At 40.6% G+C, this 144,179-nt stretch overlaps 1 protein-coding gene across 2 annotated transcripts; it reads right to left on the reverse strand.

Moving 5' to 3' along the window:
* Window positions 1-38,940: 38,940 nt before the first annotated feature.
* Slc1a3 (solute carrier family 1 member 3) lies at window positions 38,941-114,905 on the reverse strand. Of its 2 annotated transcripts, XM_026401789.2 has the most exons (10): window positions 114,809-114,905; window positions 113,016-113,288; window positions 93,419-93,556; window positions 54,846-55,050; window positions 52,023-52,065; window positions 48,984-49,276; window positions 46,179-46,412; window positions 45,442-45,636; window positions 41,440-41,574; window positions 38,941-39,598 (listed from the first exon to the last, which is right to left on the reverse strand). In XM_026401789.2, the coding sequence occupies exons 2-10, from the start codon at window positions 113,194-113,196 to the stop codon at window positions 39,394-39,396; spliced, it is 1,629 nt and encodes a 542-aa protein (XP_026257574.2). In that variant the 5' UTR covers window positions 113,197-113,288; window positions 114,809-114,905; the 3' UTR covers window positions 38,941-39,393. The 2 variants fall into 2 exon arrangements, with proteins under 2 accessions (XP_026257574.2, XP_077651640.1); XM_077795514.1 differs by lacking the exons at window positions 93,419-93,556; window positions 113,016-113,288; window positions 114,809-114,905 and adding an exon at window positions 56,905-56,914.
* Window positions 114,906-144,179: the final 29,274 nt, after the last annotated feature.

Below are 144,179 nucleotides of genomic sequence, written 5' to 3' on the forward strand. Positions count from 1 at the left end.
AGCTCAGCTTCCTGGGGTAAGGCTGGGAGTTTGGGACTGAAACTCAGGCCTTGGGACTCTGCATTTTCCCTTGAGCAGCGTCCTCCTCTGTACCACAGCAGAAGTCACTGGGAGAGGTGGGATTCAAGGATTCAGGAACTACCTTTATCAACTGTGACTCTGAAGTTTCTTTTGTCTACCCAGACTTCAATTTCTTTCTCTAGTTTGTAGAGTTCTAATCTGCCTGTTTTCCCATCTCAGTAAGAGAATGGTGATAAACACCTTTTAGGTATTTGATACGAAGAATCAATAGGAGCTAAAAAAAACAAAGGTACTCTCCTTTGCCCTTCCAAGTATTCAGCACCTGATAAAATGATGATGCCTGATGTCCTGTTCATAAAAAGCTCTCACCGTCAATATGCATATAAAAACCAAGGGCCACGTGAATATTAATAGTTTGGAGATGTAGGTGGAGGTATCTATATTCTTGAATAACATATGTTACCACTTCATCATCTTAATTAACAAAGTTCTTGTAATTTTAGCAGGAGGTGTTGCAGGGTATGAGAACAAGACCTGGGTTTATGTGAATAGGATTTTTTATTTCATCACTGAATCCAAATAGCGTTTTCCCAGTGCGAAAACAGATGGTAGAGACTTTATTTGTGGTCAAAGGCATTATGTCTGAAAGTGAACCTCTCTTTGGCAGGCTGATTTGAATACATTCAGGAAGTGATTCAAGATATGATATGTCTCCTAGAATCTAATCTATGGCAGGTACTTTTATTAACAAAATTTATGTGCTCAAACATAGTGACTCAGAGGAGCTAATTTTCATTCTGGCAAATCATGATTTTTTTTTTTCGTTTTTTAGCCATTAGCAATATATATGAAGATTAGGATTATTTTGGACACTCAGTCTGTGAGTCAGAGTTAGCCTGTTTCTCACATCCTAGCAATCAGAAGTTTGTCTTCTAATCTGGTTTTCGAGACTTTGGTGTATTGAAAAGAAATTATTTGAGGGAGAGAAGCAAATTCTGGCTTCCTGCTTAACTTGTTAGTCTAAAAACTCTAATTTTAGTATTTCCAACAATGCAAAGTTTCAATAAGATATTGTCCTTAAAGAATGTCTGGAACCATAAATTACGTTGCAAACATAAGGAAGTATTATTATCACAGTATTATTATCTCATATATTTTCAATGGAAATTAGATGGTGAGGTTAACTCTTCCATGCTTCCAAAGTTAAATTGGATAACTATAGTTTTGGAACCAAAATGAGGTATTCACAGGGGAGTTTCTGAGGGCTATACATAGATGTGGGAAATAACTGAAAGGTATAATATATTTATTGTGACTTCTACTGTGGTCTACTTTTGGGTCAATTTTCTTCTCCTAGTTCATTGGTGAACTTCTTCTTTTCTTAGTTTCTTTTCACCTTCACCAATGTATTGTCTCAAAAGTTCATATAATAAAGGAGGACTGGGTAACCCAAGCCAACTCTGGGCTGAGAGCTCTGAACTGGACATGGCAGAGGTGATGTGTACTGGTGACATCTTTGCTTAGTTATTTAAGGTCTTGCAGGTCTCCATAGGTCTAGGGGGCCTCAAACTCTATTGCAATGAGACTCTCCTAGTTAACGTCCAATGGCCTTGTAAAAAACCAACACAAAAACCAGGTTCTGATCCAGCATTCTAGGAATGGACCTCAGGAATCTATAATCTTATCAACCTTCCAGGGAATTCTGATGCAGCTGGTTGAAAGATCACAATTTGAGAAACACTGTGTAGAGTCCAAATTCCAGGTACCTCAGGGTTCAAGAAAATCAATTACAGTTGTTAAAGAAACTACTTTTCTTTGTGTTGAAATAAAGCAGTTCTGTTTCAATAAATATGAACAAATGAATGAAGGTAGCATGTCTTCTCTTCAAGGCTTTAGTAACTTCTGATTCCTCCTTCACCAGGGTTGGGGGATGTTAGGTGAGAGTAGCTCTGAGAGGGACATAGTTCATAGTGACCAAAGAAAACAATTAAGTGTGGATCCAAGCTTTCAGTCGCCTGCACTGAATCCCTTTAGTTGTGTTGACTTGTCAATCCAGAAGAAACAACTAAAGTCAGTCAATCAGCAAATAAACACAAAATCAGTATCCCCCCAGAGGATATAAATGATGACATAAAGCAGTAGGGATCTAGGGACGAGATAGAGTGACAACTTCGAGAGCTGTGGGTTATCATGCCCCGGGAGCTATATGAACACAAGGAATTGTCCATCTCATAATGTTATTGTGTGAGTTTAATAAATGCATTTAGATCCTTATTATTCTGAGGGTTCACTTGTAAAAGGTACAAGTGGGACACAGAACTGTGTGGTGGAGCCTACAATGGTTTGCCTTTGGCAAGCATTTAGAGGAACGTGGAGCTCCACAGAGGTTCTAAGTGATTTGGCCAACGTTTCTTGTGCACCTACTGTGTGCTCAGTCTAGGGCTGCTGTGGGCCTGACTCATGTTCTGTGTTGACTACCAGCCAGACAGCTGCCTTGTATTTCTCAGAGCCAGACCGAGGCTGGCTTTGATTTGGGTGTAGCAGACAGATACAAGTGACTTTCTAGTGTCTGGGATTTCATTCTTTTAAGGGGCCAGCTCAATCTCTCAACCTGGAGAGATTAACACACCAACTAATTTTGTAGATCACTGATTTCTAGTTCAACATCTGAAAAACATTAAAGTTCTATTGACACACTTGAGAGAATCCCCTAATTCCATGAGTTAGACGGTGGGAGAGAGCATCTGTAAATGAGCAAGATATGGGTTCTGGGAGCCCTAGGTTTGATATCAAGTCCCAGTTCTGTTATTTTTGCTCTCTCTGAGCCAAGTCTTGTTATCTCCAAAAAAGGGATGATTCTAACTATCTCCTCAGGTTAATGTAACAATCAAGAATCTACAAACACGTAGCACAGTGCTGGCCCCTAGGAAACAGAAAGTGTTTTCTTCTGCTACTTGTCCTCACATCCGGGCCTTCATGAAAGATGATCTCCGTTTTGACAAACCTCCACATCAAGCAGATAGATAGTACATTTTGTTTTTCACTTTCCTGAGATGGCAAACTGCTTAGGGAAAACTCTATATCTGAGTTTACTGTAAACTAAGTACAATATATTCAATTTTTAAAAAACAGGGCCTTGCTGAGTTGCCCAGGCTGACCTTGACCTCATGGACGCGAGTGATCCTCCTGCCTTAGATTCTCAGGTAGCTGGGACTGTAAGTTGGCCCCACTGCATCTGGCTCTCAAGTTCTAAAAAACAGGAATCACCACCTTTCTGAGAGCTTGTCTTAGCTTCTGCATTTCTTCTGAAAGCAGAGCTTGAGACGAGGGTCTGTGTGTAAATAGATTATTGTAGGAAGTAATCTCAGGGAACTGGAGGACAGGGAAAGAAGGGAAGTTCATACTTACAAAATTGTATTATCAGGTTTGGTCATAGTTGTAGGAAACTGAGGCCTGAGCCTTCTGGGAATCCTGGAGAGCCACCAAAAAATATCTCATAATTGTGCACTCAGGGTCACAATGGGGACAGGCATGCACAGCTCCCACCCTTGAGCGGTCAAGGATCACCCTGAGATGTTAGCTCCCTCACACTGACAGTTTGAACAAGTTTTGGGTGGTTCCCACAGGTATCCTAGGCCAGGGATCTGAGAAGCCCCAGGCAACATGCAGCAGAGTGAGATTTTGCTTGGGGGGTGGGGGGGGGAAGGAGTAAAATGTTAGGTTCAGAGAATGCGAAGTGGACACAAGCCAAGGCTAGCACTACACAATTGGCAGAAAACCCAGCAAACCCTTCATACCTTTTGTGAAAGTAGCCTTTGGGAATATTCTTGAATTTCCTCCACATGGTGTCAAGTAGCCACACTGTTCTCTGGGGTTTCTGAACTCTCATTACATATAACTTAGAACCTGGTGCCATACTCTCTTCTCTGTTCTTTAATGTATTTACATGTTTCAGTGGTGTCCTCCTTTTCCATGAGAGACACCAGTCTCCTTGGGTAGGTTGTGATTGACTCTTCCAATTGCCTTTCGTCTAATCAACATCTAACTTCGCTCAGCAAAAAATCCTGTTGACTTGAGCTTGCTTGGCAGATGATAAATCCTTTCTCTGTAAGCAGCATTGTGTTTTCAGTAGTCTGTGGAATCCTCCTATTCCCTAACTATTGAGACCTTCATCAATTATTGGAGCTGAGAAAACAGCATTTTTAAAGAGGAGTAGGGAGCTAGGAGCATAATGCCGGAGCCTCAGGGCCTTGTGAAGCAACTTCATCAGCAACTAATTCCAACTCTGTATGTGCTTCCATTCTGATGGCTTCAAAGCCAGTAGCACTCAGAAGGGACACATTTAGACTAAACTCCCAGCCCTTCATTGAACCTTTCTGTATATAATGAAACACCAATGGTCTAGTCCTTCCTCTGGCTAAACTTTTCCATCTCTGTGGCAGCCCTATAGACATCATTAAGGTATGTGTAGTGACTAGGATGTGTATTGGGTCAGGAAGAAATTGGCATTTTCTGGATTCTTTTTTAGATGGCAAAATATCCAAGTTATCTTCAGTGTTTCATAGTATAAACCTTGAGCCTCTTATGTGAGAATGACTCAAGGCTGCCACATTCGGTTGGGTGGCTTGTGTACTGCACAACTTTAAGGAGGTATTCACATCCTGGTCAATATGAATGTACCCTTGGAAGAGGGCAGTCAACATTATTGTGGTCCTGTCTGAGAACTCACTCCAGTTCCACTGGATCAGAATCTCTATGGAGGGAACCTAAGAATCTACATTTTAACAAATTTCATGGATCCCTACTAAATTTTGAAAAATCAGTGCTTAGGAGGTAGGTTTTAAGAGAAAGATATACCAGAAGGAAAGAAATGTGGGAAATTATGTCAGCATTGATGCTATCCCTCTGTTTCCCGGGCTTAAGGCGGCTTCATGGGTAACTCGGTGAATCATTGTCATTTAGAATATATTGCCCCAGTGGTAGTCTGCTCCTCTTTTCACTGCCCCAAGCAGCCTCTCTTCCTTTCTTTCTGTGTGCTTTTATATTCAGATTTTCCAAGGTGAAGTTCTGAGGTTGGGGCGTCCCCATCCAGTGTGGAGTTCTCCAATTGCATAGCATCTTGGCAGGTCTTCTCCTTGGCGTGTGCCTACTTACAGATACGGCTGCCTTTGTCTAGGGCTTTTTCCATCTTAGATTCAATGACCATCAGCTATGGCATCTTAAAAAAAAAAACAAAAAAACTATCTATGACCTTTTTCCTCCAAGGGCATCCTGGGCATGCACAGTACTCAGTATTTTATTCCTTGGTAGGACAGGTAAAGGATGTAGTTGCTCAATATACCATCTAGATGTCACATCCTGTAATTATAACAGCTGACATGCACTGGATGTTGCCTTGTGCCAGACATTGTTTTCTAAGTAATTCATTAGCATTTGTACATTTAATACTCATAAACAACTATTTGAACTAGATGTGTCATTATCCTCATTTTACAGGTTAAGGAACTGGGGCATAGAACTTGCCCAGCGGTTTGCAAATGTCTTCACAACTGGAACCCACATAACTTGGCTCCAAAACGAAACTGTTATTCTTTATGACAACTGGGGTCATGGCAGAAGATCAGAGTGTGTTTATGTATGTGTGTGTGGTTATTGTTGTTATTGAACAATAACAAGAGGGATAATGCAAGACACAAACTAGATCAGAAAGGCAAGAAGAATTCGCAGAAATCCCCAATAGTGTGTACTGGGGGAAGGAGTTGGAAGACAAGGACAGATGCCACAAAGCAGCAGGACAGGCAGGATTCTAGCAGGAAATCATGGGGGACTTCTCTTATCCCTTCATTGATTTCTTTTTTTTAATTAATTTTTAATTATAGGTGGACACAATATCTTTATTTTCATGTGGTGCCTCATGCATGCTAGGCAAGCACTCTACCTCTGAGCCACAACCCCAGCCCTCACTGACTTCTTATAAAGCAGTAGAAATGGAATGTAATTTTCTATGGGTCCTTCCTTTGGAGCCATAAACCTCCATCCTAGCCAATACCCTTGGGGGCCTGGCTCTACTTGATAGACAAGGCTTGAGAATTTAGGATTAGAGAAGAAAGCTGGGATTTGAGTGTGTTTAAGGAAAGAAGAAAAAGGGGGTTATATATACATTACTAAAGAGCATGAAATTTTCACTAGGAATGTAGGAATAGAAGACTACTGTACCCTTAAGATAACTCTTAGGGTCCAAGCCCAGAACAGCTACTAAGTCTGTAATCCAGGCTCCACTAAGGACTGAGGCAGATATTGCACTAATTCAGGAGGAGAGGGGCTCTCGAATTACTAGAATGATTATCTCCATTTCCTTTCTTTTCTTTGTTTGCTGAGAGTGATCTGGTTTGCTCATGTCAATGTATGCTACACTGCTGGGCTGGTGCTGCCTCCTGAATCCTTAACTTTTTGAGTAAATATAATTTATCTGGGACCAACTGGGCCTTGGCAAGATCTCCTTGATGCTCCTGAAACTCAACCTTTTCACCCTCATTAGCTACTTTTCTCTTTCAATCGATGTCTTGGGAATTAACAAGGGAAACTTGATTTGGAAAGAGAATGGTACTTAGTGTCTCATGTTATTTGCAAGTCACAATCAGTTTCTTGGAGATCGAGAGTGATTTTGCAAAGTCCTGACTGAAGGCAGGGGGATGAGTAGGATGACCTTTGATCTCCCAAACCCTGAGCTGGCAGGTGGGCTGTCCAGGGGTGGGTTCTGCCCAATACTTGGCACCCTGTGTGAACTGGATATTTATACACCCCCATAGGTCTTGGTGCTGAGAGCAGACTTTGAAGGAGGGGGCTGTAGAGACACAAAGATGTTCTCTGTTTCAGGCAGAATGATTGCTCTAGAGATCTTAGGCATTTCAAGACAACTGAAAGGAAGACAAGAAAGGGGATATCTTGAAGAAGACAGACTGGTCATCCCAATGGAATTCTTCTGTGTGGCATATTATTGACTTCAAGGCAAAAGGCCACGAAACTGCTTTTTCTTAAGACAGTAAACTCTCTGTTTTTGGAAGTGAATGGAAAGAACGGGTGTTTTGGTTCCCCATATCAGTTTCCAGAAATGAGTATATTGTACAATGTGCTTCAAACTACAATACTACTGAGTGTCATTTACTGTTACTTGGATGATTCAGAAGCCCCTCTGGGATATCATCAAGATAAACAGCAAATATCTTGTGCTGCAGCTGGGTGGAGGATCCATTTCTAGTGAATTCTAGTAAAGCATCAGAGAAAATTCTTCCTCTGTTATAATATAGTCTGAATCAATCAATCAATCAATCAATCAATCAATTAATCAATGAGAACCTATAGTTTACCCGTAACTGTCAAGAGATTATACTAGATGTGTGGGGAATATAAAAAAATGTAAGCTGTGGACTCATTGGTTGCGAACAGAGATCGACTGACATAGGTTCTTTGTCAGAACTGAAGACTAGAACTCAGTATTTGGGGTTTTTATAGGTTTAGTAGATCTGCCCCAGATGTCCACTCCCTCTACCTTGTAATACACCTTTCTGTATCTGCACAGCCTGGAGAGCTAAACACCACATTTCCCTGATTCCCTGCCCTCGGGTTCTGGATGTGGTTTAAACATCAGTCATTAGGTTGCACTGGTGCAAGGTTGGGAAGGCAGAAATGAGATGGAAGCCATGCTTTTTCTCTTTATGTTTTGTTTTTTGTTTGCATGGCTGGGGCTGGAGCCCAGGGCCTCACATACACAAAGCAAACACCATTGAGCTTCAACCGGCCCTGACATTTGTTTCTGCTGCAGCACTAGGGTAAGTCTGTGGTATCCACAAGAGTCGAGGCACATCTGGTCTGATGGAGCCAGCTCCCTCTCCATGACAGTTCCCACACTGTGGTGGCTTTCTGACTTTGGTAGTCATATTGTGGTTTCTTAATCTTGGGTGAGCCAAGAGCTCACTTGGTGACCCAAATCTCCATGTGGCTTTGGAAGCCATTTCTGAAACCTCCACCTTAGTCTACTTGGCTGTCCCAATGATTCAGTGAGCTGTTTAGTACCTGATAATAAACCTCTTTACGCTCAAACTTGCTAGACCGGCTTATGCTCTCTTCAGCCAAACCCCGACTTTGACTGTTATTGGCACCAGAAGGGTGACACGCAGCGGACTTTAAAGAAATTGGAAATCTGGATTTGTTTCTTTCTGACTTGATTGGGTTTGAAGGGAGAATTGATTAGGTCAGTGTTAGAATATGGAATACTGGCAGCTGCATGACAGGCAAGTGGCAAAATAGTTACTTACGATATCATCCACAGGTTGTGTGGAATGAAGTGCCCAGTGAAGGCCAGGCTTGCCTGAGTGCCTGTTGACCACAGTGGTGAGAATAAGGAGTACCAGCCTTGTGGAGTTGGAGGGCTGTTTCTATCTATGTTGGGGAATTTAAGAAAAAAAAAAAAAAAAAAGCTGTGCTAAGGATTTTGGATTTGTTGTTATGAGACCCAGTCAGAGGACCAGAGAGTGTCTATAACTTTCTAGAAGAATCGTTTCTTTTATGTACTGCAGTGCTGATGCATGCTAACTTCAAATGCAATTTTATCTTGTGGGTTGATGCTTAACATTAATGGTCTGAACTCAAAGAATGTAAATGTTTGGATATTAATTGGGAAAGAGTGGGACCCTGATAAATGAAATGGGGCCATTTGGGTGAGTTCAATTAAACTCCAATACACAAAACCCCTAAGGCCCCATTGTAACTCCCTGGCCAGGAGAAGTATCTTCTCTTTCCCAGTTGGAGGAAGCTGGTTCATCAGTAACTTAGAGACTTTGTAATGTTCTTGTCAAGAAGATCCTTGCAAGGGGATGCCAGTTGCCTTCCTGCTCCTCTCTCCCACAGCTCATCATTCTAAACCTATAACTACAGTCCATCCACAGCATGCCCCAGAAGGGTAAGCTTTAGGCAAAAGTTGAAGAATGTAAAGATTTTGCTCATTTAAATCAACAAAAACCTGGAGAGTAGGTGTGGGGATGGATTGTTAAAATCTAGGCCATAGAGGAAGAAGCAAAATTTTAAATCTATATTGATTTATTGGTGTGGGTGTATTTCCTAAAGACACTGGACTCATTTTTCAAGTTGGTATAGCTGGGAATGGTTGTAACTCAGCCTGATTGACTGAAACAGACCAAATGATGGCATACTGGGAAGGAACTTGAGGTGTCAAAAAAATTTTTTTTTTTTTGTATGACATAGCAAGAGGAATCCAGATACCTAGGAAAAATAACTATTTGAACAGATATTTCAGTATGATTCAGTTACCCACCAAAAACGAACTTTTCATTAAGGCATTGAGAACACAGCTGTGAGCATCACATTCTTAAACAGTGTTGCTATGGAACCCTCTGTAGGTCGGCGGTGGGGGAGGTAGGAGATGCTAGAGTGGTAGAAGACAAGCAGCAATTCTTAAATTTCAGAAGCAAGGTAGAATCGGCTTCTGGTAGCAGGACCAGAGTGGCACTCTGATCTTGGCTAGTGGTTTATTGATCATTGAGTTTCTAGAAACGAATAGATGGCCAGTCCACCAGGATTGCACTTGAGATAAAAAAATACTGTAAATCTAGAAATCCTAGGCCCAATTTGAGTCGCAAGGATGAATAGTCTGAAGGGAAAGGTGGGGCTGGGACTACTACTACTTATCAAAAAAGCAAAACAAACTACAATACTACAACCCTAAGGAAAATCGTAGAGATTAGTGTGGGAGATCAACCTTGCAGTGACTGAGTCACACTCCCCTGCTGGGTGCTGAGGCGTCAGGCAGCATTCTGCTAGACTTTCCCCACCCTTCTTGGGTTCGAGGGTCGAGGGTGGGTGTCTCCTGCATGGGTGTGTCTTGCTACAGCCCCATGGGTGAAGCTATGCTCACCTGTTCCTTTGTAATATAACCCCTTGCCCTGTTTAGGATAGAATCTTCCATAGAAGTGCCTTGTGTGTGTCCCCTCCTCTTACTGTGCCCTTGGGTGTGGCCTACCCAGGTGTCAGTCAACCTGCTGACAGTGGACATCACGAAGATAGACTCAGCCCCCTGAAACCTGACCCCTTGCCTCAATTGAATAGCTTCTCCTCAATAAAAGGGGTCAGCGTGTGCTCTAGCTCTCTCTTTCTGGGGACCCTTAAGGTCAGAGGAGCTGTCACAGCGACCCCAAAGAAAAAGGTATTTGTGTCTCTTGTATGGTTATTTGGCACAGCCCAATTAGCCCAGTTTCCCTGGAGTGACCCCTGAGCGTTTTAGTCACGAAGGAAACCTGGCAGATTAGCATTATCATAGAAGGATTTTTTTTTTTTTTTTTTGTACTGGGGATTGAACTCAGGGGCACTTAACCACTGAGCCACATCCCCAATCCATATATATATATATATATATATTTTTTTTTCTTCTTCTTTTTTAGAGACAAGGTCTCACTGAGATACTTAGGGCCTTGCTGAGTTGCTGAGGCTGGCTTTGAACTCATGATTCTCCTGCCTCAGCTTCCTAAACTGCTGGGATTACAGGTGGGTGCCACTGTGCCTGGCCATAGAAGGTTTCATTAAGTGCCCGGATGGTGATTTTTCTTATATATGTATTCAACTAATGTATTTGGCCTTTAAGAAAAACTATGGGTCTTGGAGATTGACAGTGGATTATTGTAAACTTAATCAGATGATGACTTCAATTGTATTGGCTATTGCAGATATCAAATCAATTTAGCTTCTGACCTAGTATGGAACTATAAAATTGGCAACTCTCTTTTTCCCTGTTATAGTTGGTACTGAATACAAGAATCAGTTGTCTTTTACCTCACAGAGATGGTAGTCCATTTTCCCTATCATCCTTATCTCTGGATTATGTCAACTGCCAGGATCTTGGTCCAATTTTAGTTTGCAGGGACACTGATAATCACCCCATGCCATAGAGCATCACACTGGTTCATTCTATTAATGACATCATCCCAATGATAAAAGAAGTACGTGCTCCTGGTACATGATAGAGGACATTTTCAAAAAGTCATAAAAATATAAGAGTTTGTCACCTCAGTAAAGTTTATAGAAGGCCAATGGTCTGGGGCATTTTGAGATATTCCATCAAAGTTAAAGAAGCACAAGTTTGGCAGATATCTTTATTATATTTAGATATGCTATTCAGATTCATTTATTGAGTGAACTGTAAGGCTGATATGCTGTTCAGACTCACTTATTGAGTGAACTGTAAGGCTGAATAAAGTATTAAAAGGCTTTTCAGATGGTCCAGACTTCAGATCAAGAAGCGCTTTCACTCAGCCCTAAAAACTCAGCAGATCTAATGGCTGAAATGTCTATATTAGATAAGTGCATGAAGCCTGTAGCAGCCTCTCTAGGCAGTTCCCTAGGACTATAGAGTAAAGTCATATTTTATTGTCAGTTGATTATTCTCCCTTTGAGAAATGGGTCTGGTTTGCATTTCAAGAGCTGTCCTTGTGAGTTCAGTGTTACCTTATGAACCACACTATAAGAACAGCACTTCATTGTTGGGTGGTTTTGAAGGTTTAGTGCAATGCCTGGCAGGGGGTTCACACTCCCAGGGCATCACCTATTGCTGGATCAATACCTACAGTTCTCAGGGAGAGTCCAAGGAGCAAGTTACCTGGGAAAGAATGAAAATCAAGTCTGGTTTAGGGACCCACTCACATGACATGTTTGTATCAGGCAGAGGTCAAGTGACATGGCATTCTAGCCTGGAAGTACAATGGGGCAAGGAAAACTTTCCACAGACTGACATTTCTACTGTCAGTAGAAAATCAAGTGTTCAGAGCTGCAGGCCAACACAGATTTATTGATAAAGGCTAATGGGCACGGATTAGCTGGATGCTAATTTGGAAGGAAAAATATTGGAAGACCAGTATCAAAAAAGAATGAGGAAAAAGTATGCAGGTGGAACTTGTAGGATAGGCACAGAATATGAGGGGTAGGTGTGACCTGTGTTTTTTTCACAATAGGGCATGTATTGAAGAGAAATTGATGAAAGATAAATTGGACATGTTGTCTTGTTTTGTCTGTATGTCTCTTTCCCCAGTATGACAGATTGTTTCATCACAATCACATCCGAGTTGTGCATTTTTGTCAGGAATGCCATCTAACCAATGTTGTGTCTTTCTCATTGCAAGGTATCAGGAGGCACACATTGTCAGTTTGTCCCATTGAATTGGAATTTGAGATTGCCACTGATCATTTTTGGCAATTTGTGCTAATGAACCAAAGGCAAAAGAGGGGTCACTACTATGTCAGCTAGGTGATTAGTCCCAATTAATGAGAAATAAGATAACTGTTTTATGATGGCATAGGGAAGAATATTTATTTATTTTTTGCAGTGCTGGGGATTGAACCTGAGATCCCACACATGCTAGGCAAGTACTCTACCACTGAGCTACATCCCCATCCCCTTAGGAAGGAGTGTTTGGGGGACCTAAGGGGTCTTCTGAAGCAACTTGAAGTAGTGCCATATTCAATTGTAAATCTTATACTAGCCTTATACATTTAATAGGTATATATAGATAATTTATATATTTAACATGAACTTGTAATGGAGGACTACAGAAATCTTGTACAATCAGGATCACCAAGGGCTTAGATTATTGGACAACTCCACTAGCTAAGTAACCTGGCCCAGCTGTGATGCTGACCAAGGGTGAAAGTAACATATCATGAGTTACGGAAGAAAAAGTTATAAATGCTAACTATAGCCTGGTGACTGAAATGAGAACTATCACAACTACCAATATTTTCGTCCTTACTTTGCTATGTATATTTTATATGTATTAACAATTTTCTTCATTTCCTTTCTATTTTTCTCACAGTTTTATAAGTGGTCTACTGATGGTGGTAAATGTTATAAGGTAATTCGCACATTACGGAATATGATGAAATGGTGACTGAACTAGGGAAGTGATCAGTAACACCCACAGTTAGGTAGAGAGACTTTGGGGACATTAGCTCTCTCCTTTTGAGGAGAGGTAAGTGTATTTTTTTTTTGTACAGGGGACAGTTATATTGATATTGCTTGGAAGTTTAAATATGTGGAGAAGGTAACTTTGGATATTGAATAACTAGAGGAACAGTCTATGGAATTTATGGTAGATTGGCACTCAAGATCCATTCAAGTTTTCTTCTGGAGAACTTTCCACAATTGAAGAAGTTAGAAAGTAGAGAATTACTGCCGGGTTTCTGTTCTCGAGACTAAAAGGCTCAGGGGTCACTCTAGTTAAACTGGGCTAACTGGGCTGCACGAAATAACCATACAAGAGACACAAATACCTTTTTCTTTGGGGTCGCTGTGACAGCTCCTCTGACCTTAAGGGTCTGCAGAAAGAGAGAGAGAGAGAGCACACGCTGACCCCTTTTATTGAGGAGAAGCAATAAAAGGCAAGGGGTCAGGTTTCAGGGGGCTGAGTCTGTCTTCATGATGTCCACTGTCAGCAGGTTGACTGACACCTGGGTAGGCCACACCCAAGGGCACAGTAAGAGAAGGGGACACACACAAGGCACTTCCATGGAAGATTCTATCCTAAACAGGGCAAGGGGTTATATTACAAAGGAACAGGTGAACATAGCTTCACCCATGGGGCTGTAGGAAGACACACCCATTTCTGTGACTGAGCGCCTCAGCACCCAGCTGGGGAGTGTAACTCAGTCACCTGTAAGGTTGGCCTCCCACAAATTACTTTTCCTGGACTCTCTTGTAGCTAAGGTTTTGGATCCACGTAAGTGGAGACAAGTAGACTCATTTGTGCAAGGCCTGAAAAGCAGAAGCGAGATGTTCTTGTCTTGCTTTTTTTCTAGGAATCATAGTCATGAAGCTTTTGCTTTTCCTCCTTTCCTTTTTTCCTCCAGTAGCAGCATTAACATAGACAGTACTGTCTGGCAACTAAGTTGGTGGGCACTAAGCAGCTTACCCCAGGTATCCCTCCTGCTGCTGTCCATCACAGTGTGTCTGTGCAACTTCCTAATGGGCAGCTTCCCCACTATAGCATCTTCCTGATCAGAGAAAGGTGAGCTTGCCACTGATCGCTGATTCTGGAGCCAGCTGCTTGATGATCGCATAAGAAGCAGAAGCATCTTTGGTAACCATCCCTACGTTGTGGCTTTATGTTCCTGAAAACTTGACCTGAAGACCATTTCTTCAGCTTTTCCAGTGATTCAGACTGTAAGACTGAACACTATTAAGACACCAAGGGGTTAATGACAGTGGCTCTCAAACCCACCTGTCTTGGGGAACTTTTCCAATTCCTCATTCCTGGGCTGTCCTTGGACCAATTAAATTAGACTCTTTGGGTTTGGAGTCCAGGATTCAGTATTTTGAAAGTCCCCCCCCCCCACACCCCCACCAGGATTCCCACGTGAGCCGAGGTTGGGAACCACTATCATCAGGAGGAGAGAAGGGTGAATTAATTATAAAGTTGTATGAATTAGAGTTGGGAAGAGATAAATAGTAAATTTATTATCTTACAATCAGAAATAAGGTGTCACTGGCTGAAATCAAGATATCGGCAGGGGAAAATTCCTTTTTGGAGATTCCAGGGGAAAATTGTTTTCTTGTCTGTTCCCAGTTTCTGAAAGTGCCTGCATGTCCCCCTTCTTGGCTCCCTTCCATCTTCAAAGCTAGTGAAGGCTGGTTCAGTCCTCACAGTCTCTCTCTCTCTCTCTCTCTCTCTCTCTCTCTCTCTCTCTCTCTCTCTCTCTCTGGTTCTTTCTTTTCTGCTTTCATCTTTCACATTTCAGGACCCTCTTATTACATTGTGCCCACTGGGATAATCCCAGATAATCTCCCCATTTCCAGGTCAGTTGATTAACTTAATTCCCCCTTTAACCTTAATTCCCCTTTGCCATGTAACCTAACATATTCACAGATTCCAGGGATTAGGATGTGGATGTCTTTGAGAGGCATTATTTTGCATACCCTGAGGAAATAAGGGACAAAATCATGGGGGAAAACACCCTAGGGATTCCTGCTCTGTATTTTCCAAATCAGAAGAGATAATTGGAGGGCTCACAGCTCTCAGAAACTATTATGCTATTAATTCAGACATGATGTGAATTCTGGTACACTGTATATTCGTACTTCTACCAGAAGCATACTTAGCCAGAATGAAATACCATGAAAACAGATAATTATTTTTTATATTTATATATTTATTTGTAGTACTGGGAATTGAACTCAGGGGTGCACTACTACTAAGCTACATCCCCAGACCATTTTTAATTTTAATTTTATTTATTTATTTTTAAAATTTATTTTTTAAAAACTAAATGACAGCAGAATGCATTACAATTCTTGTTACACATATAGAGCACAATTTTTTATATCTCTGGTTGTATATAAAGTATGTTCACACCAATTCATGTCGTCATGTATGTACTTTGGATAATGATGTCCATCATATTCCACCATCCTTACTAACCCCTGACCCTCCCTTCCCCTCCCACCCATCTGCCCTATCTAGAGTTCGTCTATTCCTCCCATGCTCCCCCTCCCTACCCCACTATGAGACAGTCACCTTATATCAGAGAAAACATTTGGCATTTTTTGGGGGGGATTGGCTAACTTCACTTAGCATGATATTCTCCAACTCCATCCATTTACCTGCAAATGCCATGATTTCATTCTCTTTTATTGCTGAGTAATATTCCATTGTGTATATATGCCACATTTTTTTTATCCATTCATCTACTGAAGGGCATCTAGGTTGGTTCCACAGTTTAGCTATTGTGAATTGTGCTGCTATAAACATTGATGTGGCTGTGACCCTATAGTATGCTGTTTTTAAGTCCTTTGGGTATAGACAGAGGAGAGGGATAGCTGGGTCAAATGGTGATTCCATTACCAGTTTTCCAAGGAATCTCCATACTGCTTTACATATTGGCTGCACCAATTTGTAGTCCCACTAGCAGTGTATGAGTGTATCTTTTCCCCCACATCCTCGCCAACACTTATTGTTGTTTGTATTCATAATGCTGCCATTCTGACTGGAGTGAGATGATATGCATTTCTCTTATTGCTAGAGATGATGAACACTTTTTTCATATATTTGTTGATTGATTGTATATCTTCTTCTGAGAAGTGTCTGTTCAGTTCCTTGGCCCATTTATTGATTGTTATATTATTTGTTATTTTGGTTGTTTAGCTTTTTGAGTTCTTTATATATACCCAAGAGATTGGTGCTCTATCTAATGTGTGAGGGGTAAAGTTTTGCTCCCAAGATGTAGGCTCTATATTCACCTCACTGATTTTTTTCTTTTGCTGAGAAGCTTTTTAGTTTGAATTCATCCCATTTATTGATTCTTGGTTTTAATTCTTGCACTATAGAAGTCTTATTAAGAAAGTTGGGGCCTAATCCCACATGATGAAGATTAGGGCCTACTTTTTCTTCTATTAGATGCAGAGTCTCTGGTTTAATTCCTAGGTCCTTGATCCACTTTGAGTTGAGTTTTGTGCATGGTAAGAGATAGAGGTTTAATTTCATTTTGCTGCATATGGATTTCCAGTTTTCTCAGCAACATTTGTTGAAGAGGCTATCTTTTCTCCAATGCATGTTTTTGGCTCCTTTGTCTAATATAAGATAATTATAATTTTATGGGTTAGTGTTTATGTCCTCTATTCTGTACCATTGGTCTACTAGTCTGTTTTGGTGCCAGTATCATGCTGTTTTTGTTACTATTGCTCTGTAGTATAATTTAAGGTCTGGTATAGTGATGCCTCCTGCTTCACTCTTCCTGCTAAGGATTGCTTAGCTATTCTGGGTCTCTTATTTTTCCAGATGAATTTCATGATTGCTTTTTCTATTTCTGTGAGGAGGAATGTCATTGGTATTTTGATTGTAATTGCATTAAATCTGTATAGTGCTTCTGGAAGTATGGTCATATTTGATAATATTAATGCTCAGGCTGATCTTGAACTTGTGATCTTCCTGCCTCAGCCCCTTGAGTTGCTGGGATTACAGATTTGTGCTACCACACCCAGAAAAATAGATAATAATTTTATGCTATTTTTCCTTACCACTTTCACCTGTTTGCAAAATTACATTTCTATGATTTGAAATTTCTTTTCTGTTGCTTGGACACCTGTCTATATAGATGATAGGAAACAGGCAAACCTTCCAGTTTGCTGATCTATGGCTTCTTCTATCAGCTGATCATAGGGAAAGTTGATCATTCAATCAGCTTTCCAGACTCCTGGAAAGAAGAAGTCTGGAAAGCTGATTGAATCCTGAATGTCTTCCTTCTTTCCTTCCTTCCTTTTTCCTTTCTTCCTTCCAAGAACCGTTCAATATTAACCAATTTAAAGTGAAAATTACTCTTTTGGCAGATGTCTTCTTCATATCTGGTAACTGCTTACTAATGTGAGCAGTAAATGCATTGCTTCATATCTTGTAAATGCTCACAGCAGGCTAACTCACCTAGTTTCTCTGGGGGCATGTGCACAGTTAATTTATCCTAGCAGGTTCACTGGGAAGCTGTTGCTCATAAGAATAGTTCTGAAAAAAATATATATTTTTTAAAAAACTTGCTGAATGACTGGTAATACCTGCTTTAAGTATTTTCCATGCCAAGAGCAAGAGAGTCTTGATCTGTAGTACAGGATGCCACAAGCTTAGCACTTAACTGTTGGCATGCTACAGGGGACTATTTCTCTAGGAAATTCTGGGCTTTACCCACGGGTACCCTGCCATTTGTTCAGCTGATCCCCAAAGCATCTGGACCCACCCTTAAACAGCACCTCTGACTACCTGCACAGAGTCCTTGGCTACAAATCGTTCTCTGTGTTTCCCTGGGGCCACAAGAAAGGGGGTGTTTAGGCTGCAACCACCAGAATGAAGCTGGTACCTCTGCCTGTCCCTTTTTGGCCCCACCCTCTTGTGTGCAGGGTCCTGCAGTCCTCCTGGTGACACCAGTAGCTCTTGCTGTTCCCTCTCTCCAGTCTGAGTTGTCCTCCTGGGCCTGGCTCCTGGGTTGCTGCTTTGGCTACTGAAAATTTCTTTGGCTAAATTCAAGGCACAATTATATCCCCTATGGCGGTCCGAGTCTTAGGCCAGTCTTGACTTTCTGTTTTTATTTATATTGTTCCTGCTGCTGTTGATTCTTTATTCTAATTCATATTATGTCATAATATTGTACATGTTGTTGTTGAAAAGCTTTTCAAATCCTCCGTGGACCAATACAGGACACAAATAGGTAAAAGAATATTCATGGTTGCTATCTCACTCCCCAGGGAAAGGCTGGCAGTGAACGTCAGCTGTTTATTTCACTCCAACACACTGAAAGGCAGAAAGGTGGCACAAATGTCACCCATTTCACTGTGGCATTCACAGGAGGTCTTGGTTGCCTGGCTAGGAGGGGGAAGCTTCACCCAGTCAGGCACACGTTCCAGATACTGCAGATAGGCAAATGGCCCATGAAGCCATAACACAGGGATTGACTCCCAGGGGCACGTAGGGAAACTAAATCAGCACCCGGGTCTTTCAGTTTTTGTAAAGAAGAGAAAACGAGTAGAGTTAACTACATTTCCAAGCATGGAATATGTTTTCTGACATTAATGAAAACTCTGACAATTTTAGCTCAATTGGCAGCATCTAATAACCAGATAAAAATGGTGCTTTTGAATTGTGAGTCTAGGGCATCAGCTTATCCTGAGGGAAACTTGTAAATCTTATCGGTCTGAATGTTGGTCTCTCCTTCTCTTTCCTTTCTGTCCTTCCTACCTCTTACCATGCATCCCCCCCTCACTTCTTCTCCCTTTCCTACTACTGGATGGAGTTTCCACAGGGCCCCACTGTTGTGCTAATAATAGCTTCGCTGCTATGTATCAAGCTCTTGCTACTTGCCAGGCGCTGCACAGAGCACCCTGGATACATTCCTCCCAACAACCCTCCACGAGGATGGGCATAGTTGTGTAATGAGCTTGGTCTGACATAGTGTTTAACTGCCCTATTATATCCTTTGTCAGCCCTTTAAATGATAAAGCTATTGGTATTGTCAACTTGTTTTTTTATGCTTGACTTAAAATATATTGGTAAATATGATGCTGGTTACTGGGGAAAAATCTAGCAGGCAGACTGTGGGAAATTGGAGTTATGCTTTCTTCTCCTCTCCTTCTTCTTCTTTTTATTCCTGAGCAGCAATTACTAGTGGTGAATGAAAGTTCTGGAACTTTCATAATTATTTCACATTGAAATTTAACTCTTCCTTCCCTGTAGTAAAACAGATACTGGTGAGGTGGAGCGAGGATGAGTAAGAGCTAAGATGTGATAAGGTGATAAGTTTTGAGCTCAACTTCTCCTGGAAGCTCTAGATTAATCATCATTTTCAATGCTTAATCACACGAGAAAACGGAAGCACCAAGGCTCTGCACTGTGTGTTCCCTAGGCAAGACCTTCCAGACTGTCTCTGGAAGATCCAGCTTTTGAGCTGGAATAAACCAGAATAAAGCAGGTCAGTGGAAGCTGGGATTTTAGTTCTGTTTTTCCTTCCTCCTCCATCGTCCATTATCTCTACTTTGCTCTCTATCCTAGTGATCCCACCTGTGTGCAGAGTTCTTCTGCTTCACAGGTGAAGCCCTGAAGGCTCCTTCAAAGTCAGGATCTCAGGTGCTCCAGGGACTGGTGACTGTTCCTCAGTTAGGCAGCCTGGTTGTCACACGGGGGCAGAGAGCCAACTTGCTCAGGCATGAGGGTACCCAGGGAGCGGAGTCTTGCATCAGATGCGGAAGCTCTTTCATCATGTGGCTCTGACAAGGAGGCTGGAACAAGCACGGTGGTAAACTGATGCAACAGGATGGAAGGGGCTGGTAGCACTGGGAGTTCAGTTAGCCTTGCTGAAGGGAGAACCGAGGGGAAGATTAAAAACAGTATCCTGAGGCCCTGAATTTAAATTACCAGCTGCACATTACCTTAGGACATCCCACTTCTTTTAAGATGACCCCAAAGAGTTGTTAAGTTGGTTCAAGTAATTAAGTTGGTTAAAGGAAAAATGAGGAGAGATATTAGAGAAGGGAGATTCATCAGAATGTTAGCCTTTTATAGTTTAATGAACACGATTAAGGTCGGGACAGCTGTTTCATTGTTGCTATTGTCATTAACTTGTAAATAAAAGCTTATAATTTGTCATAGTGGACTGAATCATAATAAAATAAATAAATATGTAATATTTAAACAACAAACACTAAAGAATATACTAATATATTACATATTAATGTAATAGCATAATAATATGCCAAGTTCTAATCCTTGAAACCTATAAATGTTACTATGCATTAAGAATGTATCTTTTTGATGTGATATAATTAAAGATCTCGGGATTCCACCTCTTGGGTCCCCTTCTTCCTCCGGGAGAAGTCTTTTCTGCTGTCCTTTAATAAACTTCTAATTTCTACTCTGAAAAAAAAATAATTAAAGATCTCATGATGGAAAGATTAGCGGCCCTAATTTGAACTACAATGCAATTTAATTTTTTTCTTTGTTCCTTTTAGTTATACATGACAACAGAGTTTATTTTGACTTATTTACATGAACACAGAGTATATCTTATTCTAATTAGGATCCCAGTCTTATGGATGTGTGCGATATTGAGCTTCACTGTGGTGTATTCATATAAGTACATAAGAAAGCTATGTCAGATTCATTCCACAGTCTTTCCTATTCCCATTCCCCTTCCCTTCACTTTATTCCCCTTTGTCTAATCCACTGAACTTCTATTCCCCCGCCACCTGTTGTGTGTAGCATCCACGTATCAGAGAGAACATTCGACCTTTTTTTTGGGGGGACTGGCTTATTTCACTTAGCATGATAGTGTCCGTTTACCAGCAAATGTCATAAAGTCATTCTTCGTTATGACTGAGGAATATTCCACACAATGCAATTTTTGTAAGAGGAAAGCAGAGGGAGATTTGATATACAGAGAAGAGAAGGTGATGGGACTTTGGAGGCAGAGATTGGAATGACGTGGCAACAAGTCAAGGAATGCCAGCAGCCCCTCACTAGAAGCTGAAAGGGGCAAGGAACAGACTTTCCCCCAGAGTTTCTGGAGGGAGCATGACCCTGCTGGCACCTTGATTTTGGTCCTGTGATACTGATTTTGGACTTCTGGTCTCTAGAATAGTGAGAGAATAAATTTCTGTTGTTTCAAGCCTCTAAACTTGTGGTAATTTGTTACAGCAGTCAGAGGAAACTAATACACACACATAACCTGAACATGATGAGTTAGATTGTTTCAGGGAAACACAACAAATAGTTAACAGGGCTTGCCAGGGGGTTGGGAAGGGAGAGAAGTGGGTGTAGGCAATTTCTATAATTTATTTTGCGTATTTCCTTATCATTCAAATCTTTTGTAAGGGAATACATTTATGTACTATTTAAAAACATATGAGGAAAATAATTTAATATACTTCTCTAAAGAAATTGAGAACAAGTAATGGCTGCAGGACCTTAAAGGATTTTTCTAGCATGTTTCTAAGATGCAGCCTTGATTACTTGAGATTGATATGAAGAAGGACCCTGTTCTTTCACATGCTGTCATAATATGACCAGACATCAGATATCAGCCTGTAGTGGGCCGTGTGAGTCTCACCCAGCATGGCCATTTTATTGTGAAATACCTGTTTATTTCAGAGTTTTAACATGCACACAAACTCTTCCCATCTTTCTTTTTCTCCTATAACCAGAACAGGACTGTGCTATATATCATGTGGGATATAAAGAGCATATACTCAGCTCTTGCTTTCAAGAAGATTACCCGTTAGCTAGGCAAGCTAAATGAAAAGGAAGCGGATGATGTACTATAGAAGAGATATCACCATAGGCCCAACATGTATGTGATTAGGTTCTAAAACTGTCAAGCATAGGAAGTGTTCTAAGGTGTCACTGCTGATGCCGATTGCAACAGGGCTGGCCGTGCAAGTATAAATAAAATGGAATCCTACCTGATTCTTCCACATCCAATTGTTCTGAGTGGTTGCTTCAGTATCAGCTCCCCCATTTTCTAATTGTTAACTCTGAGATGAACTGGCAAACATTTACCCTTAACATAAGACATGCAAATGGATTCTTACCAAGTGATTTTGCCGCTGGCTCCCATTCCTGCTGCAAACACTGGTGTGCTCAGCTTGAGCTGTAATATGTCCACACTCACCTGTCACTTGGGAATGCAATGTACCCAATATCATATAGTCAGAGAGAGGCAGTCAAGAGTTCAGCCAAGCAGCCTGCTCCCCAAACGCGCGGGCTTTGGGACAGAGAGCGGAAACTAATACCTGTTGAATAATCTGCCAGGCACTCTGTTAAGAATTTTCACACACATTTTTTTCATTTAATCTTCACAGTATGCCTATGACAACCCCCAGTTCTGTAGATGGGCTTTTCTCCATCCACATATCCTGAGCCGAGCTCAAAGAACTGGATAAATAATACTTTCCGCCAGGACAGCAACATTCCATCCAGTACCTGTGCTGTCCAAGGTGGCAGCCACTAGCCACACATGGCCACTGAGCACTTGAAACATGGCTAATGTGACTGAAGAAGCCACTCTGAAATTTGATTTTATTCTAAATAAAATCAACTAATTAACTTAAATAATTGATTTAAACAACTTATTTGCATTAACTGAAATCTAAATAGCTACTGCCATATTGGACAGCACAGCTATGCTCACATGGAACAAACAGGTTCCTCAATCTGAAGCCCCAGCTGGAGAACAGGCTCTTGCAAAAATCCTGCAGGAGTGTATTGTTGAGTTGACAAGAGCAAAGTCTGATGGAAACCTGTACAATTCATTCCCAGGCAGGTTGTGACTCAGCTTTGTTCTCAAGTTGTCTCAAGCAAGTTATCATGCAATCAATCCAGGGACTAAACACGTGGGTACCTCCTATTGTATACAGGTGGCAGCTCCATTAAAATAACATCCACATCTATAAGGGAATGTGGGGGACATACCTAAGTGCTCTGTTATTGAATTGCACTAAAATAAACCATTCAAGGACATTGAGGTGCTAACTGGGAAGAAAAAAAAATATCTTTTTTCTTCCCTTCATTTCTGTTAAATTTCATTTTCTTATTTCCTTTTCCTGAAACTATAGTAGCTGTCAAGAATGTATTGCCGGAAGCCAAATTTGTCATTTATCTTCAGCAGTTGAAGAACTTTGATTTTTCTTTTGAGGAGTAGCGCATCTCCACTTTGAGGGCAGCTAAGTGAAAATGCACTCCTGAAACAAGATTTGTTCTGCTGGCTGCCTTCAATATGTCAAAGAGACAAAATCGCACCAGCTTCACTTTGTAATAATTCCCTGAAATTACTTAGAATCCTCTTCCACCTACTTTTCTTGTCTCTATTATTTTAACATGTAGAAGTCACGAAGAAAATGAACACATTTACAATTTAATGTTCTGCTTATACATACATTGTCAAAGCTAATTGTTCTAAGCAAAGTGCTTTATTTTTTTATTACAGGGATCAGGGCTTATGAACATGAAAGAAATTATGGCATAGTTCTACAAGTCTTTTCAAAACATTTTTTTTTGTTGTTGTTACTGGGGATTGAAACAAGGTGTTCTCTACCACTGAGCTACATCCCCAGCCCTTTTAATTTTATATTTTGAGACAGGGTCTCCCTAAGTTGCAGAGGCTGGCCTTGAACTTGTGATGCTCCTGTCTAAGCCTCCTAGTTGCTGGGATTACATATGTCCACCATCATCAGGCCAAACTCCCATAGTTGGCTCTTTCATGTGCTGACAAATAATGAAAATACAGTCCTCACCTGGACAATGACTATTCTTCAAAATAGAAACATGAGCCAGGTGCGGTGGCACATGTCATATGATCCCAGCAACTTGGGAGGATGAGGCAGGAGAATGAGGCAAGAGAATGAGGCAGGAGGATTGCAAATTTGAGGCCAGCCTGGGAAATTTAATGGGACACTGTCTTAAGATTTTTTTTTTTTAAAGGGCTAGGGATGTAGCTCAGTGGTAGAATACCACTGGGTTCAATCCCCAGCTACCACACACACACAAACATGCACTCACAAAAGTGAATGGTACCTTCAAAAAATTCCTTGAGGTTTCTTCTTGTTCTATCCAGTTAAAGAAAAAAAAAAAAAAAGAAAGAAAAAGAAACAAAACCAGATCTCCATTTGCAGAGAAGGAAATAATTTAATCACCAATCATTTAATGACTTTTGCTTTCCCAACACAACTGGAAATCAGCAATGTTGAATAGTTAACACCTCTTGTAAACCTTCTAAATTCCAGAGCCATCTTAAAGTACATGAGGCATCTCTCCAGGACAGCCATGTGTTCCTGTCATTGACCTGATAGCTACAGTTTGTATACTTGATGTTAACAATGGATAATGAGAAAACAGAAAAAGATTTTTATTATCTTCACAAAGCTGGTAAAAAAAATAAAAGAGCGAATACTATAGCACCACGTTGCTCTGTCAACGTGACAAACATTTTGTCTCTTAGGTTTCCTCCTGCCCTCCTCTGCCTTCACCCCCATTATGGGTGGACTTATCCTGACAACAGTATTGCTGAACAGCTCAAGTTCACTGCCACCCATGAGGGTCTCGGAGCTGACATACAACAGGTAACTGAGAGGGCAATGGTGTTAGAGGTGAAAAATGAACATTCCATAAACATTGCCTGATTCAAAGAAAGTGTTTTCCAGCCGGGTCTGGTGGTGCTCACCTGTAATCCCAGCTACCTGGGAGGCTTAGGCAAGAGAATCACAAGTTTGAGGCCAACTTTAGCAATTCCATGAGACCCTATATCAAAAAAAATAATAATAACAGATAAAAAAGATACAGCTCAGTGGTAAAGTACCCCTGGGCTCAGTCTCTAGTACTGGGGGCAGGGGTGGGGTGGGAAGGAAAGTATATTCTGTCTGAATCAGAACCACCTTAGCAACAGTGATTCTTGACTTGGGGAAGATATTTTCCAGAGGACATTTAAAAAGGCGAAAGTGTGGTTTGGGTTGTAACAACAACAGGGAAGAATAAAGGAGAAGGTGGGAAATGGAGAGAGGTGGTAAGGAGGGTTAGAGGGGTGGAGACCTACCAATGTTTGGTGTCTATGGGTCAGGGATGCCGAGCGCCTTAGGTTTTCCATGCAGTCTGGCTGGATGAACTGTCTCGTCCAGATGTCAGTAATACCTGTACTGAAGAGCACTGCCAGGGGAAGGGCACAGTGTAGTGCCCAAATAGATGCTGACCCTGGCCATATGGCCATATGTGACTCATCATATTTACCTAGAACCATATGTGACATCTACATTAATGTCTACACGTCTGTCCGTCTTTATGTCTATCTATATCTAAACTCTGCTAGGCACTGGGGTCCAACGGTGAAAAAGTAAAGGGCACTTTTTGCCCTATGGAAGTGTAGCTAGTAGGGGACAGAGTGTCTTCTGCTCTGTCCACGGGGTGTAAAGGGAGTCCACGGGGTGTAAAGAGGGGTGCGGAAAGAATTCCTGAGGCAGATGCTGCCTCCATTGAAGTTGGAGTTGGAGCTGGCAAGTTGAAGGTGGGCAGAGTGTCTGGGAGTGAGGGGACAGTTGGAGTAGGGACGTGAGATTTCCAGGCAAGAAGCGCCCTGTGTAACTAAGGCCCGGGGTTAAGAGAACACAGTGTCTTGGGCATCATGCAAGAAGTTCCGTGTGCTCTCACTTCTGTTCTGATGGGTGGGGAGGGAAGGAATCTTCTATACAGATGGAAAATACATGTAAAGAGCCTGGCACTTCATAAGCATTCCAGTAAGTGCTAGCGACTATTACAGCAGGAGGCAAAGAGTCAAATTCAGTTCAAAGGCTAACAACGTGCTCTCACAGTTGAGTTTAAAAATTTTAGTACCAAGTGTGATCTTGGGCATCATACTTAATCTCACCTCCAATAAAAGGGGGGCAAGATGACAGCTGTCATGGCCCACATGACTTGATTTTGACCATATGAATCTTTCAGAACAACACCTGCATCATAGTGAGCTCCCCACGAACACTATTATTTCAGTGGAGCAAGCCAGGCAATCCATGATGGGGGTGGGCTGAGCAGTAAGGTTCCAGACTTTGAAGGATGAGGCAGTGCCTTGGATAAAGAGAAGGAAACCATTATCTTTTGAATGCTGAAGTGTCTGAAAAATCAACATTGAAGGAGTTGTTTTGAGGGTCAATAAAATAAGATGCCCCAGTTTCCACTGTAGATTGTTATTTCCTTATTTTTGACTTCGTAGCAGTTTTAATTAACCCAGGACCATGTGACAGGTGATGGAGCTAGGTGTGACTAGACTAAATCCTCTTTATTTGCCTCCATCCTGCTTAGTCCAGCTGCATGGAGAAGGGAGGTCCCAGGAGGGATTTGGGGACACAAAGAACCATTTTGGCTGGAGTTGGTTCTGGGACCTGGTTCTGAGGTGGGTGCTTTGCTTTGAATTCAAGACACCGGGGTGCTGGCTGCTCCATGACCACCAGATGTCAGTGCTGACGAAGAATTCTCCACTCAGTTTTCCTCCACAGCCTAGTGCCAGCGCTCCCATACGTCTTGGTTTGGCAAGCAGTGGCTGCAGATATGGTTGTCTGCGAGAAGTTTAGGGTGGTTGTGTGGGGCGATTTGGGGGGGGGGCTGGGTCAGAGAATCATATTAGCAGAACCCTGCCCTGAATTTGGAAAATGTGTGGTGGAAGAACAGTTGGCTCCTTAAAAGTCAACAACATCACTTCCTAAGGAACAATTTCTATTTCAGAAATGAACCTTCGTGGAAAGTAGTCAGTTCTGGAAACCGAAAGGCACGTGGGCTTTTGAAAAAATTACCGATAGGTTACTGGTTATTGATGAGCAAAAGCTTAGAGCTGTAGCTTTAAATTTGTTAATTGTGAAATGGAACTTACTCAAGGTATAAACCTACACACCTATAAACAATTAAAAAAGTTTCCTGAAACAATGTTTTAATACATGTGATTAATCTCGTCTTTCATTTAAAAAAAATGCTATTTGGACCCCCTAACCTGATAAGCTATAATTTGAAAAACACTGACTTAGGAGATTATCCCACAGTATGTTTTAGAATAAGGACTAGGTGTGCAATGCTTGCCCAGAGTTAAAGTAGACTCAGAGGGGAAACACCTGCTTTGAATGTGGATGTCTCAAAGTGCAACTTTACCTGGAGTTACTGATCCACTGAACCTCAAGTTTCTGGTATGTGAAATGGTATGAATCATGCCTACCTGGGATACAACAGGTTTTCAATATATGATTTCCCCATCTGTATTTGAAGGTTTATACACTACATGTGCTATAAGAATTCTGCAGTTTAACTAAGTGAGGGGCATTCCTGTTGTGGAAGGGAATTTCAGTACTAAAATCAGCAACTAGAGGAAGCTCTTAAGCATGGGGACACTGCTCCTAGTTCTAGCACAGTGGTGTTCACAGGCAGAATGTGGGTCTAACTGCTTCTCAGAGGTCTGGGGAGAGGAAGACAGATGAGTTAAGGCGTTACTTCTCCAGGAGGCCCCAGCAGCCCTGTGCCCCATCCTCACTCTCACTATTACTCATTTAATTGCTTGTCCTGATAGGTTCCATGCTTGGCTTATAAATAGCAGGTGCTGCAAGTATTGGTGAATTAATGCATAATCATGAATAAGCCCAGGATGGTGGTTCAGACCTCCCACCTGGAGAATATGCTCCAGGAGCCTTGTGAGGTGAGGGAAGAGCTGGAAGCCTGACTCCCTAATTTTCAAGGTAATAAATAGCAGTCCCTAGAGAATTGGGATTTGTTTTATAATGGAGCTTTTGTAAGCTTTTTTCCCCCCAGAGTCTGGGAGAGCCTCATAGTTCCCCAAGAAACAGGATAATTTTCCTGCACTCCAGCTCCTCTGGACCCCTAACTGACAATCCAGACATGACTTGGCCTTGTTTTCTTGTGATATATTTACACATAATTTTCTTCAGGGGGCATGTAAATTCCTTGAACCCGTCTTGTGAAATAATGAGTGTTGTACTGTGATTACGCACCCCAGGAGTGCATTGTCACCAACCTCGCAGTCACCTGGCAAGGTAGATAGCATTATTATACTCATTTTGCAGAAGAGGTGACTGGGGCTTGGAGACGGCATAACACCTCCCTAAAGCCACATGCTCACTGAACACCAGAGCTGGGACTCAAGCCACCCCCCTGAGGCCAGCGCTGGTATGTGCACTCCTAGAACTCAGTTCACAGCCTGGCCTCCCTTCTTGGTCCTGCCCTACAGCTAACTCCATGCCGGGTGTGTTTTGCAGCACTCAACAAATATCCGTTGCTGGTTAGTTAGTTGATGTGACCTAGGGCTCTCTGATCTGATTCCCTATAGACAACTAGGAACCTGAGTTGCTGAGTCCAGGTTGGAATGGACTATTCCAGAATCCTGGGTCCGGCCTGTGGGGAGCATGATGTCAGGCACAGAGGGAGGGGCAGGATGATACTTTAAGGGGAATGATTGACATGCCAACCAGTAAGCTCTCTAAATCCTTGGTCTGGGGGCTGGATGGCTGGGGAGAGAGCCCTGTGTGGAGGGGAACTCCATGCAGTTGAGGGAGGGCAGTGATGAGAGAAGGAAGAGAAAATGGAGTGAAGAAATCCCCTGAGGCTCACCAGCAGAGGACACCTGCAGATACCTGCCTGGATGAGAAGGAACAGGTAAGGTTGCTCCTCCTGGCTCCCATTATTGGCATGTGTTACAATTCAACCCTCTGCAGACTGACTTCATTTGTATTAAGTAGATCATTTCAACAGCCTGATGGAACTTCAGAGCTGGGAGGCACAATGGAAATGATTTGCTGCCATCCTGTGGCAAGAACTCTCCCCCTCTCTTTCTAGTCACATGAGAAAAACAGTGTGAAAGGAAAAGTAATAATGATACTAGTAATAACAAGAGCCAGGGGTGGGACTAAAAAGCCTTACCGCTGCTGACCAATCTGAAGTGACATGACAGTAAAGAGCCAGGGTGGTGGATTTTCAGCTGACTTTCAGCCCCGGGAAGAGCTATAGTTTATTGACTACTTGGATGTGCTCGGCATGAGCTAAGTATGACCCAATTCTGTCTCCACACAGCTCTGATGCCATTTCCCCAGAGCAGGTTTAGAGAAGTGGTTAGTGTCCCAGGATGCCCAGGGCATAAGAGGAGGGGTCTAATTTGGACCAGGAGCCTCTGACCTGCAAAGCCAGTGCATGGGCTCATCCACCTGGAGACTGGCTGTCTCAGGAGCCCACAGCAGGACCAAGGAAGTGCCTGGTCTGCATGGAGTCTGAGAGCCTGAGACGGGGGAATGAGGAAGTCTTTTCCATTCTGCTCACGAGGATTCCTTGATTTCTCCCTGCCCAAATGGGAATCAGAGAGGAGATGCTATTGCCTTCCTGGTCTCTGCCTCCTATTGGGGCAAGAAATAATTGGTAAATGGTGAGCTCTTCCCTTATAAGATTTTCCTTGATCTTTTTGGGGATTTTGAAAGATTCCATTATTTTTACTTTAAGCCTTTTCTTTTCTTCAGTTAATTTTTTTTTAAGGAAATGACTAGACTTGACCCAGGCATGACCCTTCAGGGGCTAGAAGACTGTCCTGAGGCTCCATTAGTGTCTGGCCTCTGAAGCACCCTCTCTCCTTCTCCGTCCATAGTCTTTTCCCTCACGGGGCCTCTAAAGCACAGTGAAGAAGACCTGGGTGACCTGGGGCTAGTCACAATCTCTAGGGAGGAAGACGCTGAAGAAATTAGGCCACACATAAAAGTCCAAAGTTGTTTGAGTTTCATAAATGAATAAATCTCAAAGGGAGAGATAGAAAGTGGAAAATCAGTCTTTGAAAACTCTGTTGTGTGAAAAAAGAACCTGAGTGAAGATTTCTTTGCTACCAGGCTATATATATATATAATTTTATTTTTATTTTTTTTGTAATAACAACATAATATTTGGTGATGGAGAGTTGGTGTGTTTTTTTGTCTTTTGCTTGCCAGATGTATTTTCTGCCAAGCCAGCCGAGGCCACTCATTTGCCTCAAGAAATTAGGATAACAACAGCAGAAAGAAATTGATAGTGTTCAGATTCTGATTCTGAAAATCGAATCTCCCACCAGTGCCGGGGAGAGGACCCCTGGCCTCACTCATAGCCAGGCAAGCGCTCTGCCACTGAGCTACACCCCAGCCCTCAAAATAGGATCTTGATTCAAGGCAGTGGGTTTGAGAGCAGGTATTGTAGAGGGAGATTTTTCTAAATTCCCACATTTTCTTCCTTAGTTATCTAAAGTTGGGCCTGTTGGGTCAGACTATGGGGTTTTTACTGGGAGGTTTATGCAGAAAGAAGAGCAGGCATAGAAAACCAGACCCTTCCATTGTATGGGTGGCTAGAAGAAGAGGGAAAGTGTCTGGCTCAAGAGGAAAGTGTTATAGAAGCCCAGAAAGACTCGTTTGTGGGGACCTTGGAGCCCAGTCCTACTGTGCTGGCTGCCAGAGCCAACTTGGAACGTGGCTTCCACATCTGAGACACACTTCTGTGAGGTGGGGGTGTCAGATTGAAAGCCAGGTATTCTGATGGGGGCCCCTACCTTGGTGGGAGCAAATTCCAAGGCTGGATAAAGAATGTGGAGAAGAGAGGCTGGAGTTGTAGCTCAGCGGTAGAGCGTTTGCCTTGCACACGTGAGACATGACATTTGATTCCCTGCACCACATATAAATAAGCAATAAAATAAAGGACCATCAACCACTAAAAACACATTTAAAAATAGAATTTGGAGGAGAAAGAAGGAAGAGAAAGACTAGGGTATGGTACTAAAAGAGACTAAGCATTTAAATAGAAAGTGTCTAAGTTACCCAAAGGAGGCTACTTCTTTGGGCAACAACTGGGATGTTGACTGAAGGACAAGCAATTAAGTTAGATATTGTCTTAGTTTGTGTTGTGATGCTATAACAAAATATCTGGGACTGGGTAACTTATAAAGAAGAGAAACTTATTTTCTCACAGTTATGGAGGATGGAAAGTCCAACATCAGAGCTCTAGCAGGTTTAGTTGTAGGGTAAGGGCTGGGTCCTCTGGAGGAAACACTCTGGCCTCACATGGCAGAAGGCTGGAGGGCAAGGGACTCAATGCTGTATGAAGGCTTTTAAATAAGGGCATTGATCCCATTGATGACGGAGGAGCACTTATAGCTTAATCACCTTTTGAAGTCTCAGGTCTTAATGCCATCACACTGGCAATGCCTGGATTTTGCAGGAGCCATTCAAGAAAATTAAAGGATCTCTTACAGCTCTCAGTCCTCCAGTGGCATCCCATCACATTTACAATAGAGTCCTCAGCCTCACTGTGTCCAGAAGACCTCACCAGATGGGCCCTTGGTCCCTCTCCGACTCCCCACTTATTCCAGCCACAAGGGCCTCCTCCCAGTCACTCCCACGCAGTCACACCTGGGCACCTGAGTTGGCACTTGCTTTTTCTTCCCGCTCAATCCACAAGCAGGTATCTCACTCTTTTCAGATCTTTCCTCACACAGCACCTACTCAGGAAGCCTTCCCTGACCACCCGACCTGAACAGTGCTCCAGTTCCTCTAGGCCTCCGCTGGACTCAGTATTATCATGACATTACACTTGACCTTTGTCTTGGTCAGCTTGGGCCACCATAACAAAATGCCACCCACTGTGTAGCTTACACCAACAGTCATTGATTTCTCATGGTTTGGGAAGTCCAAGATCAGAGCCATTGTGATTGATTTCTGGTGAGGGCCCTCATTCTGTCTTGTAGAGAGCTGTCTTCCCATGATGTCCTCACATGGCTTTTCCTTGGTATACACTCACAGCAAGATCTCTCTCTCTCTCTCTCTCTCTCTCTCTCTCTCTCTCTCTCTCTCTCTCTCCTTATAAAGCCACCAATCCTATTGGATTAGGACCCTACTTTTATGATCTCACTTAAATTTAATTGCCTCCCCAAATCCCAATCTACAAATACAGTTGCATACAGCATCCTAGATCACACCTGTATTAAAATGTAGCTCCATGAATGGAGAGACTTCATCTATATTGCCATCATTATGCCTGGCACATAGTAGGCACTCTATAAATATCTGTTAAATACATGAGGGAAGGAACTGCATTTTCTCTGTATATTCTAGAAGTACCATGAGCAAATTTATGACTTCATTATGATAATACCTCAAACAAGCACACTTTATCAGGCACATATTCATGCCAGTGACTTTGATTTTGTTTTTGATATAATTCTCAACAATTCTAGAAAATAGGAAGGATCACCACAACAGGGATGAGCAAATTGAGGCATGGGGAGGTTAAGTAACTTGTGCAAGGTCCACTGCTCATAGGCAAAGCCAGGATTAGGATCCCGGTCTCTCAACTTCAAAGTGCATTTCTTTTTATATTCTAGACCCGGGCTTCTCAAACGTTAAGGTGCCTCAAAACTACCTAAAGTGCTTGTCAAACCAGTTTGCTGGGCTCTACCTTTCATTTTCTGCTTTTGTAGGTTTAGAGTGGAATCTGAGAATTGACATTTCTACTAGATTCCTAGAGATGCTGATACTGGTCCAGGGATCACACTTTGAGAATCACTGACACAGGCAACAGATTGCTTCAAGTTCCTTTTTCCTTCAAATGTCCAAGTTCTTTCTGGCTCTATAACCCTCCTTAGTCCACAGTAATGAAATTTCCAGAAAATGCTTTGAGTTTCCACCTAGTTTGGTCTGCTCTGCTCTGGGTCATTAGCCCTTTGCCACCGGGTGGCAGCAGCAACCCAGGCACTGAGGGTTTGGCTTGGAGTGCTCTGGACAGCTCATTAGCATCCTGTCCCCTGGGTTCCCACTCTGTGAGCAGGGTCCTGACTGGCTCCCCCTTTCCCTTGGCTGGGCGGAGGAGGGCAGTGGGAGGGGGCCGGGCAGAGGGGGAGGTCGCTGGCACACAGAAGGACAGTTTTGTTCTCTTGGAGACTCTGGGAGAGGAAGCTGGGTGGTCTCCTCAGAGTGTCGAATTGTACCCTTCACAAAACCACCACGCAGCGCGGAGCTGCTGGGAGAGCCAGGCTTCACAAAAGCCTTGGAGGAGAGTGGCCGGGGCTGCTGGCCACCCCAGCGCAGAGGCCGGGCCCCTCGGCGAAGAGGCTGGCAGACTCTCCATGCCAGCTTCCAGGGGCCCTCGAGGGCCTGGGCAAAGCCTCCCTCCATGAGTTGTACGTCTGTGGCTTCTCAGGAGTCCCTCCAGGGCACCGTGGGCCCCTTCTCCAGCGTCATCCTGAGGCCTCTTCCTCTTTTGTGAAGTTGGTTTTGTTCTAAATGGATTAAGAAACTTCCTGAGTGCCAGGAACGATGCTGAGAAATTAAATCTATATCCATACATTTAAGATTAGCCAGCTGAAGTTTGACCTGTCATTTGCTAAGCTTAGTCGAACCATTTAGCTAAGTCCACTTTAACGTAACATCTTCTCCAAAGCAGGGTACCTGATGTGAAAGTTGGTTTGGAGATGATGGACTTCAACCCCTGGGCAGACAGATGAGGACTCTGGGTTTCAGGGAGGCTACTGTTCAGGAATCATTTTTTAGCTTGGCTATGTGAGTTTTCTAACAAAGGCTCTGACTTTCTCAAGTTTATTTTCTACTTCTTTGGCTCATAGATTCTCCTGGCTTCAAGGAAAGAGTGCCTCTCTGAGCCACCTCAGTTGCAAGGCAGGGGACTTTGGTGACAGTTTTCAGACTTGAGTTGTTGACAAGAATCTTTGTGGGTTACATCTTCCCCAGGACATACCAATGATCCATTCAGTGTGCTGGGCTGAGCTGACTCCTGAATGATCTTTATTTTCTCTTGTGACAGCTGTCACCAGAAGCTCCTGGCTGGCAGCTTTCAGGACTTGTTATGATCCCCTGAACCTACAGAGTTGAGAAAGAAATCCCAAAGTTGTCATGGGACACCATCTTCTAGTAGGTTCAGTGCTGTCTTTATCGTGGCTGAGCATATGTCTTATTATGATTTTATTTGGTTTCCTTCTGTAGAACCCATCAGCTCTGCTTCTAGGATCCCCCAGCCATGGCTGTCAGAAGGGATTTTTGTGGGAATGATTCCCATACATGGAGTCTGGAGTTCCCTGAAAACCTTTGAAAAATGCCTCATTCTTAATTTTTCAGTGATGGAAAAATGATCATTTTTGAATCGCACAATATGAAAAAAAAATGAGTGCATTTCTAAAAGGTGCCTCCAAATGAAAAGAATGTGTCTCTCCTCGCAAAATGGTAGGTGTGTGCCAATTTTTTCAGCCCTGTAATGGATTAGAGAAAATATTTTATTTTGGGTGAGGGGTGGAGAGGCAGAAGGAGTAAGAAGGGGAAAGGAGAAAATAGGATAAGGGAAGAAAAGAAAAACAGATGTGAATCTTAAAATATTTCAAGCATAGATAACTGAAACATTGTTTAGTTTATTTAAGACAGTTCTGTGAAGTCTTGAAGGTGATTCATCAGGCTTTTTAACTGTGGCCACAAGATCTACAAGCACAGAATAAGTGCTAATGCACCCAGAACAAATACATAGAAAATGCCAGAGAGGAACTTTTTAAAGCATGTTTTTGCCTTTAGAGAGAAATTCAAAATAGGAACGATTATATTATAATGAAGACAACTTCCTAACACACAAGCTCTTGTATTTATCTCCTTTTCACTTTATTTTTCAGTTCATTTCACTTGTTCATGAGGTTTTTCTGATTTGCAAATTAAAATACAGGATGCCCTGCACAGTGTTTCGCATACTTACACTAACACATTATTTGCTATTTAACACTTAAGATTTATTATTTATCTGAAATTCAAATTTAACGGAGTGTCCTATATTTTACCTGACTACGCTACTTACAGGTAAGGAATTCAGTAAGCCAAGAATATTTCAAAACTGAAGATTGAGATAGATAGCAGCAGGTTTGTGGGCAGGATGAGGCGTGACTGCTGGGGAATGTTACCTTCCCACCTTCGGAGTCAGTGACTGGGAGACAGAAGGGAAAGACCAGAATCTGGAATAAGATGCTGAAAGGTGGTGGGGGGAGAGAATTCCCAGAAAAAAAGGGGGCTCCTTTGAAGAGACCGTTGCATAAGCAGAGAGAAATGTGAAATGGAGGCACTGAGGAATTTTAAACCTCCTGATGATTTTCTCAGATTACTCCCTCTCTGCCCCGCAGCATTTGGAATCCCAGGTGACTCAGGGCTCCCTGAGGAATCAGCCCAGCACGAGCGCCGGGCTCCCTCTGGTGGCCACTGGGAGCACCGCTCTCCCGGACTCTGCTTAGATCAACCCACAGTTTTTCATCTTCGCTGTCCCCCTTAGGACACTACCCACCAGTCCCCTTCGCTCTTCTTCCTTCTTTTTCTGTCCGTTTAATCAGTAGGAAGCTGCCCTCGGCGTGACACCTTTCAAATGCTCTGGCCCCAGGACGAGGCCACACAGAGCTGGGCATTGTTGCCCCAGTTCTGGGACCACCCGGGTCGGAAAAGGGGAAGCTGTGCGCGCTCTGAGGCCGGATGAGTGACAGGAGCCTGGGTTAAGTGCCCAGCGGGCTGCCCGGAAAGAGGCAGTGTGCTTCCGACCCCCAAGCAGATCGTCCCCACAGGGCGCCCCCTCCAGCAGGCAGCGAGCCCTTCCTCCAAGCTTCCTTCAGAACCACGCAATGAAGGGCACTAAAATTTCTATTTTCAACGTTATGTGTACAACAAAGGCATAAAAAAAAAAAAAGGATTTAACTAGTAAAATAAGATTAAAAAAAAAATTGAAATAGGGACCGTGATGCTGACAGGATGAATATAGGAAGGATACAGACCCTAACTTCTGAGTGTCTAGGATTTAAAAAATTTTGTTAAATGTACTTAGAAACATTAAAAAAAAAAGTTAACCTGAACATTTTTCATAGTTCCATTTGTGAACAAATCTGTGACTACCACATGTAGGAACCAGTGTAGGAATGACCAGCTTCTCACATCTGCACTGTAGGGATGCGGGAAATCTAACTTGAGCTGCGGAAGGAAACCCCTCACCACAAGAGAAAGCACTTCCTAGCTGTGGGTTGATCCTTTGTGGCACTTCCCTGAATGCTTCTCAGTGTCCAGAAGGTCCCACAGGCACACAGATATTGATCCCTTTAGGGGGGACAGTTTTGGTTCCCTCAGGCGGAGTAGCCTCTTTCCTATACCCAAATTGACTATGTGAATATCTTCTATGCCTTGGAAGAAGGTAGGAATGTATTGATCAAATACAATGATTTGCCATTTCCCTACCATAAGATCCTATAAGGGAAACTGATGGAAATTAGAAATTTTGCCCTAAAAAAAAAAAGGCAAATGCATAAAACTTTCTTCACAATTTTAAGGACTATAAGCTCATAAAGTCTTCCCATGGAGGACCTAGGAGCCCATGAATCCTATTTTAGAGCCTTTCCTCTAGGTGGCTGCCCCTGCAGAGAGAGGGTCAGATTTAAGAGTGTCTATACCCAACTTCAGTCTGGAAATCTCATGATATTGCCTGTCAGTCCGTCCGTCCTTCCTTCCTTCCTTCCTTCCTTCCACTGGGGATTGAACCCAGGGGCACTAAACCACTGAGCCACATCTCCAGGTCTTTTTAAATGTTTCTATTTAGAGACAGGGTTTTGTTACATTGCTTTGTGCCTTGATAAATTGCTAAAGCTGGCCTTGAACTTGCCATACCCACTCTCCTGAGCTGCCGGGATTACAGGCGAGTGCCACTGTGCCCCATGACCTGTCAATTCTTTACTAAAAAGCATGGAAACGTAGTTGTCCGAAGTTGTTCTGAATGAATATCATGGCTCGCTAGTATCCTGGCTGTTTCAAACACCCCTTCAGATTTTACTTAGTTCTTTTCACAAATGGTACTAGAAATCAGAGAGATGGATCTCCCTAATTTGAAGGCTGAGCAGGATGTCACTTTTTGGGAAGAGCTCCACGGTGGCATTTATCTGAGAAATCTGAATCTGACCTGGACAAGTAAGTGCAGGATGTTACAGCAAAGCGTTCCCTTCACCTCCTCTTGTTTCCACCTCCTGCTTTAGGAGGTGAGCAGGAGAACCTGTTCTTGCTCATTTCCTTGTGGTTGTCTCCTTGGCTGTTTCCATCAAGATTTCACCATGTGGCATCCATACCCAGCACCCCCTGAGCTCACAACAAGTTTCATGAGTGGAAAATTAATTTTCCTTGGGGGAAAAGAATGACAACAACATGCAAAGATATTAATGTAAAACTATTTTTTCTTTATTGAAAATACTCCTACAAAGTCATGCTTCCCATTCCATACCGGGTGCATGGATATGCAGAGCCTGTGATGGGCTGGCAAGAGAATCACTCTAGGGGACCTGCTTTCATAAGAAATGGTTAGTATAAAAAACATCACACGGTATAACAGAATTAATCTGACGTGATTAATTTTTGCTCTACTAGTGTCATGACAGCTGTGTACATTAACTTTTTGTAGTGTATTTTTCAAATAGAACCTTGACATTAAATGCTTTACTCCACCACAGCCTAATGTTAACTTTTATATGTGCAGAATGCTTGGGATCTCTATAAAAATCTCTAATTGTATATCAGAGGATGTATGTCTAGATTTTCAGTTGGTTAGCGTAATTAAGTCCATTCTTCATCATTTTCTGTCGGAAACTCCAACACAGCTGGTACTGTCTGACAGCTCCCACTGAGTGTCTTTGACTGGATATTCCTTAGGGGGTAAAAATTAATCTCCTCTAAACCTGGGAGCTGCCTTGCCAGAAACTAAAGCTCCTGCTCCCTTTTCTTGCGACCTCATTGACATTATTCACACGGATTCATCTTCTACCATCTCTCCTAGGGACACAAACAAAACTAAAGCAATCCCCACTCCAAGGGGAAAGCTATGAATGATTTGGCAAGTGCAATCCCAACACAAAGAAGTATCTTGCTTACCTACTTCTAAGAACTTCTGATTAAAATTTTCAGATGAGAGACCACCCAGCTCATGGACCCACACTCATGAGCTCATTTGACTTCTTTAATATTTGTAAGAAGTCACTTTATTTTTTTGTGTATACCCTTCTTTGGGAAATGATTTGGAACTGAAGAGAAAAAAATTTTTCAGGCAAAAAACAAAACAAAACAAAAATATCAAAATGAAGCTCTTCTTCTTTATTCTTCTGAAAAGGAAACTATACTTTTGGTGAGTTAAAAATCCTCTTTATAGTGTCAACCATGCTCCGTCCTTTCCTAGCTCTTTAGTGTTCTTTAGTAAGACCACAAGAACACTGTTGCTAGCAGCTACTCTTCTGTTTATGTTCTAAGAGTCTGTTCTGTGGTGGGAGACATCCTTTCCAGTGGAGTCCCTTCTGTTTGGGAAGAGTAGAAGAGAAGGGATACTTCCTCTGTCGGAAACAACTAGGCAAATGGTTTCATGAATAATCCTACTCCTGGAATGGCCATCCTACCTGGTGACTTATGTAACCGACATCTTGGACCAAGGACTGGGTGAACCACACGCCATCCTGACCCTACATAGAAATGTTCTCTCCCATGAAGTGTCCTTTCTGAGAGTTCCATGCTCCATGGAATGGAACCTGGTGCAGGATATTCCAAGGGGAAATCGAAGTCAGGTTCTTCCACGATGTCACAGGAGGTGTGGGCTGGAGGAACTGTAGAGGCATCTAGGGGAGTCACCTGTTTTATAGGTGAGGACACTTGGCCCTAGAGATGAGCTGTGACTTGCTCAAGGCCACACAACAACTTGACTTTCTGTTCCTCCTCACAGCTGTGCTCTGTGTGATGTAGGTTGTCCTGCTACTACTAAAGTGAGGATGCAAGTCAGAAGAGAAAGGGGAAAAGCCCTTCCACTTTCCAAGCCACAACTGATTGCTGCTCCTCAAGTTGTTAACACTTTGAGACTAAAAGTCAAAACGTTTTTTAAAATTTGCAAGTTGACTTAAAATGATTTTAGCTCACTATTTGTTTGATCCCAGTACCTTATTAGGGTACTTCTAGGACCATCACATTTATAGGACGATGTGCCACATTCCTTGGTAAGATCTGATCAAGACTGTTTTTGATCCCAGTTCCTTATTAGGGAAGACAAAGATAAAATGATTTTAAATTTTCAAGTATGGGATGAAAATGAAAATTATTCATTTGGGCCACTGCAAAATCCTCCCATATTTTTGGATGAATAGTTTCCAATCCTAGCAGAGTAGGGAGGAGAAAGAAGGGAAAGCGCTCACCCGAGAGAATGAGCTATGATGAGATGGACATGGTTCTTAACAGTTTGCAAACACCTGATGCTCAAGACAGCATTTCTCGGTGTTAGTCTACATCTTGCTTTCACTGTCGATGGGTTTCTCAGTGTCATTGTCCTGGGCAATCAGCTGGTATGGTTTCTTCATTTCATTCTCTTCGATCACTGAGTTACCCATTTCAACATCTTGGTTCTTCAGCTCATGTCTTGACAAGTGCTCAACAATTCCAGCTCCCAGGGAGTCACCCAGCACGTTGGTGGTGGTCCGGAGGCGGTCCCTGTGGGTGGAGGGGGAAGGAAGGAGAGGAGGCTCCTGTGAGCACCCCGAGAGCTCAACTTCTACTGTGAACTCTCCTGGGAAGTCTACAGAAAGCCTCTCTTAAAATCCAGGGGGCGTGTCTACCAACTGCACGGTCACATTCTGGACAGAGTAGCTATAAAAGTTGTAAAAACACATAGTCCATCAGTGTCCAGTGACTAGCTGGCTATGGCTACAGTCTCAGCAGTGGGGAAGAACCCCTCTCTTTCTCCTTTTTAAAAATAACTTTTTATTTGTTTCTTCTTCGTTTTTTAAATGTGGTGCTGAGGATCGAACCCAGGTCCTCTCTCATGCTAGGCAAGTGCTCTACCACTGAGCCACAATCCCCAGCCTCTCTCTTTCTCCTTTTATTTAAAATTTCTCTTTTCTCTGATTTACCTTCCATTATGCCAGCAGTTCTCAAAATGTGGCCCTGAGACCCCTGGGGGTCCCCGAGGTCAAAAGTATTCTATAACAACACCAGAACGTGACTTGTCCCTTTCATACAACACCAGAACGTGACTTGTCCCTTTCACTCTCACATTCTCATGAATGCGTAGTGGAGTTTTACGGACTACCTGCCACGTGATGTCAAAACACGCTGGGGGCAGAAGCAGTTGGGATGACTCCAGCTGTCTCATAAGGAGACTTACAAGATGTAAAAATGGGCCCTTCTTCCCACTAAATTTTTGGGTTGCAAATAGTTGTTTCTCACAAAGCAATATTATTTATGTTAGTACATAGTATCATAACTTTCAAATGAATTTAAAATTTTTTAAGTTGTTCTAATATGATGAGAGAGCCCACTTAGATAAAGTTTTTTTTTTTTTTTTAACTCAAAAAGTTTCAAGTGTAAAGTTAAGAAACTCTGAGCATAGTAGCCTCATGCTACAAAAGTGCTGGAGTGACTGAGTGCTGACCAAAAGCCAGAGTCAGGCTGCAGGCTTCCTATGCACCAGTGCATTCAGTCCTCCCAGTACCAGCAGGAGGTGGAGGACCTGAGCACCATGTTTTACAGAGGTGGAGATCAGGGGGTTTGGGTAGCCTGCCAGACAGGGCCTGGACATGATCCAAGTGACTAAGGAACTAGTGAATTCAGCATTTTTCACGCTAGTACTCCTCTGTGTTCTTATAGGTATTCACTTTGGGTATCCCAAAGACAAATTTTTTAAGAATGGAAGTGGACTTATGAGCCAGCAAGGGGCAGAGAAGTAAGCTGGAAGGGTAAGGAGGAGGGCACAGGGATGGGCCCTGGTGGTTAGGGTCTGAGGGTTATGGAGGGTACATTGCTTGGAACTTTCCCCAGAACCCAAAATCAATCCCATGAAGTGACACTAGTTCCATTTCCCACTATCTTCATGGCCACCCCTTGTTTTGGGGGACTCAGATGGGGACAGCTGCATTATATTACACCATTGGAATGGAAAGCACAAGGAGGAAGGGCCTGAACCAGTGTGTGGGGCCTGCAGTTTTGTTCCAGTCACTGTGAGGACGTGTTGTGCAATTCAGAAAGGGCCTTGCTGATTTATGTTGGCTTTGCAAACATCAGGTTTCCCAACTCGGAATGACTTTATGGAGTGAGAAGCATAGCAGCCAGATGCGCCCCATAGTCTGATAGGGGAGTCAGAGCACATGGCATCTTGGCTTGGTGTCCAGATCCCAGCCCGGGATCAGGCAATGAGGACAATTTGATTCCAGGCCAAACTGCCCCCTTCGTCCAAGTTCTTTTGACAGGTGTGCCAAGCTACTTAGCACCCCCAAAGAACGGTGGTGGTGGGGGGCCCTGCAACATGAGCTGGAACTCAGTGGACAGGTACTCACAGGAACCAGTCCACTGCGATGATGAGCGTGATGTCGTCAGTGGGCAGGCCCACAGATGTCAGCACAATGACCATGGTGACCAGGCCAGCCTGAGGAATCCCAGCCGCCCCGATGCTCGCAGCTGTGGCTGTGATGCTGTAGAAAGAAAAATTGAAACAGAAAACATTTTTTTTTTTTTTTAACAAATCTCTCTCAGTCGAGAGTACCCTGCAAAACTCATGGTGCCGGTGCATGATTCATCACGTTAAAAGCTGAGGATATGCTTCAAAAAAATGGAAATGTGTCTAAAAAAGAGTCAATAAGCTAATGATCCTACCAACATTTATCATGTGCTTGCCATGTGTCGCCATATGCTAAGATAGTTTATCTCATTTGTCCTCACAACAACCCCCCCTGAAGCTGGTCCTACTATTACAGCCATTTTTAAATGGAGATACTAGTGGCTATGTTCTTTTTCATGTCCTTACAAGAGTTTTGTAAGGTATAAAATGCTATAGAATTATAGTACTAATTTGGTTCTAATAAGTCCCCAACCCAAGTGGAGGGGTGTTCAAAGAGTGAACTTGAATGATTAGTGTGGTCAGAAATTTACCAGTTCAAAAGCAAAGTGAGTGGTGAACTAAGTTCTGTAGCACTGTACTTTTATTATTGTGTCAGTGTGAACCTGTCAAGTGTGTTACCTGTCTGAGACTCAGTCTGTCAAATGTCTATTTGAAGAGTGATGTGAGAAGGTGATAATATAGTAAACATTACCTTATATCTAAAATGGTAGTAATAAAGTAATAAGACTGTGGCAGAAAATAATCATGGTTCCCTGTACTGTCTCCTTTCTACGGTTCTAGATGTTTTGGCTGGTTTATGGACAACCAGAATGAAGACTACGCTTCCAGCCTCCCATGGACCTGAGGCCAAGTGGAAATGATGGATCAACTTAGAGGCTGGGCTACTTCCCCACTTCCCACTGGCTAAAATTTGGAGGTGGAGATGAGCCGTCCTAGACCACCTAGACAAGGGTAACACCCTAAGTACTTTGGCACCAAGCCTTGGTCCCTTACTCTGTAGAACATCTACCAGCCATAAGGGTTTTGTGGAGCACAGCTGAAAGAGAAATGCATTTCTGTCTTGTTTAAGTCACTGGTACTGTTGTCATTATTTCTAGCTCTAACACATGCAACTGAACCTTTTTTTCCTAACTTGGAACTATTTAACCAACATGCCAAGGTAGATTCAAGAATAGATATTATGGTTTGGATCTGGAATTCAAGAATAAGTGTTATGGTTTGGATCTATGGTTATTCCCAAAGGCTCATGTGCTGAAGGCCTGGTCCCTAGTGCTGCAATGTTTAGAAACGGGGCCTTCAGGAGGTGGTAGGATCACACCTCATCAGTGTGTTCATCCATTAATGGATTCCTAAGCTGAAGTCCTTATTGGGAGGTGGTGGAAACCCACAGGGTAGGGTCTAGTGGGTGGAAGCAAGTCACTGGGGACATGTCCTGGAAGGGTGTATTTTTTTCCCAGCCACTTTCTCTCTCTGCTCTCCTGACGCCATAAGGTGAGCAGCTTTGCTATTCCACACCCTCCCCACTATAATGTTCTGCCTCAGCAGGACCAGAAATAACGGAGCCAGTGATCGTGAACTGAAATCCTGAAACCCTGAGCCAGAATAAATCTTTCCTCCCTGAGTTTGATTTTCTTAGCTATTTTGTCACAGTGATGAAATACTGACTAACACAGTGGGTTAAGGTACCTTGAGATGCTGATCTGCTACCCTAAATGTAGCTAGACTGGGCCTGGAGCTCCCAGAACCCCAAGGCCAGTCAATGACCTCTGGTTGCCTCCTTTTATTTCCAATGCACCCTACAACAATTCTTCTCTAATGGCATAAACATTTATATAGAGTCTAACATAACATTTTAAAATAAACATAACACAAATGTGGGGTTACTGATAATAGATTAAAAGAGAACATAAAACCAAATGCAGGGCATAAATCTGTATTTAATCTTGGTCTGGGAGAAAAAAGTTATAAAAGGCAATTGGGGAAATCTGAAGCTAGACTGGGTATTCAGAAAGTACTTTTAAAATTCTTACTACTGTGGTGAGGTAGAGGAATATCCTTATTTTTTATTTCAATAGTTCCAAGTTAGGAGATACATGACAAATGATATACAGGTGAAATGTTATCATGGTGGAGACAGAGAAGCAGCAAAATGTTACAAAATGTCACAAAACTCTTACAAGCAGCAAAGTGTCTAAAAACAATTTTTAGATCTAGGTAAAGGATGCTTGTCTTGGCTTTTCTATACGTAGGGCAACTTTCATAATAAAAAGCTATGAAAGGAAAAGCAAAAAGCTGACCTATTTTGATCTTCAAATATATCGTTAATAATAATTAAAGCCAAACTCTGTAACAATGAAAAGCAGAAGCCAACTTGGATTAGGAGGCTTAAAGCCCCCTGTTGCCATTAGATTTATAAATCCCTTCTGCCTAGTAACTTCCAGTAGGCCAAAGGGGGAGAGAGTAGTATTTGCATATACACACAGAGAAGCATGGGCTGTCTCTGGAAGGGTACAGGGGAAACTGGCAAGTTACAGTGGTTGCCTCTGTGGAAGGAAACCAAGATTGGGGAAGGTATGGAAAGAAAATTACCTTTCTTGAGACAACTCAAATATAATAGTCAAAAATATTCTCCACAAAAATAAAATTCTCAATCTTACGTGTCGGCACGATCTATCATCTATTTTATACGACCTGAAAACTAACCCCAGAGAAAAACACCAATCCAGTTTTACAGGTGTATTTTTCATTTTCCAATATTGACTATAATAACTAACACATTAATGCTTTTTAAAGCTGAAGTAAAACTTGAGACTTTTAAAAAAGAGGGAATATCCATACTATGTCTTCCATAGACATTAAAAAGAATGAGCTAGATACATTTATAAATGGCATATTGATAAGCAAACCAATCAAGGGGTACACAGTATATGTGATATGATTAATTACAAAAAAGAAGTGTGAGAGTGTCTATGCAAAGGAAAAGTTCTTTTCAAACTGAACATGAATAATGGTTACTTACAGAAAGATGTGGAATGATATGGTGGTGGGTATATGCTTTACTTTTTACTTTCTATACTTCTATACTATTTACTTTGTTATTAATGAGTGCACATATCTGTAATAAAAATCTAAAAACAAAACTAGTCTTCCAATCTCCAACCTCCGGTACATGTGGGATCTTCTTCCCAATCAGTTTCCTCAACCAACCTTCATCACCTTGTCATCTGCTAAAGTCCTTCTTTTAGTTTGTTTTGGTTTTGCTTTTTGGTACAGGGGATTTATTCAGTGGTGTTTACCGGGAGTGGAGAGGTGCTTTACCACTGAGTTATATCCCCAGCCCTTTTGTAATGTTTCTCATTTTGAGATAGGGTCTTAGTTCCCAGGCTGGCCTTGAACTTGTGATCTTCCTGCCTTAGCTTTCAGAGTAGTTGGAATTACAGGGATGTGTCACCACATCTGGCTTGGTGTTATGACTTGCATATGAAGTGTACTCCCCAAATTCCTGTGTTCATGTAGGAATGTCTGGAGATGAAATGATTGGATTGTGAGAGTTGTAACTTCATCAGTTCATCTCAGTTTGAAGAGAGGAGGTGGTAACTGCAGGCAGGTGAGGTGTGGCTAGAGGAGAGGGGTCACTGGGGGTGTGCCCTGGAATGGTTCACCTGTCCTGTAGCCCCTTCCTCCTGCTGTGTCTCTCTGCTTCCCAGCTGCCATAAGGTGAGCAGCAGCCCTCCACCATACATTTACATCATAATGTTGCACCTCATCTTGAGCCCAGACCAATGGATTTGGATGACCATGGACTAAACCTCTGAAACTGTGAGCCAAAATAAACTTTTTCCTCCCTAAGTTGTTCAGGTGCTTGCTCATAGCCACACAAAGTCAACACACTTGGTAAAGTCATTCTCAACGAACATGTTGTGAAGAACTCTCCCTGTACCTGATTGTAATAATCTGTCCGAAGTTCAGGTCAAAGTTGTTAACTTGAGCGATGAAAATAGCAGCCAAAGCTTCATAGAGGGCGGTCCCGTCCATGTTAATGGTGGCCCCCACAGGGAGCACGAATCTGGTGATGCGTTTGTCCACACCATTGTTCTCTTCCAGGCACTTGAAGGTGATGGGCAGGGTGGCAGAACTGAGAACAGGACAAAGAGCATGTCAGCTGAGGGTTCTGGTACTTCTGAGTAAGTCTGTGTTTGGTCTTTTGGACAGACAGTTCCTTCCTCTCCCATGTCCTAACTTAAAGGGAACTAAGTCAGCACTTGTATAAATAAGGGAGAGAGGTTAGGAACAGTGTGGCCCCTCGTGGGATGACTTGGCAGCTCTCCTGCTTCTGGGTTCCTCTGCAATATCACTTCTGATTATCCCCCTTCCCAGCAGCCTGTGCCCGGTCATTCTGCCATTTCTCTCTTAGGCAGATGTCAGCTGGAGAAGGGGATGACTATAAAGAGGAAAGGAAAGTTGACTTCCATTTTGTCCCCCCCCCCCCAAAGTATATATAGCTAGTTAGTCCCTGAATCCCAAATGGTTACGATCAGCATCGGAGGTGAAAAGGCCTATATATTGTTCCTGAAGTTTAAAACTCAGAACAAAATGCCTCCACCTGCCTGCGACCCGAGGAGCCCAGGTTCAAGGTCAAGTTTCAGACACATTTTCTCAGAGGGGTAAGCCACACACCTTGAAGAGGTTCCCAGAGCTGTGATGAGCGCCTGCAGCAACCCTCCAATGAAAACCCAAGGGTTCTTCCGGGTGACCAGGAAGTAGAGGAGAGGAAGGACGATGACGGCATGAATGAGCAGGCCGACGATGACCGTCACCGTATACATGGCCAGCTGCCCCCCGATCACCCCCATGTCTTCCATCTCCACAATCTTCCCTGCGATCAGGAAGAGGATACCCAGCGGGGCGTACCTGTGGGGAAGCCACACAAGACACCTGGAGGTCTAGTTTCCAACAAGTGGCCAGACAGAGGGAAAGAGGGTGGGTTTCCAAACTTTTCTTCCAGGATGCTATTGGGACTTTGTAGAAAGTGAGTTTCTTTCTTTTCTTTTTTAGTTATAAATTCCCCTGAATATTGCTGAATCAGTCTTTCCTCTCACTTAGAATTGTTCAACATTTCTCCTTATACTGTACCTGGTCTTCAGATGCCACCCACTCCCCTTGCCCCCAACCTCTGCTAAGTGCCAGGACTGCCACAACCCACTGTACTTAGATCCAGACTTTGAAGCATTTTGCACATCATAACCCGCACCCCAAGGTAAGGCAAGAGTCACACAATACCATGCTGGTGTTTCAGATTTGCCTTCAGCCCTTTATTCCAGGGCCTTGATGATTTTTTTTTTTCCAAATTTACATGCTACTTAGAATATTACTTAAGATTTTTCTTCAAATCATCTTTTTACTTAAGTAAACTTAAGAGAAAATTTTGTGTTATAGTGCAAATGGCAAAAAACTAGTACCATAAATAGGAGACCATTAAATAATTTCAGAACTGTTAAAATTAATAAGATTTATGTATGTACCACCACAATCAGCTTATAGGTGTTCTGAGTAAGTAACGATTACCCACAGGCTGTTACTGCCATTTGTGAGCCTTCCGCTGCAGACGATGAGAGAAAAAAACAACTGACCACAAAATGACTTGTGGCACTGAAATAACCCTGGTTGCTCAAAGGCCCCACTGCCTGGTTTCCAACTCCCTTTGTATGATGTAAACTCACGTTAGTAAAAACAGAGAAGCCAATCACCCTTAAGGAGAAAGGTCTGCTGGGAACTGCGGAAGACTTACTGCAAACTGAAAAGCACAATGCTTCTTTCAAATGTCCTTTAAAAATACAGGCCAGGAAATCACAGGAGTACCTGTTTTCAGAAATGCAATAACTCAATGTTGAATGTGTAGTCAAACATATAGCTAGAAAAGCTGCATGTGAGGTTCATTCAGTGACCTTGAAAGGGCTTCTTTCATACAAGAGGTGAAAGGTGGAGGCATTTTAATAATATGAAGATAAATGTCCACTTTCAACCCTGCCAGGATTTCAAAGGAGCCTTCCAATCGGAGGCTCCTGTGGAGACCACATTCTGACCCGTCTTTGTGCACAAGTTCATATCCATCTTGTGCAAACTTCTAAAAAGTGGATTTCTCTGGGCATTGGTGGTATTAAAGACAAAGGACATTTTTAATCATGTTGGTGAGTGAGTGCTTTTCTTAGAAAATAGATGCTGCCTCAGGTGCTAAGGAGGAGTCTAGATGTTAAAAATACAGGATAAAAGATAAGCAGCCCCCACAAGAGGCCTGAACCAAGCAAAGGATTCTCTCCCTGCTGGGCAAAGTTTACTTCCCTGCTGCAGTCCGGCTGCAGCAAAATAACCGGTGGGTGACGAGGAACTTGTGTAGATTGATACAGCAGGAGTGGGAGCCGTCTATTGTAGGACAGCAGTGGTATATATACCTTCCACACAGCTTATCTTAATTAACATAAACTAGATACAGCAGTCAACCAATAAGGAATCTCCACACTTAATGGCATTAACATAAACTAGATACAGCAGTCAACCAATAAGGAATCTGCACACTTAATGGCTCGCTGGCGTTACTTCATAAACCACTCCCTCTGCAAAATGCCAGGCGCCATCCAGACTTGTTTACAGACTCTAACACTTCCCAAGGTCAATGTTCCATTTTGGATTCAGTCTTTCCTTTTGTCTTCTGCTCCTGGATTCATTAAAGGAAGTCTTGCTATTGTGTCCTAGTGTCCCATGATTCTTCCCGAGTCCTTCTACACATTGCGGCAGAGCTGCCGTGTATGTTTCTTGAGGCTCAAATATAGAGAGAAGACCTCAATTTTTCTGAGGATCTGGGGCCTCTGTGTGCCCTTCCCTCTACTGGGATGCTCTTCTCCTGCCACTGTGTGACTGTTTTCTCTAGGTCATCCATATCTTAGAAAACAGTGTCACCCCAGAAGCCTTTCTATCCCCTCCAAGGCAACTTCATGCCTTCTCCCAGTCACCTGCTGTCTTATGTAAGTTTTTCACAGCACTTGTGACTAAAGCATATGGTTAATTTATTTGCATATTTGTTGTTTGTCTCTCTTAAAAGCACGACAAGATCCAGGACATCCTCCTAGGTTCTCTTCATTGCTGTATCCGAAACGCCTGGCATTCCATGCTTGTAATATATAGATACTCAATAAAATATGTCCGAAATGAATAAAGGAATAGATGGAAAATGAGGAAAGAGGAATGGGATTCCATAAACACTAGGGCATCACCTTTTGAAAACAAGGAAGTAAACTTATTAAGAGAGACTTGCAGATGGGTTTTAGGCCTCTATGGGCCCAGAAATGCATTACTTTTCTTGTGCTTACCAGAGTGAGATCAATTGCAATTGGCCATCCGGCCTGGTAGCATCTTTTGCAGTACAGAACACATGTTGATGGCAATAAGCATCTTGTATATAGCTTTATAGCAAAGGGAAATACATACCACATTATCACTGCTACCAATCTCATGATGGCTTCGTTAAGAGAATCAAAGAAGTCTTTCAGGGCTTGCCCCTGTTCCTTCATGTTTCCAATCACAAAACCGAAACACATGGAGAAGACAACTAGCCCCAGGGCATTGACCCCATTCACAGATCCCGGAACTGGGACCATCTCCTCTGTGATCCGGGAAAGGGTCTCCATGGCCTCTGACACATTGTTTATCACGGCACTCACGAGGCTTTCGTTGGACTGAATGGGCACTTTAAAGCTTCTCTTCTCATAGTTGGTTTTAAACTTAAAAAAAAAAAAAAAAAAAAAAACACAACACAAATTAAAAGAGATTTTCATTTTTTTAATAATTTCTGTTGTTCAAATTTTCTATGATGATATACATTGCTTTATTTTAAGAACATAATGTTATAGAAAGTACTTTATTATCCATGCACGTATCTATGCATCCATCTATCGCCTCTCTATGTGGCAAACCCCTATTCCTCAACACACACGCACACATGTGCACACAAACAAATACACATAAATCACAACACACACTCAAATACATAAAAAAATCATGACAGAAAAGAGATAACTGGGTAAATATATTGAACCAAACACACACATGTGCTTTTGCTTTCTCCTGAAACCCTAATAAAAAGACAATAATGGGATTTTAAAAAGCCATAAAAACCAAATATTCACAATAGTCCTTTTACTCCCTGTAGGGATCGTGCTATGAGACCATGAACAAATCACCTAACACCTTTTCTCTCCTATTCCACAGCTGTCAAACAGGGATAACTGTGCTGGTTCTACCTCACAGGGCTGTTGCAATGGTCAAATGAATCATAACATATGAGAACATTTTGTAAATTTTAAAGAACTAGGCTAAGGTTGGCTCAGTGACAAAGCCTTTCAGGAATTAGACTCAGCTGGGGATTTCAGTGGACATTAAAAATGAAAAATCTAAAAACACCACTGTTTAAATAATTCCTGATATTATCAGTTCTTAAGAAGAGGTGCCTGGTGAATAGTTGGTGTCGTAATCTTCCAGTCTGGGTCTCCAAGTTCATGGTGGTATTTCTCTTCTAACTCAAGAGATGGCCTTTCCTGGATAGCTTCAACATAAAGGTGCCAGGTGGGATGCTGACAACATTGCTGTGGCCACATGAAATAATGAAGCCCAACCTTCTATGATATTAATGAGAGTGAGATTCCTGGCCTTGACAGTGATGGTAGCAAAGCATCAGTAAGAGTAATAACACATGAATGTTGAGAGCCTAGAGGAAGCGTGGCCAGACAGGAAGTGCTTGGCCATTTCTTTGTCAAAAGTACGTGGGAGACTTTCTGGTCCATTGGGAAATCATTATTCCCAAAAAAGGACATGGCTGCTGTCAATTCTGGGGATGCATCCCTGAACAACCTGTGGTACTGCTGGGAGTTTCAAGCAACAAAGGACATCCTGTTCTAGCCAGCTCTCAAATATCTTCACACTGTTGGGTGCTTATGCATTTTACAGATTGTCCATGGTAGATTTTCAATTCTGGTCAGCTTTTTCTATGATTCCAACTCTTTCTCCTTAGACACAGTTTGCAGCCTACTCAGAAACTGTGACCTCATTTGCATTCTGGTCTAAGCCAAATAGATCTGGGGAGATATATTTGCTTCCCCTTCAAAATCCTGTAAATGCAATTCCAAACCAAATACAATAAATGTTCATGAATCAGCACTTTTCCCATCTGAAAGATCTGGAAATCAGCATTTTGATATCACCCAGTGCCAGCTGACTAACTAGAATAGTCAGCCCCGTGGTGCTAGGGTTGGCTGGTTGTATTGAAAGGGGTTTGTTATTTATGGTTATAGTTGCTTTTGAACAAAGAAAGTTGGATTTTTGGCCTCTCTCTATTTTTTTTTAAAGGAAGGATTCTGTTGAAAATTTGCAAGTGTGTGCATGCAAGACCTATTAAAAATAGTCTCGATAAAAATTTTAAAAGGGAAAAAACAAAGGGGAACTTAAATGTGTAAAACTTGGTTCTCCATGAGGTCAGGGTTTTGTTTTGCTGGTTTTTATAGATCCCAAGCAGAAAGGTTAGGGAATTACAACAGAGGTGAATTGACACCATCTGGAGAAGTGTTTGCAACTATTATTTAATCCAGAATGTCTGTTTCCCTTTTCATATTTTGAGCAACAAAGCTTTTATAGTCAAGTGAGCTTAAAATGAGCTTTTCTGATTTTTTATTCCCTAGTAGTAAAATGTATCAATATCTACAATGCAGAAGGCTAAGAGTTGCTTGGATGTGAGGCTAGAAGGAACAGAATCTCACTACAGCCTTCAGGTAGGTGTCTGATCACCTTAAATACTGCTTTTTAGGAAACAGATCTGAATTCTGTGTCTGCCATTTATTACCTGTGGGAACTGGTGAATGTTATACAACCCTCCTCCTCTCCTCCGTTGTTATAAATGAGTGGCCTCTTCAGTAAAAGGAAGACAGAGATGCTCACCATATTTTCGTGAGGGCTAAATATAACATTAGTACTTGGCATACAGCAGGCATTCAAAAAATGATACCAGTCCTTTCTGATATGGTTCTGTTTTAGAATCCCTAAGGCCTTTAGTAGTGATAAATAGTCCAATGATTTTTAAAATCAAACCCAGAAACTAGAGTAGTCTCTTTAATCTTTAAAGCAAGTTATTAATGCAGTTTATATTGGAGTTTGCTTGCTTCATGGGCTTTCACATATGGGAGATGCGGGACAGGGAAAGGAAAGAGGCCACTTGATTAGCCCTCTTAACAATAATAAGGACTCAATGTGCTACCTGTGTGTAGACACACAGTGCTCAGTAAATGGCAAGACTTCAAATACAAGGTAAGAACCATTTCTTGCCCCAGATTTTCTAGAAAACACTGGTGCTTTCCATCTGGTTGGCAAGAGAAATTTTCTTATTATGGAGAAATGGGGTTTGGGGAATAGAGGGTCCCACTTGGTATGGTATGCCAAAGAGGAATTTCAAGGGTGAATTAGTGGCTATAGAGTGTTTACCTGTTTAAAGCAGGCTTCCACCAGATTTGGAGGGAACATATTCCTGCAAAGAAAATAGCAAGCAATTGAAAAATTTCCCACAGTAAGTTTGCTCCTTAAATAGTTTCATTGTGTTGAAGGTAGACATTTCACGGAACCATGCAGCAAATGAAGAAAGAGAAATTTTGGTGAGTTTTATGACTTGAAATGAAGCATATGGTTATCCCTAAGAGTGGCCCATGTAATTCATATTTTTCAGGAAGTCCCAAATTCACCTCGACTGTCAGCTATTGGGGTTCTTTGTTCAGCCACTATGCCATCAAAACCCTGCTCCAAGGAAGAATCAAAATGAGAATGGAACACCTTTAATCATTAGCAGCATAGCTGACTGAGGTATTATTTAGTAGTGGTTATTTGGGTTATTGTTCCATGTGTCTAGCTCTGAATCCAAAGTTCATGGTTGGACTGTGAAATTTTGTTCTCCAAAAAATCCTCTCAAAGGCTATTGGGGGATGGAACATTGGCAACGAATCCCTGGAGGCTCTTTGGTGGTCAATGGAAGATGGTGCACGAAATCCAAACTTGAGGCTTCTGTGGCAGGGTTTGTCACTTTCTCAGAGACTGTCAGAGCAGTTGTTTGAGTTCACTGTCAGGGAGGGGCAACATTCTGGCTACCCAGTGTGACACTGGACAAGGCATGGCACCCATTTGTGTCCTAGCTGACTCATCTGTTAAAGAGGAGATTGGATGAGACCCTCATTGGCAGGAAACATGACCCAGGCAGTTAGATGGGCTCAAGATTCCAAAACTCGGGGCTGGGGTTGTAGCTCAGTGGTAGAGCACTTGCCTAGCATGTGTGAGGCACTGGGTTCAATCCTCAGCACCACATATAAATAAATAAAATAAGATAAAATAAAGGTCCATTGACAACTTAAAAAAAAAGGTTCCAGAAGTTGTATGTATCACAGCCCTACATTGGGTTATAAACTTGTTTCCTTTTCCTTCATATCTATGCTCCTTGTATTTGCTTCTATAAACCTTGATAGAAGTTTGTGTAGAGGAGATGCTAGGATAAAGGCTCAAGCCAAGTGACTGGGTGGAGGCTGGATATTCATACACTTGTCACTAAGGCAAAAGGGGCCAGGAATTCACAGTACTCTGATGGACCAACCATATTGGGGATTGCAAGAGTCAACCCTTCAAATCAGGGTAGAAATTACAGGAAAAGAGAGTGTGATGAAATACCTCTGATCCAAACTACCTGAGGTCAAGTTCATGGAAACACAGTGAAAAGCTTTAATTAACTTTATGAACTAAATAAAAACATAGTTATTGGGTGCCAACTTGGTTTGAAATCATATGATAGGGTGGCGTGTTAATGTCTGACCATTGTGATTAACTCCCTGAAAAGGGCTTTCCAGAATGGGCCTCAAGGGCTGGCAGGGCTTACATATAGATGGTGCCAAGTTACCCACAGTGGAAATTGGGGGGTGGTGCTTAGGAGACCCTCATTCCCCAAATCTCTTTGGACTCTAGCTGCCAGAGACCTGCTCCTTGAGATGACATACAAAATCAATCCCTTGGGGGAGCTTCCTTCAGATGATCAAAGGGAGTCCTTCAGAGTGTGTATCTAGGACAGGCAACCTAGCCACTGCGCAGGTGAGTTGTGAAGAAGGGAAGAGAAGGTTAGGTTTGGGGAACACAGTTTGGATGAGGCTACTTGGTGGGGGAATGCCAAGCAGATGGGGGATGTAGAGGCCTCTGCTGGGAAGTCATCCACCTGCCCTTGCAGACCCATTCTCCATTCTTCTCTGTGCCACTGGGCCATGGCATAATGATTCTTTTGCCTTCTGGTTGCCCCCTGGGTGTGTCTAGTGGAATCACTGGTAGGTCACAGGGTAGAGAGAGAAAGTGGCCCATGTGTAGATTCTCCCAGCTCCCTCTTTGATGGGTTTGGTGGCAGCTCCTTTCCTTCAAATAAGCTAGAGCTTTGGTCCGAGGCCCCCGTCCCAGGGCTACAGCTTTTTCTGGGTTCCAGCAACAGCTCCCTTCCTTTGTCTATTCATAGCCAGGATGGCAACAAAATGGCTTCCTACTGTCAGTCCTCTGGTGCCCAGCATCCCTTGGAGGTTCCCTTAACCCTGCTTGTACTTTGCAAACCCTCTTCAATGTTCCTTTTGAGTATAGTGTATGCTTCTTGCTAGGACCTGACTGATCACAGGGCAGGTGCACATGAGAGAAAGCAGGAATGCACTAGGATCAGCCTCTGGCTTGCTTTATCTTCCTGTGAAAGGTGAACTATTACCAAGTCTGGTCTGAGTATTAGCTAAGACTTGCTTGTAGTCAGCTACCCTTCAATGTTTTATTACTGATCTGCCAAATTCTTTCTTCATAAATAGTACAAGAGGAAAAACTTGGGGAGGCATTGACCAGACAATCTCTAAAGTCCTTTCTGGAACTATATTGTAATGTATAATGAACAATGAAACAGATCACTAGTTCTAAAAACCAGCCTGAAAGAATAAGACTTCTGGAAAGTAAATTACTAATATTCCAAGGTGAACTGCACAGTGGAGAGAACTTAGTGATAAGATTCTGAATCCTAAAAGCAGGGCTCTCAAAATCTATCCCTTCTCCCTCTTCATCTTACATCTTTTATATGAGCTCAGAAAATAGATTCTTAGTTCAATTTCTGTTAAAAAAAGAAGTAAAGACGTGAGCTTTGTTCCAAGCCTGGCAAGGCTGGTTCAGTAAGACACCTCTTTCAGGGTTTGATTCTCTTCCCCAAATAAGGGAGGCTAGTGGTCAGCATATACCCCAAAGGATGGGCCTGCAAGGACGTACCTGATTAGATCCAGGAAGGCATCTGCAGCGGTCACTTGTACAATTTTGCCTTCTCTGTACATGTTTTCCTTTGTGCCCTTCCCAGGGTGGATGATGATGACAATGATTATGCCAATCACCACAGCAATGATGGTGGTCGTCATGTAATAGACTACAGCTCGCATGCCCATCTTCCCTGATGCCTTACTATCTAGGGCGGCCATTCCTGGGGAAGGCAAACAGAAGGAGAATTTCAGGAGTCAGATGAAGGAGTTCTGCAGTGGAAGACAATGGAAACCACATTTCCTTCTGTACTCCCCTTCATTTGTCCCACCGGGCAGTATGTGGTAGGAAAACTTGGCCCCACATTGAATCAGAGGATCACAAAAAGGGAAGGGAAAAGCCGTGGGGTGGCTGAGTATCAGTGAACATGTGATCACCCATTTTCTGCCCCAAGAGTTGATTCCACTTGGCCAAATAAAACCTGCTCTGATGGGTTTGAAAGTGCAAGTCATTTCTTCCCCTGGTTACTACTGGTGGAGGAGCCTACAGGAGGAGTTGTGAGTAGTGTGTGTGTATGTATACAGAAATAACAATAAAAAAATGTCCAATAGGATAATCTAAATTTACTTCAATTTCAAGTATGTGGTGATTTACAGTGACTAACTGCCATTAGATTCTTTCCAAAGAGTGACTATTCTATTAATGTTCTGGGGAATATATATTTTATATGGTGTATTTTATGTAACACTGAAGTTATTATTCCCATCACCTGTAGATCTATCTTCAATTTGCATTTTAGGTAAACACTTGTCCTAAAGTCAAAGTTCTCACCCTAGTTCTCTGCTGGTTCATCTCATCTCATCAAATTAAAAAAAAAAAAATTATTTTGGTGGCGTTCTTCACATTCCTGCCCTGTTTTCCTCTCCTTGCCCCAGAAGGTCTAGGATACGTCGTTGTGAGTTAAAATACCCCTTCCCCTCATTTTCAAGACATCTTCAGAGTCAACTTGAGAGAAATTTTCATCTTGCTAAAAAAGAGGCATGACTTTGAAGGTGGCCGGGTGGCACTAGCTAGTAGGACACAAATCAGTGCTTCTTGGGCTGCAAAATAGTTGGAAAGGACACAAAACTCTCAAAAGACTAAATCGTCTCTAATAGGGGTCTTCCATATCATTTGCTGCTTCCTTACTTTTCTTCTTTCTTTATCCTCCCCAATTCCTCTGTAACACTAAAATCCTATTATATCCTATTCCAATTAGAATTCATCAGACTCTAGGAAATAAAATGTGTAGGTTTTAAATTTTTTTAAAAAGACTGTTTTCTTTACTATTTATGTTTCCATAATGTATTAAAAGATTATTTTAAATGCATTTAAATGATAGATATCAGATTCTAATGTTGGTTCAATATTTAGGTAGTGACCATGTTCACATAAATGTACTTAGAACAATGTGAAGCATTAAAACAAACAAACAAACAAACAAACAAACAAGCAAAATGTCCATCATGGCCAGGTAACTGGTTGGGTTTGTCAAAAAATGATACTGAAGATATAAAGGTAAAAAAATGAAGCCATGACTTTCAATTTACAATTCCATTTGTATTCAAGTCATACAATCTGTAATCTTCATAATAAGCATACACTTAGTATCTGGTATGTTCTTATTTTTAACAACAACCTATATAGCAGATTTTTTTTTTTAAATTAAGTCTAAGACTAAGGTTTTAGAATCAAGTTTAATGGAGTAGAAACTTGAACTCAGAGTTTATGTAACTAAATTTACTGAATGTTCTGCTCCTGAGAAAACCAACTGCAGCTCCCACAAATGAGGAGGCCAACTTGGCTTTAGTGCATGAACATAACCTCCTTTGTCCTTGCCCACTTTCTTGAAACCCAGGGCTAAGTGTCTAGTTATTGAGATGGCACCACTTCAGTAATGAACTACATTATAAATGGGCTAATCTGTTCTCAGCTGAGGTGTCCCCTCCCCCCACTTCCATTCTCAGATCCGAATCCTTTGAAAAGAACTTGACTTTCTGTGCTGGTGATGATTTATCCTTCCCATGATTGCCTGAACCAGTCACCACTGAGGCCTGCAATTCTTCTGGCTCTTTCCCTCCTGACCCAGGAGTGGTGGAAGCACAACAGGCCGGATATCTCTGCTAGGAGGTACCGGGCCACAGTTTTCTTCCTCTGAGATGCTTTCTTTCCCTCCTCCCATTCTGTGGCACTGCTCCATTCTCATGCCAGCTCTTCTCTGACGCTCCTGTCACTAGTTTTGACCTATAGCTCTCAGAGACAATGCTAAATGATCAAGAGGGCACTGGAGAACAAAGTGGCAGACAAAGAGGTTCCATCTTCCCCCAACTCCCTGGGGAGACAGACAGGGAAAGTTATCCCAGTATCCACAGCTGTTGGGCTATCAACTCTAGGAAATAAAATGTGTAGGTTTTACATTTTTTGAAAAATAAAAACCAATACTGAAGTATTTTCTCCATACTTTCTATCCTGAAAAAGCTGAAGACAACCAGCACAAGGCATTCTCTTAGCCATGAGCACAGAAGGAGAACCAAGAGTAAATTGAGAGGCCTCACCTACTTCTGCATGTTGGCCCTTTCTTTCTGAAAGAGAATAAGACCACAGTGGCTATTGTTTTAGCTAAGGAAGAGCAGGGGTGGGTATCTCCATGAAGGTCTTTGTCCTAAAGGGGGCTGAGTCCCACACAGGATACTTGCACACCTTTGCTCCTGGGGTGCTCCAGCTTGTAAAACTAAAAAGACCATCAGGAACAGGGCCATACATCATCAGCAGGGATGCAAGGGCCTTAATACTGGGGAACCAGGAAAGTGGAGAAAGAACTCTGGAAGAGGAAACCCCAAGTGAGCTTCCTTTCCCTCACCTGAACTCTCTTTCCCCCAACCTTGTGAAATATGAGACTAAGCTTAGTGCCAGAAACTAAGCACATGTCAGAGGGTCTGGAGGCAAGGTTAAAGTACTAAATCACTTTGTAGAAAAGGGAATTTGCGAAAGAATGCCCTAAATGTTTGCAAAGGAGAAAGTTTGCATTGAGCCTTGTCACTTACTTTAAAATATATGGGAGAAAAGGGTACTGGGGCGATGGGGAGACAGGAAACCACTTGGGTATGGGGTATTTGTGGGAGTGTGTTACAACAACCATGCATTCATGCATTTATCTAAGTGTGTATTTGAGAAATACATTCCAGAGAGAGCAGTAAAGATAGGGATCTTGACTTGTCTCTCTTTCTCTTTTTCTTTTTTTCATTGGGTCTGGTTTAGCCCCCTTCAAGACATCATGACATCTTTATTATGAAAACAACCTGCCATTGGAATCAAGACCTTCGTGAGACCCAAGAAATTCTATCTTGTACGATTGCTACAAGTACCATGATGGCTCTTGCAGTCACGACAATGTATTTGCATGTTTCGTGTTAACCAAAAGTTAATTCAAAACACACAAAACATACAAACACATTATATATTTTTGTATACTTGCTGGTCCACTGACTCACCAAGTTTTGTGTGTGATGGTACATGTTTATTCAATTCAATGACAATTCTATAATGCAGATGTTGTTGTTATTATTTTACAGGTGAAGAAACAAGAGATGATAGAAGCTAAGTAAACTTCCCAGTGCTGCACAGTTAATAAACAACAGTGGCAGGATCCAAACCCAAAGTCCAAGAGTATCTTTACCACTTTACTTCTTAAGGACAAGCAAGGAGCCACTGTATTGTACTTGCTTGTTATCATGTTGACTCTCTTAGCCTTCCGACATTGCATTCAATGTTGAGATGAGCCACTTGGCTTGAGGAAAATTCTATGGAGGGTTGTCATTGTGGAAAGCCTCTGTCCAGTTCTTCTGCATTCCCTAAACATACCTGAAGGCTGAGCTGAGGAATGCTGGCCACCAGAAGGACTAGCTAAAGAGCTGAAATATTAGCACAAACTCTTCACCATTCCAGAACATGCATGTTGTAATAGAGGGTGGAGGGCCATGGATTCTTGCTGGCTGTGAGCACTTGAGTCTTATTTTCCTTTTTTGGAAATCTGCCCATCAATAACCAGTTATCAAGCAAGGAACCAATTCTGCAAACCTATGATATGTTCACCAATGAGTTAAACCTTGAAAGGAGACTGAACAGGCTTTCTAGAATGTACAAGATCAAAACTTTGCTTCAAAGACTTAAATAGTTTAGGCAGCAGTCACTTGGAAGATACAGAAAAGAAAGAGAATTCTTTGAAACTATGATGCAATTATGTTTTTGTCTTTGAAGACAGTCTTTGGGTGATCAGTTTAGCACAACAAATATGCACCGAATTCATGGGATTTTGTTTTCCTTTTTTGAGGGGAGGGGAATGAATATGTATGTGGAGCTCTGTAAATCTGTATTGTAAATTAGATTCCTTTTGGTATAATATTTGATATGACTTCTTGGATAAGTGAAATACGTATGCAGCCAAATATTAAAGGGTAATGTAAATAATTCCAAGTTACTAAGGTTCTGCCATTTGCATGGATTTCATTCTCTCATCTGTTGAAATATTTATGTCTTATAAATTAACGTGTTTCAGTCTGTCTCCTCCTATCCCAACCCCAAAACCGTCTCTGGTTTGGAAACGTGGAATCTAAAGCGGCAGACTTCTGTTTTGAATTGTCTTTCCACTGATCCTTATGACATTCCATTGTTCTTCCAAGGCCCCTGGATCAGGCCCAGAAAGAACAGAAAGGGATAATGGCAACTGCTGATGCAAGAAGATTGTTCTGCTTCAGTTTTTATTTTATTTTAGATGTACTCCTTCTCCACAATGCAGTTCTCAAACATCATCTAATGAAAGCCGCCTGTTCTCAGCCCTCCTAGAATTTCAAGATGGGCACACTTACAACCCAGATGAGCTCTAACATGTACCGTATTCATGTGAATACAAGGTGATTTTTTAAATAGGAAAATGAAACTCTAAATCTATAATATACTTTATAATGACAGATTTACAAATAGGTCCCTAAGTCCTATGCAGCTTCCTCCTGCTGGATTTTGGGCACATGGTCACCCCAGAAAGGGGAAGGAGCCAGAGGCCAGAAAACTCCCAGAGGAAAGGCAAGAGAGTGAGAACTTTACTTCTTAAGGACAAGCAAAGAGACACCACAAGCGAATTACTTTCTTGTTTTTCGGGTTTTTTTTGATAATATATATAGTTTTTCTGAACTACAATATTTTCTTCAACCTCTTTGTAGAATAACCACTAAGAAACTAAAAAGTTCTGTGATTCCATGGGTTCCAGAACCAAAGGTGAATACTTAAAAGTGAGATTCCTTATTGCTGGTAAAGAATAACTGTACAGAATCACTGTATTACAACTTTGAATTATAGTTCCTGAGCAGGTAACAGCCTCAGAACTTAATTAATGTATTTATTTTTAAAATATATTTTTTATTTGTCAATAGACCTTTATTTTATTTATTTATATGTGGTACTGAGAATAGAACCCAGTGCCTCACACATGTTAGGTAAGCACTCTGCCACTGAGCCACAACCCTCAGAATTTATTTAAAAGACAATATTCTAAGGACTTAAGGCCAATCTCAGGCTAAGAAAATTAAGATGCTGATCTCTGGTACCTGGACAGAAATCACATATGGACAGAAATCGAATGAACACTGTAACAAGGGGGAAAGTTTTAGAAAAGTTTTACTTTTTGGGATTTTGAGAATTTTTAGAAGCACATTCCTTTAACTTAATTAATTTTTAAAAATAGCTCAGGGATTAAGAGTGTAGGCTGTGGAGTTAGAATACCAGGATTCCACTTTTGCCTTTGGTACCGTATGGCCTCTCTAAGCCTCAGTTCTCATCTGTACTATGGGAATAATAAAAGCTCCCTCATAGGCATTAAAAAGGGGCTTCTGTATGGTGCTTGGACCATGGTAAGCTTTTGGCAAATCTTAGCTATTATTACTAATTAAGCAGATAAATAATAACCATGCTGCTCACCAAGTATAATTTCACCTCTCTCAGCCTCAGTTTATCATCTAGAAAGAAGCTAATCATACCTAGGTGGCAAGATTAAACATAACTACACACTGTACAAAGGAGGCCGCGGATAATGACAGTCACAATAAGCCTATGTTTTCCTCTACTAGAACTTAGTGCCAAGAGAGCAGAACCATCTGTTTTCTTCATTGCTGTACCTCAGAGAACAAAACCAAGGAAGCATTAGAACAGCGCTGGCACCCAGAAAGCACCTCTAGTTATCTGTTGATGAAACAGTTGTTGTTGTCCTGGGTAGAGGCCACACACACTTATTTTTTTTTTTAAACACTTAGATTGGGTTACTATACAGATTATAAGAACTAAAGCTGCTTTTGCTAAAATACTCTGAAATTTAGATTCTTCAATTTTGATTGATCTTCCCTCAATGAATCTAAAATAATGAGGTTCATTCTATCTGGAACAATGAGAGATAGACCTTGTGGGGAAAAATAGACCAAGTACACACGGCCTCATCTGGAACTTCACTCCTGGACCTGGGAGGTCGTTACTGCAAGGTGTCCCCAGGCAGGCCAGGAGGGTCAGGATGCTGGCAGCCCCTACTCCCCAACACCCAGACCCCCGTCCAACTGGCCCTTTGTCTTCCCTCTCCCACTCTTAAATTTTCTAACATATTTGATAACATATTTCTGACATCCTCTGCTAACCTATTTCACTCTTTCAAATGAACCTATGGAAGTCATTGCTAATATTCCATCTGTCCATATCTTCAGAAGAATAAGTGAATAAACAAAAAAGTAAAAAGGAAAGAAGGGAATGGCACAGAGGAGTTAGGGCTACATAAGTGCTTACTGTGCATATCATGAAATCAGTTTAGTGAATCATGACTAGTATTTTTATTCATTAATGAAAAGGTTATAGTAGAAAATACCAGAGTGTGTCACATTTGATAAAGTACTATTTTATTAAAAGGTTTTTTTCAGCCCTCTGGGTATATGCATATATGTACCAGGTCACAGTGCAAAATGTTTTTATTATTGTAGGTGCAGGTTTGCAACACTGGTATCTACCCCGATTCTGATAATAGCCCAGGCTTTAAAAAGAAGCTATGAGCTGTGGTCTTCCCTTCTCATCATTTTCACTTCCTGTTACCTTGGGCTGCCCACTAGACCCAAGAACTCATTTCATCTCACTGGGGAAGGCCAAGAAAATGAAGGTGCTTAGCACTGGTACCTGGTCAATTCACCTGGACAGAAATCTTACGGGGGAAACAAAGGGGAAAGCTTTAGAAAAGTTTTACTTCATGGAATTTTGAGAAAAGAAGGCAATTTACTTTTATTAGTGTTTCCTAGTGAAGAATTAAATCATCTTCACAAAGAGCTGAGAAAGATCTTGTAGCATTCACAGTCATTCACAGTCAATTAAATCACAAGTATTTTCACATGGGTATTCACGAGGGCCAAAGCTTTTCTGACATATGTTCATAATATCATAGAACTTGCCATTTCATTTACCTGGAACACCACTCAGCTTTATAAGATTGAACGCCACGAAAATGACAAGGGAAAGTCTGTCACGAACTTGCCACTTGTCAGGCAAATGGATTTTTAAAATTCGAGCCTTAAAACTTGTCAACAAGTCTTTTTCTTCGAGCTCCAGTGTTCCCTAGGAAAATGAAGTGCAGAAAAGCAAAAAGAAACATTCTCCTTTTTGAAAGATTGTATAAATGGAAAAAAAAATCAGTGGAGCAGACAATATTATTAGTGGCAGAAAAAGTCAAATAAATCACTTTTACCCTCGGTCTGGTAGGGCTAAGCAGACAATTCCTTTTCTCTGGCTACAGCTATCCTTTGAGAATGAACTCCCACATAAGGAAGCACTGAGGGGAAACTGAGGCCCAACTTCCATCACTGCTACCTCTAATGTCCAGGAGTGTCTAATGCCCTTTGGCTTAACCTTTGGAGAGGAGACTGCCTGTCCTGGCCATCCAGCAGTGGTGGCTTCTGAGTCTGAGGTTTTGCTTCCCGTTGCCCTAGTCTTGAACATTCAGTGGACTTTCAGGCTCACACAGCCCTGTGATGGTCTTGTCATTTGGCTTGCCAGGGAGCCCACCGCAGGGACTTCCTCTCAGTCTCAAGCAAGGTCGCCAGAAACTCTCAAAAGGGGCAACCCTGAAATTCTCTTCTCAGAGGCCCACAGCTGCCGACTCGAGACCCACTGGGAGGTGATTTAGATACCCATTTACCCTTCACATTAGCCCATCCTTCGCTCACAGTATTGGAATGTGCGGCACAATATGCTTTTTTGAAGAGGAACCAGAGAGTAATTCATCTTCTTTATGTGTGCTAAGCAGAGCAAGAGGGAGAGGCGAGCGGGACCCACGATGAGCTGGGGAGTAGTGATTAGTAACAGCTGACAGCCTCAGACCAAGACCCTTTCTTTGGTTACCTCATTGTAACAGCCGAGCACAAAGGAATGACTGTCCTCTTGCCAAGACTTAGAAACCCAGGACCGCAGAAAACAGCAGCAAAAAGAAAAGTGTGTGTTGGGCAGTGGGGACAACGGGCTGGCCAAAGCGACTCTGGGTCATACCTGTAAAGCTGGCTTTGCAAAGAAACCTCTGTCCTGCAGGAACAGGCACCTCCCTGCCAGGGTGGGCCCTCCACGGGCACCATTAACTGGGAGTGTTAGCATTAGTGGGGAAAAGTAGGTGAATTCACTCACAGAAAGAGCCCGCAGAGAGCAGTGAATTACTCTGGTTTAATGAGAGGAAGTTCTGTGAGGCCAGAGCCCCAGCACCCCCCCCCCTGCCTTTTTACCCCCAAAGAATCAACCAACCACTGGATGAATAGTTTGCCATTTCCAAAAAAGCCGTCTTTACTTTGGACTGTGTTTCCCGCCATGCGAAAGGCCTCCCCGGGTGACTTTCTTAGGAAGATGGTCAAGACAGCACGTTTCCTAGCTGGCAGGGTGTGGAGTGGCCACGACAGATTCCACCACTGGGCTCCGCTTGTCGAAAGTCAACCAAAGGGCGTCTGGAGCTGACTGTAGAGCATGTCCGGCTCCCAGGGGGGTCCTTTCTTCCCACGAAGGGCCTGTCCCTCACAGAAGAATAGGGACTGGAACGAAAGGCTCAGAGAAGTTGAAAGCAACATATGGATGCTGAAGACCAATTGGACCTGGCCCCGCTTCCAAAAGAACAGCTGAAGCGGGAGTGTGACTCCAGACCCAGCACCCAGGCCGGGAGGCAGTGGACTCCCGGGCCAAAGGAACTGCACACCCCTGGTGAATGGTTTTCTGCCGCCCCTCCTCTCCCCCATCCCCATGTCATGGACAGAGCCTGGAACCAGAACCCAACCTGGGCACTCTGAACTGGACTGAGGCTAAGGGTGTGACTCAAGACTGAAGTCTTGATTTTTCAAAAAGAAGTATTTTTTATAAGAAAAAAAAAAAATAAAAGAAACAACTAGAGAACACAACACGTTCACCTTATCTGTTTTCTAAATTAAATCCAGAGATGTGAATCTTATCTACTTTATAAAGAATATATTTTTAATAAAATTCAGGTCCACGTTTTGGCCAGCTAGGACATAGTTTGTGCCAAATTAAATCATTAGGGATAGAGTTGAGGGATGAGGAGAGGACAAAGAGACGACTGTGGAGATAAGAGAGTAGAGAATGACGGGAGGAGAGAGAGAAAGAGAAACTGAAAAGCAGAGAAGTTTGGGTGGAAGAAAAGTTCAGTCGGGGCTTTCCTTGTAGTATATTTCTTGGGCGGTGGCCTACAAACATCTCCTTTTAGCTCTGATTAGTTTTCTCAGCATTTAAAAGCGCATCAATTGTTCTTATCTAATCTATAAAGGAATAGTCCCACCCAGGGAGTCAGAGATTATATTCTCCCAGCTACCTGAGCCAAACAATAGAGCAGTATCATTTCACAGAGTGGGAAAAAAAAAATTGCCCTAAACTATGGAACTGGTTGGCTTGCCTCATCTCTGCCTTGTGTGGAGTAGAACATTTTCTCCTTGGAACAGGAAAAGCTACATTTTTGCCCCCTGGTCCAAGGGCAACAATGGAATTAAATTATTCCTGATAATCCACAGGTAGTGGCCAATACTTTGAAAACATTCTTCCATCTGTAAAAGGGAGCTGTTTCTGCATATTCTACTTAAAAAATTAAACAAACAATGTGCCTGATTTCTTTTGCTTCTCAGCTTTATATTTAATCTTTTTTTCAAAGAGGTATTTAGGAATTCCCAAAAATTCTACCAAAAAAAAAATTGTGTATAGTCACTTACATCCAATTTCACATATCTTGAATAGACTTCAGGGATCTAGGAGTGTGTCCAAAGAAAAGATGTGGAAGCAACATTTGGTGGATTTGAGACTGTGATATTGCATGGGATGGGTTGGTAAAATGGTTCTTTAACATGGGATCCAGGAGTAGGCAGTCAATGTTTGGATGATGAGGTAGTCACCAATGTTCTGAATAAGGACAACTAGTGGACAGGTATACTTGAATAAAATATGCTCACACTAAATGATTTTAAAAGAGGAAAGAGAGAACTGGGGCCACAATTGTTAAAAGGAATATTGATAAGATATTTATAAACTAGGTAAATGGAAACAGGGTGCAAAACATGAATTTTAAATGAACGATTCAAAGGGCTATAATGAAATGAGTTAGTGAGGTGTTGAAGCTATATGAAGGATAACTTCTTCTAAATGTGACTATTAATTGCTTCTACAACTAAAAATTTTCACTTATTCATGCATTTGTTCAACATTTATTAAGGCCCTCTGAGTGGTCTGGCAAAAGGACATGATAATTAACACATACAAGGTACAGCTGTCCTTCCATATTTTCAGGGAATACAGATCTGCAGATCTCAAGGCCCTCATATAAAAGGACACAGTGTTTGCATGTAATCTATGCACATTTTCCTGCATATTTTGTTTGTCCTGCATATTATGTACAATATGCAATACAATGTAAGTACAGTGTAATTAGCTGATATATTGTAGTGTTTAGGGAATAGCAACAAGGAGAAAAAGGTCTGCACATATTCAGTACAGACTAAATTTGTTTTGTTCCCTGAATATTTTGGATCTGTAGTTGGTTGAATCTGAAAATATGGAATCTGCAGTTACAGAGGGCTATTTATTACAACCAATAAGACTTAAAAATTATAGTTGTGAAACTGTCCTGAGCAAATACAACACATAAAATTTTCTAGCTGAGATGTTTGGGATGAAATTGGGAAACAAACTGGGAAATCTGTTGGTATGTACTGCAAAGAAATGGTTGTAATCACAGTGAACTCCAGAGCCTGCTTGGTTTGAACCCTGGCTTACTGGCTTATTAGCTGTGACTGGTCAAGATATGTAACCTCTCAGTGTATTGGTAAATAGGGTTGTTCTCAAAATTAAATAAATTGATATATGTGATGCCTTAGAATAATAGCTGGCATATGATGTCAGAGATGTTTTTATTTTTTTTTTAAAAACATCTTTAGCTCTGAAGGCTCCTTGGAACAACACTGTAAAATGTGAGAACTTAGTAAAATTAGAGTCTATCGCCAGGCACTATACTAAGTGCGTTATCTCTTTTGATCTTCCCAAATAACTTCCCAAGGTGGGGACTAACAATGGTCAACTTTCCTTCACAGACTAGGACACAAGGAGGTTCAATCCTTCCTTCACGATTACACATCTAGTAAGTGGCACTGTTGACATCTAAACTCTTTTATCTTTTTATCTTTCTGATTCTAGAAACTGCAAATCACTATACTATTGCTTTGGAGAGTCTTGGCAAAATAAATAATTTCCACTGGGCTTGTATCAACCTTTGGTCTGCATTTGATCCACCTAATGAGAAACTGTGACAAAAATCTATTTAAATTCATATTTGAAAGGATATCATGATATCACACATATCATGGTAAAAAGGATGACATATATGTTGTAAAACAAAGCAATGATGATAAGTGGCTATTGTCACAGCATGGGGACCTCTGCACTGGAGTCAGCCTGACATCACAACATGGTGGCTTTATTCAGAAGGTGATACACTAATGGATCTCCTCAATGGAAGAAGAAATGGAAGAAGAGGAAAGAGAGCAAACTCAGCCATGTGTAATTACATATTGCAAAGACCTTGGTAATTCCTAGACCTCCCTGGCCTCTTGGTGAACCTGCAGCATCTCCTTCTTTCCCCAATCTGCATGAAGTCTCAGGTACCAAATTTTCTCTAAGTCCATCCATGATGGTGCTCACAAACTGCTAGGTTAGCTCTTCATCACTGGGCAGCTATCATTAAAACAAACAAACAAACAAAGAACAACAACAAAACAAAACCCAAACTAAAAAGTGCTTAGAAAAAAACCTGTAATCTGGTTACTTATAGCCCATTTCCCTTGAGATAAATTTTTGCTTCTGGAGAAAACCAAGGAAAGCCTGGTCCACATTCCCAGGTAGACCTTGATCCTCTTTTCCTCTGACTACGTGCACATTCTTTCTCCAACAGGTCCTTATGTGTCATCACTTCCAGATGCTCCTTGATCTGTCATGCCTCCACTGCCTCCCACATGCCCTCCTGCTCTGGCCCAGACCTTCTTTTTCTCAGCTTCATTTCCTGCTCAGGCTTACCCTATTCTTCCAAGCAACTCAGACTACTCAGTATTCCCTAGATGTGCCTCTAGTTTTCCTGTCTCTGCATCTTTGTTTCCAAGGCTTCCTCTGCGCTTGTCCTCATTTCCTGTAGAAACCCTACTGCTGGTCCAGCCCCTGAATTCCCACAGCACATTCTTTGTGGTTCTTGGCTTCAGAGTCTGCTTTGTTTTATAGTCATGTGCGTACCTGTCGGACTCTCTTCGGTTTTAAATTTCAACTCCTTGAGGCTAGAGACCCGCAAGGTCCCTTTGTGTCTTTATTGCCAGCCCTGGTTAGCACATTGCCTGCCCCAAACAGGAGTCCAATAAATGTATCTTGGATTAGAGTCAACACCCTCTTAGTAGCTACTCTGCCTTGTCAAAGTCTCCTGAATAGGCTCGGAACTAAACAAATTATTCCCAACACAGCGTGACTGGTGCAGACTACAGTGAACTATTAATATTTCTACCGAGGAAGCATACGGCTATATTCATTCTTTTTCAGCCTGCACTTCCTACTGTTGGTTCATATTAAGCTTTTAGTCCCATGAACTGCTGCCAAGCTCCGTTGCTCTCCATCCTGTAGTTGCGCAACTGCCTTTTGAATCTAAAAGCAGACGTGTACATTTATTCCCTGCTCAACTTTGTCTTGTTGGTTTCCATCCAGCATTGCAGCCTATTGGAGTCATTTTGATTGTAATCACAGGCACATGTAGTGAAAGCCATCCTTTTTGGGGCTTATGTCATCTGAAAACACTCGTAGCTGCTTTCTGTGCCATTGAGTGGTTGATAAAAATATGGAACAGGACAGATTTGTCTTTTTCTGAAAAGTACATCCAGGGTAGTTCCCCAATAGTCATAGAACCTTAAATACTTTCTAGGTCTAAACGTTCAGCCTCTTTTAAATCGACTTCACTATTTTTATCAGACCCTATTTTATTGTCCAAGGTATTAGGAAGGCTCAAACATTTTCAGAATAACCAAAACAAATTGTATCAGGAATTCCATAGCCAAAAAGTTATTATAGGAAGAGTATTTTTGAAATCCAAAAAAAAAAAAAAAAGATTCCTTATAGTACATGGAGCTATTACAAGAATGATTCGGTAGAATAGCACAGAACTGACTTTGCAACTCCAGGAAATAAAGTCTCTTTTCCCAAAAGAACCAGTAATATAACAAACATATGTGTTCCATAACTGACATTTTAGAAATATTCAATAATTACTAGCAGGTAAAATAAAAATTGTCACCGATCATAGAATGAATCTGCAGTCAGGATGATTATTTTGTCATTTTAAGGTGGAAGGGTACACGTGATCTGAGTTGCAGTACCAATCTTCTCAAACATTTACAGCTTCAGATGTAAACCACACATTACTGTAGTTAGCTAATAACTGAGGAGTGACCATGTGCCATGTGCCAGGTTCTGCTCCAGGCTAGTAAACCACACAGCATTGCCTTTAACTGGCACTCAATTATTTTTATTTTTTTATGGTGCTGAGGATCAAGCCTAGGACTTTGTGCATGCTAGGCAAGTGCTCTACCACTGAGCCCCAACCCCAGAACTGCGTGCTTTTTAATGATGGGAAACTGGATTGGAGAGAACATAATCCCCCAGGAAATTTGGAAACCAAATCTGTCATCAAAAAACCAAAAGTGAATGCCTTAAACAGGGGCTGATTCGTGGCTGAAGCCCTTCAGGTTTGAGGAGTGAGGCCAAGGAACCCAAGAAGCTCAATGATGTATATAAAATGACCCCTCAGGTTAGTGGTGAGGCCAGGATGGAATTAAGCTTCAAGATTTTTTTTGTCAACACAAGGCAGTTCAAAGTTCTGCTTTAGTGGACCAGCTTAAAACTGGTTGCATTATGACAGATGAAGAAATGGAATATTCTCACCTTGGAAAGTCAGGTGCTTTCTTGTAGTCTTTTCTTTTTTAACATAGAAAATACAGTGACTTCATTCGTTTACTTGGGGTCACCAGAAGTGGTTTCTCACTCAGAAACACCTAGGAGTGAGAAGGACTCTGACAACAACCAGCTGAAAGTGGGTGAAGTAACGCACAACACCTCTGAGACTGGCCACCAATGAGTGACAAAGCCAGGAGTGGTCAATGACAATGCCAACATTGGACCTGAGCCATGACCCAGGCAATGATCTTCTCTGGGCAGACCCAGATGCAAGTGTGGCGAAGAGCCTTACACCCGATTCTCTCGGTAGCCTAGGAGCCTCTGAAGCTGATGTTTTAGTGCTGACCACTGACACCAGTCCAGTGCCTGCAGATGCATGTAAGGGGTGCTCTCAGCATGGTCTCCACCAAGCTCACCTCCAGGTGCTCCCAACCCCAGGCTTCTACAACAAATATTTTTATCACTATCGCTATTACTTCCGCTCCATAAATGAGCCCTGAATACCAGTGATTTCTCCCACAACTAGTCAGAGCTGTCACTGGCTCAGAACCTTCTGGTAGCTCCTACATTTGTGTTCCAGGAATTACCACAAATATGTGCAGCTAACAGAAGTGTTCTCTGCACCCCTGGGCAGGGGACTGTTCAGGTTTTCAGATGTCAACATCTCATCTTTCTGCACAGTGGGGAGATCCAGGGCCTGGAGTCCAGGATTACCAGCCCTGGGACTTCCTTCCTCAGCACCTAGCACAGCTAACTGAAGGAGCTCAATATTAAATGAAGTTAACAACCTTGGCTAGACAATAGCAGCTGAGCATGACTCACAAGGTGATGGGGCAAGGAAGGGGATGGAGCAAGCATCCACAGGGCAGATGCTGTCAGGTATTTTTGGCAAACCCAGTGAGAGCACAGATCCCCACGAGGGTTGACAGGGGAAATAAAGGAAGCGGAGGTGTTCGTGCCTCTGAGAAACGTATGGACAGCCTTATGGAGGCCACAGCAAATGTGAAATGCTTCACAGACACTTGGGGGATAGATTTCAAAGGAGCAGGAGTGTAAAGTATTTCAAATAAGGACATAAAAAGGGTAGAGAAGCAGGGTGAATGGGCTATCCATCCATGGGGAATGGGTGTGCAAAGTACACAAAGCGCCTTCATCTACCACTGAGTGTTTTGAAGCCTGAAAGATTCCAACCGGCTCAGCCACTCACACTGCATTTTCTGTGCATCCAAACAACTTTTGGTATGTTTCTTCACTTCCCCTGGAAAACATGAGCTCCTCTCAGAGATGTACTCTGAGTCTTTTGAAGTTTAGCTGATGAAGAAGACAGCATTGATATTTTCTTTATTCTTAGTTAACTATCCTTGGCTCATTCGAGGTACACATACTGCACACTTATTGCATGCCAGGAGCAGGAGCTATAGACAGAAATACAACTTAATGTTTGCTCTCAGAGCTCACGAGCCCAGGGGACCACAGCATTCCATCAGACCGAGCAGTGTCTGGGATGGAGAAAAAAGGGATTCGCATGGGGTAGAAGAAAAGAGGGGCCGGTGGAAAAGGGGACTTGGGAAATGAATAAACTATAAGTTGGAGTTTTGGCAACATTGTTGGGGGACAACTGGAAAAACTCAATCCAAAAAGGAGGAGGGATTTTAGTGCCAAATCAGATCTGCTCGTGCATGTTTACCAGATTCGACTCGTTGAGCCAAGCATTCAGTAGTGGTGTTGTCAGAACCAATAAATAGGTCAGAAGAACTGGTGAGAGGTAGGTAAATGTGGAGCCAGAAGTTAAGTATTTATGTGAACATAGGAACACACTGGAAGCTTAAAGGCTGTTGAAACTCCAATCATTGAGACACCAAAGAACCCAAATCTTGAAAACTAGTAGCCTTCACAATGCTGCCAAACACCTAGCTAGCATCTGTTCACATCTATTATGAACCATTTCCTCGGAGGGAACGTGAAGGAATTGCAAGCAGCTGTGTGTGTGAGCAGGGGATGCTGCTTCTATACTGCAGATTTATGTGTGAACAGATTCATTAAGTAATACCATTCCTGACCACGCATATTGCAAAGTGGGTGAGGAATTTAATCACAAAGCAAATGTGAAGTCAAGAGGTCATAAAACAATGTAAGAAGCGTATCTTTAAATATGCATTTAAAAGCAAACTAGCAAATGAAACTGAAGTTGCACATGAGGTTTTCAAAGCTGTCCCTGTGCTCTCTGGTGAAAGCATTTCAGTTTTCTGACCCCTCACCCAAACCATTTCACAGCCTGCAATTTACACTAGTCATGTCAGTTTCTCCAATTCAACTTTTTAGAGGCATTCACTTTATTTTGTGGTCTGGAAAACATGTGCATGTTAAGTTTCCTAAGAACTGTTCTTGGTAAAAATTTCTTCTGTGGTGCATTTACATCCTAGAATCACTGTGGGAGAAGAATAATAGAACCACGTGATACAGCAACATTAGTAGTACATAGCTGTATTGGGTTACTTTCTTTTTACGAAATTAGGCTCAGTTCTTGCTCTGTGGGTTACTATGGGAATTCTCTGGAGGCCTACGGAAGATGTGAATCTAGCTCTTTGTGTCTGTAACTGTACACCTGTTATTGATGCAGAGGATGAAAAGAATACACCAAACACACATTGTGCTATTTTTAAGCTGTTGTACTCAGCTCTAAGGGAGGGAAAGATGCCCTTTCCTCCTTGAAAGTTACCAAGAGCCGGCTCTTCTGCTGGAGTGTTAACTCAGTTTCAAACTTTGGAGACAGATGATCCTGAAGAACCATGGGAGAGCTAGTGTGTGTGTGTGTGCCTGTGTACTCGCCCATGCCAGTTGGAGCTGGGGGTGCCAAAATAAATCTTTCCACACATCCGGAAATGCCTGTCAGGGAAGCGAACTAGCTGGCAAGCAGAGAACTTCCATGTCATGCTCACTATTTTCATCAGCAGGCACATACACTTTCCTGTCCCTGGGCCGAACTGCATGCCATGACTTCAGTGTGCATCCCACCAAATATTAACTGAAAGACTGAATCAGTGAATCTTTCCAGGAAAAGCACGGTAAAGCTCTCTTTGCCTGTTTAAAAAGAAGTATCGTGAGTGTCTGGAGAGCCAATAACGTAGACTGGCAGTAAGGCACAATCTTTCTGTAAATCAAGGCCTCAATTTTTTTTTTTTATACTGCTCAAGGAAGCAGTATAACAGTTTCAGACCTTGAAACTTTGATGCTTTATTCCCCCTGCAATAATCTCTCCAAATAATGTTGCACAGTATAATAATACTCTTAAAAAATGAAAGTGGAAACATGCACATCTTATAAAATGACTTAAGACTCTCTGGAATCTCAAAGAATGACTGTTGATAGCCCTCGGGATGGAATGCTAATGAAATGGTCCTTGCTTTCATGACACTTCCATTTGGCTGGTGGAGGAGAAGATTGACTATGGGGCCATCTCAGTACACTGCAAGGGCGGGAAGGTTTCCAGAGGAAGTGGCATGCAAGGGAAGAGCTGAGGGTGAGGAAGGGTTTCAGAGGCAAAGTCCAGGAATGCAGGGGGTGGGAGAGCAGGAGTGAGAAGTAAGGTGGAAATACATAAACGAGAGCCATGCCAAACATGCTCAGATGTTTGGCCTTTATTCCAAAAGCAACGAGGGGAATAAACTCAAAGCTGAGTTTTAGAAACATCATATGTCATTGTTGTCATTGTCATCTTCATCTTCTTCCTCCTCCTCCTCCTGATACTGGGGATTGAACTCAGGGGTGCTTAACTACTGAGCTACATCTCCAGCCCTTTTTTGTATTTTATTTAGAGACAGGGTCTTGCTAAGTCACTGAGGCTGGCTCTGAACTCAACAATCCTCCTTCCTCAGCCTCCTGAGCTGAGCTATTGGATATAAGCATGCGCCATTCGTACTGTCTTCCTATAACAAACAGACAGACAAAAATCCAACCAACCAACCAACCAAACAAACAAAATAAAATAAAAGAGCAAGATCCTGAAGAGTGGGGTGAGGGGAAGGCAGGGAAAAAAAGTAGATTAGGATCAATATGGTGTTGCCTGGACCAAGTGGAGGGGTGGCCACGATCAGAGTCTATATAAGGGCAGTCCAGGAGCCAAAGTGGGGGGAGGGGGAAGGAATTGAAGGAGGAGTCCAAGTGTTTGACTTAGCCTCTAGTTTCTCTATTTCCTTTGATCTGTAAAATAAACTTTTCAATTGTTTTCCTTATCCTTTTCTTCTAAATCTAAAATAGCTAAATTCTTCCATGTTTATATTTTTACCAGGTTATATTTATTTCACATGCCCTCAAAGACTTCAGAATGATGAATTGGCTCCATAAAAATATGAGTAACCTGAAAAGTTACTTTTAAGCAGAGTTTTGCAGTCTTTATTGTGTCTATGAGCACCTTATGACTTATTTTGTAGCTCTCTGCTGTTCTGGAACAAAAGAAAGAATTTTTGTAGGCGTCAGTATCTATGGCATTGTTAAAGGCTGGCCCTGCCTAACTCAAGTATTCTTTGGCCAACTGATTTCACCAGCTCCTGAAAGTTGTGGTTCCTGGGGTTCTTCAAGGCCTTTTTCAGCTGCAGAATTCTGCTGCTTCTCTGTCTGTGGATCTCATGACCATGAAACACTGGTGTAGAGAACAAGGAAAAAAAAATGTCAAATAGCGCCAGAGAGATACCATCATCACAATCCAGATTATGGAGAAAGGAGATGGGGCTCAAACTAGCACCTACAGACTGAAAAATGTTGACAAAGAAATTCAGATAAAGGGATGTGCCTTGATTCATATCAACAAACCATTTAACATAGTTCTTGAAACTCTAGCCAGAGAAATTAGACAGATGAAAGAAATTAAAGTGAGACGGGTAGGAAAAGAAGAACTCAAACTATCATTATTTGCCAAAGACACGATTCTATACCTAGGGGATCTAAAAAATTCCACCAGAAAACTTCTAGAACTAATAAATGAATTCAGCAAAGTAGCAGGATATAAAATCAACACCCATAAATCAAAAGCATTTCTGTATATCAGTGACACATCCTCTGAAAGAGAAACTAGGAAAACCACCCAGTTTACAATAGCCTCAACAAACAAACAAACAAACAACAACAACAAAAAACAAAAACTTGGAAATCAACTTAATGAAAAAGGTAAAAGACTTCCACAATGAAAATTACAGAATGCTAAAGAAAGAAACTAAAGAAGACCTTAGAAGATGGAAAGATCTCCCTTGTTCTTGGATAGGCACAATTAATATTGACAAAATGACCACACTACCAAAAGCACTATAGAAGATTTAATGCAATTCCAACCAAAATACCAATGACATTCCTCATAGAAATAGAAAAAGCAGTCATGAAATTCATCTGGAAAAATAAGAGACCCAGAATAAATAAAGCAATCCTTTGCAAGAAGAGTGAGGCAGATGGCATCACTATACCAGACCTTAAACTATACTACAGAACTATAGTCACAAAAACAGCAAGGTATTGGCATCAACAAACTATTAAAAGAGAGGAAAGGAATGGAGATTTAAAAAAATGGGTTGGCTGATAACAATAAAGGACAATCACTTGATTTTAAAAAGGGAAGAATGATTCTAGACTATGAAAGGCCTTATCCTGTATTCAGGAAAGGAGAAATTCCACCCTTATCTCAGAGTTACAGGTCAAGGTAGATAGTGGACAAATTCACTCATCATTTATTCTGGTTTCCCCCAGTTTCTACTCTAGGAGGCGGATGCCTCTCAAATAGTAAGATAGACTGACATTCCTGAGCCCAACCTTCACATTTGCTCAGCAAAATATTCCTGAAAGTGAAATCAATGTTCCTAAAACAACTTTGAATAAAATTTAAATAAGTGATCCATGTCAGAGCATTTAAAAATTCATTTTCTTTCCCTTGGAAAACTCAAGGTGGTTTTCAACTGAAAAGGCACATCTCACTCAAGTGTTAAGGAGTCGGGGGAAATGAGCATCAGGGTGTCAGAATAGTCTCTAGAATTTTTCTAAAAAGCATACAGGTTTACACAGCCCTGTCTGCTCCCATACCAACAGTGAAAATCAAACAGGAGGTTACATTCAGTACTATTAATCACTGCAGAGAGTGATTTTTTTTTTTATTCCTCAAATAAGCTGGGACTGGAGAATTTTTGAGACCAATTAATAGGATTTTTCTTTAGGTTATTTTCTCAAAGTGAACCATATCTTCTCTTTCTCCTTTTAACACAGCCAGGATTTGTTTTACAGCAAATCTGTTGGAATGAAGCTCCAAAAAAAAAAAAAAAAAAAAGAAAGAAAAGAAAAGAAAAGAAAAAGAAACCAGACAAATTCCAAGTTACAAAATGGCCACAGCCCACTCCTCATGTGGCTCTTCCAGATTAACCCACAGAAGACAGAATTGTTTTTTTCTTTGGGAATCCTAAGAGTAGGAATTTATGCCAACTTTCCTATTTTTTTTTCCTTAGTGATAGAGATAACAAAATTCTCAGAGAATCTTTCACTGATGAGTCAATCAGATAAATTCATCCATCCAGGATGGAGTAGTGAATTTTACAGTTAAACATACATAAAGTTTATAACAACTGCCCCACACAGTCAGGAATGTTCATTACACATAGTACAAAAGTATGTATCTGTGGTGATTTTCTTGAATGCTTTTCTGTTCTCATACTTTTTTCTTCTATTGGAATCTTAAGGAACCCTAGAATCAAGGTCATGACTTCAGGGAGGGTTCATGTGAGATCAAAGTCCTACACTTTCCCCCCTGAAGTCTATTCAGTGTATATGATTGAAGGGGAAAATAGTGAGGATTACTCTCTTAAGACCACTTACACTTGGGGCCTGCTAATGTCTCAAGAGATTGTTTTCGAGTCTCACTCTCAATGAGTCTGCACTTTTTAAATGTGGACAATCTGTACATGTAGAAATTGATATCAGCAGTTCAGTGTCACAAGAGGGCCAGGGGTTAGCCTGCAAGAACATTGTGATTATGAACTAAGCCCACTAAACTCATAAATACCAAGGGCAGCCAAAGGATGTATGAGCCAAACTCTCCAACCTTTCTGTGGAGTATGAGGTGCTGTACAGACAAAAGTCTGCCTGATTATGGGGCAGAAATGGTAGACCCTGAAGATCTGAATCGAGGACTGTATTCCACATTATGTTAATCACCAATAAAAAGTTTTCTTGGGGCTACGGTTGTGGCTCAGTGGTAGAGTGCTAGCCTAGCATGCATGAGGCACTGGGTTCGATCCTCATAAATATAAAAAATAAAGATATTATGTCCACCTAAAACTGAAAAATGAATATTTTTAAAAAAGTTTTCTTGGAACAAATCTCAAGTTTCCTTGAAAAGTTTCTAATCCAAAAACTTGAAAATTGAGTGGCATAGTCCTATCTGTAATTTTTTAAAATTTCCTTTCAACATTGAGACAGTAATTAGAAAAGAAAAAAACTTAACAGAAAGGTATTTAGAAGAATAAAACACTATTTCCTATGCATCTATGTACTGTGCCCTCAAAAAAGAAGCACAAACTAAATGGTGAGTTTAATGTTAATTAATGCCTTGATTACAAGAAATATCTTTTAATCACAACATCTTTTAATTGTAAGAGGCATTTTGAACTCTCCAATTCTATACGAAATAATGGATGCTTCAAATAATAAGACCCTAAAATGCTCATTACAACTTGCAGCTGATTTTAGCCTCCTCCAAGTAAGTACGGAGACAAATTAAAAACAAAAAACAAAAATGTCATGAAGTTACTGCAATCAATGGTGACAAAAGAAACTACTGGAAAGTCTAACAATTGTGGCAACTGATTTCTTTTCTCAAAAACAGATTTTATTTGATAAAATAAAATAAAATGAATATCAGAGTCTGAATATTTGTTAAGGAACTGTTTGTCAGTAAAAATCTGACCTGCCTTTTCAGGTGCTGAAAATTTTTAACTGTGGAAGAATCATGAAACCTATCTTAATTTCTATAAGTGCCTTTCAGTGTAATTCGACTGAGAGGTAGAAAGGCAGAAATAACATGCCAAAGTAACACTGATTAAAGTTTCATTGAGGTATTTGTTCTCCCTTCCTCCATCTCTCTTGTGAGAAATGCTTGGGAGCATTTCAATTGTCAAAGGAAATACTCTCCGTAACAACAACAACAACAGATATAGATAAACTCAAATTCAAATATATGTATATGAAACGAAAACATTTGTTTGGAAGAATCAAAGATGCTTTACTCCACAGAAATTCATGGCAGCTAATTTTGCCTTTGTATATTGAAAATAGTTAAATGATTTCACTGGACTCCTCTTAAAAGAAAGGTTGCATTCTGAATCATGTGTGGCTGAAAATAGAAATTGGTCAACTGTGAGTGTTTGTTGAGAACTAGCAGGGCTAGAAGAGTATTTTAAGAGGAAAATGATAAAATTAGATTCATACTTAAAAATGCAAAAATAAACAACTCCCCCAAACAGCCAAAATCCCAAAAGCCAACACCTCCCCCCCATACACATTTATAATAAGATAATTAAAGAAAAATAAATGGAAAGGTATTTTCTAATGTGATGTCATATGAGACATATTTTATTAGAATAATAGATACAACTTGACAATGGACAGGAGGGATTTGGAATAGAGATGGTTTCTTTCTTTCTTTTTTCTTTTGGTACTGGGGATTGAACCTAGGAGTGCTTCAACACTGAATCACATCCCCAGTACTTTTATTTTAAATTTTGAGACAGGGACTTACTGAGTTGCTTAGGGCCTTGCTAAGTTGCTGAGGTTGGCTTTAAAATTGCAATCCTCCTGCCTCAGCCTCCCTAGTTCCTGGGATTACAGGTATGCACCACCATACCTGACCCGCCTTCCTTCCTTCCTTCCTTCCTTCCTTCCTTCCTTCCTTCCTTCTTTCCTTCCTTCCTTCCTTCTGACCTGGGGATTGAACCCAGAGGTGCTTTACCACTGAGCTACATCACTGGTTCTTTTATTTTGAAATAAGGTCTTGCTAAGTGGCTGAGTCTTGCTAATTTGCTGAGGCTGGCCTCAAATTTGTGATTCTCCTGCCTCAACCACCCAAATTGCTGGAATACAGGCTTGCACTACCAGGCTAGAATAATAGAGATGACTTAAAAATCAGAAACATTCAAAGAAACGGACTCTACCTCTGACCTTTATACCCTGCTAGCACAATTAACAGCAGGTAAACAAAGTGTGCTTTTCAATTCTACCAGCAGCTCTGCTTCCCTCCACCACACTGTACTTCATGGCATCAGGAATGACTTAAACCTGCAAGGTTCCCAGTTATCTTTTTCTTAGGTATATCTCTTTCAGCATTATTCACAGGAACTATTGAAACAGAAAGTTTTCAAAGACTTGAACCACATGGTGGAATTTCCTCCTTCCAGAGACCACATATATGCCACTACAAGGAGTTTTCCCTGGGAACAATCCCATCTTCTGCTAAGGGGGTAAATCATCTGAATTTATATGAACAAAGGCTGACAGACCATGGTACCTGAGCAGCATGTGTGGAGGAGCTTTACTGCAAAGCTTAATTAAAGCAGAGTCGGGCTCTCTGCCTTCATGCAGCTTGTGTTCCAAAGGAAACTCTGGCACTGAAACACCAAAAGCAAGTCACAGGGTCAAAGAACGAAGTAGACAGATTTACCAGGGTGTGGTTGAACAAAATTTTTGGAATATTTTGCTTACTTTCTTTGAGGGTTTGTATTTTATTATGGTCCTTGTGTGGCTTTTTTTTTTTTTAACACAGAAAAGATAATTTGAAAAAGCAAAGTAAACAGAGGAAATCAATTGTTACTTATAAAGCAAAACAAAACAACCGGCCCTTGTTATGAAGGATAGTCTATGCAATATTCGATCAGTATTCTTTAGCATTCCAATGTATCCTTGACACTGAGGTAGGATAAAAGCAATAATAGGAAAAAGGAGACATAGAAGGAGGACAAGGAAATAGGATTTCAATTCAGAAATTCCACATACTTTTTCCCAGTCTGTCACTCCCCAAATCAGTCTCTCCTGCAATCCTGTTACTCCCCAAATTCCTGGTAAACCTGTAAACCTACCTGTGCACTATTAATTAACCCCTCAATGAATAGATTAAGCAAAGAGAGATTCGATATCTTGAGGAACCTATAATGGAGGGGGGAGACTTTTCAGCACTATCTATTGATCAGATAATGATGGCCACATCAGCCTGAGGATCCTGAGACTGACCAGGCCCCCAGAAACTGTCTTGAGATCCCTGGACTGATATTGTTCCTATATACCTCTCCATACCCACCCCCCCACCAGGTGTCCTTTCAAAGAAGAACCTGGAACCCCCAAACTGAATCTGTCATTCCTGAGATGGTCCACATTCCTTTTCAACGTGTACTCACTTCCCTAAAGTGTACTCACTTCCCTAAATAAACCTCTATGTCTCTGACTGGCGTGAGCTGAAATTCTTTCCCTGTCACATATGACAAGAGTCAAGTTGAGCTTCCCTTTTTCTCCCAGAACTCCATGAACCCTTATTAGGAGACACCTCTTCTTCTGTGACAGTATGACCGGTAGTCCATCCTGTCTCTGGCAGGTGCACCAATGGAGATTTTGAAGGAAGACAACCTGTCCTCCTTGTCAACTTCAAAAGACTCAACCGTCTTCAGTTTTCCTTTGCCAACAGAGTTTTGTTTCTTGAAAGATTATTCAGTAGCTTAAATGTAGTTTGCACCAAAGAGTCTTTTGGGGGATTTCTTTAATGAACACAGAGGAATCACCTATAGCCACCACATAGATTATAGTCAGCCCTCTGTTTCTGCAAGTTCTGAATCCACCAATTCAACCAACAGCAGAGAGAACATATTCTGAAAACAATTTTGTCTTTACTGAACATGTGCAAACTGTTTTTGGGTAATTATTCCCTAAACAATACAGTATAATGATTATTTACATAGCACTTACATTCTATTAATTTTTTAAAAAGTTATCTAGAAATGATTTAAAGCACTTGGGAGAATGTGTGTAGAATATATGAAAATACTATACCATTTCATATAGGGGATTTTGAGCATCTGTGCATTTTGGTATAAAGGGGGTCCTTGAGCCAGATCCCCTAAAATACAGATGGATGACTGTGTTCATATATCTGAAAAAGGATGTCAATGCCAGTGCAAGAAGATGCTTGGGCTAGATCAGGAATAAAAATTAGCCATAACCTGCACCACAATAAATAGACTCATCAAATAAAAGTAAAATTTTAGCCTCTGCTAAAATCTCAAGACATCAGAGAGAAGTGGAATGAAACAACTGTGCAAATTACTGACAACGATCATCTTGGTAAGCCTTTATGGCCAGCTTCACTTTGGCTTTTCCTTATTGATGTTCAAAAGGCAGTAGAAGTCTTTCCTTAAAACACAGAGTTTTAAGACTTGGGTTTGAGGTCTTTACTAATGCTTTCAAAAGGGAAGGTCCTCAAAGAACCCAACCGTGAGGGTCTCTCCTCACAGACACTCAAGTTCAAATAGCTATGAAAAGTAAACATTTACTTCCCTTTGGAATTGAAAATAACTGGTTTGGGATTACAACACACAATAAAAAGCAATATAATGAATATACAACTCAACACTAAGGTAAAGACCTAAATAACTTTCAGCAAGAGAGATGTTCTGGAACTGGAGCTGAACCAGGAGACTAGGCAGCTTGTACAATCTACTTCATCCCAGTGAGATTTGTATCAGCAGGCCAGTCTTCGCATCCACATTCCTTGGAAGAAACTGGAATCCAGAGGTCCTCTTGCTGTTGTGTCTTCCCCCGCCCAACCCTGGCCCCCAACCATCTCCTTAGGGCAATCCAGGGGTGGCTGAGGAATGTCTCAACTTAGATATCTGATCACTGCCCCCAGGAATGCACGTTCTGGATAATTCAAGTATCTGAATGACTCACTTCAGAAAGTAAATTCCAGGATGGAGAGAAAGCTATCCAACTCAAAGCAGTGAATGTGCTTTGAAAGTTTTGTGTAAAAACTCTTAACTGGGGTAGGCTAGACTGATAAGCAAATAACCATTCAGAATCCCCATTTTAAAAGACTTGATATTAAAATATTACTCCTGCCTTGTTTTTTTTTAAAGTTTTAATTGTGTTAAAGAACATAATAAAATTCACCCCTTTAACTATTTTAAGTGTATAGTAAAGTATATTCAAATTGTTGTATTACTTACCTTGTTTTTAAAGTTAACTATATTTTTATTCTCTAAAACTGAGGAAATTAACACATATTGTACTTTAATATAATAAAAGGTTATAACTGAAGAGTTTAGCATCTATGTTTTAAGTTAAAGGATTTCAGCAATTATTCTAGTGTAGCCAAAGACTAATTATTTGAATTTTACCATTTTTTGAAGTTTAAAATACACAATTAGAAAACCTAGACTACTTATATTGGGACTTCTAAGTTTTTGCTAAAACACAAATCTCTTCAGATAAAAGCAAAAATGTTCTTGCTTTTTGCAGCAATGGGAACTGAACCCAGGTGTGCTCTATCACTGAGGTACATCCCTATCCCTTTTAAATTTTTTAAATTTTGAGGCAGTCTTGCTAAACTACAGAGGTTGGCCATAAACTTGTGATCCTCCTGCATTAGCCTCTCAAGTAGCTGGGATTACAGGCAGGTGCTAATGCACCTGGCTACTGTATATATATAGTACCAGGAGGATTGAATCCAGGGGCACTTAATCACCGAGCCACATCCCCAGCCCTTTTATTTTATTTAGAGACAGGGTCTCACTAAGTTGCTTAGGACCTTGCTAAGTTGCTGAGGCTAACTTTGAACTTGTGATCCTCCTGCCTTAGCCTCCTAAACCACTGAGATCACAGGCATACACCACCACTCCTGGCCAAAATATATTTTTATGAAGTGCTATTGTACTGAATACTGTCATTCAATTATTTTCTTCTTTGAGGGAGGGGAGAAGGTTTATTCCAATAGTTCATATTAGGATAGAACAGCATTTTTCACTAGTGTTTTACTGCTTACATTATACTTTGTAACAAGAATTTAAGAATGCTTATTTATAGTATTAACTATAGTAAAGAATCCTATTTAAGAAGGACCATTATGTGTGTGTATGAATATGGTATAATGAATCTCACTATTATATGTAACTATAATGCACCAATAAAAAAGAATGATCATAACTATGATTTATGACAAGCTACACAGAAGTTGCTGAATAATCTAGTGTTCAGAGTTGTTTAAAAAGTGCAATTTTAATATGGGAAGAAATACTATAATTCAACAATAAAAAGACAACCCAACTGGGCTGGGGTTGTGGCTCAGTGGTAGAGTGCTCGTCTAGCATTCATGAGGCACTGGGTTCGATCCTCAGCACCACATAAAGTAAAATAAAGATATTGTGTCCACCAAAAAAAAATAAATAAATAAATAAATAAAACAAAAAAAGACAATCCAACTAAAAATGGTCAAAGGATCTAAAAAGACATTTTCCCAAGGAAGACAGAGAAAAGACTAAGATCACATAAAAAGATACACAGCATTATTAGCCATCAGACTAGTGCAAATTAAGTCAGGAGATAGCACTTCTGACAAAATACCCATTCTGACAAAAACATATATAATAATATAATTATAGGTAATGACAAGTATTGACAAGAAAGTGAAGAACTTAAAACTCTCTTATGCTTGTGGGGATGCAAATAGTGCAGCCACTTTGAAAAACATTTGAAATTCTTCAAAAGACTAAGCAAAGTTACCATATATGACCTAGTAATTCTATTCTGTGCCCAAGAGAAATAAACACGTATGTCTATAAATATTCATAGAAGCATTGTTTAGAATAGCAAATAACAAAACAAACATGATAACAATTCAAATATCCACCAACTAATGAATGAATTAATAAAATGTATGTCCACACAATGGGATATTATCCAGCCATAAAAGGGAATGAATACAGATACATGCAACAATAGGGATGAACTTTGAAAACATTATGCTGAGTGAAAGAAGCCAGCCACAAAAGGTCATATTAGAGGCTACTTACATGATGTTCAGAATAGAGAGATCTACAGGGGAAAAAATGTAGATTGGTATGGGCTTAGTGCTGGGGGAATGGAGGAATTGGGTGATGATAACCAAGGAATGCAGGGTTTCTTTTAAGGGTGATGAAAATCTAAAATCTATTATGATGATGGCTGTATACTTCTGTAAATATACTAAAAGCCATTACACTGTACACTTTAAATGGTAAACTGTAAGTGAAGGATTTCTCAATAAGCATGTTAAGAAATAAGTGCAATTTTGAAATAAGATAAATCTAGGTCTACCAAAACCAAGAAATGACTTTAGGGACTTCATATAGATAAAAGACCCTTTTTTAGAACTGTGAAATAAGTTTCCGCCTTATAAGGAACAAGGGGAAGTTCATGGTAGTGGCAAAGTTGGCAACAAGAAGGTTTCTAGCAATTGAAAGTCTGATGAGCATTGCTAGAAATCACCTTTCACATAAGGGAAATGTGCTCAGCTGGCATATATAGCACTTTTCAGGTGCTTGACCTCACTGGGAGTTAAGTTAAAGTTCTGGGGTTTATTTAATGGGAAATTATATAGTGACTTCAAGTGATGTTCTCATAGGACATTTGTGTTCTGAAAGCTGCATTTAAACATTTTCTGGTAAAATAAAATAATGATGCCTTGTGTCCAATCCAGAGAAAAAAAATTTAATAGATTAAAAACGAACAGATTGATTTTTTTCCCAATTGTAAGATTTTTCATTATGAATTGTTATTCAGCCTTTCTTGGCCTCCACTTTGTCTGAATGCTAACTGAAAAAGGGCTTGAAAGTTATGAAGTGTTATACATAAAAGATTTCAGAAAATTTGAAATTGCCAATCATGATGAGATTCAGTAGCTTGTACTATTTATGGAAACACTCTTAAAGTTTTGTTCTTAAACTACATGAAAGCCATATTTTGTCATGAAGAATATACCTATATATAGAACCCAATATGTAAACATTTTTAATAGTACTTGTAAGAATGTTTAAAAAGTTTATTTGAGAATTATTACATTGATGTCTGACTCTCTGGGGTCCTTGCCAAGTGAATGCTTTTAGATGTGTTGAGCATAGGGTTCCAAGATAAGAATCAGGATTCCAGAAGCTATTAACGTTTCCATCTTTTTCTTAAATTTTCAATGTGTAGTTCAGATATGTTGGTATTAAAGATTTTTTGGGGTGTATGTGTGTGTGAATCCCTATACTTCAATTAGGGAACATTTTGTGATACACTTTCAAGAAGTTAGCTTAAGAATAATGAAGCTTCAGCTCTTAATACGAACACTGTTGAGAGTAATAAATTCAAATTATAACCAGCTAGAAATGATCTAATATTATTAAATATTCTATCTAAAGCATAGTTTATTCTCTAACAATTCTACTCTCAGTAACCCATCATTCAAAAGTAGAATATGAAGATATGTATATAATGAATTTAATTACAGATTTTTTGAAAGAGCAAAATATTGGAGGGAATCCGAGCATACGGTGGTAAGGCATATTTGTATAGATCAATACAGTAGAACAGCCACAAGATATTTTTGACCAACTAAAGCATACTGCAGAAAAACACACTTGATTCTGTCGTTTTTAACAAAATCATATACTTGTATGTAAGCTTTTAAAGAAGTTGTGAAAGATTAACAAGTCACATTTTCTAGTAGATATTACGTGTCAGGAAATGTTCTCAATGCTTTAGAGATATCACTTGGATCATCCTAACACTCCAATGAGGTAGGTATTGATTGCAATTATCCCCATTCTGTAGATGAAAAAATGGAGGCAGAGACAAGTAGTTTGTCCAAGGCTGAAGAACAATTCATAGTGAAAAATCTTACAATTGGGAAAAAAAAAATCAATGAGCTGGGAAGTGGCCACTCTGGGATTTGAACTCTTTCCCACTACCACCCACGGCTTCTCTGTCAGCTTCCACCCTGGGAAAGGTGGCTCCCTCTGTGCAGGAGCATTTCACTCTTCACCTTATGCACATCAATATTTACGTGTCATTTTAAAGTACACTGTTTATGGCTTTTGTAACTACAAGTGGCCATTAGCGTGGTCTGCTGTCAGGCAGGATGGACTGTGCTCTAGTGGATAAAACATGGCCCAAGTGGAAGCCTTCAATGTAGGGCCAGACACCGGCAGTGTGTGCTGGTGACACACAAATAATGGCAACAGGCACTCCACGGAGGGGATCCTTAGGTTCAGAAAGTTTGAACAACTTTGTGGAGGATTGAAAGTGAAGCTGGACCTCAAAGGAGCTGGGGAAAAGGTCGTTTGTTTCTAGAGGGGAACACGCCAGGGGGAAGATGAAGTGCTGAGGGCATTAGGACATGGAAAGAGGAAGTGGGGTTTCTGTCCGCGAAGCACCACGCAAGGATGCTGGTAAAGTGGCTTGTGAAGGCTGTGATGCCAAGAATTCATACTCTGTTCTTTAGGCCATGCACAAAATATGCCAGATAAAGACACAGAACCTTCCAGAAGCTTTTCTGAAGACTAAGATGACTTAACAACAAATCACAGTGTGGTGCAGAAACAAAGAGATGGAAATGAACCCATGCCTCTGGAAACATGTATCAGCGGGTGGTCAGGAAAGAGGTTATTACACTGATAATCAAGGGGAGAAGAGACTCCTATTTTTTTTTTTAAAGGAAGCTTTTAAATTTTCTCTCTTAAAAAAAAAATTCAAAAATTTCTTCCAAACCAGAATTGATCCAAAGTACAGACTATCTTGAAAGTGAAGAAATTCACAGATGAGACTTTCCTATTCACCAAGCCCTTTGGAAAAGCAGCAGCTCACACTGAGCCTGGAGCCCAAGGCTCTGCTTTCAATGGAAGAACTGCTTTGTTTTTTACTACAAGACTCCCCAAGAGCACCCAACTCTCTGGGATTTTACTGAGTTGCTGCAGTTGGTACCAAACTGTGTTAAGAAGCACTTGGTGCAGATCACTGTCCCACATGGCAGCTGGAGCACCAGGGTCAGTCCTGGGACCACAGTGGGTGTGGGAGGTGAACAGGATGGTGGAGCACCGAGAGACAGGCACATAAGAAGCACCGGAAACCCAGCTGGGGCTCAGGTGTGCAAGAGACACTGGGTGGAGTTGGATGGCAACCCTCTAGGGGTACTGGAGAGGGGAGGGGAATAAGGCAGCCCATGCTACTTCCACATCCCTTTTAGCTCAGGAGCCATGAATCTCCTGGGCCCTCTTGAAAGAGACAGTTTGCTATTGAAATCCTGTCAAGCATGTCTTCTCTCTGACTGCCCATCTGCAAAACCACATTGCTTGTGGTGACTTCTGCTGGGGACTTCACAGGTCTCCAGCTCCGGTTCTTACTTCATTTAATGGTGAAATACTCACGTGTCAGGAAAAAAAAAATGTCCTTTTTTTCCCTGTTCAGAGTCATTTGATGGCAGCCAGGGGAAGAGGGAAGGTTACAGTGTGCCTTCCCCTTCGGTTCCCTCACTAGGCTCCTACTGCCTTTCTCCCTGGCAGTTGCAATCACAGAACCATGAACCAGACTGTGAACCCTGGAGGACATTTGGGTATCCTTAGGTCCTAGAAATTACTTGGCACATAGGAAGCCTCCCAAATTGTTTACTGAATGAAGTTGTCTGTTACAAAGAGTAGACTTTGTCTGCATCTCACCAAAATCCAAATCCATGGAGGGAAAGCAGCATTTGATTTTCCAGATTTCCTTTCTCCATGATACAAAGAAGTTGGGGGATTGCATTACCCCAGAGACGGATTCTTCCACTATATCCTACAACCTTCCCCAGTATATAGCATGGCTCAGCCTCCCTGCCCACAGTGTGATCAGTCCTGTAGATACCATCATGCAAGACCAGCCTACAGGCTTCCAATGTCCTGGACTGGAGCTTCTCTACAGCTGACGTGTTTCCAAGTGGCCATGAGGTGTGTTCCAGTGTGGAGACAGAGACACAGTTTGCCTCAAGTTTTGGTGAGCTGTAAAGTCTCAGCTCGCGGCGTGTGAGCTGCATGTGGAATTCGCTGCCTGGCAGAATGCAGGGTGCCACACAGTGGGGCTGAGCTTCTCAGGGAAAACTGGGCAGTTGTATAACCAATGATAATATTTGGAATTATGCAGCTGCGATAAGGAAGTCAAGTCCCATGCTGCAGGGCAGAAACCAATCCCCTCCAGTGGTGAGCAAGGAATTCTCTCTGTTTCCCATGTTGTTACTGGGTTAACTTTATGGTTTCTTTAATTTACCTTAATAGGGAAGTGGTTGCCGCAAGGATCATAGACAAACGAGACTCCTGGAATCTGCAGCCTTCATTGTGTGCTCCTGAACTCAAGCTCTCTCTTCTTGCTCTTGAATTTTCATTTGCACAATGAGAACAGCCAGAGGCCAGCTGACAGCTCTTAGTGCCAGTGGCTGCCACTCCTTGAGCACATACTATGTGCCAGGCATAAATCCTCACACCCATGGGACCATCTTCACCCCTATTCTTCAGAGAAAGAAAGGGGAGCCTAAAGAAACACTTCCCCATCCAAGATAGACAGTTTTTATTCCAACACAGTGTGTGTGTGTAACTTATAGCCTTTTTCTTGACTGTGACTGCTCAGATTATCCAAACTGGCTTGAGCTACACACCAGAGCCTTGGCAATGCATCGTCTAAAATATTAAATTTCTCCAAAGTGATTTTGGCTCTCATTTTTGCAAGCCTTAAACAAACGCTCACAAGCTCAAGAACCAATTATTTTTTAAGCTCATTTTTTTTTTTTTTTGGCCTGTGGTGATCAATGAAATGACAAACTTCAGCCCACTCTTATTGTCATTTCTCTAAAGCCAAAGAGCCATACTTTGAGGTACAACACTTATTGCTTTTACTTTCATTATTTTCTCAGGTAAGAGATTCCAGCTTGTTGGCTTTAACTATTGTCAAGTCACACATTCCATTGAGTTCAGCGGTTTATAGATTTAAAGGGACATTGCCTTTTAATTTGACACATTATAGAGCTTGTCACACAGAAAGGTGATCACAGGCAAGCAGGTGTGTTATATGGTTTTTCTTTAAGAAAGAATTGTTTGTTTTACTTTGGATACAAAGATACATGGTGACTTTTCTAAGAATAAATGGGTTTTAAAGAGCTCAAGTCTTTGGACATGTTGGGGCGGAAGTTGGACAATCTTTTGGACAGAAACTGCAGGGATGGCTGGACCACATCAGTGTTTCCCTGAGTGGAGAAAATACGATGGTTCTGATGGCACGGAAACCTTTTCTTAATTAAAATTAAATCATAGAGTAAGATAGTAATTCTTTTCATCTCTCCTTCAATTCTTCAGATTGTAGGAAAGACAGTCTTAGCCACTTGTCACCCTTGAACACATTTGCTTACACCTCCCTCTTTTTTCCCTTTTTTAAATTATGAGAGTGGTGGTGGGGGGTGTCTGAGTTTCTCAGAGTCTTTGTCAGGCAACTCTATCAATTCAAAATTTCATAACACTGCTATTTACTATCTGCTTCAGAAGAAAAGGAACAAGAAGTTCCCATTTTTGGTAATGATTTGAAGCACTGTTAAAAAAAAAAAAAGTATGTTCAAGTAGAATTAAAGTAAGTGAGAACAGGAATGGTGCCTAGGCTGGAAAATGTTGGACTAGTTGCCTTTGGGGTGAAGATGCCATGACTATGAAAATCAGATTTGGGATCATGTTCTTAAGACAGTCAATGCAGTTGCCTCGTCCTTCTTGTGGGGAGTTCAGAGAACCAGTGTCATTAGTGTAGAAATTTGCTTACATAGATTGCATCAGTTAAGCGATTTGGGAAGTTTTCTTCCTTTACAGCCAAAGTGCATATTCTCGAGACTTCTTTTGTATTCAGGAATCCCCAGTGACCAGCCCAGGTCTCACACAGTAAACAGCTGTGAATGGATGTTACAGGAGAAACTTCATCTATTTTACCATCCCACTCCAACGTGCCCTCCTGAAGGCCCCCACATGGCTACTGTAGCTACTGTCGATGCCCCCCCTGCCATCCCCTTTCACTTATAATGTGTCCCACTCCACAGAGACAGTCTGCCAAAAGCTCCCCACTTCCAGACACGAACCTTCTTTTGTGATGAGTGATTGAGGGGAAATGCACACTTTGAATGGAAGAGGAGAACACACTAGCTTTCTAAAAAAATTCAGAAGTAAAGAGGAGGTGATGGCCATGTCTACACTGTACAACCAGATATGTTGTCTAATTGTTATCCATTGAATTTCAATCAGGAGAAGTCAGCCAAGCCAACTCATATTTCTGGCATGAAATATCTAGTTTGGCTGCTTATCCTGACCAAATCAATAGAAATTGGTGCCAAATCCCTGTTTTATTGTGCGGTGTGTTGGCACAGACATATTCTTCTTGTTCAAAAAAATAGGTACTTGAGTACAAATGTAGCCATTAGGCTTTCTCCTAGCTTCTCCCTGGCACCTTCTGGAATGCGAATACATACCAGGGATGTTTGGAAAGATTTGAATTTCAACTCAGGACAAGGAAATCGTGGCTTACAGGGGTCTAGGAGCCATAACTCAACAAACATAGATGTTTCAAGTACAAAACTCTAGCTTAGATTTCATGGTTTCAGGGCTGGTTATGTAGCTCAGTGGTAGAGTGCTTGCTTAGTATGCACGAGGTTCTGGGTTTAATTCTCAGGACTGCAAAACTCCACTCAGTGAAACTAAACATGACTTCATTCAATTAAATATATAACCTGTTTTCTAGAATCTTCCAAAACAGAATGCTTAGTCCAAGAAATGCAATAACAAATTAATGGAATTTCATTTCCATCTGTGCAGACCCTCAGGCATTGAACTTAACTTAAAATCATTTAGTTTTTCCGCTAGGAAATACTTTCTATGGGAGTGTGACCTCTGAGTTCTTACTATGATGTTCTTGTCTGCTGCAAAAAAAGACTAACACAGCTTCTAAACAATGTGGTCATACCCAGAAGATAGAGGGGAAGAGGCTTTGCAATAGCTATGTTAAGCCAGCAATAAACATGGCGGTCAGTAGCTAATTTCACTGTTGCAAATCAATCTTTGGCATGGAACTGCCATTGGTTGTGTCAGGCAAAATATGAAACCCAGTGACAGCCTTATGGGTGAATGAATTGAGCAGTGCATTTCTCATTATTACCACCGACATCCAGACCTGAGTTTTGATGCTGGACTGGCCCTATAGATATGCTTTGCTTGTCTTGCAGTGTTTTGTTTAGTGAATTACATCAACATTTAAAAATGCATCAACATTGAAAAAGAGCTTTTAAAAATTTGGATCACAACATTCTCTAGAACACCAGGAAGATTTGGCCCTTGTTGATATGTGGCAATGATTGGCAGGAGGTGACTAGTCTTACTTTTCAAGTCCCAGCAGTGTCCTTGCCTCTCTTTTGTCTGCTTGTTCTGCAGTGTAATCACTTCTTACTTGCCATTACACTTGTCCATGATCCTTCTCCCATTGAGGAGAAATATTTCTCTGTATCCATGACTCAATCAAAGTAAGAAAACAAAAAGCAGACTGAAAGGGCAGCTTCCTATATATATGTTACCAGCTTGAAGATTGGAAGCATTTGAGATTGTTTTTCCATCCTAACAGAATGGAGCCTTCCTTTGTTCCTTCCCTAGGCAACAGGTTCCCCAGTAACATTTCTCAACACACACAGGGATCCTCAGGGGTTGGCTTAATTTGCAAAAAATTCCCCCCTGCCATTCCCAATAGATCATACCCTTTGGTTTAGAAGGATTTTACTCAAAGACATGAAGGAAATTCTTATTAAATCAATCATGCATTTTAATTGATCGTAAGTTTCTAAATTACTGTGTAGCTTGGAAATTACTCCTTTGAGACTAGCACCTTAGAGAGATCTTTGGCAAAGCTAAATTATGGTCCTCAGGCTCCTTGTCTTAACACAGTCCTGGGTAAGAGCTAAGACTCTCTTAATGGTCCCATGTGGCAACACTCCCAAAATGCAATTAGATTACATTATAAAAACCATTTAATATTGGTTGTTTGAAGCCTATAATTCTTTTCTGTTTAATAACAATATTGTAAATATGGATAATTTCTTCAAGGTTTGAACAAAATTTCTTTTTAACCAAGCAAAGGGACTGGCATCATAGATTTTTTTTTCTTTCTGCAAAATGATGCAACAAATTCCTTCTATAAAGTTGATTACTAATTATTAAAAACACCAAGGAATCCTACTTCAAGGTAAATGTGGATTGAGTATGCTACAAAAGTAGCACTTTAAAAACTGTATCATTTAAGGGCTTTTCTCTTCTTAACAGCAACACTGTGGGTTTCCAGCACAATTATGAAAAAGCAGAAACCTCTTGATACTGGTTCCACTCTGGAAGAGCCAGAATAAGGAACCCAAGACCCTTTGGTTTGTGTCCAGGAAAAATTATATGTTCTCAGTTTGGATGCCTTGCAAGTAGGGGGATGAAGAGGGACTCATTGTTCTACTAAATAAAAACTTGGATGTGGGTTCTAACCCATGTTTTATGCAAATAATTTGTTTCCCTAGAAAAATGGATAACAAAATGAAAATATGCCCTCAGGTCAGCGTTGAATACAGTTTCTGTGATAAGAATTTAAGCTGCTACGATTACCCCTCCTTAGCAATGGGTTAGACCAGTTTCACAAACAAGTACCCCAAAGGTCTACAGGACTGGTTTGTGTGCAATCCATCCTCTAATACAAGCTGGTATACATGAAATTACTTGTTTAGGGCTCTGGACATGTGGGAGCCAGCTGAGATCTACAAGGCATTGAGGAAAAATCTAACTCAGTTCCTGTCCAAGTAATGGTCATCCCTCCAAGGCATGTGATAGAATGTTGCCTCATGACTTTCGAGTTGCACTATGAAATTTTCATTGCACAGAGATCTTGAAAGGAGATTATAAGTATCTTTGAGAACTCCCTGGGAAGAAGGGGAAAGATGCTCAGAGACAGCTCACAGAGAGGTGAAGTGGTCTGCCTAAGGGGGAAAAGAGAACAGGGTCAGTAATACCTGAGTTCTGGGCTTTAGCTACAAACCCAGAAACCATCCTGCTGGGGCAGTGTCTATGGAAATTCCTTCTCCGAATCAGAGATGTGCTATGGGGAGACAGAAGAGTGGGCAGGGAGGAATTCACAGGAATGTTTCTCTACCACTTCTTGGCTCAGTCTGTATTCGTCAATCAATATGCCAGTGACTCTGGCCTTTTTCCATGCAGGGGTGAACTACTGTCTCACTGTCATGGAAAATCGAAAGGTATCCTGCAGAGCTTCCACTGGTTAAAAATTCAAGTGGCAACTAACAAAATATCCAACAGGGAAATCTCCCACCCCCTCCCCACTCTCCCCCCAGAATAAAAGGTAATGGGGGTGAGGGGTAACTGGAGAAGGAAATGAAATCATGCGGGTATACCAGGAAAAGACAAAGTGTTGGTGGCAGCAGAATTGGTGAATGTGTTGTGGGCATTACCTCTTGATGAGGCTTCCAAGAAGGCTCCCGCTCAAGTCCTGGTGGCTCTGAGAACAAGCATTCTTGCATCAATAGCTAATAGGCTGTCCAACCAGATGTTATCTGGGTGGGATAAGAGGGTGAGAAAACAGACCTGTTGTACGCTGTTGTCAACTACATCACTGTGGTCAGAGAAAGTTGGACGTGTGGTGTCTAGCAGGGCACCTCTTCCATGGTGAGGCAGACCAGATTACATGGCTGTTTGAATCCATTTTTCTCTTGTGATTGGTAAAATATGAGAGTTATAATCATTCATGCATTACTAAAGCCTCCTTTCCATCATTTTGAAGGGACTTTATTTTTCTAGAGCAGAGCATGCATCCAGTAGAAACCAAAACCGTTTGCTTTTCTAAGTGATCTTTTGCAACAAGCACACTTAAAACAACAACAACAACAACAAACCAATATCAAAATCTGCAAATGGTACCTGTGACAAGACTGGAGACAATGAGTGGTAAGACCAACATCTGTAACATCCTCATCAGAAGCTCCCCAGGAAAGGAGAAGTACTTAATTTCCCGGTAGTTCATTTTGTATGGTCGGAGGGTAAATCCAAGGATTGTACCTGAAGGAAGGAGGAAAAAGAAAAAAGAAAGAAAGAGAAATTGAGAGTTTTGAAAACTAAAGCAACAGTCCTAGAAAAATGAGCAAGTATTTGGCTGGTGGTTACTCATGCCTGACAAGAGTAAATTTATACAATCAGCAAATATTTGTACAGATTTGGGAGCATCTATCTTTGCAATCATTATTTGGAAGGGTTTGGCTGGATCCATGGCTTCAAGAAGAACTTACAAAAAAAAATGTTTTGGTTTGGGCAAATGAAAAATTTCTTTGTCTAACTTGAATGCAGTAGAATTCATTTTGACATGGCTTGGTATAGAGGAACAATAATCAAGAAACAAATCATGTCCTCATGAACAAGGTGATCTGGAAAAAAGAACTTATTATAATGAAGTTCATTTACAACAACAGATGTTGGAACTGTTGGTATAACCACTTATAAAGGATAACGTGATTTTATTTTTTTTCCAATTAAAAAAAACAACAAACCCTTCCTGCTCATACTGCTAATCCGTTTTACCATCTCCTGTCTGCACACCACATTTTCTTCCTCTGTCTACATGGTCTTGACATTGCCTTGGCAACTGTATTATACAGACTTGTTAGTTGCTGGCAAGACTTCAAAGTGAGCCAACTTTTCCCAGAAATTTCCCCTGAAAACTTGAGGGCAAATAGGGAAAAGAGAAAGCAAGTTCCTCCTTAGTTTCCCTTCTGTTCCTGGAACCTCAAAAATATTCTTAGAATGATAACTTCATATGTAAATCAAATGATGCATGATACATTTTCAGAAATTAATGAAGGCACAGAACAAATTGATTCTTTCTCTCTCCCCTCTCCCTAACTTACTTTCCTTGCTAAAGAAAATTTCCTTACACCCTGAGGCAGGAGGATTGCAAGTTCGAGGCCAACATCAGCAACTTAGCAAGATCCTGTCTCAAAACAGAAATAAAAAGGGCTGGAAATGTAGCTCAGTTTAACACACCCCTAGGTTAAATCCCTAGCACCTCCTCAAAAATTACTTATATCAATATAGTAAAATTTGGTTTTTATTAAAACGTGATTTTATATTATATAAAATATATATATATATAAAGTCCATGTCAACTATAGAGAAAAGAAACTACTCAGTAGTGAGTTACCTAAAAGCTAGAGATTGGGGGTGGGAATGGGGGAGGAGGAAAGAAAACTGGGGAGACACAAGAATTTCCAAAAGATGCAAGCAGCCCTTTACAGAAATTGAGCTTTCCTAACTTGTTATGAAATGGGCTATTTCTCTTATGAAATGGGACACAAAGTTCCCCGCAATTGTCACTGCAACTCCAGTTTCAATTCTTGAGCCTCAGCAACCATGAAGTTGTCCATTCTCCAACTACAGCCTGTGATAATCTAATAAGGGTCTGAATGTGTGTGACTAGAAAATACAGCTGACCCAGTTTTCAGAGCCTTCAGGAAAATAGTGATTGTTTTTTCACCCATAGTGTAATAGTAATATACGCAAGAGGGCAAAGCTGCTTTGTAAAATGCAGGAAGATGGGGCAAAAGGCTGTATTGGGTCTACCACTAATATAAAAAGGAAATGGCTAATGCCTACCGAGTTCTCACTATACTCTAGGCACTGTCTAGGCTTTGTCTGCTTTAGTAATTTAATCCCTGAATACAACGCCAGGAGGTAGGTACTATTTTACCACCAATCTACTGATGAAAAAACATAATCACAGTGAGCTTAAAAATTATCCAAAGTCAAATATTCTCAAGTGGCAGAGCTAGTGTTCAAACCTAGGCAGTTTCCACTCTCATCCAACACTCTTAACACCTTGCATCCTTGTACTTCTCCTATAGAGCAAAGACAAACACCATTAGTGCCTTAGCAAGTTTCTTTCTAGAATGTTCTGAAATATAGCTGCATATATGGGAATCACAGAGACTGTACTTTCCCATATATAGTCACCATAAACAGCACCTTTAGCTGTCATGATGTCAGATCCAAGAACTGTCTCAGGATTTACCAAATCCTTCCTCTGTCATTTAATACTTGGGTGGTTTAGTCTGAAGAACATCATGGTGAATATGTGAAGGCTACTTTCCGACTAGGAGTAGTTTTTTAGTGCAATGTTAGAGAAAGGGGACCAGTGCCTTAAAGGATACAACTGTTTCAATCCATGTTATCAAACTGTCTTCCTATTAGTTTAATGTTCCTATAGTCAATGAGAATTTACTTCCTATTCTCCCTGGAGGAGAGTACTATTGTAGAAAGATTGTTAGGACAAGTCTACATTATCTTTTGCTAATGGGATGTGTAACATTGTGTGATGTTTTCTTCTGGGTTTACTTAATATTTAATAATGTTGACCATATCTTCTGATTGTATTTTCTATAAGCATCCAATTAATCTGAATAGATTGAGTTTATGTATGTGTGTATACATGTTTGGTATAGACCCTTTATTTAGTAAAGATAATTACTGTTTACCTATGTATCAAATATTTAACGATTTTTCTAATTTCTTTATATTTATTATTACTTTAAAATATGCAGATATTTTTCATTTTTGCAAACTAATGTGTGCATTCCTTTTTTTAGTAGGTGATTTCTTCAAGAGTTATAAGTTTAGGGCTGGGGATATAGCTCAGTTGGTAGAGTGCCTACCTCACATGCACAAGGCCCTGGGTTCAATCCTCAGCAAAAGTTATAACTTCAATTTCCTTCTCCTCTCAAGTTTGATAAATCTTTAACTCATTTTTTATTTCTTTGCTTGTTTGTTTGCTTTGTTTTAAAGTACCTAACCTTTAATCATCCTGGAACTCAATTTGGGGTAAAGCATTTTAATCTGATTTTCAAAGTCCATTATGTAACACAGCAGCATCCACAACACATAAGAATTAACGAAAGGCTTTGGTTGAATCTTTCCTGCTTGTTCACGTAAAAGCCAAGTCACACAGAGATAAGTTCTTTATCTTTTAATAAAATTATGAACAGATATTTTGCTTTATTTCTAATCAAATGTGATTTTACTGGAATTGATGTTTATTTATATTCAAGCATTTGTCATTCAATGACAACAAAAAATGTGCTCAATAGCTACTAGAAACTCATTTTGGTCGCCTAGAATTGCTACATATAAAGCTATTAGGAATTTCAGACATCCCTCAAATGTCAATTTCAGGTCAGACTTGCTTTTACAAATTCATATCTATGTTTGTTATGAGAAATGCATTTATTCACATATGATAATATTGTCAAGAGCAGGTAGTATCCTGGTTGGTCCAGATAGCCTGGTTAATTTATAATCTAGGAATAATTGATAGAATGCTGCTCTTCTAGTGATGTACATTGTGCAAACAAGAGACAAATCAGTGTGAATGAAGGAAGCAATTATTCCTTCTAAATAGTAGATGTGCTTGATTCCATCTCCCAAAGTCTAACTCTTGTCAGTGCTGACTCTACTTCCTCTGTGGGGCTGGCTTAGTCCAGCCTCTTTCTTCCTGGGGTGTTCCACTGCCTTCTCTCCTCTTTCCCCCCAAAACCACATTTACTCAGGATGACCAATTTTCACTTGAGTGAGAGGACGGAAAGAAAGCCAGCACAGTGAATGCATTCTAGCAATGTGTCTTAGCTCTAGACAGTGTCTTAGCTCTCCAACCTGCTGAACAAATATCTAACAGAACAAAGGCCAGACAGACATGGAGGCAAAGTCTCCAAAGGTAGTGATTTTTACATGTGTCTCCTTATAGTCAACAAGCTGGTCTTGCCTGGAAGTGCCGTTCTGCCATCAATCCCTCTATTACATGTCTGTTTCTTGATATTCTCCAATACAGAACACACAGTTTCTAAAAGCTCTTCTTTATAGTAGGAATAGTAGAGAGGGTTACATCCCTAATTTCAAAGGCACAGTTTTAAGTCAAAGGTTTTGAAGAGTGAAGTGGTTTAGAGTGACAGAAAGTTCAGATATAGTCTGAATCAGTTTTGTTCCTGTCCATGCCTTGGTCTTTTTGCAGTTGGTGGGTTTGCCAAATGAGTCAATTATCTTCTTGGGAAAGAGGAGATTATGTTGGGGAGCCTTTATTGTGTGTTAATGGTGGTGTTTAACCCTCATCCCAACTTTATGAGGTAGATATTATCATATCTATTTTAAAGATGAATAAATTGATGCTCCGAGGTCAGTTACTCAGCTCAAATTTACCAAACAGTAAATGGATGACCTGAGGGATTCTAAATAAAACCAAGTGCTCTTTCTATTACTCTTTTAATACCTCTCAAACACAAAAACACCCATGTAGACAGGGCCTGAGGTTAGTTTTCAAAGGAGCCTGGTCCCCAGGTCTTCCGCATCTTTAACCCTATGTTGTGCACACCCTTGAGTCACGATCTTGGGTCCTCCAGAGGCACTTGGCACTATAAGTATGGAACACATAATAGGTCTTCTTATTTATGAAGGAGCTATGCCAATTCCCTTTTTAATGGAATGATTTCATTACGCTTATATAAAGTTTGTTAACTAAAATAGCCTGCCTGTCCCTCCACTGCCCACATTTTACTCATTGGAAACCATGTGTAATAGAAGTGGAAAGGACATGAAATAAAAGCCTATTTCAGGGTTCACCTTCTTTTTTTTTTTTTGGTATCGGGGATTGAACTCAGGGGCAGTTGACCACTAAGCCACATCCCCAGGCCTATTTTATTTTATTTGGAGACAGGGTCTCACTGAGTTGCTTAGTGCCTTGCTTTTGCTGAGTCTGACTTTGAACTCTCAATCCTCCTGCTTCCGCCTCTAAGCAGGGTTCGCATACATTTTAAAAAAATATATATATTTTAGTTGTAGATGAACACCATACATTTATTTTATTTTCATGTGGTGCTGAGGGTTGAAGCCAGTGCCTCACGTGTGCGAGGCGAGTGCTCTACCACTGAGCCACAACCCCAGACCCAGGGTTCTCATTCTTAACAATAGCACCTAATCTTCATTGGGCACATGGCAGGTGCCAGGGCTGCACTAACACACAGCCTCACAAATACCATTGAGGCCAGGACTATTATCCACATCTCACAAAGAACCAGAGTCACTGAGAGGGCAGGTGAACTACCAAAACCACACAGCTGGTGCAGAGCAGAGCATGGAAGGCTTAGAGGGGTCAAGCTGCTTGCTCAAGGTCACAGTGAACAGTCAAAGGGAGGGGAGGGGGGATAGTAGGGGATAGGAAAGGCAGCAGAATACAACAGTTACTAATAGGGCATTATGTAAAAATGTGGATGTGTAACCGATGTGATTCTGCAATCTGTATTTGGGGTAAAAATGGGAGTTCATAACCCACTTGAATCTGATGTATGAAATATGATATGTCAAGAGCTTTGTAATGTTTTGAACAACCAATAAAAAAATAATAAAAAACAATAATAATAAAAAAAAAACAAAATGAGCTCTGTCCAGCCCCAGAGCTCAGACTTGTCACACCCTATACTGTACTCACAGTCTTGTGATAGACATCTACTAATTTAAGGAGCCTAAGTTAGTACACAATATTTTGCTACTTTAAAATTTCTCTTTTGCTTTAAGTTAACTAAACCTAGAGCTTAAATTGGGGAAAGATTTTGTTGCTTTTACTTAATGAAGTAACATCTAGCTCTTTTCAACCCATTTGTTGAACAAATAAACAAAAGACATTTTTCTTCAGCTCTCTGTGCCAAGCCTGCGGTAGGGTCAGCCAGCTATCAGCATCAAATCAAGAGGAAATTCTCTGAATGCAAAGGACTGCTGTTTTGGGTAAGCAGTGTGCAGTTTTCTGATTACATTCTAGCCCAGCAATACAAAAAGGCTTCCCTGAAATGTGTTCTCACAGCCCAGTCACAGACTTCTGAGAGTGCTCTTCACTCTGCCTTCCCTACCAATGAGAGGCAGCAGGGTGAGGTCTTAGCAGTTCTGTTTCCCATTGGTAAAGGAGCTCAGTCTCTGAAAAACTGAACTCCATCAGTGGGCAATTATTTGAAACATACTGATAGATGGCCCAAGAGCTCATAAAAAGCTTTATAGCCACAACATCCTCAATGCAAAAGGACAGATCTTCATTATTGATTACTCTGCAAAAATAAATGTGTAGGAAGTGTTAGAGCTGAAACAAACTTTCCCAAATTTGCATCTTGGTGACATTATACAACACATGGGTGTCATGAGCGATCTTTAGATTGCCTACTTTGGGTTCACATTCTTTTAGCATTGTTTTTTATTTTTAAAAATATTTTGTTTAGTTGTCAATGGACTTTATTTTATTTTTTTTTAATATGAGGTGCTGAGAATTGAACCAGTGCCTCATGCATGCTAGGCAAGTGCTCTACCACTGAGCCACAACCCCAGCCCTCTTATAGCCTTCTTGCCGAAGTATTTTAACAAGATTTCCAGAGTCTAGAAAATATCTTAATTAGGATGTTTAAGGTCATCAAAATCAACTGTGCTAGTTGAGTGCTATAAACAAAGATGCATTTTTAAATTTAAAATGTATTTAAGTTTTAAATACTTTTTCTCACCCATGAAAAACTCAAGAAGGTATTCCATCAGGGGTTCAGTGTTTTCCCTGGGGAATCTACATAACAAATACTTCTTTGGAAGATTAAATGTCATCTCACTTTCTAAACAAAATATGCTCCCTGGATCCTCAGGAAGAATACATGTTGGGCTTGTTTTTAAGGCCATACACACACACCAAGTTAAAACTTAAACATCTATTTTAAGAATTCGATACAGATTTCATCCAATAAAGCTACTGGAAATATTAAGATCCAAGAAAACATTTTAAGAGTGAAAGGATGAGACACAGTTGGTAGTGAAATTTAGATCAAATCAGCCCATGTAACTTTTGCTAAGTATCAAAGTTTCAAATAGTAAAATCTTGTTCGTTTTTCCTCCATCCACAACTTTTGTCCTGAGCATACTGGCAGACCAAAGACTTCTAGAGTTATTACTCACAATGCAAAATGCTCCAAAAAGAAAAACAAAAGAAAAGAAAAAGTGGTGCCCCAAAGGAGCTCAGATGCCGAAAAGAAACTTAGTTTGCCACAGTCTATTGTTTGGAGTGAGCCTTATGTCTCAGGCACACACATACATACAGTGGTTAGTGTCTGTCTAACCTGAAAAGTCTCTGGGCCTCCTCACCAGGCTTCTAGTGTGGAGTAGACATACTTCAGAGAGATGCTCTTTAGATGTTTGGCGAATAAAAGATGTTGGGATTCTAGGCCTATCCCTGCCTTTAACTCTCTGTGACCCTGCATAAGTCCTTTGCCTCCTATGCCTCGGGTATTTTTCTTTTTCTTTTAATTTAGAAATGAGGGCTCCAAGGTTTGAAGATCACTATCTTCCAGCTTGTAACTGGTTCCCTGTTTCCACTTTGCCTTTCTGCAGCCTATTCCCAACACAACACCCTGAGGGTCCCTTTTAACACCCAAGTCAGTGTGTTACTCCTCTGCTTCCTCCATTGGCTCTCCAACTCAGATGGCACGGACACTTCATGCATGCAATGTCTGCTCCTGGCCTGCTCCCTATGGGCTCCACCATACCAAGGGCTCCCCTCCCCCTCTGTTCCCACTTTGTCTCCTTGTAGTTCCTCCATTAATTCAGATACAATTCCACTGAATGTTCCTTGAACTGGCTCTTCCTCTGGCCTAGAACTCTCTTTCCAGGTATTCACAGGGTTTACTTTCTTTAACACTTAGTCAACATGTCACATTCTTAATAAGGCCTACCCCGAATTTCCTTCTGCCTTAGGTGGCTCTATTTGGTTCAAAAGTTCTTATCACTTTCCAAAATACAGCATAAGTTTCTAACTTATTATTCATTGTCATTTCTGCCTATTAAAATGTAAGCTCCCTGAAATAAGAGCTTTTTGGGGGGTCAGTTTTGTTCACTGATGTATATTAAGCCCTTAAAATATTTCTTGGCACATGATAGGTGTTTAAGGTATTGTTGAATGAATGAGCAAATAGCATGACTTATTCTCTTGTAGATGACCAGCATCTGCCAGTGCCTGGCCCCCAGCTGCTGTGGAACACACTTCCTGGATGCAGAAATGTTTTCTCTGTGCTCCCCAGTAAGTTCCCATTGTGCTTTGTGAGTATAGTAGCCTATTCTAAGGAACATCCCCTGTGTGACTCCCTTCTCTTTCTCGTTATCTATGTAAATGCATCTTGAATCTACACTTTTTTTTTAATAAACTTAGGTCTCTGGATTCCCAAGGGTAGCTCCTCATGAGACACAGTTTTTGAGTAGAGGGGAAAGCAAGTGAAATGTTCTTGACAGATCATGAACTGAGTCAGAGATGAGGATACTGAGCCTGATTCTGCCAGTAAATTAGGCTAGTCGTTACTTTATGTGAATAACTTAATCTTCATAACAAATCTATAGAGTTCAATATCACTATATCATTGACAAAGAGCTGAAGCCTAGAAAGAATGAGCCATCTGCATTGATGTGTCAAAATGCATTGTCCAACTTAGATCTGCTAGTTTCCACATCTTCAAATCATATCATCTCTTTGGGCTTCTTTCATTTTTTTTTTTAATCTGCAAAGTGGGAGGGATAGAGTGGAACAAATGGTATTTAAAACCCTAATGAGCTTGCCTAGCACGCACGAGGCCTTGGGTTCTCTGCACATGCTGTCTGTGCATGTTAGAGGTGGGGGATAAGGTCCTCTTGAACTTTCACGTTCTCAGCTAAAAGTTCTGAGTTTAAAGGAATCATGTAAACCAAAAGCATTATAGAGTTTAGTTGCTTTAAATGAATTCATCTTGTTTCTTCTAATGAATTCTAAACCCCTTGATAATGCCTAGGAGGAATACCTCATAAATTTGGCCATTACAGTTATTATGGCAAGTATGCAATAAATAATTACTTGACAAAGCAAATAAAAGTTTCTATTTCAGGATTTGGTCCAATTTGGAGAAGTCATAAGTCTGTCTCACGCCAGCCTGATGAACTTGGTAGATCTAAAAAGTTTGATTGGCTGTTTTACAAAACGGGGAAAAAGGCATAATGGTGAGTTTACCTGCAAGAGTTCTGCTGGTCCCTGGTCTTTCCCTTGAGCCCAAACTTCCAAGCATTTTCTGATTAGAAGCTGCTCTGTGGTGGAGGCAACCTCTCAACGCTCCCCCACCTTTCTGTTCCCACATCCTTGAGAGATTTGGGTCCTGGCCAGGCTTGATCTTTTGTCCTTTGGTATTTCCTGTTGCTGGAGGTGGAAAATACCTGCTCCATCCTTGCTCCACCAGAAGTTCCCAGAGGAACCAGTTCTGGTGACTGGTGACCAGGCAGGGTGCAGACACAAGTCCACACATGTGACTCGGAGGGACAACTATGAGAAGAACCTGGGAGTTCTGAGGAAAGCCTGGTGTTCTTGTCCTAAAACTGTGAGGCTGAGGATGTAGCTCAGTGGTAAGCTTAGCATGAGCAAGGTGCAATCCCTAGCACAAAGTAAAACAAAAACAAACAGAATCTATGTGACATGACAGTTTAATTCACAAATAATCCTACAAGCCTTTTATGTGTCTAATTCCCTGTTATTTAAAAAAAAAAACCTTTCTAGAAATAGCAACTTAAATAATCATAACCTGTTGTCTTTCTTTTCTAGAGAAAAAAATTATTGTTATGAAGGAGTAGCGACTGGAAATGAAATATATTAAAAGATTTCCAAGTTCTCTGCTGTGTCTTTGGTTCCTATGTTGCATGCTTGGGTGCAGCAAGGGTGTCCCATCTCCCTCCATTCCCTCTTGTTCCTTCAAAGCCTCTGTTTTGCTCACTTCTATGTCTCCATGAGATGCAATAATTAAGCTTACTCCAATTTCCTGATTTCATCTTGCCCTGGCATCCAGTGGAGACTCTTTTGTGCTCAGATGCTCAGGTTATGAGCTCAAGGATTCTGGGGAATTATCTGTGGTTAGGATGGATCCCCTAAGCTGTTCCCCGAAGAGCAAGGGCTGGCCTAGGTGGCAGTGATCCTGGCTGCTGGAGTTTGATTTCTCTCTGGATCTCTTACATTTCAGTACCCTTGATAAGTTACTCCATGTTTCAGCTTCTAAACTTCTGATAAATTAGGGGTGAGGTTTTGGAAAAAATATCTGTTCCATCTCTTGATTCGGTACGAAGATGGTAGATGATAAAATATGTGAAAGTGCTTCAACCATTGGACATATCATACTAATGAAAGCTGTAGGTGTCTCTTCTGAGTTAAATCTGGGCTCCGTAAGCAGACAGGTAGAATACCTGCATCTGCTTCATTCTATCCTGAAACTGCATTTTTTTTCCCCACTGAACAGATTTCCTTAATTATCTATCTAGCCATCCTGCACAAACCACAAAGTCCACTCATCCTTATCTCTGACAGTGGCAGCAGCAAGGTTCTTTTTTAAAACTCTCAATTGAGGGAAACAAGTTACTATAACCTCTTTGGGATACATGTTAGCCATACTTATGAAAACTACATTTCAGAGCTGGCAATCTCACCTGTAGGAATGTATCTTACAGATATTATTTACCTGGGTGAAATAACTTTTGTACAAGATTATTCATTATGCCACTCTGTATAATAATATTTAATGATTGGAAGCTGTCTAAGTGTCCACTGATTGGGCATTGCTTAAATAAATTATGGCATACCCATATAATGCAGTTGGAGAGAAGATTAGAAACCTTTTTATGGGCTAATAAAGAATAATATACAAGAAATATTGCACAGAGGGAAATAGTAAAGTGAAAAGCAAACGTTGTATACCATGCTATCATTTGTGTACAAAAAGGGCAAGAAAATAATAAACCTACACTTATTTTTAAACTGATAAAATTCCTCTAACAGCACATAAGAAGTAGATTCTGGAGTACTTTTGAGGTTTTGTTTTCTCATGGGTGGTATATTTTCTTTTTATACCCTTTTGTACTTTTTGATCTTGGACTATGGGAATATATTTAATGCATAAGTAAAATATCAGAATATATAATCAAAATAAATGTTCTCAACTTTAAAAAATACCATAATGAATTATATTGATCTTATTCATTTCTGGGAGATGCCTGGATCCCTCTAAAAAGTCACTTCCATGGGGTTGGTATCTCCTCATTTGCTTCAATGACAACGTTACTTGGTTTGAGAGGAAATCCCTGATTGTGCTCAATTTACAGTGAGTGGGTTGCTCGGTGACCAACAACTCTCTTTTTCAGGAGACAAGGAAGTGAATCTGAAAAACCTTTTTTTTTTTTTTTTTTTTTTAAAGAGTGAGAGAGAATGAGAGAGAGGGAGAATTTTAATATTTATTTTTTAGTATTTGGCGGACACAACATCTTTGTCTGTATATGGTGCTGAGGATCGAACCCGGGCCGCACGCATGCCAGGCGAGCGCGCTACCGCTTGAGCCACATCCCCAGCCCCTGAAAAACCTTTAAATGCAGTTGTTATTGGCTTATATTCTGCTTCCACCAAGTAGCCCTTGAAGTTATAACAACTGCATTCCCAACCTGAAATCTCCCATTATACACCATCTGGCAAAGGGGGCATGCTCTTTCTTCATCTCTCATCCTGTGTAAACCATTGCAAAGGCCTGGGGAGTTTGTTTACTGGCTTTCAGCTTTGCTCATAGGACTATTCCATTTGCCTTAAAAAAAGCAAATATAAGAAAATAAAGATAAATAAATAAAAACTACCATGGCTTTGGTCTTAGGAGTCTCTTAACAAACTCACAATTTCCTTCTTGATGCCTTTACCTCCATATTTATCAATAAGGTAAAGACACCAGGAAGAGTCCAGTCGAGCTCATGTATTCCTGGGGTTTTGACTTAACTTGCTTTAATTTTGGAATTTCCGGCAGTGCAATATGTCTAACAGCAGAGGCCATCTTTTCAGGGTAAGAAGGGCAGGAACTGCCCATCTCTACTCTCATTAGGAATAAATGAGCCTCCTCTTACAAGTTCTCTCACTAATAGCCCACTGTCTCCTTTCTGGGAAACAGTTGCAGTGGGTGGCCTTGACTCATTGTTGGAGAACTGGAGAAGTCTCTTTGGGGACAAGAAGAATGGAGTTACCCTCGCTGGAGATAGGAACTCAGTCCTGAAATTCAAAACTTGACTGTGCCTTTCAACTGGTGGCTCCTATTGACTTTCAAATCTCTGATATGATACACAAGGGGAGGTGGGGAGTGCCTTCCCCTATTCCCTGTCCTAATTCATCCAGGCCGTCTCTCCCTTTATCTGAACCTCTCTGGGGCTTTTATCTTTTCTTTTTGGTTTCAAAACATCTTGAGGACATTTTGCTCTCTCTCTCGGTTTAATATACAAAAAAAAGTTATGATATTTTAGATTTTTGGGGACTATATAAATTTAGAAATTACATTTTAAATACACACAGTTGTCTCACTTTGCTGTTGGCATTCTAGTCTGGAACAGCTTACAAATACAAAGCAAAGGCATCTTTATACTATATAACTATACCAGGTGACTTCATATACTTCTCTGGATGAAGCCATCATCTCTGATGAGCCATTTCTTGAATAGGCACGGGAATGTAAATACTCTTGACCAGAGGAATAAGCTCTGGACAATTTTGATAGCACTGAAGCTTAACATGAAACTCATAATTACTTTTTATAACAACATGTATTATTTTATTTTTCAGTTGCAAAATCACCGTATATACACAGCTGAATTTTAAAATACAGAAGAGTGTGATACAAATATAAGAATCAATGACAGTCTCATCATCTAAATAGTAAAGTTTCTCATTAGTACCCAAAGTGCTTTTTTTTCCAGGGATCCCAAAACTCGTAATTCTTATCCTTGATGAGTATAATGGCTAAACTGGGTGCTCCAGAGTTCTCTGTGTCTTTTTTTCCGTATCTCATGGTATCGATACAACTCACCCAGCTGCCAGACCAAATACCTGACCATTGTCATACTCCAGTGTTCCATAAACACTGAGAACTCTAACACCTGGAATGTACCAGTCGGAACAGATGGCGCTTAACTCTGGTTGCCTCCTCCCCATGGTGTCCACTCTTCACAATCTCATTCACAGGAGAAAAGGAAGAAAAGGGACATGGTGAGCCGCTTGATGGGCCTCCAGTGGCATGAACAAATAATGAATTGGAGTATATTGGGATATTTATCGTAACCGTCTTCTTGGCAGCTCCCCATTTTCCTGAGACAGGCATCTACAATCCGATCCTGTGCTCCCTCTGTGGGGCAGTCTGTGTTGTGATAACAGCTCCCTGGGGATTACTTGCTGGCTCTACTCAAGAGGCTGAGGAAGGTAGGGGACAAGTGGTGACTGTATCACTCTGAGGCTTTTATTTTTGCCTCCTAAAGCCCTTTACAACTATTAAGTCTCTTCCTACAACTCTCTTGGCTTTCTTCTCTGGCCAGGGAAATACAAGCTTTTCTTCTAAACTTGAACCAGGTAAATAAATATCTTCTCCCATTCCTGCCCCTATTCTCTTCAAATCCCTGAGACTTGCAGTTCTCTGGAGGGCCAGTTGCACTGACTCAGTGCACTTTGTATGGAGCACCTGCATTTGCATAGCAAAGACGAAGCAAAAGGCAAGGGGTTCACATTGTCTCTGTGCAGGTCACCTGTCAAGCATTTAAGAAAATCACTGAAGGCTAAATGGCTTGAACATGGCAGAAGTGGGGTATACATTCTAGCAGAGTTTTTAAATTATTCTATTTTATGCTGGACGAAGACAGAGGTTCAGCTCCAAAACTGAATCTGTGGGTTGTCTGATTCCAGAGCCCAGAATTCTGATCTCAATATACAGCCTCACTATACCCGTGCAGTAGCAGACAGTTCTCTGGAATGCATTCTGAGAAGGTGGGAGAGAGGGCTGGGTTCAGTGCACCAGGGCCAGCCCTGACAATTTTTCTCTATTTCTGCTTCATGAAGGAGAAGATGAAGCAGAGAGAAATCACACACTCTAGTCTATGCTCCCTATCTCTGTGTTGCTTCTCCAGAGCAAGGACAGCAAACCCACAGCTTCCTTTCTTCCCAGTCCTCTGTTCCAGGAGCTTCTGATGAGTGGCAGCACAGCCAAGGTCTGCTAATGCCCGTGCAGGGCCTGCCTCAGGGCCACCATCCCCGCCCCCTCCCGCCAGCTTCCTGAAATGATGCCCTTCCTTCTCATTTCCCAGAAGTGTTGACGAAACCATTAATCTGAACCCACAACCTGCCCACCGTTCTTTGGATTCCTGTGATTCAACCTGTGTGAGACGCCCCTCTGTCAGGGGCTTCAGGAGCAGAATCAGTGTCAGCATGGGTACCAAAATGTGCCTGCTCCACTTGCTCAGGCAGGTGGCCAGTGTGGTCCCATTACCAGTTGGTTCAGCCCAGCTGCTGACAGTCACTGCCCTGTTTACTTGGATGGGCTGAACTAACTTGCTTAAGGCACAGAATATGCTGTGGCATTTCTGAAAGATGACTGCTCTCGGGCATGAAGGAGATGATGCAGTAGGATAAACTGAGTCACTGACCATACGTCACTTAACTCCAAAGATAGTACTGCCCTCGTTCAGTCCTGAGAGTGGTGGGGACACCATGGTGCAGTGAGCCCTCCTCCAAACTCAACAGATCCCTAACAGAACTCTTTATCTGCATGCACCCTGGCCCTCTCTCCTTCATAGGTGGCATCGTCAACCACTTGGTCACCCAAGGCAGAAATCAGGACATCAGCCTGTACTCTACCCTCTCTCATTCAATCACCAAGTCTCACGTGTGACACTTCTGATAATCTTCCAATTCAACATCTCCTCCTTATCTTTCCTGTAGAGGATTCACTGCAGACATTTAGCTAACTGCTGTAATAAAACTAGGGTACTCCCTTCGAGCAGGGACCAGCACCCAGAACAGTGTGGTGGGTAAGAATGAGAAACTTGTGCTCTAACAGATTTGAATGGACTCTAGGATAAATCTCTGAGATTTAGCTTTCTCATCTGTGAAATGAGAGTAATAAAAATGCCTCCCCACCTGGGTTTTTGGAAGGTCTAAATAAAGTTAAAACACAACAGAGTTTGACACATCAGAGAGTGTTAGCTATTATTTGTAGCAGTCAATATTATAGCTGTAATGACATATGAGGAAACCAAGGCTCAGAGAGGTCAAATGCCTTCTTTAGGACCACATGGCTATTAAAAAATAGAACTAGTATATGAATCCAAGTCTATCCTTCCTCAAAAGCCACACTTTTTTTTTTTAAAAAACTTGGCACATCTGGAGTTCCTAATGCAGGTGTTCACGAGAAAATAGAACCTCAAAAGTACTAACACAAGAAGACACCATATATTCTGTAGAACAGTATGCATAACATTAGCTCATTTAAAAAGTTCAGAGTTAATTATAAACTTCTCTATTTACCACCTCTGATCCTTGTAAATTCCCTTCTCATCTTATTTTTCACCCTTCGCTCCTACTAAACTAACAGAGAGTTGGGAATCTCCATTGCATAGCACAGGGTCAGATACGAAACATGAAATATTTGTTAAACTGGTGAATAGCATTGAATTTATAAAAATAAATAATTTAACATTTATTTAGCACAGAATAGATAACAGTAGATGATATAAATGAGCTGAAAATACATTCAAACGATACAAAACCTTATTCAGAGGAAATTCTCCATTTACCCATTCCTAAGACACTCAGCTCCTGTCCTACAAGGCATATACAGTAACCAGTCTCTTGAGTGAGATATTATATAGAATTGTACTGAATTTAAGTGCAATTTAAATTTCCTACCAAAGAAAAATTAGAGAGTTGGGGAAAATGTTTTATAAAAATTTAGTCTGTATGTTTTCTTTTCTGAGAAGTCATCAGTTTCTCTTAAACCCCTATAAAGGGCAAGCCACATGTGAACTTTTTTGTTGTGTAAAAGGCAAAACCAATAATGGAAAGAGATGCTAGTTACTGTGTCTGTGAATGCCGTCAGGTAAAGCCACCATCCGATTCTATGCAATTCTACTTACAGATTCCCACCCTTTGATCTCACGACCCATTTCTTCATATTTCTTTGACATGAGATTTTATTTTCATTGTGCCATCATTCCCTGGACATGGAAAAGAGTCATCATTCTGTGACTTAAACATGACAAAGGACCAAAAGACTTTCCTTTCTTTCACCAAGATGTTTGAGGTCAACTCTAAACCGTAACACAACTTACCATGGTTTGAAACCAGAATGTGCTTTCTAGAGAAAGAAAAACAGTGACCACTTTTCTCAGTATTTTTTTTTGGGGGGGGGCAAGGAGGTGTCAGACAGATGTCTGCAACATTATTTAATGCTTTCCCAACAAATTCTCTTAAAGGAAGTTGGCCTTACCTCTATAAGGTTTCTAATCTGCTCTTTTTTTGTGAGCCATAGTCATAGCAAGGCACACTCAGACTTTGTCACTGAATGCAATGTCATTGTGCAATGACATCAAATTACACAAGCAGTACTATTCTTATAAGGAAGTGATATCAAAATAACTACGGTTCTCTGTTTTATTCTGAATATACAGATTCACATGCCTCTCCACGTCCTCCCTCACATTTTTCTAGTTTCCTTTTCTATACATTAAGTGTGCATACATTTTGTTTGAAAAAGATAAAACAGAGTGAATAAAAAATTCACCCCAACACATAAGTTTTACTAGTACTTTTTATTAAAAATTATGAAAATTTAAGAATTTGAAAATGAAGTTATAGCTTTATTTCTTCTCGTACTGTATTTTGGGAAAGTAACTACTTCCTTCTTCCTTGCTAGCATCTCTCCTGCTTTTCTTTCCTATGCTGTAGCTAATAAACTAAAGAGTTGGTGTTCAGACACCTTTTTTCCCTACTATGTTGCCGAGGGCTGATGAAGACATCGAAGCCAGTGACCAGCTAAATGGAGTCTTTGTTACCACTGGACCCTGATGGAAGATGCACCAACAGATAACGGAAGGGCTCTTCCTTCTTTCCTAAATCTGTTTGCGACTAAGTTGTCTGTTTGCTATTCCAAGTCCTTGGTGTAGACTCGGTGGTCTCTCTGACTGTCAATGAGCTCTTTTTATGTGTTTCTTTGTTAGTGCCTTCTTCTTGTTGCTTCTAACTCCTCAGTTTCCATTAGTGAAGCCAACCATGAGGGCGCCCAGCCAACGGGTCTACCCCTGCTCAAGCCAACTTGTACTGCCGTTCTCACAAATCGGAGGGAAGGCCTCACTGGCCTAGGAGGTGATCCCAGACCTCCTAGAGAAACTGGACTCAAGTCCTGGCATTTTCTTCCTTTACTAGGGGTGTTATTCATCTGTATTTAGGAACTTCCTGTTCCATCAATTTGCCTTCCATGTTCAGGTTTTATTACTTTCTCTTCCTCTGTTCTTTAATGAAAGTATTTCTGTCTTAGAGACTGAATCTTCTGCTGTTTATGTACTTATTTAGTCTATTTATATTTTGCATGGCTGTGATTGAACCCAGGACCTTGAGCATTCTGCCACGTTCTAGGTAAGAGATCTCCTGGAACTACCTCCCTGGCCTTCTTGTGTTTGGAACACCATTTTGAATAAGCGTTTCTGCATATTTTCCAAACATACTCTGGTACTTCTGAGCTCTATTATTACACATATAGGATTGAAAAATAAATGAAAGTTTATTAAATGAATGAAGGATATGGCTTAATTGTAGAAGAATCGTAAGCTTTCTGCTGAGTTGAACTGGGTAAATCAAATACTAAAATGACACTGCTAGGTGAGTGCGTCTAGCAATGCTTGCTAATTGGCTTCCACCCACACCCGTGGCAGCATCGTCTTTATAGCATCTTTCACAAGATGTCAGCTAGTCAGTTGATCAGACAGGCAAGCAGGGAAAGGCCTCTGGCACTAGACTGAGTTCGACTTCCTTCTCTTATCATTTATTAGCCCTTGACTTTGGGTGAGCTATTTGAACTCTCCATGACTGGTTTCATCAGTAACATGAGGAAGATTGTGAGACTCATACCTACCCGTTCACTTCATGGATTCGTTTGAGGATCAAGTGAACTAACATATGCAAAACACCCAAAAAGGAGCTAGAATAGTAGGAAATAAATGTTTGCAATGAGTACTCTGCAGCTATTGCCTGGCTTGACAATGACTGTAACTCAGAGTGAAAATTGAGGGGGGCTGCTGCATTTTGCACTGGCTTCCAGGACAAGGACACAATCCTCAAAGGTCTCTTCCAGGAATACATTCAAATTTGGGAGCCTACTAAAGAAACCCATTACTTCTCTGGGTGAATCAGGACATGTTCTCTTTGAACATCATTACAATTAATTGAGCACTTATTAATCAACATTTACTGAAAGAAACCAAAGATATTGAAATGGGATGTAGCTAAAGTCTTGTGACAAACTATACTTTCCTGTTGTATTTCTGTTTGTCTACAATTTATAAATCCATTTCTTTTTCTTATATAAATTCCATATCTTAGACAAAGCTATAACGTCTAAATGCTACAGCATTTTCTTAATTTTTTATTGTCATCGTCTTTTAATAGTTGATGGCAAACTTTGCAAGCTTCAAGGTGGAGATTAAAACTATACATGAACACCCTTTTGTGGTGGTGAACTGGTAGAATTTTATGTTAGAGCAGTTTTTACAACCTGGTGTTGGCTTAAGTTTGCCAACCTAAGGATTACTATATTAGTTTGGTTAAAAAGTTCGAATAAGTATTTTTTCAGCTATGTTTTAAGGTAAGTCAATGTCACCTATAAATAATAACTGAAAATTTCAGATACAAATCAACCAAACCAAACAACATTTTATTAGTACTGATTGCTGTCAACCAGGCTAAATTAGTAGGAAACGGCAATGTTTCAAAAACGATGTAGCTGGTTATGGCAGGCTGTCTGAGGCAATGGATGAAAGAGGTCTGTGTTAACATTTTCTCCAATTTGCCTTTCCCAGTTGCTGGGTGAGAGAGTGCAAATATGTAAAATATTGGGCCTCTATGTTTAAGTGTTGATACTCAGCTCCAAGTCAACACCAGCTAGAATATAATTACCATCAGAGACCTGTATCTCATTTTGGGAGTACTAATTGTATAAATTAATTTTAAGCAAAGGTGACATTGTATAATGATTACATTTTGACCACATCTAATGTGCTTACTTGCTTTGTTATTATTTAACTGCTCATGTCTAATGATTAAATTGTCCCTCCTTAACTTCTACATGAAATGGGAAGACCGTTGGAGTTTTTTTCTCCTCTCCACACAATCAGCTGATTTGCATAATTCTAAAGGATGCTTCTCTCAGTTTCCCAGTGTTTACCATGTATTGCTTCAAAGATGCCAACAAACTAATTTGTGTGGAAAAAAAAATCTTCAAGTTCAGAGGAAAGCTGGGCTATTCTTTTGAATAGCTACAATCAATCCATCTGATAATGTTCCCAAGCAGCCAGATGCCCCAGAGAAACAAGATACAGGTTTTTGTTTGTTTTGTTTTATCAAATGACTTACCCACAATGACAGCAGTGACTGTGAGCAGCACAAAAGCATTCCGAAACAGGTAACTTTTGACATCCTCCTTTGTGATGTTCTGCACTTTCTTCTTGGCCAAAAGTGTGCGCTTGCGGACTCCTTGCTGGAATCTCGCCATCCTGCCCCCAATCCTGGGCTCTTCTCCGTTGCTTTTCGTCATATTTTACTTTTCTAGGAGAGTCTCTTCTTCCTATTTCAGGGTCTCCAAATTGCCTCCAGAAAGCCAAACCTCTTTGGTCTTAGAGAACACAACTACAATGGGAAAGAAAGAGACAAGCATTATAGCCTCCAGGGGGGAGATATCAGTGCTGCCCACATGGTAGGTTGCAGGCAAACTGCATAATCTCAGTGGAAGTCAAAGCCTGGAAAGCTACAACCCAGGCTTCCTTTCCAAATGTGTGTATTTTACTGGACCAAACCGTACCTGAAGAATGGGCATAAATTCAGAATATAGGGGCAGAAACTTGTGTTTTATTTTTTCAGTTTGTTCTTCTCCTTCAGTGAGGCAAAAAATTATTCTTCAGAACCTAGCCAAGTGCCTCACAATATATACACTTGATACATGTCCAGTTGAACTGAACGCACACAAAATGCCCAATAATTACTTAGTGATATTCATGTTGTATACACAGTTGAAGAAAGTTGAGGTTGCCGTTCTAAGTAGTAAAATAACAGGCTATCTTCTTCATTAAAGATAAAAACACCTAGTAAATATGCTCACAGGAAGGATGCCAGTGCCCAGAAGATATGACAAATACGTTTCACTAGTTTACAGGATAAAGTTTAGACTTTTTTCTCCATGAAATAAACAAAGTCCTCCAGTCACTTCTATAAAATTTCTAAAATCATAATCCATGTTCATTTTATTACAAGCAGAAGTACAAAGTCACATTTGTCTTTGGGGCAAACACATTGGAGTCTTCTGAGGAAACTATCACTGACTTCTAAGTGTTTTAAAATTTAGGATTTCTGGAACAGATGGGGAGATGAATCCAATTTTCATTCCAAACATTACAGTGTGTGGTTTCTGGTTTCTTTAAAGCGCTCTTAGGTTATTCAAACACAATTAAGCAAACCTTCTTCCTTCTGGAAATCAGCTGTTCTGAAAAACCAAGGGTTTCCTCCTGCTGCTTTACGAGCTGCATTCTAAGTCATGCCTTCCCCAGGATCAATCTGAGTTGAAAACCGGGGTGCAGGGGGACCTGCGTGTCTGGTAGCCCAGGCAGCCAGCGAGTGTGTCTGTGGGGGAGGTGACTGGAAGCCAGGGGCAAATCCAAGGGTGGGGGGAAAAAAAAAGACTTAACAATTTGACTTTTAAATAAAATTGCAGGTTGGGGTCATTGATAATAAGACCTACAGCTTGTTTAAGACTTCACACCAGATTAAAAGCTTAGGGAGAAGTGAAGAAACAGAGAGGGGAGAGGGGAGGGTCCAGGTCTTTTTTTCTTTTTTTTTTTGAACCAACAGCTCTGATTTCCTTTACCAGTCTGTCACTTTTAAGCAGACCAGCTCCATAATCTTGGCTCTTTTTTAGATCTCTGATCACCATCTATCCCCAATCGACCCCGAATGACTCCACTCCAAATTAAGAGAAGGATCCGCCATACACAGACACCCCACGCTCACACCACTTTCAGTCACTAACGTGGACTTTTATCTACCAAAATGGCTAGCTTTTCCTCTCGGCACTCCTCCGCTGGGGAACAGAACACATCGGCGGAGAAGTGGATGGAGAAATGGAACCCAGTAGGCCTACAGGACGTCGCACTCACCTTCTCGGCTCCTGTCAGCGGTGGAAGGCACCCCAGGCGATGACAAGGTGAATTCCCCAGCAGGTACAGCGGAGTGACCGAGCGCAGGGCGCGCGCGAGCCGGCCAGCCCTGACCCACTGCATGTGCTCCGAAACTGCAACTTACTATCAGGCAACTTAAGAAAAGGGGAGGAGCCAGCGCGCGGGAAAGGGGAGTGGGGAAATGAAAACGGCACGGGGACCAAGGGGGAGCCCCGAGGTTTCTGGAATATTGATTAATTTTGGCACACCAGAAGCATGCTTGCTGGCTTTGTTTTGCTCCTTAGCCCACTTTCACGCTTTGTCAGTTCCCTTGCATTAGAAATGCAAAATCAGGACCAGGAAGAATTGAAAAAATAAATCGCGCCTACTCTCGGGAAAACTGGAGTCTTGATTAGTACATTTCAAAGACTTTTTCTAAGGCTAAATTTAATTATCTCACATTATTGCAGGATTCCTACTCTTATGGGAGTCGGAGAGTGTGCTCTTTTGCCTGGTAGTACAACTGTTAGGAAGAAGTGCCTCCTTTTAGAATTAGGTTTATAATGGACGTTTCTTGGGGAGATCTTAAACGCAATCAAATATAGAGAAAAATGCCTACTACAATTCTCTAAACTTGCCTAAAGTTACCGACAACACAAGAGGAGACATGCCTCTATTTTAGCAGTTTAAACTCCATTATAACAAATCTAATTGAACTCAGGCTGCCTGCAATGCAAAGATTGAAAAGGTAAGGAACACAAAGGGACTAGGATGTTTGCCAAACTCTAAAGTAAAAAGCATTTTAAGACCAAGAATGCAAATGCACACTTGAAGTCTCGTGATTTCAAAAGATAAGCTGCTATTCAGATGCCTCAATTTTAAAGGATGCTAAACACCCCCACCCACCCACCCACCCACCCCACACACCATTTTTAGGAGTTAAAAATTGTCATTGCCTTCAGAATATAACCGGCACTTCTAGTCCATTTTTTTTTCTTAAAAGAAAAGTAAATTTTGAAAATAGGATAATCAAAAAACAAAAAAAAAAAATTTTTTTTTTGAGATTGATTCATTCCCCAAACTTAAAACTTATTTGGGAGGAAGAAAATAGTTCATTAGAAACCAAAACTCATACCAAAAATCACAGCCAGAGCTTTGTGTTCTTGCTCACTAAATTCTCCATGCAAAATCTCAATTCTTGTGTCTGTTATCCAACACGAAAATACGTGTTTTTGTTCCTCATTAGCAAATCAAGGGAGTTGTAATGAAACGTCTCCTGCCAGCTTCAACTGTTCATGTATGCGGTTTTGAACAGCTACTGGTTGGAAAGGAATGGTGAATCACGTAAATGACTTAAATTGACAAATTAGCAGCAATTATAACAATTTTCTAATTTGGCATCATTTTAAGAGTTTATTGAAAATGCATTCTCTTGACAGTCTCAGCTCTCATGATCTTTCATTTTTCCTCCTGGATCATTTAGCATCTGCACTCTATTGTTCAACACTTAATAATACAATGTCTTGCCTTGAGTCCTTTTTTTTTTTTTTTTTTTTGAGGGAGAACATTTTAATTAAGGTTCTCAGAGAAACCATGGTTTTCCTCACGTGTATACTAAATGTAGTTTATTTTATTTTATTTTTTATTTATTTTTTTATTGTTGGTTGTTCAAAACATTACATAGTTCTTGATATATCATATTTCACACTTTGATTCAAGTGGGTTATGAACTCCCCTGAGTCCTTCTTAAAACTGTGTTAAGTTTTGGCTTCTCAACAAAATTGTAAGCTTTTTGAAATTAAGAACCTGTCCTATGGCACGTAGCAAACATCAAGCAATTCTTTGGAATGGCTGGCATAATATAAGGATGTGAAATAAAATACTTTTTGACCTTACGTGTTAAAAACTAGTAATTTTGATATTGGTGCTCTTGACTTAGATGCCTGGAGAAGATCTCATGTCTCAATACCATGACAGTTTTTAAAAGCACTTTATTGACTGCATCAAGTCCTACTTGAGCCACTAATTTAGGACCAATTTGTTTTTCCTTTTTGTGGAAATGATTTATATTTCAAGGGAGCTCGAAAGAGAAATCTACATGATTTTAAGTGGAGTTTCAAGCCCAGGGGCATTTTCATTTTTTAATTTTTCATAAGCAAGGAAAAGAGCTGGAACACCACACTTTGGTTAGCACAGAGATGAGATGATATTGGTTTCCCTTCTTTCCCCCCTCTAACCCCTAAAGTTTGGTTAAACACCTTTTCATGATTTCAGTTTGTGCAAACATTATGGGAGTCTGGTGTTCATTGAGAGGGGAAGTAATTCACCACTGAAAGTTTTGTTGGCTGTAATAAAACCTAATGAGAAAATGAGATGCAAAGAGTCCCAGTCAGTTCAGAGTTCATCTGAATTACAAGGTTTTAGTCTAGAGGAAATATTGTGAATTATTTCTTTAAAGCACCGCTTTCTTTTTTTTTTTTTTTTTTTGGAAAAATGATAGCAATAATGTCCTGGGAGCAACCTGGGCTTACTCAATGTGTTTCTGTCCACCCCCACCCATCCTACTTTATAGGTAAGATTCTTAAGTTTAAAAACATTTATTTTTCTTCATAGAAACTCCAAATAAGTGAAAGATCCATAAATTATGAATAAACCTCTGTATGCTCTGTTTCATTTAAAGCTCCTTGGGGTGGGGGACCCAGAGCCAGGGAATCATTAATGTTGGGATTCCAGAATAAAAAAAACCCACAGACAAACAAACACATGGAACAGTTGCTGTTCCTTTTGGAAAATCTGCCAAGATTTTTCTCTGAACATTCTATGACTATATTGTAGACAGGTCCTTTCCTTTGGGGGAAAAAAATGCTGGTATAACAAGAAACAATGGAATCTAACCCATCCAGAAAGGGAGCATCTTCATTATTTCGTTTGAAGTATGAGAGATCATGATGGATAATAAACAATTGCTTTTCCTAATACAGTACAGGAGAGTTAGATTTCAACTTCAGCACTTAAAATGAGAGAATTCTGATAAAATTGAATTTTTTGAGCAAGAAAATGGATTATGAAGACATTTTAGCCTTTATTGAATATTTTCTATTTTAATTTTTAATGTCAGGAGGGATTTTTCTCATTCCTTTTTCAAATAGCATGCATTTTAGGATCACCTGTAAGGAGTGTCCATTCTACAATTGAGAAATTATAGAATCTTAATATAGTGAACAGGACCAGACTTCATCCCAGGGTGTAAGGGTGGACCAGCTAGAGAGAGCAGGAGGTGAAGTAGTACTGCTGGTTGTTGGTCTTTCTTTTTGTCTTAAAGTTTTTCCTCCTTAAATATGAATATGTGAGTGTAAAATTAGCTCACACACACATGCATACACCCATGAAAAAAACCTCTAGGAATCCTGGTGAGTTGGATTTTTATCTGACTAGGCTTTATTTTAAAATCATATGAAGATGGGTTTGGATTATGGCCCAGTGGCAGAGCACTTGCCTCACACGTATGAGGCACTGGGTTCGATCCTGAGCACCACATAAAAATAGATAAAATAAAGCTATTGTGTCCATCTACAACTAAAAAAAAAGTTTTTTTTTTTTAAATCCTATGAAGACAACAAAATCTAACTGTATCCAACTATAGAGATTAATTATAATTAACTCTAATTAATTAGCTATAATTAATCTTTATCATATTCATTCACTCATTCATTCACTCAACAATCTGTGAGCAACCACTGCTCTGAATTCCAGTTCCTTTCACAAACACACTTCCTATCATTCTCAGGCCATGGACCATAGGAGGATCTTACAGAGAATTATGGGAACTCTGTGCCGAGGCCTATTTACCAGTCAGTCTACCAATAAGACTGAGGGCAAGCTAAGGAAAAGCTGTGGGCCTGGCTCTCTGCTGTGTGTGCAGTGTCTAGCGTGGTGCCTGCACAGAGCAGACACAGTGCTACGTGGCCAGGCGAAGTAGGGGTACATGCTGGAGAATAGGCAAGGAGAGCCCCCAAACACCCAATTAAAGACCTTGAACTACTCCTGGGCAGTAGGGAGTCACAGAATTTAAGCATGGGTGTGAATCTGATTTTGGAGAGAACTCTCCAGGCCCTTAAGTGAGTGAGATTTGAGTTAGAAAGTCAAGGGAGAGGAGAAGCTAAAGAGAATCTGCTTTTTAAAGAAGACTTCACAATTGTTATTGTTATTATTTACACTGTAAAATAATATTTTCCCCAGATGCCCAACATGAGCCAAACCTGAGTAGGACCACAGTCTTGATTTGTTTGGGAAAGATCATGGAAAGTCACTGGAGTTTAAGCATTCAGCAGAGTCTTAGCAATGATAGTCACTGTTTTCATAGGACTTTATAGGTTTACTAGTACTTTCACACACATCACTCAATTTAATCTTGGTGACAATGCTTTGAGGTACTTCTGTCATGACTAGTCCTGAACAACCAGACGTAGAAAGGGAGGTTCATAGAGATGAAGCAGTTTGCCTAGGAGTACAGTCCAACAAGACAAGAGTTCTCTTTAACCCATCTTAGAACTCTGATTTCCGTTTTTTCTCATCTCATAAAAGACGTAGCTTTTATTAAAGGTAGATAGAAAAGAAAGTAAAGAATAGTAAAAGGAAGGCCTCCTGTCTGTTATTTCTTCTGGGAAGTCAACTCTAAACTCCTTCTACTTCCCAGATCCAGAAGGGTGGTTCCCCTCCCAGGTGCTCCCAAGGCCCCTGGATGTGAATTTCCAAAGTCATTACCACACTGCCCTTGAAGTTCTCCCTCTTAGTCCATCTGTGATTCTAAGACTGGAGAAAAAGACATCAGTAAACATCAAACTTAAAAAAGAAAAAAAAGTCAATGAGTTATTTTTTCATTCATTCAACATAAAATAGACCCAAGTGGGGCAGCTCTGATGGAATGGGTGACTCCCTTTCCTTTCTCCCAAGAAGCCCCTTAAAACAACTCCTTGGTCCATGGATTCTACACATCACAGTTGAAAACCAGGAATGAATGAGGAAGTCGAGTCAGTGTGTGCTGTAATTCCTTAGTGCCGAGTTCAGGTTTAAAACTTTATATTCCCTTAACTTCTGGTCCCATGATGTTTGTAGCCGCCAAACCCATATACTCCCCCTTCCAATTCTGAATATCATCCATAAAATTGGGTTAGACTAGATGATTTTTCTCAAGTCCCTTTCCCAACTCTAAATCATGTCATGCCAATAATGGGCTTGCCATATCCTCTTTGGTCTATTTAGTTAAGGACACAAATTTTTATATACACTCAATGATTAATAGTTTCTCATTAGGTTTCCCTGCCACAAATTAAACACAAACATAATACAGTCACCAAAGGAAGCTTATTGAAAGGCACGGGTTTTATGAAGCACAGCGATGACATGGGTCTTTTATAACTGTTTGCTGGTATAGAATCATAATTACAGCAATCAAGACAGATACACATCTTTTGTAAGGATAAAAAGTAATTATAATTTAAAAGCACACAGCTCAAAGTTGCCATCACAAAAACGACTATTATAGCAACTATTTCGCATTTGGACATTTTTTTGGCAGAAGGTCTGGGCATTGTTTATTGTGAGTCAGAAACAGGCACTGAGAAAATATGCAAATTTTTTAAGCAACAGAAAATACAGCTTTGAGCTGAGAAAACAGGGGGAATGGTGGAAACTGTCTGGGACTTGATCACAAATCAACATTAGCTTCTGAAATAATTTTTGGTCATTGAATTCTGTTACGGCAATATGGAGGTGAGGTTAGAATAGAATTAGCTTAGGCATTAAAGCATACATTTAAGGTTTATGCTGAGCTCCTGAGTCAAAATGCCTATTCTGCAATGTCTGTAGGCTGATTTTTAAGCTCAGACACCAAGGAAGAAAGTCCTCAGGACTTAACAATCCCCTCTTCCTTGGTCAGGCAGGGAAATTGTTGCGGCCTTGTGAGGCAATTCACTCCCGGGTCATAGAAAAGGCAAAGGCAAGACTCCTTTCTTACCCAGAGAGGATTGCATATACTGAAATAGAATTAATGCAGGCGACTAGTTACTAACACCAACAGGCCCTGGTTGTAAGAGTCTTTATTTCTATGAGAATTGCTTAAGTCCAATAAGTGCTTCAAATTTCTTACCAAAAGCCGGTGAAAACATAGTGTGGACATTAAAGGAAAATGCACTGAGACCAGAGCTCAAGAGACCTGCATTGCATATGCTCGGGCAAAACTGTAGGAGCTCCTCTCCTCCAAAGTAAAGGGTGAGGTGAGCTCTGGGTTTCAAAGTTTTCAAACCTTCACTTAAATAAAATGTTATGATGAAACAACAACAATGTTACACATCCGTTATATGCCTTATAACCTTCTATGCCTTAAGAGGGGGCGGGGAATCTGGAGCCACTAGATTTGCCCTTTCCTCTGGTTTCTTCTCCCCACCTCTTTTCCCTTTTTCCCCTCTGTCAGTGTCTGCACCCTGCGTGTGGCTCAAATACAGGGCAGGGAAAAAAATGATTGGATTAGGAATTAAAAGTACTCAAATTCTAAGAATAAGGTACCTGTGAGTTGGAATAACTTCTGAGGAAAAGACCTAAGACCTGAAGTAAACTCCAAGAACCTCAGAGTCTTACTGATGCCTCAATTAACTCGGCCTGTAGACACATGGCTTGTCTTAACAAATCAACCACAAGTAGGGGGTTTGTGTTTCAGGTCTCAGGCTTAGGTTTGGAGGAGTGGATGGCAATAAAATGGACTGGACTGAGAGGCTAGTCACATATTTTATGGCTCTGTGACCTGGCTAAGCCCTAGGACAAAGGTGGGAAATGAAACAACAAAATTAAATGGTCTTTCCAAAGTCAACCAAATGAACGGCATAATCAATACCAGAACCTAGTATTGGCGCTCTCACCTTTTCAAGGTCATTTTCAAGGAAACACACTGTCCTATAATAGAAGCTGCATTTGGTGGAAGCCTGGTATGATTTTATTCATTCACAAGACATATGTTTTCAAATCCTGTATTACACCAATATATTAGCCACTAGCCACATGTAACACTTTTATACCACTTGTAGAAATTGAGATGTGCTATTTTATGTGTAAAGTGTACATTGTATTTTAAAAACTTAGTCCTTCCCAAGTGTAAAATTGCTCATTAATAATTATTTATATTGGTTATATCTTGTAATGATAATATTTTGAATATATTGGGTTAAGTAAGATATATTGAAATCGATTTCACCTGTTCCTTTTGGTCCTTTTGATGTGATGATTACAAAATTTTAAGTTATATATGTGATTTGCATTATATTTCTATTGGATAGGTTTTACAAAGTGACTATTCTTTATAGAGGACTCTTTGGACGAGGGTAGAATTGGCAGGACTAGTGAAATTCCCTCTCCAGCACACTCTCTCCCAATTTACTTAAATAGATTAACATGTGGTGAGACTATTTTGGTCTTTGCACAGAGGTTTCATGCTAATAGTAATATTAATAACAATAAAGCAGCTACCACTTATTAAGTTTTTCCTATGTGTCAGGTACCGTGCCAAGTACTTTGTATTTGCCTCATTTACTTGTCACAACAATTCCATTGTTACTATGTTTTATTATTCCCACTTTACCAGTGAAGGAATTGAGATTCTGAGAGAATTAGCAACCACCCAGGTCAGAAGCTGGTTAAGTGGTTGGACAGGGATTCCACCACAGGCCTCCTGCATTCAAAGCTTAGACATTTAAGTGCCACATGATTTTGCTTTGCCTTGACTAACTAACACTCCCCATGAAAATAATGTCCTATAGTATTCCTGCTATTTTTAAAAGCACTGGAGGTATGGCCAGATACAAAGTGGGGGAAAAGTCCTCATGGATCTTAAGAGTATGGCAAGGGAAACATGCACAATGAAATACACAGCAGAAGCTGGGAGCTGTGGGACATGCCTGTAATCCCAGCGGCTCGTGAGGCTGAGGCAGGAGGACTGCAAGTTCAAAGCCAACCTCAGCAACTTAACGAGGCCCTAAGCAACTCAGTGAGACCCTGTCTGTTAAATAAAATACAAAAAAGGGCTGGGGATGTGGCTCAGGGGTGAAGTGCCCCTTGGGTTTAATTCCTGGTACCAAAAAAAAAAAATACACAACAGATTCCCCCATGTGCTACTGCATGTAGGGTGACTACAGATCATAATAATTTGCCATGCATTTCAAAAGGTCAGGGAAAATAATTTTTGAAAGTTTTCTCCATAAAGAAATTATAAATGATTCAGAAGATAGATATATTTAACTTGATTTAAACACTATGCGGATGTATACATATATCAAAACATTATATAGTACCCTATTAACATACATAATTTTTATGTCATTATGTATCTGTTAAAAAGTGCCCGAGGCCGACAGGAGAGAGATTAGTTCCTGTTGTGGGGAGAAGAGAGGGGTTCATGGAAGAGGCAGGATTTCACACAGAACTTGAAAGATGAGAAAGTTTCTTTTTTCCCCCAGATTTAGGAATAGCTAGGAAAACACATTCCAGATAGGAGAGAAAAAAAAAGAGTTTGGCAGGGTCAAAGACATAGAGACTTATGAAAAGGAGCGCCAGCAAGGAACCCAGACTTTCTGTTTACACGTGGCAAGAGGGACAAAGAGAGAGGGAGAGAGGTGAGAGAGAGAGAGAGAGAGAGAGAGAGAGAGAGAGAGAGAGAGAGAGAAGGACAGAATAGCACATTTTCAATAATTACAGGAGTGGGAAGTAAGAAAGTAGACACAAGTGGGCTTTGCTTTCTTAACAAGGTAGTGGTTGCATTTCTTGGGTTGGAAAAGGTCTTTGGGTGTGCCTTATAAAATTAAGGGTAGGTTTGTGCAAATGTACTTTGTAGAATGCTGAAGTTTTCTGCTATTTGGCATAACAAGTAATAACACCAATCATAGCAAAATCATCTCAAAGTCCTTCCAAGAACTATCTAACCTTCATGAGCCAAAAGAAATATATCCAAAGTGACAGACACCACAGGAGTGATTCCTTTGGGGTGGCAAACATTCTTCCATGTTCCAGGATATCTAACAGCAGAACCAGGGTTCTCCTGCATTCCCATACATTCTCTGCTCAAACCCTTTAGTTTTTCTTCTATTCCATTAGAGTAGGACCTGTCTTGGGGGCAACAGATTCACTGAGGGATAATAATTACATTTATGAAAGAGAAAAGACTAGAAAAACCACCTTTCATCAGATGTAGAACAGAGTGAAAAATTTTAATATTTAATTGGTCAGAGTCCCCTTTTAGATGACTGCTATGTTTTTCAGTTGTAACTTTTTAATTTAAGCCAGAGCGCACCCCTTGAGCCCTGGGCATGGCCGCTGGAATGTCCCCTTCTAGAGGATTGTTTGTCCTTGCATTCTGTCTCTGTCACCCAATCCCATAGGACTCCAGTGCTTTTTCTTCTAGTTCTGCCTTCAAATTCCTCCAGGATTTTTTCAGACTTTCTCTTGAATCCATGGGATGAAATCTAGTGTTATGAGGTTTTGTGAGTACAATGGAGTCCCAATCTAATCCCAGCCTGCGGCTTATCCCTTGGTTAAAATGTGTGGGGATCGGTTAGGGTAAGAAGGCTGCAAGTGACTCCAAGGTCACTCCCCTTTGTGTTGGTCTTTGACTACAGGTATCTAGCAAATGCTAGTCCCTCCAGAACTGAAAGAGGGCATTTACTGTCAATCCTGGAGTTGCCTCCAGCATTTCATTTACCCACCAAGAATGTCTGGTTTTCCCAACTCCTAATCACAGACTGAAAAACCACCCCAAATCCCCAAATCCCCAGGGACAGGACTCTGCTCAGGCAGAATTCATGACTTCCTTGTTGACTATTTTGAAATGTTCTCTTGTGTCTTCTTACTATGCTCCCAGTCTTTATTTTGAGAGGTTGAGGCTTTATGGGAAAAGGTCCTTCCTTCAGGCATGTCCTTCCTCACTCCTGAGGGGCAGCCTGGAGACCTGGAGATTGAGAAAACCTACAGTGACTGAATTGAAATTGGTGTTACTCAAGTAAGGACAGGGAAAAGAATAAACAGGAGAAGAGCATGGGCAAGGTCACAAATATTCTTTAAAAAGACAGAAACAGGCTCCAGTTAAAGTTGGGACTTTGATTTCTCATTAGAAAGACAATTCAGACTAGAAGATGACTTCTCTTGAAGTTGACTTCCTCAGCTCTATTCATCTTGACCTCACAAATTTGCTTATTCTAGTAATCTTTTAGTCATCATATATAGCTAAGACTTATTATCAAGTTCAACTAAACATTTTCTCTTTATTTATTTATTTTTTTTTTAGATTCGGGTCTTCAAAATGTCTCTTTTTTGCAGAGGGGTAAATGCAAAGAAGCATAGAGAAGGATGTTGATGTTACCTTCCTTCCTGACCTTGACCTCACATTTAGCAGTTTATTGTCTCTTTGCACGACAAATATTCATTGTGCCCTACTCTGTGGGACTGTGCTGTGGATAAGGTGGTAAACAAAGGAGAGGAGGTCTTGACTCATGGAATTCTAGTTGAGAGAGAAAGACCTTAGACAAACAAAGACACCTTGTCTTGAGATAGAAGAAATACAAGAGATAAGTAGGAAGGAGACACAGGGAGGGGAAAGGGGCAGCCAGTATCCCTCATAGGCCTGTCGCTCCAAGCCAGTTCTCCCTCAGGCCCGTCACTCCCAAATTTCTGCGAAATCTGCAAATCTTCTCTCACAATCTTAAAGTTCCTGGAGATTCACCCACGTATGAAAATTGCTCTGTGCACTGTTAATTAGCCCACAAACACATGCATTTTGAGCACAGATTAGGAGATGAAAGATATGAAACTTGTAACACAGGGTACTTTACCCAGTGTTATCTATTAATCAGATAACGAAGAAGACATCAACCTACGGATCCTAAGAACAACCAGACCACCATAAACCATCTTGTGATCACCAGATTGATGTCATCTCCATATACTTTCCCACGCCTAACTCTCACTAAGTTTCCTTGACAAGGAGAGCCCTGGACCCCGAAGGTACGTCTCACTCTTGTGATGGTCCCATTCTCCCTTGAACACCTCCCTCCTTACTTTCCTAATACATTTCTGCTTGTGCCTCTGTCAGACCCATCTTGAAATTCTTTTCTGTGATGTTGTCAAGGACCCAAGGTCCTTGGTTGAGGACCCTTCTCCAGGATCTTCTTGGACCCCCTTTCGTGGCAGTCTCAGGAAAGGACCTTGGATCTCACTCAGTGAGACTGGAGGCCATTGCAGGGCCTTATGGAGAAGTGATTTTTTTTTTTTTTTTTTTTTTTTTAAGGCTAACTGCAGAGATGGGAAGACTGAGACAGGGGATCTCAAGTTGGAGGCCGGCTAAGGCAACTTAGTGAGATCTTGTTCCAAAATCAAAAATAAAGAGGGCTGGGGACGTAGCTCAGTGGTAGAGTGCCCTGGGTTCAATCCCCAGCACTACAAAGAAGACAAACAAAAGAGATTTCTGGCTGCTTGGTGGAGGGTTGTTGGTAGAGAGAGAAGCTAGTTAGGAAGCTACTGGAAGAGTCCCGATGAGCTGACAGCAGGACTGACTAACCACAGAGGCGGTGAAAAGTGGTACAATGTGGTGATGTATTTGGAAATAAAAACTGTCAGGAGTTGATGAAGTTTGAACAAAGTGTGTAAAAAGCAAATCATGATGGGTGAAGCCTAGGTTTTAAGCTTGAGCGACTGGGTAAATAGAGTCTAACTGAAATGGGTGGAGGGCCCCAGGTGTAGGTGAGGTGCAGTGGAATGAAGACCTCTCTGTGTTTCCGATTCTCTCAGGTCTTCAAGTGGAGATGTCCAGGGGGCAGCAGCATCGTAGAGAGAGAAGATGCTTGGAGTTCCACATTTGGGATTCATCTGTAATTTAAGACTCTGCATGAATGTACTTCGAGAGCTTGAGAGTACATGAAGCTAGGGAAGATTCATAACCAAAATGGGATGGAATAACTGAAAGTTAAATAGTCAAATTTGTTTTGCTTAACATTATGCATGCTAGTACACCAAGCACTGTTACAAAAGCTAGAACAGTAATTGAGTCTCTACTATTCTGCCTTTTATAGTTAGCCAAATTTTCATAAGCATTTATTGGCTCTAAATGGATGACATCAAGGTTTTTGGCCAGAGCAAAGAAGGAATGTAGTTGTAATTTACTGATTTGTGAAAGACCAGGAACAGATTATGTGAGGTGTGGTCAGGACAAGAAATCAAAATTGGAAATGTTCAATATGCTGCTGGGTACAAAAGAAAGAATTCAGGGGAGAGGTCTGATTTGAGATTACATTTGGTTTTTCAGCATATTCATGGTGTTTCCATGGTGTGTGAAGGTAGCTGGGGGGAACAAAGTATAGATAGTGAAGGATTGGGTGCTGGGGGCTCACCAATGTCTATAGGTGAAGGCGATATGGAGGATACTGGGTGGTAACTGTAGGCAGGTGGGGTTTGGGTGGAGGAAGTTGGTCACTAGGATATTGCCTTTGGAGACTATTTTTGTGCTTTCTGGGCACCAATGAGTGGAGCAGATTTCCCCACCATGCCCTTCCACCATGATGTTCTATGTCACTTCAGTCCCAGAGAAATGGGGTTGGTTGACCATGAACTGAGACCTCTCAAATTATGAACCCCCAAATAAACTTGTCCTCCTCGACGTTGCTCTTCTCAGGTATTTTGGTCACATTGCTGAAAAATGGACTAACATACCATAGCTTCTGTGTTTTGAGTATTTCTTGGAAAGAACTTCCCCACTCAAAAGTTATAAAAGTAAGCTGTCTGATCCAATATTTCTCCCCTCCATTTTATAGGGTTTTTGTTTTGTTTTTCATGTAGTACTTTAATTGGAATTTGTTGTGATGTAAGGATCTAACTTTTCTGTTTGTTTTTCTAGAATGGTAACCAAATGTTCCAACACTGTTTATTGAATGCTGAACCTTTTTCTCATTTAGAATATATTTTAGCAGCTTTACTGAAGGATAATTGATATACAATAAACTAGACATACTTAAAGTGCATAATTTGTTAAATTTTGACATACATCCGGGAAACCATCCCATGATCAAGAGAATGAACCATTTTTATTTTTAAATAACTTGCACCTTATTTGTTTTTCTTTGAATAGTTAATATACTCATATGATTCAAAATTCAAAGATACAAAATGTTATGTGGTAAATAGTTTCTTTATTACTCATACCCAATCCCCAGCCCGGGGTGCTCATTTCCCTCTGTGGATACAATCAATGTCATAGTTTATTTTATATTAACACCTAGATTTTTTATGCATTTGTAAGATTTTTTATACATATATATATACTGTGTATATATACACTTAATAGCATATTATACACATTGTTCACTTGTTTATTACATTTTAATAATATATCTGGACATCCTTTCATGAAGTATTTGACAGATTCATCTTTCCCTTTTATATCTTAGCATTACCTTGTCTGGACATAGTTGACAAATAATTATTAGAATTGTACTATGTGTGAGGTGATTTTGTAATATCAGAAATATTAGTAAACTAAATAAGCAAGACTCCTTCCTTCATGTAGCTTATATTCTAAAGAAGGTCCATCACCATTTTTAAAGTTAGCTTCCTAATCATAAACATTTCGACAGTCTTTAATCTTTTGTATTATAAATATGCTATAGTGAATAACTCATGCATATTTCATTTTTCACATTTATGCAAATATATTAGTAGACTACAATTCTAGAAGAGGAATTTCGCGGTCAGAGAGTATGTGCATTTATAATTTTGACTGACATAGTAAAATTAATCTCAGTAGAGGAGTTATCAGTTTATACTCCTACAAGTATGCATTGATATTGGTGGTTATTTTAGCCAATTTAATAGGTAAGAACAAAACCCCAAACCCAAAATAAAAACCAAAACCAAAATGTTTTTGTAGTCTTACTTACTTATTTCTTTTGGTGAATGTTGCTAGACATCTTTTCATATCTTATGAGTCATTTGTATTTTGTAACCTTTGTCTGTTTATCTATTGAGTTGTTAATTCTTTTTTGTTCTTGGTTTATAGAAACTATGTATTAGGAAATTTTACATATTCTTCTGTGATTTAACTTTTTTTTTTTTAAAGAGAGAGTGAGAGAGGAGAGAGAGAGAGAGAGAGAATTTTTAATATTTATTTTTTAGTTGTCGGCGGACACAACATCTTTGTTGGTATGTGGTGCTGAGGATCGAACCCGGGTTCGCACGCATGCCAGGCGAGCGCGCTACCGCTTGAGCCACATCCCCAGCCCTGATTTAACTTTTTGATATTCTATCCAGTTTGTCGTGTGTCTTTTGATTGTGCTTTTGGTAGGTTTTGCTGTACTTCAGTTTTTTTTTTTTTATGTGATTGAAATGATTGGCCTTTCCTTTTGTGATTTGTGGTTCTCTTGTACTTTGAAAACTTTTCCCCGTTGCATGATTATAAAAAGATTCCAACAATTTCTCCTTGGATTTTTATTATTTCATTTTTTTTTAAAATTTAAGCATTTACTCCAACTGGAGTTATTTTGCCACAAATTACTAAGTACAACTTAATTTTTTTTCAGGTGGCTGCTCCAACACACTATAATAAATAATCATCTTTTTCTCTACTGATTTTAGTGCCATCTTGACAACTATTACATTTCTACATATATGTTTATTTCTGGGCTTTCTAATTCAACTTATTGATCAATCTGCATAACCAATGTGACAACTTTACAGTTTTAATTATTGTAGCTTTGTAAAATAGACTTTTCTTTATTATTTGTGTTCACAGTTGTTCTTGCTTGCTTATTTTTCTACACGTACTACTATATATATATATATATATCAGCTGATATATTGCGATATCTTAAGAAACCCCAATATTTGGTAGGAATTTCCCAGACAGCCTAATATACAGATAGTTCCCAACTTAACAATGGTTAGACTTATAATTTTTCAATGTTACCATGGTGTGCAGTGATAGCTCTTAGCAGAAGCCATACTTTGAATTTTGATCTTTTTCCAGGCCAGTGATAAGTAGTATATATAATGCCTCTTGAGAGGCTAATCTATTGCATGAGCTGCAGTTCCCAGTCAGCCCTGTGATCACAAGGGAAACAGCCGGTACTCTGCCGTTTAAGGTGTTACTAAGCTGTGATGTTCAGTAGGTTAGTTATTCCAAATGCATTTTCAACTTACAGTATCTTCAACTTATGGTGTTTTTTTTTTTTTTTTGAGATGTAACTCTACCATAACTCAGGGAGCATCTTATAGCATCCCTTTTCTCTGTCTACGTTCTGAACAAATTGGGAGAAAAGATACAGAATTAGGTATTTGGAGAATCAATAGATAACCTCTCCTAGAGAGAAAGGCTGAGTTGGATAGCTAAGTCGGACCTCCAAATGGGCTTGTGAATCAACAAATGGGACTTACTCAAACTAAAAAGTTTTTTCTCAGCAAAAGAAACAATAAGAGAGATAAATAGGGAGCCTACATCCTGGGAACAAATCTTTACTCCACACACTTCAGATAGAGCCCTAATAACCAGAATATACAAAGAACTCAAAAAATTAGACAATAAGATAACAAATAACCCAATCAATAAATGGGCCAAGGACCTGAACAGACACTTCTCAGAGGAGGACATACAATCAATCAACAAGTACATGAAAAAATGCTCACCATCGCTAGCAGTCAGAGAAATGCAAATCAAAACTACCCTAAGATACCATCTCACTCCAGTAAGACTGGCAGCCATTAGGAAGTCAAACAACAATAAGTGCTGGAGAGGATGCGGGGAAAAGGGCACTCTTGTTCATTGTTGGTGGGACTGCAAATTGGTGCAGCCAATTTGGAAAGCAGTATGGAGATTTCTCGGAAAGCTGGGAATGGAACCACCATTTGACCCAGCTATTCCCCTTCTCGGTCTATTCCCTAAAGCCCTAACAAGAGCATGCTACAGGGACACTGCTACATCGATGTTCATAGCAGCTCAATTCACGATAGCAAGACTGTGGAACCAGCCTAGATGCCCTTCAATAGATGAATGGATAAAAAAAATGTGGCATTTATACACTATGGAGTATTACTCTGCATTAAAAAATGACAAAATTATCGAATTTGGAGGGAAATGGATGGCATTAGAGCAGATTATGCTAAGTGAAGCTAGTCAATCTTTAAAAAACAAATACCAAATGACTCCTTTGATATAAGGGGTGTAAACAAGGACAGGGTAGGGACGAAGAGCTTGAGAAGAATATTTACAGTAAACAGGGATGAGAGGTGGGAGGGAAAGGGAGTGAGAAGGGAAATTGCATGGAAATGGAAGGCGATCCTCAGGGTTATACAAAATGTCATATAAGAGGTAAGGAGGGGTAAGTCAAGAGAATACAAATGGAAGACATGATTTACAGTAGAAGGGGTAGAGAGAGAAAAGGGGAGGGGAGGGGAGGGAAGGGGAGGGGGGAGAGTAGACAATAGGACAGACAGCAGAATACATCAGACACTAGAAAGGCAATATGTCAATCAATGGAAGGGTAACTGATGTGATACAGCAATTTGTATACGGGGTAAAATCGGGAGTTCATAATCCACTTGAATCAAACCGTGTAATATGATGTATTAAGAACTATGTAATGTTATGAACGACCAATAAAAAAAAAAAAAGAAACAACCATAAAATTAGACAGAGTTCCACCTCATCAAGAGTCACAGTCAGGGAATGATAGAGGGAGGAGGCTTTGGGCTGGGAGCTGTCCAGGTAAGACTACTGTTCCTGTGGGCTGATCATTTCCAAAAGGAAAGAAGGGCTTGAGCCAAGAAGGTCTGGTCTATTTTTCCCAAATCTGCCGGATAGGAGCTGCTCCTCATTCCAGAGGTGTGAATGTGAGGCTGGAGAGAGGCCTTGAGTTACCTACCCCACCACAGGAGGGAAACGAAGCCTTTCCTCTGTGTTAGTCAATGTTTCGTTACTGTGACCAACATACCTAAGAACCCGGAGGAGGAAAAGTTTATTTTGGCTCATAGTTTCAGAGGATATAGTTCATGGTTAGCTGCAAGGCAGAAACATCATGGTAGAGGAAAGCTGCTCAGCTCATGGAGAGAGAGAGAGAGAGAGAGAGAGAGAGAGAGAGAGAGAGAGAGAGAGAGGGAGGGAGGAGAGAGAGAAATAGTTATTGGCTATAGTCCCCTAAGGGCACATCCCCAGTGACCTGCTTCCTCCAGCCATGCCCCTTCTGTCGTCAGTCTTTACCACTTCCTAGTATTACCAATCCACTGATGCAGTTGAACCCTCATGATCTAATGATTTCACCTCTGGACAATGCTGCATTGCCTAACACATGAGATTTTGGAGTTCATTCCAAGTTCAAGCCATAATGTCCTTTAAGCAGTCTGATGCTGATAGGAGTAAATTATTACCACGCTGTTTTAGATGAGAGACATAATACACATATATTAAGAAGCGATAGAGCAATAAACCTTCATCTTCCACTTCAGTTCATTTCATATGCAAAGCTTTTCTTGCTTTAAACAAATTCTCTACATATTTTGGTTTACTCTCTTACTCCAACATAAACATGAAATGTATCCATGAAATGGATACATTTTCCCCTTGTTTTCTTTTCTTTTCTTCCTTGAAACGATTTACAAATAACCCTTAATATAATCTCACAGGCAAATAATCCTCAGACCAACTTTCAACTGCTTCTAGTTAGAATTTGGACACTGGGCTCAACTCTTTCCAGTGATCCTACTTTCAGAACCATCATCCATCTTTCTTGGCACCTATACATGGCTTGTTTCTGTCTGACATTTTGCCTCAACTTAATTAACCCCAAAGTGCTGCTAAACCATCTTCCTAGTGTCCCCTTCATGTCCCTGATGGTGCAATTATTGCTGTGGACCCTGAACCCAGAATGGAATGACCCAGCATCCTTTCTGATTTAGTGAACTTGAGACATACAGCTGCATGGAATTCCAGAACACGGGCAGAATTTCCCAACATCTGTTTTGAAACAAAATAAGGCTTACTTTTAAATTGACATATTAATGTAAATATGGTAAGTGCACCTAGGAAGAGAAAGAATATCTTAATAGTACATCAGTATGGAACAGAAGGAGAAAAGTGAATTTACTTTGAACGTATTGATGGAAAATAATTCTGCTTTATTGTATTACCTCCCAAAGAATTAATGCAAGTCATGATTACAACAAGCTTTTATGATCTTCCTCTGTGAATGTGTTCTGTTTTTGTTTTAAATTTTTAGTTTCAAAAGTCATTCTCCAAGTGCCACTGAGTTCAAGCACACACTCCACTGAAGAGCTTGTTAGTGCTCATCACAGCATCTGTGTTGTGTTTGGGGAGGTCCATGGAACTTAATTGGAAAGAAAGTTGGCTCCAATTTCTTATTTTTGCACCCCCCCACCCCTGCTTGAAAAAATAAAGCCTGGTTGTTTGAAGACCCCTTAAAAAAATCATTCTTTAGCTTCCTCTTGATTTGTGTTTATTGCTAAAAGTTTTCCCAGCGGATGACCGAAGGCAACCCTAGAACAGCTCCAACGTTCTGTCCTATTCCCTTTCTATCTTAGGGCTCCAGATAAGAGCTCTAAAGAAGGGGCACATTCAGCCCTCCCAGCAGGACATGGGTACTTTATAATAACCTCTCCCACAGCCCAAGCTCTCAGCACTATTCACGTTGTACCAGTACCCTTAACACAGCACAAAGGAAGACTTTGAAAGTCCCTGGACCCCACATTCCTGCTGAGAGCCCAGGATGCGGGATCCTGCCCAGCAGTCTTCAAAAAGCCCCCTAATTTTATTTCCATCTCTGGTTTCTGGGCCACAGTCTTCTGCTTAAACAAGGGGAAGAACAGCTGTGTAAATAAATACAGATGACTGTAACAGCTGTTGGTTTCCCAACTACCTCACATAGACACTTTTGATTGAGTGTACGATGGATAAAGACATGGACCTAAAGTGCTCTGGTGTATGGTATTCTCTGGTGAGAAATATTTCAGGTATTAAGCACCCAGGAGAAGGTTCTGTATAAAATAGGGATACAGAGGTACTGGATAGCTAGAAACAACTCTATCACATTGGTATAGTTAAGAATTTTCAAAAAGCCTGTTTTCCCAAAACCGACCAAGCATTCATTCAAGAAATGATTATTGAACATCTAGTATATGCAAAGCATTTTTTTCTTATGGAGACATTTGGCAGGCCTCAAGGAGACCTGCATGGCTTTACTGTTATGCAACAGAGCAAGATGAACAGTGCTGAACAGTTTCTGAACTCATTTGGCCTGGATTTGAGTTCTAATTCCATTACCTATTAGCCATGTGGCCTTGGGAAAATTGCAAAGTCTCTTTGTCATTTCATGTTTCTGTATTTCTAATATTACTTTCCCCATAGTATCATTGTGGGTGGATTAAAGGATATGATGTACTGTATCTACAACATAAAAAGTCTTCAATATGAAGATTAATAATTACAATAAATTAGGGTATAAACTAAGCTTCTCTAGCAAAGGGATCATAATACCAGCAGCATAGTGTCATAGAGGTTTATTCTTCTCTTTGTTCAGAAGTAGGAATTCTGGGGCTGTAAAGGTATCTCCTCTGTTTTCAGCTTGTAGCTTCCATTTTTAAGACCATGATGGTTGGTCCAGTACTTACCACATCCCAGCTTGCAGGAAATGGAAAGAGCCAGGGGAGGGCATGATTAATTGTGTTGACTGTATGACCCACAAATGACACAGATCATTTCTGTTTGCAGCCCATTTGCCAGAATTTAGTCACATGATTGTGTCAAGCTGCAAGAGAATGGTGGGAACTTAGCCTCTACCTGGTCAAGTGCTCAGTTAAAATTCATAACTTCTGTTGTATGAGATGGTGGGCCAGAGGCAGGTGAGCGATGGGCATCGTTATTAGCCTACTATAAGACTGATGACAGCTACTGCTGTGGGCACCTTGGAGGTTGCAGGTAGTAGATTCCTGGATACATGGAGAAGGAAAAAGCATTCAGATGGAAGAATAAAGAGCTCAGAGGCATTGAAGAGGTGTGTTCAGAAGGTGCATATTGAGAAGTTGGAATATCTGGATTGTAGTGCGAAATAGCAGAACTGAGTGAGAAGTAAAACCAGGTCTAAGGTGAGCAGTAGAAAATGAAGGCCTAAGACATTTGCACTGCATGTTTTAGGCAGTGAAAAGAGTAATGTTTTGTGAGCAGGAGAAGTTTTGTGATTGGGGATGTGGTTTAGGAACATACGTCTGACAAGAACTAGAGTGCATTGGCCAGGTGGTGAGTGGCAACTCAGGAGACCAATTGGGGAAGGCATTCCGACAAACCAGGAGTGAGATTCTGAGGGTCCCACCGGTGGAGGCAGTGGTGGGGTTGGAAAGAAAAAGCCAGGTGGCAGGTACCTTAGGAAAGAGAATCAACAGGCCATGATAATCGATTAAGTATGAGTATAAAGAAAATAGGTAAAGAGTGACTCAAATTTTACAGCCTTGGTTTTTGCCAGAGTAAGAACCAAGGAAAGGTAAGCTGGGAAGGGGGAAGAGGACTGGTGTGATGTCTTTGGACCAAGAAAGAGAATGTCTTGTGGGACCCTTGCAGTGAAATTTCTTTTCTTACTTTCTATCTCACTCTTTCTTTCTTTTTTGATAGCTGTTTAATGTATGCTTTCCTCTGTTAGGGCTATAAATTCATCTATTGCTGCATAACTAACAATCTCAAACTTCATGATATAAAGCAAATAATAATGATAATAATAATAATAATAATAATAATTTATTATCTCTGACAGATCTGAGAGTTGACTTGGATCAGGTACACAGGTTTCACTCAGAATTTCTCATTTAATTGTTGCCAGATAAGGACCAGAGTTGGAATCATCTCAATACTTCTTTTCTCTCCTGTCTGGTAGTCAAAGGCAGCTGTCCACTGAAGCTTCAGTTGGGACTGTTGGCTTGAACATCTATATGTGACCCCTGCATGGGATTGATCAGGGATTCTTTGCTATCTGGGTTTCATCCTGGAGAGGGCCAAGGAGAGGGTCATTGCTGTGCACTCTCAATTCAGCTGCATACTATTAATTAGAAGTAATATCAGCCCATATCCAGGACTTGATGAGTAGAATATAGAAACATATGTGGACGTGGTGTAACCACTATACACTGAGCATAGAGGCCTGGCCTGTCTTTTTCCTCTTAAAATATATATATCTTAGTTGTAGATGGATACAATACTTTTATTTTAGTTATTTATTTGTTTTTATGTGGTGCTGAGGATTGAACCCAGGTCCTCCTGTTTAATGTGTATCAGATGACTATACTACCACTGAGCCATAACCCTAACCCCTCTTTCTTTCTTTCTTTTTTTGTTTTTAATCCAACATGTTTTCAATGCTTAGGAAAAAAATCACATACTGTGTGACCAAGGAAAGTTTATTGAACAGGCAAATGGAGAGAAAAACTGGTGGGGTTCAGTGCCACAGAGAGATGATGCAGGGTAAAGATTGGGGAAAATTGGTCCTGTCTAATCATTTCTAGTATGGACATCATTTCTATGTGGGGAACTTTATTTAAAGTGACTTCCTGTAACACTAAGGGGAGAGTGAGACTGTCACAATCCCTTTTTATTGGGACATTATCTGTTAAGTCTGAAGTGAGTAGATCTGAGAGGCAAAACCTCAAGGTGCATGCTTACATCTTGCCAGTACATGGTTTCTGCTCTTACCCAAATTCATAATGTGGGTGTAGTAGGTTTTTTTTTTCCTGCTGCATAGCAATTATCACAAGCTTGGTGGTTTAAAACAACCAACTGTTTATTGGCTCATAGCTGCAGGGCAAGACTCTTGGGCTCCCTTTCAGGGTTTTATAAGAGATCAAGGTATTGGCCAGGCTGCATTCTCATCTAGAGCTTGAAATCCTCTTCTAAATTCACAGGTTGTGCTAAAATCCAGCTCCTTTTGGTTGTAACATTAAGGTCTCCGTTTCCTGACTGGCAGCTAGGGGGCCATTCTTAGAGAATAGAGAATGCCTCAATTCCTTGCCATGTGATCCCTCCATCTTCAAGGTCAACAATGAAGAATTTTTTTTCCCCCTGATTGAATCCCTCTCTGTACTCTCTGACTTTATCTCTGACCTCTAAACCAGATTTAAAGGATTCTTGTGATTAGGTCAGGCCAACCTGGATAATCTCCTTATGTTAAGGTCAATTGATGTTGGAACTTAATTACATCTGAAATTAGTGTTTAAATAACAGGAAATTCACAGCATTAGTTTCTGAGTTACTGGGAGAAAGGGTCTATGCCCAAAGGGCTTGGAACTCCTGGGGGCTAGTTTAGAAGTCTGTCCCCGACAGAGGGAAATTTCTTCAAACACAGGAAGAAGTATGGGTGGCTTATAGGCTGGGAAGTAAAAAACTTAAAAAAAAATGTCTACCATAGGAAGAAAGAGGGAAGGTCAACCTAGAAGAAAACAAAAAAGCAAATATCTGAGGTGAAATTATGAGTTCCACCAAGGAACTAAATAGAGATTGACAGAAGGAAGATAGAGCAGTGTTGGAAGCCAGGCAGAGATGAGATGCACACAATGGTAATAGGACCCCTTGAGTTACCAGTGAATTTCTTAAGCAATTAATTACAGCAATGAATTCTAAAAAAATGAAGAAACTGAATGAAGGATGTAGACAGCTTGGCGTTAGGCAAGGCAAAGCAGAGCATTGGAAGCAAGGGGTCATGGTCAGAGAATCGCTGGAGGCAAAGAAACTGGAAGACTGAATTATCTCTCTTTACCTGGATGAAGAGAAGGTTTTGAGATGGATACTGTCCAATTCTTGGCACTGTAGCATCTGTGAATCCATGTGAGGGCCATAGGCTCCTGCTGAGTTAGTTGGAAGACAAAGGAATGCAATAGAGTTGAAGAATTGGTATGGAGGTGATAATGAAGGCCAAGATTGGGTTCAGTAGGGTTTGATGGAATAAGAAAGGTAGAAGGATAAGAGGTACATGTCTAACACTTCCCAGAAAAGTCAAAACACAAGGAGCCAACATACCTTTTTTCTCTCCTTCCTTTTCTTTGTTCTGTTATCGTGATAGATTTTATTTCTCCACATGATATAAATCTCACAAGATCCCCTTTTTTCACCTTAAAAATCACATATATTCAAGACCTTTAAAAACAAGACAAGGTTCTTTCAGTTACCTACATATTTACTATTTCTGAGACTATTCATCATTTTGTGTGAACTTATTCCATTTGAAATTTTTGTCTGTCCTTGAGTCTAAACCACTTCAACATTTTGTGAAGTCTTTGTGACAATGAATTCTCCTAGTTTTAATTTGTCTGAAAATTCTTTTATTTCAACTTTGTCTTTGAAGGTCTTTTTTTTTTTAATTGATTTCCGGGTTGACTCTTTTTCCCCATTTTTAAATTTTAAAAAAATGTGGGTCCATTTTCTTCTGGCTTGTTCATGAGAGATCCGTGATAATTCTTATCTTCATTTCCCTTGCATTAATGTATGTTTTCTTTTCCTGATTTTTACAATAATTCCCTTCATCATTGATTTTCAGCAATTTTATTATGATCTGCCTTGCCATGAGTCTCTTTGTGCTTATTCTGTTGAGATTTGTTGAATTTCTTGGATTTGTGAGTTCATATTCTTCATCTTATTTGGAAAAAAAATTTGAACATCATGTATTTAAATATTTTTTCTGTGCTCCCTCCAGGACTCCAGTTGTATATATAATCTTGACCACCTGATACTGCTGCATATATCACTGCTGTTTGGATAATTTATTTTTAGCTTGCTTTATTTCTGCATCTTAACTCAGATATTACTCTCTTTTAAAATTTACTGTTTTTTTTTCCTTCTAATGTTCATTAGCTAATAATTTTATCCAGTAAACTTTTTATTTTGGACATTTTATTTTTCATCTCTGGAAGTTTCATTTGGTCATTTATTTATTATTTCACATCTCCCATTTCTCTTTTCAGAAACACCTATATTCAGATAAAATAAACTTTAAATCAAAACTGTAAAAAGAGATAAAGATGGCTACTATATAGTGATAAAGGGACAATCCAAAGAAAGGAAACAATAATTATAAATAAATGTGCTCCCAACACTAGAGCACCAAATTAAATAATGCAAGTATTTCAGGCTGTAAAAGAAGAAATTTTAAAAAAAAGGAGTTATAGACTTTAATACAGCAATAGCTGGGGTCTTTGGCACTTCACAACAGACCAATCATCCAGACAAAAATCAACAAATAAACTTTGCTATTAAACTATGCTATACACCAATACTGAATGGACACAACAGACACTTACAGAACAATTTAGCCAACAGATGCAAAAAAATATACTTTCTTCTCATCAGTATATGGACCATTCTCCAGGATAGACCATGTGTTAAATCACAGAACAAGTCTCAATAAGTTAAAAAATTTGAAGTGGTAGCAGGTCTACTTTCTGATCACAATGGAATAAAACTTAGAAAACTTAGAAATTCTATAAATACAGGCAAATTAAATGGCATACTCTTGAATGACCAATGGGTCAAAGAAGAAATCAAAAGCATAATTAAAAAAATTTCTTGAAACAAATGAAAATGAAAACACAAAATGCCAAAACTTACAACAAAACAGCACTAAGAGGGGGAATTTTATAGCAATAGAACCTACATGAAAAAAAAAGAAATATTTCAAGTAAGCAACCTAATGATTCAACTAATGACACTAAAAATGTAGAAACAAACCAAATCCAAAATTAGTAGAATAAAAGAAATAACAAAGGTAAGAACAGAAATAATTGAAAGTAGAGACTAAAAAAAATCATTGTACTCTTATTAAATAGCATTGTAATTCTAAGCTAGAGCAATAAGGCAAGAAGGAAAAAAAGGCATTGAGATTGGAAAGGGAGGAAGTCAAATTATTCATTCACAGTTGACATGATTTTGTATGTGGAAGAACCTAAAGATTCCACAAAAAAACAAAACAAAATAAAATAAAATAATCATTAGAACCAGTAAGCAACTTCAGTAAGATCCCAGGACACAAAGTTAACATACAGAAAGCAGCAGCATTTTTACACACTAATAATAAAGTTGTTGAGACAGCAATTCCATCTACAGGAGTAAAAACAAACAAGCAAGCAAACAAAAAACCCCAGGAATAAATTTAACCAAGGAAGCGAATAACCTCTACAACAAAAATTGCAAACACTGATGAAGAAGATTTAAAAAGACACACACACACACACACACACACACACACACACACACACACCCTGGAGAGAAATCCCATGTTCATGGATTGAAAGAATTAATATTGTTAAAATATCAAGACCACTCAAAGTGATATACAGGTTGTATGCAGTTCCAGAACAAACAAACGACAAAGACTCCCCAAAGAGCCAAAGCAATCCTGAGCAAAAAGAACAAAGCTGGAAATACACAATACTGGACTTCAAAACTTATTACAAATCTACAGAAACAAAACAGCATGGTTCTGGCAAAAAGACAGGCCTCTAAACCAATGGAATGAAGCAGAGAACTCAGAAAAAAAATCACACAGGCTGGGGATATAGCTCAGTTGGTAGAGTGCATGCCTTGTATGCACAAGGCCCTAGGTTCAATCCCTAGTAAAAAAAAATAATAATAATAAAAAATCCACACACCTATAGCCAACTGATTTTCAACAAAAACCGTAAGAAAGGCATTGGAGAAAGTTAAATCTCTTCGATAAAATTAGTGATGGGAAAATTGACTATTCATGTGCAGAATAATGAAACCAGACCCTACCTCTTACCATATATAAAAATTAACTCAAAATTAAAATTATGCTGTCTATAAATATCATTGGCTTATAAGAAAGAGTTACTTGGAGAGTCCTGGCTGGAAACATATTGGAGGACTGTTGGCTTATTAATGGGTCTTGTTGACATCAACAGGGATGTCAGTAGTGGGAGAGCAGATATGGGGCAGGTTGAGCCCTGGGATACTCCAGCATGTGGGCTCAGGTAGAGGAAGAGCCAGCCAGGCAGATCATGAAGAAAGCAGCTTGTCAGACACTTTGCCCACTGCCCAGCTTCCTCCTTGCACTAGCTTTATGAGAGTCTGTGATGTGCCCTGCCCTATGAACATGTGGAGGTGATTGTGTCTCTGTGTGTGTGTCAATGTGTGTGCACATGCTTCTGAAGGGTAGTGACTATATGAAGAAGCTTAGTCCCAGGGCTTCAAAAGAACTGAGAGGTTGTCCAAGCTGGGGGCAGCAACAACCAGATACAGCTCAAAGCATTCATTGCTACCATTCCCTGAACTACAGGTCATTCTGGGGGAAACCCAGGCATAGCTGACTAGGAGCAGAAAATGGGCAGCGATTCTTGTGTCCACCCCTGGCCGCCTTGGCCTTCTCTACAGCACCCCTTGTGCAATCATTGAAATCCCCAGTACAGAGACTGCGGGTCTGAGGTGGGTGTAAGTTACTTACTCTCTGATGAAGAATACAGTTCAGGGAAGGGGGTTCAGAATTTCCCACTCAGGATCCTTCTGGGGAAATTCTTTGGAGAATGTCCAAGATTGGTGTTCATGTAGCTGAAACTATGAGACAAGCAGTTCTTGTTCCCCATCTCAGGATTCTGGGTTGGAAAAGTTCTTACTGGTGCAGGCAGGACCTATACTAGACCTCAGGGAGGGGGTCTGGAGGAGGTGTGAGTGGGGTGTGGGGTCAGCTTCTCTCCCATTCTCATGCCTTTTCATAAGGCAACCCTATGGTTTAAACATTACCTCCAAAAACCAAGTTGGAAACTTAATCCCCAAATTCATGGGTTCATGGAATTTTGAAGGTTGGGCCTTTGAAAAGTAACTCGGGTTAGATGAAGTCGTCATGAAGGTGGGTGGGGTCCCCGTAGCCTTATTAAACCACTATTCTTTTTTAAAAAATCAGTGTGTATTAATTATACAGACCAACGAGTTCATTGTGGAGTATATGTACATGTGTCTACTTTGGTCGTTTCCCGGACCCTTGTTCTTCCCCCTGGCACCTCACACCCCATTCCCTTTTTCTTTTCGTTTCCCATCTACTTTCACGTCATGTTTTTTTTCTAGGTTTCACATAGGAGAGAAAACATGGAATACTCGTCTTTCTGAGTCTGGTTTGTTTTGCTTAACATGATGATCTCCAGTTTCTTCTTTATGCCTAAACAATACTCTATTCTGTATTTATTACCACACTCTCTCTATCTGTTCATCTGTTGACAGGTACCTAGACCGATTCCACAACTTGGCTCTTGCGAGTAGTGCCACAATAAATGTGGGTCTGCCAGTGGCTGTGTGTTATGCTAGCTAATTCCTTGGTCTATACCAAAGAGTGGCATAGCTGGATCAAAGTAGTTCTATTTTCAGTTTTTGAAGGAACCTCCATACTGATTTCCATATTAATTGTAATGATTTACACCCTACCAACAGTTTATTAAGGTTCCTTTTTCTCTAAATCCTTCCCAGTGCTTAAAAAAAAAAAAGTTCTTGATGATACCTACTCTGACTGGGGAGAGATGGAATCTCAGTGTAGTTTTGGTTTGCATTTACCTGATGACTAAAGATGTTGCACAATTTTCAATAAAATTATTGGCCATTTTAAAATCTCTATTCTTTATAAATTACTCAGTTTTTGGAATTCAGTAGCAGAAAAGAGGAATATAGCAACAGAGGTTAGTTCCCTCTTTTATTGTTTTTCAAATTCTGGTAAATAAGAGCAATATTTTTTAAAAAAATCTTTCTTTATGTTTTTAAATAAATAAACAAATAAAATGTAGCAAATATTTATCCATCATAGAATATTTAAAAATATTTAATATCCTTAGGAAACAAAAGCTATACATATTTCCAAAAACCATTAACAAGTCCCTTAAGTGGTATTTCCTTTGAACAAAATAGATAGTTGGAATAATATGATTATACATAAAGTTATGTACTTGGTTTTTAAGGTTACTATAATAAAAACATTTTTCTAAAATTTCTCACTCCTCTTTTTACTTGTGCTACCTTGGTGATTAGTGAGCCCCCTAAGCCTCAGTATTCTCCTGTGTAAAATGGAGAAAACAGTAAGTAAGAACTCTGTCAGGACTAAATAAGAAGATGCAGATAGAATCCTTAGCTAGAGCTCAGTATATATTAAGCACCCATTTAATGTCAGCTAACATTAATATTTTTCATGTTATGCATGGATTAATGTATTATTAAAATAAGATTTTCAACGAATCATTGAATTGCTGTACAACAGTATCTGCCACTATATAGTTGTACCATGATTTAGTTCATGTTTTCCTATTTTCTTTTCCCCCAGTACTGGGGATAGAATCCAGAGCATCACACAGGATAGGCAAGTGCTCTACCACTGAACTACATTCCTGACTCCCTGTTTTTGGACATTTATACTGGATACAAATTTTACTATTAAATAACTATGTGATGAAACTCTTTCAATGTAAAACTTTGTCCACCTTTTAGATGAAGGTAGATTACGCAAAGTGAAAGCCACTGTGGAGGAAAAGGAGAGAATGTGAATGCAAACAAAGCTTTTCAGCCATTCAGCCAAATTCTTCATAACTTCCACAGCCATCTCATATAGAAGACCCAGAGAAAAGAACAGTTTTGAAACTAGTTTCCAGAGGCTCCTAGATTGATGAGGAAATGGGAACACTGAAAGATATCTAAGTCTTTTTTCTTCTGTCAAAGGGATAGGAATCTCTGAATTGGGAACCAGAAGACCAAAGGTCCACTTCCAGCTCAGTGACTAACTGTGCCTTTGGGCAAGTTGCTCAACTTTCCTGGGTGTCCCCTTTGTTAAAATGAGGGAGTGAGGCCTCATTTCCAAAGTGTCTTTCAACACAAACATCTTCAGATCTAAGACTCTGAGATCCTACCAGCCATCATCAACTTGCCTCACTTCCTATTTCAAGTGGACAATCTAATTCATGCAATCTTCATCCATTTAAGAACTATGAATGGTAGGTGGTCCTAGGTGAATCGCTTAGTCTCTGGTCCTTGATGAACTCCCTGTCTAGACAAGATGAGGGAAAAATTGTACGGGACCCACTGTGATAAGGGCTGTAAGAGATGTCATTACTCAACCCCAATGGAAGGACAGATGAAGGCAGTATCTATTGTGTTTAGTAATGCTGGGTGTATGGGTCAGATCAGGATCAGAGTCACGTAGAAGAAAAGTCAGCTGCTCCAATTCCTGTTGTGTATAAGCTTGACCCTAAGTATTAATGAAAGTCATTTCTATCAGACCCTTGTCTATTTTTTTTTATTTTTAAATATTTATTTTTTAGTTCTCGG

The sequence above is a fragment of the Urocitellus parryii genome, chromosome 1 (assembly GCF_045843805.1).
Source record: "Urocitellus parryii isolate mUroPar1 chromosome 1, mUroPar1.hap1, whole genome shotgun sequence".
Lineage (NCBI taxonomy): Eukaryota > Metazoa > Chordata > Mammalia > Rodentia > Sciuridae > Urocitellus > Urocitellus parryii.

Coding starts and splice junctions, on each gene's coding strand:
- Slc1a3 (XM_026401789.2), bottom strand. CDS start 113,196: ATGACGAAAAGCAACGGAGAAGAGCCCAGGATTGGGGGCAGGATGGCG. Junction 52,066..54,845: donor GCCTTCCTGGATCTAATCAG/GTACGTCCTTGC, acceptor TTTTCTTTGCAG/GAATATGTTCCCTCCAAATC. Junction 41,575..45,441: donor GGACAGATTATTACAATCAG/GTACAGGGAGAG, acceptor TTCTTTCTACAG/CATCACAGCCACAGCTGCGA.